This window comes from Alnus glutinosa, chromosome 7, assembly GCF_958979055.1.
Source record: "Alnus glutinosa chromosome 7, dhAlnGlut1.1, whole genome shotgun sequence".
Lineage (NCBI taxonomy): Eukaryota > Viridiplantae > Streptophyta > Magnoliopsida > Fagales > Betulaceae > Alnus > Alnus glutinosa.
In genome coordinates, this window is record NC_084892.1 from 11,857,508 (window position 1) to 12,001,686 (window position 144,179).

Consider the following 144,179-nt stretch of genomic DNA (forward strand, 5'->3'; position numbering starts at 1 on the left):
AAGCCTTTCAATAAAGATACATCTGGCTGTCACCTCCTTGTAAATTACTGAAATACCACTACCATAATTTGTACCCCTAAAATTGAAGAGCTAGAGTCCAATATTATGGAGAATCCCAATTAGCTTAATTAACTAAGCTAAGAAAGTCTCAAATTTATTCAGTGAAATCTTAACTAACAACTTGTCAAAATCACAATTGGGCTCAATCTAAATGCTTTGGAACCCAATTCTCTTCTTTTCTATCAATTGGGTATTTGTTGTAAAGCACAGGTATATTCTTTATTTTTTATTTTTTTTTCCTAAATATATATATTTCCTCCCGCTGATCACATTGTTAGTCGAGAATCAATTAATTGCACGTTAAATCTTTAATCAATAATACATATATAGGCAATAAAGATAAAACATAAAGTGTCTCGTTAGGGTGCAACAGGTGGTCATTCTGATACTTAAGTCAAAATTTATCTTAAAAAAGAAGAAGAAAAGAGCTCAAAGAAAATAGAAGGAGAATAGTGTTTGGCTAAAAATTGAACATACCCCTCTACTCATTCAGCTTCCTTTTTTTTATAAAGTGTTTTTTTTTGTGCATTATTGGAATTCATGAAATAAAGTATTTGATTATATGGTCATCGCTCATGTAGATGCACATTCTTAATAGTCCATGTGACAATGACTAAGATACAGTAGATATAGTCTTATTTATTTTATTTTATTTTATTCAACACTTGTGAAAAGAGTTGCTTCTTGAAGGCTTATTAGGTGGTCTAGCACCGGTTGCTATATGAGTTTTGAATACAAAAGCACGTCCATAATCCGTGTGCAATTAAACTGATGAATGCTTCGCCAACCTTGACTAGCATGTCCATCTCAACTGAAATATAAAATAAAGGGAAAAAAAAAATGTTAAATTGGTCAATGTGATTGGCCTAATTTATGAATTACTTATTAGGAAGGAAGGCATAATGCCCCTAGCCCCATCTGGAGTGGCCTGCGAGCCAAACAAGATGAGGCCAGGGGTGGAGGCGAGCCGGCAGCCACCCCTCCCATTTTAATTTTTTAATTTTTAATATTTTAATTTTTAATATATTAATATATTTTTTTTTATTAAGAGTAACACGTGCTACGTTTTTATTAGGACTGATGTGGCAACTTAACATATTCTATTAAGTTTGTGGATGGAAAACGACTCTAAGAAGTAATTTGTAATTTTTGTATACCACAAAGACCTTAAAATTATTTTTTATACCACATAAATTGATCTAAAAATTAATCCAACCATAAAAACTAATTTTACCTATTTTTTTTTTTAAAATAAATGCAAGTTTATAATGGCATGAAGACGCGAGCATAGATAAGTTATACTCCTCCTTTTCAATCCATAACTATATCCTTAATTTGTGACAATTACGTCCTTTGTCATCGTCCAAATAAGTTGAAAAAAATATTCCAAAAAGTCTTTTGACAATCAATTCTCGTACCAGAAATGCTCATTTCGTGGCACATCTCTCTAATTTATCTTTTGTTTAAATTTACAATTAAATTTATAGGATTTTTATAAATTTAAAATAAATAAATTAAGATGAATAAAAAATACATCACAAAATTGTTCAAATTGACTGTGACAGGGTGTGGGTATTTTCTAATTCTCCCACATGACCCAAATTTCCATGCAAGTGATTGGGGTTAGGTGACTGACTACGTGACAAACATTTTTGTTTATTAAATTTATCTTTTCATACCTTAAAAAAATAAAAAATAATAATAATAAAAAAAAATAAATAAATAAATACATTTTCTCTTCATGCAAAACATCACATGAATCCAAACTAAACATGACCGGCCCGGGAGACGACAAACAGTTTCATGCTAAATCCATGCAATGCCATCTTCGTAAATACTTGCATAGCTAAGGTTTATGGTATAATGGCGCGCCCCGCGCCAAACACTTCCCACAAAGTGAAATCCTAGGGCCACGCGCGTCACTCCACGCTCCCACTCAAAAGTCCCAGCTCAGCCTGCTAAAACCCTGAATGGGACCCATGTCAGGAGGTGGGGACAGCGCGTGGGCAAGGCGGCCTTTTCCTTTTTTTCTGTTTCACCTGCAACTTTTTACAGAGTAAGAATGATGGCTTGATGAGGTAAAGTTAAAAATTAAAAAAAAAAAAAAAAAAAAGGGCAAAAAGAATACCTCATTCAAGTTGTTGGGACAGGAGACAGAGAGGGCAGTGACAACAAGCGAAGGCCTTCTTCTTTGCTTTGCCTTTTCCTTTTGAAAAAGCAAAGCAAAAACCAACCCCTCCTTAGATTCTTCTTCTTCTTCTTCTTTCTCCTTGTCCTAGTTCTTATTTACCTGTTTACTCTCTTTCTCTCTCATAAGTACTCATCGGACTGCCATAAGAAGAATCTCTGCTAGCAATGGACCAGCATTAGCATATTTATCTGCTTTGGTGACACATTGTTGGCGATCTGGTAAGTGTTATTACGTTATCTTAATTAGCTGCATTGTTTTTCTTTGTTAAAGTAGATGAAGCTTTGAAGCATTAGGGGTATCATTGTGGGTTTTTTAAGCTGTGCTTGAGTTCAGTTTATGATTCTTTATTTATTTATTTATTTTGTTTACTTTTGGTTTTGGCGATTTTAATTGCTGGATTCTTGCTGTTGTGAACATGTTATACCTTATCAAAGAATCTGGATGGCATTTCTGGGTTCTTCTTCTTCTTCTTTCTTTATTTATTTTTTTAATTGATGAATTTTATATAGATGGATAGAGAAGTTTTTTTTTTTTTTTTTTTTTTTTTTTTTTTTTTTATATTTGTAATTTGGGTTGTATTGAATTGTAACTAGGAGTTGGACTTTGGTTGTTGCTTTTATAAGTAAGAGCTTTTTTCTTATTTCATATTGATAATGGTATTGCTTCATCTAGTGCTTTTTAACTTTGCTTTGTTATTTATTTTTTATTGGGTCACGCGTAATGGTTTTAATTTGAATCTGTTTTATAGTTTAATTTGGGAGTAATTAGAGTTTTTTGTATATCAGATTATTTGTTTGTGTTATGAATGTAGTTGTAAACTCTAGGACTTTCGTGTCATCAAGCTCCAAGTTCAGAGCTTTTGCTCTTCTGTTTTTTTTTTTGACTGGCAGAGTGATTTGTAAGTTTTGCATTGGTTGATTTTTGAATGAATTGGTTAGACTGATGAACATTCTAGTTTAAAAAGCGGATAATTTTGTGGTTTAAAAGTTTAGAATATAATTGAACATATTACTGGAAACAGTTTAATTGAATTTCCATTTGTTTGCAACCCCATCATCAATACCAATTAGCTCACTAGTTCACGTTGTTCCCTTTTATGTATCAACTATGCCTTTCCAAGTTGAGTGACGTCCTTTGTTCAATGTTATATATGGCCTTCTTCTCATATATGCATCTCTTTGTGTTTGATCTTCGTTTTCTCATAGCCCTCTTCTCTTTCATTGGTCGCTAAACATCCTATCATGAAAGAGAAGTTTTTTTTTTTTTTTTTTTTTTTTTTTTTTTTTTTCAGAATCATAATAAGAAAGAAGATCAATATGAAAGCATGTGATGTTGAAGAGAAAACCAAAAATAATCAACTATGACTTTTTGTTTCAGAGTCAGTCGAAGCAAGAAAGAACATTAGTACGAAAGCATTGGTCACTCAAAATCAGTCAACTATACTTTCAAATTCAGGGCTCTATGTGATGCAGGACGCCAAACACGAGCCACAGATCACGTGTGGGTAAACATCAGAGTATGCCCAACCCATTACCTTCTGGCGTCCCGCATCACTATGCCTCTAAGCTATGCTTCCGATTAAAAAAAAAAAAAACACAATTTGCATAAGTTTTGGTTAAGTTTAGGTGAGGAATGTGAAGTTGTTTACGATTTCATATGTATATGTGTGTGCATTGGTTCTTTAGATTATGAATTTATAACCTGATATTAAGGAGATTTGATTTTTTATTATTTAATTAAAGGTCCGACATGAGATTGTTGTTTGTATTTGCTTCTGGTGAACAGAGAGCCTAATTTGAAACAATGACGAAGATAAGCCCTGAATTTGAAGTGAAGATGCAGGCAGAAGAAGTTCTGGAGGTTTCAGCTGATGTGAGCTTTGCTTCTAATCGGTTTCCAAAGTATAAATTAGGAGCTGACAATCAAATTTTGGAAGAGCCAAAGGAGGACAACCTAGGTCCATCCTTGAAGGAGGTTGTTGAACAGGAAACTGCCAATCTGTCAGAGCAGCACAAGCGTCTCTCAGTTCGCGACCTTGCTAGTAAATTTGACAAGAACTTGGCTGCTGCTGCTAAGTTGTCTGATGAGGTTCCCAATATTTGCCACTTCTCAATGGCTTTTATTTTTTTTCTTCCAAACACACATGGACATATAAGTAATTTCGGTTTGACATTCAATATAGCTTTTTTCCAGAGAACATATTTAACATAGCTTGTTTCCAACTACTGTTGATTAGCTAATCAATTTGGCGCATTGTGCAATATGTTGGGCCTTACCTAATTTAAAAGCAAGGGCATTTTTTTTTTTCTCTTTCAATTACAAAACTCAACCCTGGTTTTTGTCTTTGTCTGTTTAGTTCTCTTTCCCCCCTTGTGTGCAGTATCAAGTTCTGTGAATGCTAGACAAATAATGAATTGTCATTGTTTTCCCGAACTGTATTTTGTGTTGTTGTTCTTTTTTCTTCAATCTCACAACTCAAGTCTAGTTTGTTTCTTTTTGTCCATTTAGTTCTTCTCCCCTGGTGTGGGAAGAGTATGAAGTTCTGACAATACTAAATGAATTGCCCTAATTTTTCTTGAAATTCAGGCAAAGCTTAGAGAGGTGGCTTCTTTGGAGGGACATGTTCTTTTGAAGAAGCTTAGAGATGCATTGGAATCTCTAAGAGGCCGTTTGGCAGGAAGAAACAAGGAGGATGTCGAGAAAGCTATATCTATGGTTAGTTTTGCATACTTTTTCCTTATTTAGTTAGGTTTTGCGTTTGATTTCTGCAGAAGTTTTCTTTTTGGATTTTGTTGATAAATTCTACTGGTTCAACCTCCTTAGGGTTCTTGTATGATGTATAGGATTCATATATATGGGGCTGCACTTTCATATTTGTTGATGAATAAAATAATTATCTCTTGATTGTTAAAATCTTAGAGAGCAAAACCTATTGCTTGTCCCTTTTGGAATGGGTGAGCTAGATGCATTTTTTACCTTCAACAGTTCCATGTAAAGAGATTGCTCTAAAGACTCAAACCTGTGTACTTGTGCTTGCTCTTCTCAATATTTAAGTAAATGTTGATTATGTGGACTGAGAAAGCGTGTTTCCTTATTTTCTAAAGTATACACTATACTCATGCTTGTCATGTACTCCCTGCTGACAAATAACAGTTCTAGTGGCACAAGTACTTCTTAGGTCACTTTAACTAAATTGCTCGACCAACCTATATTATAAAAGGGGTTTAAGTTTAATCGGGCCTTCTACTTTATGACACACTTTGTCTAACTGTTATTGGGTATCCTTTTCTTTTATCTTTAGAGGTTGTTCTTCACTGCCGAAAACCTTAGGGTGTTATGCCGAGTTGGAGTTGTAGTTGAGGTGCTTCAGGAAGAATAACCGAGTTTATTTTCCACTTTTAACCACCTTTCCTAGAGATGCATGTGTTTGAAGTTTAGTTAGGTGCTCAAATAGCCTGACACCTCCTTAGCAGAAATGTATATATATATAAAGATTCTCTTTTCTCTTTTCTTCCCCTCTCCCTTCCTTTTTTTCTGGGAACACACTCCTGAGTGAATTGGGAATATGAGGAGATAAGTCCTTTATTATTGTCTATTCTATAACTAAAATGTAATATTGTCTTTGACTATAATCTCATCGTGCAGGTGGAAGCTTTAGCAGTTAAGTTGACTCAGAAAGAAGGAGAATTGATTCAAGAGAAGTTTGAAGTGAAAAAGCTAGCAAACTACCTCAAACAGGTCATTTAGTGCCATCCTGAATTTACATGCAGAATCATAGATCTTTTAACTACATGCCTTTTCGTGTGCTATATTTCTCTTGTGACTCATCTTACTGGTTTTAGAGCATTTAAGGGTAACAATGATTCCTTGATTAGTGTCTTATTGCATATGATATTAGACTAGACCTGTTGGTTTAATCCATGTGGACAGTGTATGGCTTGAGTGCATGGGGTCGATTGTCAACCCTTGGCCCAATGGTCTGAGCAAAGAAATCTTAGGTGTTTTGAGGATTTGGAGAGTTCCATGAAGGATATTTTAGCTTCATTTTTACGTACTCTATATATTTGGACGGTGTCTTTTTTGTCCCCACTATCAATTAGTTTTGTCAATTTTCTTGTTCGTTTTTCTCTTCCTAGTTAGGTGTTTTCTTTTGTATACTTCCAGTGTATTTAGAGGCGCCTTACGCTTTCAATAAGACTAAATTTACTTATATAAAAAAAAAGGGTTAAGTCCCTTTTGTATACTTTTTGTGTGCGAGGGTTTAACCTTGTTCTCTATAAGATCTGAATTATTCATAAAAAAAAAGTCAGCACCATTATCTTTGAAGGTGTATATTAAATAAATCAACCAAAAGATACAAAATTGACAAATGGGTAAAAGTAAATGCTTATAAAATAAATGAGCATGGAAGTCTCAATTTTCTTCTATAAGAGAGATTGACACATTGAGAAGTCTTCTAATGAGACAATAATATAACATGTTGAGACGCTATTCAACCCAAAAGCATACTTAAGCCTATGAGTTTGGACCCAACTATGCTATATTAACTACTCACACTTATGGCATATTTCCAATATGGTATTTAACTTATTTATACTCACATATGTATACTCAACATCTTCATTCAAAGTGGCTGAACTGTTGGTAGATTTTGCTAGCTTAATTGAAAATAGCTTGTGACGAAGAGTTGAGGCACTATGCATTACCAGCTGAAAGGATGAGTTTGGCTGCAAGTAACAGACATATTTTCTATCCTAAGTATAGTCTTGGTTATATTTGAGTTTAATAGGTATATGGTTTGTAAAAGTATTATCTTTCACAGATATATAAATAGGATGTTAAAACATGCCTGGTCAAAAAATACAATGTTCAATTGACTATTGCTTCAGTTTAATACTTAACATGCATACCTGACAGGTTTTCATGCTAATCATATTCAGTTAGAATCTAAAAGAAGCTTAATTTTTTTAATAAACATGTCATCAAGCAAATCTAAAATCAATTACCTTATTTTTGAATAGAACTCATCAGAACAAGTCTAAAATCTACCTTAAATTTCTAAGCAAAAAGATTCTCGCTACCACTGAGTACATTGAATAATCATGATTTTCAACAAATCTATGGTCGTGTAAAATAGAAAATCAAAGAGGAATTCAAGAAGAATACTTACAGAATGTGGGTTTTTGGACTGGAATGGAGGACGTGGCTTTTTCTCTTTCTTTCTCTAGAGCACGCATCGACAAAATTTTTGAGAATTGGAAAAAGAGGTAGCCGGCCAATAAGTAGGGTTTTTTAAATTGGAGAATTAGGGTTAGGTCAATTTAATAACTTTTTTGGAATTTTGGTTTTTAAGAAATTGTACTTCAAATTGGGCGAAAATTTTGAATTTCTAGGAGTATTAAGTGGCTAGGCCATATTGGGGAAAGCTTTTGGAGGAAAGTTGATAGTTAGGGTTTAGGCTTAATTTGGTCAAATGGATTTTAAGGAATTTATTGAATTTAGGAGATTACTTTCCCCATTTCACCAAAATTTTAAAATTTGAGTTACTACGTTATTGTAACTCTTATTCATGGAACAGTTGTTCGCTGACATCTTTTCGTGTTGGATTTTTGTTCCTTTTTGTAAATGGTATTTTATATTTGTTCTTGAGTTGAGTGTATTCTTTTGTTTACAGGCTTCTGAAGATGCTAAAAAGTTGGTTAACCAAGAGAAATCTTTTGCTTGTGCTGAAATTGAGAGTGCTAGGCTTGTAGTGCAGAGAATTGGTGAAGCACTTGAAGAAGAAGAAAGAAATTCCCCAGCTTCTAAAAAACAGGTTTCAATTAGTTGTTTGAAGTTATATGTACCTTCAATTTGCTTACGTTAATGAAATCTAAAAATGAGTGGAGCATGAGACACAAAATAGTTTTTGTTTTTTTATCTAATGTTCCATACTATCAGGATGTGGAGGATCTGATAGAGGAGGTTCAAGAGGGTAGAAGAATCAAAGTGTTGCATCAGCCAAGCAAGGTGCAATCTCCTAAGCTTTGTTTTCACTCATAGATTTTGCAAGATTTCATTACATACCATCATACAGATACTTGTGCATTGCCTGATCTGACACATATTATAGTCTATTACCAAGGCTAGCCGTTTTCATAATATGCATATCATATAGAACTTGAGAGGGCATCAGCCAAGCAAGGTGCAATCTCCTAAGCTTTGTTTTCACTCATAGATTTTGATACCATCATACAAATAATTTTGCATTGCCTGATCTGACACATATTTTAGTATATTACCAATGCTAATCGTTTTTATAATATGCATATCATATAGAACTTGAGAGGTTTCCTGCTAAGTCTTAGTCTTCAATTTAGCAGATGTTACCACTTCTGTCCTCATGTTTAGGAAACTTTTCAACTGTGTACTTTTGATCTTGACTAAAAGAATATTGGAAAGAAAGTTGTAATTTTCTTTGTTTTATTTTTTATTTTTTTTTGCTGAACATCGTGGTTCAATATTTTAATTTAAATGCTTAGTTTGATAAGTAGTCTAATAAAGGAGTGAAACAATGAATTCTTCAAGAGTATGTGCAATATTCTTCACAAGTATGGTCCAACTAATCACATCAATTGATGTTGAGAATAATGGTGTAACAACATAGTTAGTTTGTGTTTCCCTTTATTTTGCTAATTATGTTATTGAGGTGCATTATGAGGGCCTGGGGTTTATTCTTCAGGGGCGGATACACAAAGTAGCCCTGCTTTGGAGGGTTTCCTGTCATAAAAAAAGGGTTAATTGACTTTTTAGTACCTGTTGTAAGGGTCATTAACAAATGACTACCTCGGTTTTGGTTTCAAAAAGTATCATAGGTGGTACCTGATGTTAATCGAAATACCCACTTGGTACTTCCGTCTAGGTTTTGTCCAATTTTTTTTATGGAGATCCATGTCATCCCCTTAAAATCGTGACACTTGTCCTGTGTGCCACATATTTTAGCCAAGTTAGACTATCCTATGATGTGGCCTTGTATTGCAGGTGGTATCGATGTTTTTATGCTACATCAGATGTTGAAAATAATAAAAAATTACCTCAACTAAAAAAAATAAAATTCCAGAAACCAAAAATTGGGGGTGGCCGACCACCCCCATTTTGGCCAAGGGGTACCCCTTATGGCCAGCCGGGGGTGGTTGAACCACCCCGGGCCTTGGTTGTTCGGCCACCCCCAAGGGCCAACACTCCATTTGTTTTTTTTTTTTTTCCTTTGGCCTTTTGGGGTTGGCGGAACCCACCCCTAGGCTAAATGAGGGTTCCCGAGCCACCCCCAAGGCTAATGGGGATGGTTTCGGCTACCCCCATTTTGCAAGTTGGGGGTGGCCGAACCACCCCTTGGCTAGCCATAGGGGGTGGCTCGAGCCATCCCTTGGACAAAATGGGAGTGGCCGGCCACTCCCAAATTTTGGTTCCTAATTTTTATTTATTTATTTATTTAAGTTTAGGTAATTTTTTATTATTTTCGGCATATGACGTGGCATAAAAACATAGGTACCACATGTGATGCATGGCCACGTCATAGGATATTCTGACTTGTCTAAAATATGTGCCACATGGGGCAGGTGTCACCATGTTAAGAGGGGTGACGTGGATCTCTGTAAAAAATTTGAACGGAACTTGGATGGAAGTACCAAGTTGGTATTTCGATTAACGACAAGTACCACCTGTGATACGTTTTTGAAACCGAGGCTTCCATTTGATAATGACCCTTACCACAGGTACTAAAAAGGCATTTAACAAAAAAATTAAATAATTATGTTATTGAATATAGCAATTTATTGCCCCTCCCAAAAAAATAAAATAAAATAAAATTTCTAGGTGTTAAGCAGAAAGTGCAGAAAAATAGGGGCTGATGAATAGGGGGTGAGGCGGGATCGGTTTCTCTATCCCTAAGCTTGCTCTTACAACTGAAAGCCACCAGCCATCCCCACTGCATACTTGGGATGGGTACATATTAATGATAAATTGCATTTATCCCAAAAATGCCAGTGATGACCATTTGGCCCATCACATTGCCATCCTTACTAATGAAGTACTGAAATTATGAAACATATTTTAAGTTATGTTTGTCTATTCATATCAAGTAAAATTGACCATGCAGTTTATAAGGAGGTTGAAGCTGAAGCTTTAGTACCCTTGCTATAATTTTTTTTTCATATCCTTTTATTTATTATATTTAAGTATCTTTTAGTTGTTAATTTTACTATGGCACTTTGGGTTAATTCTTCCATGTTTGGTGTATATGGTTGTTCCGGGAGTGTATTTTTTTACTTAATACATTCGAGTAAGTCAAAATAATTTGACTGCCATATCTTAAGGATTTTGCCAATCGGCTATGTCTCATCTTACTAGCCATGTTAAGATTTTATACTTATTTACTTTAAAGTATTAGGATAATCTTACTTTTTACCTTTTCATAGTTGGTTGGTTTTTCTGGAAAAACATGTGGCTGTTTCCAGGAAGACAGTGCTTTTGCAAACTCATTTGCTTTTCTTCCTTTCTCTTGCTGCATTTCTGTTTCATTGTTATCTGCTATATATTACAACCAACTATGCTAATAAGGTTTCATGCTATTAACTGACTATTTTCACATATTATTTACCAATAATTCCATTTTATTCATGTTTTGCTACTGTTGATATAATGAGGACATGCTTTGCTTTGCATAATTGTTTACTTTTTTAGGACACATTTGAGTTTCAAATATGTAGTTAAGATCAAATTTACTTTTCAAACTGTGAAGATATGCATTATGTTTGCAGATGATGGACATGGAACATGAGCTTCGTGCACTAAGGACTCAAATTCGGGAGAAATCTATATTTTCGGTTAAGCTTCAGAAAGAGGTTTGTTATATCGTTTACCTTTCATAGAAGTCATCTAATATTTTTTTCTGGACTTAACTAAACAGTATGTTTGGCTATGTCACTGACTTGGTTATTAGGGTGATACCTTAACTTAAAACACCTTTTTCTCCTCTTGAAGCTAAAATGAAGTGAATAGCATTGGTTCAAATCAGCTTATCTTCTGAGTAAATTCCTAAAGATTTGTTTCATGACATGTTTCTTTACTGCTTTGTTAAAGTTTTGTCACAAGTTTTAATTAACTTATGATTGACAGACCCATCTTCAGCTGGCTACGTCTGAACTTGGTCTAATAATAATTTATATTTTTTTGCTCTTGGCAACTGTGCTTTTAAATCATATTCAACACAGAGTAGGAAACGATAATAAAATGACTTAGAAAATGATTACAAAAATAGCAGTAGGTAGGCTTTAGTGATAACATCAAGTACATCAAACACAAATATGCAAGGAATAGGTCCGTGTCCTGCATGCTAGCTTTTCTTGCCTTAAGTTTAGTAACATGCTGGTCGGTCAATTATATTCCTTAGGCAATGTTAAGTTGGAGTATGGGAGATACCTGTCATATAGTATGAAAAGCCTGTTTCTTTTCTTAATTATGAAAATAATATTCTTAGCTGTGTATGTTTCTACCAGTTTAGTTTCAGACCATGTCCTGACATCTGATTTCTTTTTTCAATCGAGTGCGATTATGACTGTCTTGAAATCTGATATCTTTCTTCAATTAGTCAATCATTAAATAATTCCTAGGCATGCAAGAAAGTTTGTTCAAGATACTTTTATTGGAAGAGCTCATGTCCTTATCCTTTTTCCAGCTGGCAATAAGCAAGAGGGATGAGGAAAATAAATCTAGTTTATATATCTTAGATGGTTCTGAAAATCTAGGTTCATATCTACGAATTCGGCCTCGGTCAGATAAGCCTCCACTGCTTTCAAAATGTTCAATCCATTGGTACCGCTTATCATCTGAAGGCAGCTGGAGGGAAGTTATTTCAGGTATTTATTCAATCAGTTTTTCTTCTGTGCCCCAATGTGAACTAGGCTCAGTAGAATCACTTCATATGATTAAAAATTGTAACAATTTAGCATATTGGTGTATTATATCTTGTTTATCTGTTATTCAGGCTTAAATCATCTGTATGGTTTATCATGTAGTTTAATATATTTTACTTATAAAAAAAAAATGGTTTATCATGTAGTGCATGTTCTTCCTTAATTCACTTAATGGAGACTCGTTTAATGAATAAGCAGGTTGTCTACAATTGGGGGTTTGGAAAAGGAAAATAAAAAGGAAGGAATTGCATGCTTTCACTGCTATGACCCATTACTTCATTTTAACTGTTGATAACTACTTCAAAGTGTTAACAGAACTAGGATTTCCATGTACCTTTAAACAATAAAAACTCCTACTTGCTTCATGCTGTTATTAAGTTCATTTGTTCTCATGCAACTGCATCTTTCTTCACAGTAGTTCCAGCCTAAGTTGTTGCACATGAATGAGGATAAAAAATGTTCCAAGTCATTGAGTTTAAGATCGAAGAAACAAGACATTATGCTTGTTTTGATCCAACGATTTGATGAAAAATCAGGATGGTTTTCTATCCAAAAGTCACATAGTTGTTGCTTTAGTGAGACATGGCTTCTGAACTGATCAAGTTTCTTATTCTGATTACACACCTGGATCATAAAAAAAGAGAGAGCTAAAGTTCAAAATGCAATTGCGAAAAAGTAAATAACATAGTTTGCTTCTAAATCTATCTGCCATATTGCGTGAAATTCTTCACATACTAAATTGTATCTCTTATCTTGGTAGACCTTAATAGATCCCTGTGGTTGAGAACAATATGCATAATCTCATTAAGTCTTTCTTGTAAATGCATCTAACTTATGCGGGTCTTGGAATATTTAATTGGGACAGCTGCTAAGAAGTTCCTCTAATCAAAACTCCTTTATTACCAGTGTCTTATCCAACTCTCCTCAGTTGAAAACCAAACTAGGTGATTTGTTTGTCATCTTCTACTATCACCTTTAGGTTGTCCAGATTGTAAGTTTGCTGCATATTTTATCATTGTCCAGTGGAGGTCATACCAACATGTATTCGATGGATGCAATACTAATGTCTAGTTATAAAGTCGACCATTTGACACGAAAGAAAACGATGGTTTATGACATGAGCACATCCCCCTTTAATTACCTGCAAGACAAATCTTGTAATGTAATCAAATATGATACCACCAAGGCATGATTGGTCAAGTATGCGAGTTAGAGGTGGACTTCATGACAATTTTTACCAAATGTCTCTGCGGTGGACCACTAGCCCCAAGAGCTTAGATTATTAAGAAGTGTAATGGAAAGAAAACTATGAAATGGAATGGAGCTGCTGATTCTACGTAGCTCATTCCTTCTCCTTCATTCATTAAATAGATCCAAAATACCAAAATATTCTATGACAGCTCACTAGGACACTTGGCCTTCTTCTAGAAGGTTTACATATCATTCCCTATATTCTTAGGAATTTCATATTATTCCACAGTTCACTCTAACAAGAAGAAAGGAAAAAATGTATACTCAGAATACACTAACACTGCTCCCTAGCACAAGCCCACCTAGTAACCATGAGCCATACCTGGGTCCTGCATTTGTAGAATAGGAGAAATTAACCGTAAGAGGGGTAGAAGTTAGAAATAATTAGTTTGATCACATGAGTTAAAAACTAAGCCAAATAAGGCACAAAAATCTAAATGACGCAGCCATTGGTATCATCATATGTGCGGCATACTTGTGTCTGATCAAAATGTTAACTGTAACTCTTATCTGTTCATTTCAATCTCACTTAATTGGGTATTTGGGTTCTGCAAATTCAATTTTGTTCTATAGAGCTCTTATGGTGTTTTAATCATACTTTTCTTAAGTGGTTCATCTTTCCCACTTCAACAGGCGCCAACAAATCAATTTATGCTCCTGAACCCTTTGATGTTGGAAGAATCTTACAAGCCGAAATTGTTTCCAACGGCCAAAAATTCACAGTCACAACTACTGGTCCCATTGAGACGGGTTGGTTTTGATCATAAATCTTCATTATAATTTTTGGGAACATTTTTTTTATCCATTTTGATGTTGTCTTGTGTAATCTGGATCAAATTTCCGGGTTTGGGCTCTTACAGATTTTAGCTTCATACATCCTATTTGATGCTTAAAGATGTGGAGAAAAAAAGAGGCTGACTTAATTACTTCTAACAGCTGCAGGACTTGGAAGCTATGTAGAGACGCTTTTACGAAAATCCAATGCTGAATTTAATGTATGTTATCCTACCCTTTTTAGTTACTTCCAGTCTTTTGGTTTTTCTTATTAAGCTCTAGTCATTAGTATTTATTGTTAACTACTAAAACAAAATATGATAAGAAAAGGCAAAAGAATGGTAAAAAAGAATGGTGTATTATTCCATTATTTTTTTTATCGACTTGTCCACCTTTAATCTTCTCATTCTTCCATGGTCACAGATTGTATGCTAGTGAATTGAGCGAATGGTAATATCTGACATCTATGTTTGATGTGACATGTGACACAACTCATACCTTAAGGTTGTTCTGTCTTTTTTCTTTTTTTCTTTTTTCTTTTTTTTGTGGGGGGGGGGGGGGGGGGGGGGGGGGGGGGGGAGTGACCGGTGGGGGTGGTCTTTGATGTTGTGACTTGACTTTGACCATACTGGAGGTCATTTAATTTTATTTGGGGTAATTCCTCTTTTTCATTTGTTCGTAACCAATTTTTTATGTTGTACATTTTTCATATGGTTCAAGGAACAGCTTCTTTCTTATGTCTTTATTTTTTTCTATATTGAAAACAAAAAACTTTAATCAGTTCTAATCAAACAGCTTTTATTCCTCGTCGAAGCATTGTTGAAAATGTGTTATTAGCCCAAGAAGTAATGAAGATGGGATTTTAGTTTAGCTTTGCAGAGAAGTGTTTTGTTGGTTAAAATTTTGTTTGTACAGGGGTTATTAAGCTTTAGTGTTTTACTATAACGTTTTCATTTTAAAGTGTTCAGTTGTTTGGTTAATGAAAGTTTCTCATTCATCAAAAAAGGAAAACAAAAAACTGTTTCAGAAAACACTTGATGTTGTTTGAAAACTAGTTCTTTCAGGAATATTTTTCATAAAAGAGTTTCAGAGAACATGTTTGTTATAGCATTTTTGCTCTGTTTTTTTATTTTTGTGAATTTAAAAACAGAAATAAATTTAAACAGTTACCATACAAGCCTGATTTGAAGACTTTCTTCTTTATTAAACAGCACTCCAAAAGAAAGGGGATTTTCTTTGACGGGGGTATATATTTGGGCCAATAGCCCTAACAGTTGGCTCTCTGATTCACCCCAGTGGTTATCTCCACATAGAAAAACAAAATCATATTTGATTAGGGCTACTCTTTTCTCACTGGTGATTTTAATAGGGAAAGAAAAATTATTGTCTTTGTAAAGATGATAAAAGGCTACTGTCCTTTTTCCTGAATGGAGAACATGTCCCTGATGGACTTGAAGGAAACACTTCTTTCTGGGTTATTTTTTCCCCACTAACACTATGTTTGCAAGGTTCTAAGGAAAGGAATGGGGTGGATAAGATCTATCTGTAGGGAAAGGAAAGGAAATGATAGGTTTGCATGGGAAGTTTAGGAAACATATAATCCCTTGTTTGATTAATGAGAGGACAGGAAAGGAGCGGAAAAAGTATATTTAGACTTTTATTATCATACCCCTTTATTTAAATAAGAAGTTTTGTTGTGATAGGTTTTCATGTGAATGAGGGAAAATTTCATTGAAAAATTTTCCTTGCCTACAATCAGTCCGTTTTTGGGCAGAAAGCAAATTTCTCAGAAATGACAGCAATTTTCCTGATAAATCCCTTCCTTTACCTACTTATTAAAAATCCCACATTAAAGAAAATATAAATTCTCTTCATTGTTTTCCATCCCTCTCCTTTCCTCAACCCAAATCTCTTCTCCCAAATGTGGGATGGTATGTACTCTTAGTACATGGGAGAATTTTTTTTCTTTTTTGTAAATTTTCAGATGCTAGATGCTAGTTTCCTGGTGGCTGTTACATAGACTTGGACATCTCAACATCCGGTGCTCTTTACCTCCAACACCTGGGCAGGACACCCGTGCCTCTTTAGGCCTACATAGTTGCCCTCATTCTGACTTTGGGCCAGAGATTGATCTTAGTTAGCCCCTAACCTCTTTAACTTCTTTCATCAGCTGTTTGGCCAAATAAGATCTTTTTGCAGACTATTTATCTGTACTTGGCCATTGACTTCGTCGTAATGGCAGACCATTGAGCAAATGTAGGAAGTTGATTGGGGCTGGGATGCGTTGAGGTGGAGTTATATCATCATGAAAACTTGGCAATTTGCTATATTCACATTATGCATGATTTCTTCTGTCAAAATTTGGCAAAGTTAAGACCTAATTTGTCATTCTTAATGAGTATGTGGTAAAAATTACCACTCAGGAAGTGGATGACTAGATGAGAGACTGGGAAATTTTGTTTCATTTCTCAAAAAAATTGGCGAATTTCTTCCTTGTTAGCGCATGACTGCTGATCCTTCCAGTGGGCTTGTCCCTGTTTCTATTGATGTATAGTTGCATCTTGGCGTAATGCTGAGATGATTTGAACTCATGAAAACTTATGGTTGGCATTTTTATTTTAATAATCATACTACTGGAATATTGCCTTTTGGGCCAGCAGAAGTCCTTCGGAACTGTAGTCATCAAAAGACATTTCTTTTATTATAACTAAGAGGTCTTACGAGTAAAATGAATATCTTCATTGCAACCAACACAAAAACTTTAATAAATGTCAGATTGCACAAGAATTATCTGTAGCATGTAAAGTCATTTAGAATACATAGTTCTGCTCCAGGTCCAAACTGATCCAATGTAGATCATGGCTTCAACTATAATCTATGTAATGTGACATCTGAATTGTTCTTAGCTGGAAACCATGCGGTTGCATAACAGCTTTTGGATGATCAGAACTTGTACATAATATTATAAATGCGCAGAAATTTATGATTGTATTTTTTGGAGTTTTACTTTAGTTCTAATTAATTCATGAAAGGGTTGAAAAAAAAAAAGAACTATGGTATTGTGGTTAGAACTAAAGTTCTTTCTGTGATGCTAGCTCCTCAAAGATTCGGTCTTTGCGAGTTCTCTTGCTCTTATTCGAGGCTGTCTCGGGGCTTAAGGTTAATTTGGCCAAATCCAGCATTATTCCAGTGGGGAATGTCGATAATGTGGGTAGGTTAGCTGGCATTTTAGAGTGTGAAGTTGCTTATTTGCCTGTGATGTATTTGGGTCTTCCATTGGGGGCTCCTTACAAGTCTACTCGTATTTGAGATGGAGTTATTGAGAAGGTTGAAAAACGGTTGGCTAGTTGGAAAAGGTTATACCTCTCTAAGGGAGGGAGAGTGACCCTTATCAAGAGTACGCTCTCTAACTTACCTACGTACTACATGTCTCTGTTCCCTATTCCGGTGAGTGTTGCTTCTCGCATTGAGAAGTTGCAACGAGATTTTCTTTGGGGTGGCATGGGTGAAACGTTTAAATACCACTTGGTGAGTTGGGAGAAGGTTTGTACTCCAATTTCGAATGGGGGGCTTGGCATTAGGAAGTTGGTTCAGTTTAATCGCGCATTGCTAGGCAAATGGTTATGGCGATATGGCATGGATAGGGATGCTTGGTGGAGAGTCGCGGTGGACTCAAAGTATGGAAGTTTGTGGGGTGGGTGGTGCTCCCGAGAGGTTGCTGGGGCGTTTGGAGTAGGGTTGTGGAAGTTTATAAGGAAAGGTTGGGAGAAATTCTCCAAACTTCTTAGATTTGAGGTGGGGGAAGGGAGTAGGATCAGATTTTGGCATGACTTGTGGTGCGGAGATTCGATTCTGAAAGAAGTGTTCCCTGATCTCTTTGGCATTGCTCGGGTGAAGGATGCGTCAGTGGCTGATAATTTGGAGAGTTTGGGCGGGTCCATTCAATGGAACGTGAGCTTTATTAGAGAGGCTCATGATTGGGAAGTCGATGTTTTTGCCTCTTTTTTCCAGATGCTGGGCTCCACCACGGTGAATATGGAGAGGGCAGATTGTCTTAAATGGGTCCCATCCAAGAAAGGTGTGTTCAGGGTGAAGTCTTTTTTTGGTTCTATGATGTGTGCTGGAGGTACTCGGTTCCCATGGAAGTGTGTGTGGCGGTCTCAGGCTCCCCCGAGGGCAGCTTTCTTCACTTGGTCTGCAGCTCTAGGCAGAATTTTGACCTTGGACAATCTTAGGAAGAGGAACTTAATTATTGTGGATAGATGCTGTCTTTGCAAGCGGGATGGGGAATCAGTGGACCATATTCTTCTGCATTGCGATTTGGCTTCAGCTCTATGGAACAACATTTTCTCACGCTTTGGGATTGCATGGGTCATGCCTAGGAGTGTGCTTGACTTAGTTGCTTGTTGGTGGAAGTCTGGGAGATCAGGGAGCGCTACTTCTTGGAAGATGGTGCCTAATTGCCTTTTTTGGTGTATTTGGAGAGAAAGAAACCTTAGGTGTTTTGAGAATCTAGAAAGCTCCCTTGAGGAGGTGCTAGAGTTGTTTCTTCATACTTTGTATGTCTGGTCGATGGCTTATTTGTACCCTTTATCTATCAGCTTTGCTGAATTTCTTACTTCTTTTTCGCTTTCTAGTTAGGTGTTTCCTGTTGTATACTTCTAGTGTACGTAGGGGCGCCTTACGCTTTTAATAATACTATCATTACTTATCAAAAAAAGAAAAAGAAAACTAGTTTACACATCTAGTTCTTATCAGGTTTTGACATTCGTTTTATAGGTAGTTATTTCCCAGATGAATGGACAAGATCATCCATCACACTCTGTTCATGCATTTCATGTGGGAAAGATGAGGATAAAGCTCTGTAGAGGATGGATTACGAAGGCTAGAGAAAATTATTCATTGTCAATGCAGGTATTCTTTATAGCTAATAACTTTTGTTTCACTGAAGATGGAGAAGTTATTGTGGGTTTGCTGGATTTGGTACTTTTTTATTGTGTTGAGCAGCACTGTGATTGATTTTCTTTCTTTCTTTCTTTTTTTTGTTTCCTTTTTTAGACTTACCATTTAAAATGACTTCTTCATGTGAAGAAGGCTCATTTTTGCTTGTTGAGATTCATAACGGCACATCATTTCACCTGTTAACTATAATTTGTCATAGAATGTGTAATGGCTCTATTCATGAGATGGATAGACAAGTGTACTATTTGTTTGCTTGAAAAATATAAACAACCACACCCCCCCTCCCCGACTTCTGTTTAAAGTGAAGAAAAGAGCAAAATAGACAAAGAAGAAGAATCTTCTTATATATAATGAAGAAATTTTGCATCATTTGTCCTTTCTCTGTCACTGTATCAGTCATATCATACAGAAATGTCATTCTTCATTTTCTGTTGTGGCCTCTGATCATTGAAACCTCCACATTCTTTCCATGATGGAAATTGTCTTTTCTTTAGGCTTGAGCTTTTCCATGAAAAACTTGGTACCATTGTTTCTTTCCATTTTAATTCACATGAAGTACTTTCACGAACAGGATTTTCTTAAAACTAACTCTTTCCCTACCTCTAGCTATGTGGAGTCAGAGGTGATGGTAATAATGCAGCCAAGGCATTGTTTTGGCAACCACGGAAGGGCCTCTCATTTGTTTTAACATTTGAATCGGAGCGAGAAAGGAATGCAGCAATTATGCTTGCAAGGAAATATGCTCTTGATTGCAATGTATGTATATTTTACTTTCCTGAATTTAACTAGGTTCTTCAATTATTGGTTTCATAAATGTCGGTGAGATTTGGTAGGACATGGGAATGTTAAGTTCCCAAGGGAGCCCACTCCCCCTTGTACCCAATAGATTCGGCTTCTAGCTTAGGTTATCATATGTTCTGTGAATATTAGAAGATCTTAATCACCATGACCAAGTGCTTTCTCTAATTTTTCCATTTTCTGGGCTCCAATTATGTAGCTTCCATTTCTTCTGGATCTTCAATACAGGATGAAGAAACTGGGTAGCTTTTACAAACATTTTCTTCATACTTAGCCCCTAGTATTTGGTCTTTCTGGATATAAAAGGCTCAGTGGGCTGTTTGGTGAAAATTAGTTTTGCCAGTATACTTTATTTTTGCTTTATTTTCACTTTGTATAGAGTTTGAAATTGGAAACCTTAAATAACAGGTCATGCTTGCTGGACCAGATGATCAAGTATAGAAGTTAACCTACTGACTGAGTTTTGGCAAATGTAAGTACAATCAGGTTTTCATAGTGTGAGTAATATGTGTGCGTTTGTTGAGTCAGAAAAACAGATTTGTGTTTGTAATATTCCACTAATAGGGTTGAATCATTTTAGGCATCGTTTTTTTTGTTTTGCCTAATCATTTGTTTGTAACAAACTTACCACTTCTCTATTAATGGGTTCATCTGTGCTTTGTGACTGATTTGCATAATATAGCAGTTTGCTTATACGTTGGCACATTTGCATATATAGCAGTTTATTACTACATACTACACCCACGTCTTACTGGGCTGATGTGGCAGTGTCGGTGTTTTTTTTAAGAAGCATGGATGAACACTGCCATATCAGCCCAATGGGCACTGCCTGTGGATGTTGGGAAGTTGGAAAAGGTTCTTCCCATTTTCCCTGGCACAATGTGCAAATATAGAAATTAAAAGTAAAACAACACATACAATATTCTGGTTAGTTATCTCTCACTCCTGAATTCTTCAGTGGAGTTTGTATCTATTTATAAAGTATAATCGCAATTGGGGGGGGGGGGTTCAAAATCAAGATAACATTTATCTATACAAACTGAACAGGATTTAATCGTTATCAGCTAAGATAATTCAATTGAGGTTTATCATTTTGTTCTTGTGCTTTATGTGATCTGCTAGCTAGATCCTTCGGAGACTCTGTCCTTGTCTTGTCTTGAAGCATCTGCTAGCTAGATGCTTTGGAGACTTTATGTGATCTCCTATTGTCATGGCATATTTTTGTCCTATGAAGAAGGTTAGTAATAGAATGTTGCTGTAGAAGTACAATACCAGCAGCCACAAAATGTGTTTGAACACCAAAAATAAAATAAAATCAATCTTCCGAGGTCCTTATACAGCAAACTCACTCTTCAAACACGAAATTAATCTATCAATAGCGACAGATGATGAAGCAGTAAAACCAATTTCAATTTGTGCAGTTCGAAAATTAAACAGAGTTGAATCGACCGAGAAGCCATAAAATCAATTTCAAGGAATTCAATTTCATTGTATTCCGGTATATTTGCCGCAACAATCAAAGAGGAAGGTTCAATTTTAGGGGAACAAGCTTGTACAAATGGTAGGGGTTTACATCTGGGCAGATACTGCCTGCATCCGTTATCTGAACATGCGGCTGCGGTTAGTAAAAATCACTATCTACATATAAGGATCCGGATAGAGGTTTTAGCGCATGTAGATGCGGTTATTAACCGTATCTGCATACCTTTATATATAATATATATGTCTTAAATATATATAATAAATTCATTAAATTGACGTCGTTTTGGTGTTCAATACTAAAAAGACGTAATTTTGGATTAGATCTAGGTTATGTTTACATTGGTTTGATAGATTGTGTTACTTTTTCGTGTAATACTTGGAAAAAAATGTAAAAGTAATGTGAAATCAATATAATTTTAAAAGATTATAGCTTAAAAAAAAAAATTAAACAAGTCAAAAACACTAAAAATCGTTTAAAAAGGTCATAATAGAGACCCAAAGAAGGCCCAACAGATTAAAATAGGCTCAAAAGGTCAATTACCCATTACACCCCTAACCAATAGGGCATGAGGAGTAGGGTGTAATGGGTGTGTTGGGTTATTAGGTTAGTGGGCCTTTTAATTGATGGGTGTTAGGATTTTATGTTTTCTATTTGAGGTTTATTATGTTTCCTCGTAAAAGTATTCAGCCTTTAGGTTTAATTGTAATTGAGATGTGTTTGATGTCATTTTCTTACATATCTCTTTTACAAATCTACCATTGAATATGTAGAATCCACATGTAATCTTATAAATTCAAAATATGTATTTGGTGTCATTATCTTATACATCTCTTTTGCAAAGTCACCATTGAATTTGTGGAACCTACATGTGGTCCCATAAATTCAATGGTGGATTTGGACATTTCTTGTACGGAGATGGACAAAAGATGTGTAAGAGAATAAAACCAAACATTTCTCTAAATTCAATGATGAATTTGCATATATCTTAAACGTAGATGGACAAGAGATGTGTAAGAGAATGAAACAAAACATTTTCATTATAATTATCGTACTTGTATCCTCTCTCACCTATTCCGGTTTTTATATAAATAGAGGCATTTGTATTGTAAACAAGAATCAAGTCAATAAGAGCACAATATAGCCTTTAGGGCAATTCATATTGATGGACATAGATGTCTAATACCGAATCACTTCTCTTTACTTCTTCTATAATTCTCATATTTTATATTTTATATAAAAATTCTACCTTAATTAATTAAATAATTAAATCAATCATTTTCTATAAACTTAAACTTTTAGAGATAAACAATAATTTAAGAAACCCGAAAAAACATTGTATAGCAATTTGTCAAGGTTTGTTGTAAACTTGACAAACTGGATGATTCTGAATATTAGGCGATGGATTAGAATCACAACCGCGACTAGAGGATTGATTAGAAGCCCGATAATTTCAGGCTTGGTCCAGAATTCTCGAGAGGTGGAGCTGCCAACCACCTGAGCAAGAACTCCATCTGCCAGAGAAAAGACAATGGCACTGAGCAGGAGCTGAACTTGTTGAATCCAAACAAGATGTAAGGGATTAGGAACTAGTTCAATTTCATAAGAAATTCTCCGAAATGAAAAAGTTGTTGGTGAGTTTAAGGGTAATAATTAAGTGATGAACATGTAAAAAGAGATAGAGGAGCAGAGTGGGAGGCATCGGTTTGAGTGGTAGACGAAGAATTGCTGGAAGCCATGAGAACAAAAGATTGTTAACCGCACTCATCCGAGTAATGATATGGACCATTTTTTCAGTATCTTTTTATCTTCTCAGGGTTGATGTGGCTTTTAAAATTATCATTGGACCAAAATCCAGTGATCCATCCCAAATTCAATAGTAATTTTAACATCACCCTTGAGAGGATAAAAAGATGGTTCTAACATTAATGAGTGTGGTTAACAATCTAAGTGTCTATTTGTTTGGATCTTGATCTTGGATTAAGTAGAAAAGAAAAAGGCAGAAATATCGAGTCAAACACAGTTATAGAGTCATTTCAACTAACGTAATTGATAAGGAACTTGTGGGTTTTGAGTAGGTTAAATTGGTGCAAAAATTTAAAAGGTGAAAAGCAACATATAGTTGCTTCCTCTAAAGAACCATATAACAAAGACTAGCTCCTTAGCCTGGACCTTGTTTTGGGGGCATACGACATTAAGGACAATAAGCAATCATGAGCAAGTTTCTTCTCCTAAGCCTGCATAAGAACTGATTGACACCCATTCATGGAATAAGCAATCATGAGCAAGGACTTTCGCGCTGAGTCAAATTGGATCTAACCCGATTCAAACTCATTAACCTTGATTCGGACGGAGCTGGGGTGGCCGGTAGGGGCATGGTCCCGGTTTATTTGAAAAAGAAAAGAAAAAAAAAAAAAATTAATATGTATAGTTTGTTTTTTAGTTTATTTGGCCCTACCCGTTAGAATTTTTGGCCCATTTTTGCTGTTAAAATGTGAAGGAATAAATTTTTTAGTGCTTATTTGTGTCGATTGGTTCTTTATAAAATGGTATAAAATTTGTGGAGAAATAGAAATGAATTAAAGTACGGATTCTCATCATATTTTTTTAGAGGTTTGTTCTTGAGTGCTGGAACTTGGGAAGATGAAGATTTAATAAAAAAATCTTAAGAATATTGATCTTTGCAGGAGCTGGAATTTTAATGAAGGATTTTGGGTTAATAAGAGGTTCAGCCACACAGTGAAAAGCACTACTCTACCATATTATGACTGATATTTCCTATTGAATGAAAGAAAATATTAGTTTGTGTCGTAGATAATGCAGTGTAGAGTTGAGAAAAAAGAAAGAAAGAAGAAACGTGTCGTAGAAAAGATGCCTTTTTTTTTTTTTTTTTAAAGCACAGAAAAGACTCAAGAAGGCATTAAAAACTTGAAAATGAAGAGATATCAAACCCATCCAATATATTTTGTATTTATATTTTGACCCCATATTTTAATTTAATTTTTGTTTGACCCCTTCCCATTCAAATATCTGACTCTGTCCCTAAACCTAAGGACCATAAAAGGCATGTTAATGATCTCAGCTCTCCTGAAAATACAGGTTCGATTTGCACGTTTTTTTTTTTTTTTTTGCCTCTAGGCCAATATATATTTCTGCCATTTTGTGTACAAACAACATACCAAGTGTCTACAAAATCTGCTCTCCTCCTCTCTCTCTCTAGAGATTTTCCTGCTCTCTCTTTCTATTGAAAAATGAAAAATAATATTTAAATAAAATCTTTGTCCGATAATTAATACTTAAAGGAAATAGAGAATGAAATAAAAAATATTTTGAAATTTGTATTGAAAAATAAAAAAAATGCTACATACACTATCAATTATCAACTTCACTCTAACCTGGCAGTAAAAATTATCATTATCTAATAGTTATTTCCAATGTCATGTCAAGAAATGTGATCTTAGAAATATAAACTTGATAGTACGGATAGTATTTTTATTTTTTTAAAAAAAAATATAGTAGGCAGAGATGGAGGGAAGGGGGGATTGGCAGGGGCCATGGCCCCCCTCCCAATTTCCTTAAAAAAAAAAAATCTAAGGTTAAAAAAAAAATCTCAAAAAAAAAAATGTAAGTTAAAAGATTAAAAGTTTAGCCTATTGGCCCCTACCAATAATTTTTTTTTACCACTAGCCCCTGTTCATAAAAATTTCTGGCTCCGTCGCTGATAGTAGGCAAAGTTGAAAATAGTTAAATAACACCAAACAAATTGATTACCTACGTTATTAATGAAGAAAAAAAAAAAAAAAAAAATTCTGGGCAATGCCAGCGAAGATCACTAGCGGCAGCCAAGGCACTAACATCTTCCATTACCGGCTGTCACATATATTTGTAGACAACCTGCCTTATGACCTAACAGGGTAGAGCAGCGGTCCACCTACATCCACGTGTCGTCAAGTGACGCTAACTGCACAGAGTTTTGATAACATTTAGGGTTACGACCTTCGATCCGCGCACGCCTTTACATTATTTACTTTAGTTTTACCCCAACGGCTAGAAATTCCAGACTCATCTTTCGCCGTTGGAGTAATCCCAGATCCTACGGTCGAAATAATTCGACCGTTGGCTCATCCACTTCAAAAAGCCACCCCTTCATTCAGTCCTCGATCTTCTTTATTCTCTACTTGTGTGCGTGGGAAGAGAGAGAGAGAGAGATTAGAAGGGGGGCGGCTAAGAAATTCAGAAGGAATTAATCGCTTATCGCGCTGTAGTTACTTGGACATATTCAAGCATTAGAAATGGCTTCAAGGCCCATTGTTCCACGACAACACAGAGGTATTATTCTTTTGCGACTCTCTTGAAGTTTTTCTTGATGATGAGTATTCCTTTTCTCTGTTAATATGAGATTCAGTTTTCTGTACAAAATCCTGTTACACGGTATCCACAATGGGTGTAGTCTTTTGCCGAAAATTATATACAAGATTGTTTAATCGGAACAATTATTGGTTAGTACGGATTTGATTATTCTCAGTGTTTTCTTCTTTATGCATTTTTTTTTTCTTGATCTTTCTGCTTCCCTTTGTTGATGTTCTCTATTCTCTCTGTTTTCTGTTGGGCTGCCGAAAAAACTGGAAGGAAAAGCACCAAATATTCTTTTTAATAGACTGATTGACGTTTTGGGTTTTCAGATAATGGAAAGAAAATGTTATTTTCGTAGATCTTCGCAGAAACAAACAGACTGATTAGTTTCTTTCTTCTGTTCATGTATCTCTTGCGACTAAACGACATACTCTTTATGATTTAAATTCCTGTCAATTTTATTAGGTGAGGCAGTAGTTGGAGGAGGAGGTGATCAGCAGCAGAAGAAGAATGGTGCGGCAGAAGCAAGAAACCGGAGAGCACTCGGGGATATTGGGAATCTGGTCACCGTCCGGGGAATCGAGGGCAAGCCTAATCGTCCAATCACAAGGAGTTTCTGCGCTCAACTACTCGCAAATGCTCAAGCCGCAGCGGCTGCTGAAAACAACAAGGTTTCATTCATCTCGTCTGATTTCTTTAATCTTTTCTTGATTGGATGGAAATTACGAAATTGAAATTTAAAGTATATCTGATTTCGGATATTGGGTCGGTCGGAATTGCAGAAACAAGTTTGTGTTAATGTGGATGGAGCCCCTCTTCTTCTAGATGGAGTTGCTGCCCGGAAAAGAGCCGGTGCACCAAAGCCACCTCAGAAGAAAGTTATTGTCAAGCCGAAGCCGGAGGAAGTGGTTGAGATAAGCCCAGACACCCAGGAGAATGATGCTAAGGCTAAGCAAGAAAATCCCGAAAACAAGAAAAAGGATGGAGAAGTGACGGCCAAGAAGAAAGCAGCCGCTTTTACTTCAGTACTCACTGCTCGAAGCAAGGTAGGTGGAAATGTCTTTTCTTGTTTCATTCCTTTGTTGATTGTTCTTGAAATTTGGGGTGTTTGAATTGTTTTTAGTCTTCTTGTTATAAAAATATGATCCTATTTTGGCAGGCTGCTTGTGGTTTGACTAACAAACCAAAGGAGCAGATTGTAGATATTGATGCAGGGGACATAGGCAATGACTTGGCTGCTGTGGAATACGTTGAGGACATCTATAAATTTTATAAACTAATTGAGGTATATATTAGCTTCTTCAAGACTCTTCAATTTAACTGTGTGTGTGTTTGTGTGTGACTGATGTTCTTATTGCCACCCTCTATGATTGGTGTGATGCAGCATGAGAGTCGCCCTCATGACTATATGGAATCGCAGCCGGAGATTAACGAAAGTATGAGGGCAATTCTGGTGGATTGGCTGGTGGATGTCCATAGGAAGTTTGATCTTTCGGTAGAAACTCTTTATCTGACCATCAATATAATAGACCGCTTCCTCGCAATCAAGTCAGTGCCAAGGAGGGAATTGCAGTTGGTGGGCATCAGTGCAATGCTCATGGCCTCCAAGTATGAAGAAATCTGGCCCCCTGAGGTATGCCCAACAAATGAAATATATTGAATTGAAAGGAAATATTTCACTTTTATGTATGAAATAGTTGACTATATAAGACATGAACTGTGTTGTTGTTGTACCAGGTCAATGACTTTGTACACCTTTCAGACAATGCTTATAGTCATGAACAGATTCTGGTGATGGAGAAAATTATACTGGGCAAGCTGGAATGGACCTTGACTGTTCCTACACCATATGTTTTCCTCGCTCGTTTCATCAAGGCATCTATGGGAGATCAGGAAGTGAGTAAAATGTTTTTTTTTTTTTTTTTTTTTTTTTTTTTTTTTTTTTTTTTTCTGAATTGAAGCTTGGAAATTAAGGATGCTAAAAATGTGTTTATGGGATTCAATGTTGTGTAGCTGGAAAGCATGGTGTATTTTCTGGCAGAGTTGGGTGTGATGCATTATGCGACCATAATATATTGCCCATCAATGATTGCTGCCTCGGCAGTCTATGCTGCTCGTTGCACTCTAAAGAAGACACCTACTTGGAACGAGACACTTAGGCTTCATACTGGCTTCTCTGAACCACAATTAATGTAAATATTACTGGGTTTTCTTCCTTTTGCATTATTATTAAGTATTTATTGTGTAGTTTTCCATTTTGTTAATTTTTTTTTTTTCAATGTTTCCGAACGGGCAGGGATTGTGCTAAACTAATGGTGAGCTTCCACTCAATGGCTGCCAAGAGCAAGCTTCAGTCTGTGTACAGAAAGTACTCAAATCCTGAGCGGAAAGCTGTGGCGCTGCTTCCGCCGGCCAAATCTCTCTTGCCATCGGCTGCCTTGATGAAGACCACAGTTTAATCACATGGCTTTTATGTTAGAGAGACAAAGGCTTTGAATCATTTGAATCAGTTCAAAGGTGGCTTGTAAATTGTGTCGTCACTCGTCACTCGTCAGTGATGTGATGATGTCTCTCATTAGTGATTAGATTCCAGATTTTTTTGATTAATTGCTACTCAAATCATCGTGTCAAGAAGAAATATTCATTTCTCTCTCTCGTATATGAAGAAACACTTTATTTGCTCAACTATATAGTGGGCAATTTGCTAGCTATTGGATTTTTTATCATAGTAATTTTTATCATATGCTACCAAATTTTGATTATATTTCGTTGTACTCTTGATATATTATTATATCATTGTTTAAAATCACTAACTCGAACCTTTTAGGTCTAAATTAGCAAATAGCGTCGTCCCCCAGAATGGCCAAGTAAGCAGCAATGAGTGAAGCTGACTCATTTTTTTTTTTTTTTAATAGTAATAAGAAATTGATTGTTGTGAGATATTATAAATGTGAAAAAAAGTTTTGAATTTTTTGTGAGAGAAAAAGTGAAGAAAGTTTGTTTTAGAAGAAATGAGTTTAATATTTTTACTATAATTTTGTTGCTAGTTAACAAATCTTCTTTGACTTCTTTTTTTTTTTTTTTTTTTTTTTCCCCCTTGGCAGAATGCAAGTTAGCAGATTTCTCTTTTATTGTTGGTGGAGTTTGACTTTAAACTATTATTGAGATGCATGAAAGTTAGTTAAGGAAATAGAAAAAGTGCATAAAATTACCAAGCCCGGAGTATGGACGGAAAATGGGATTTTATAGCCTAAAATGATGGATTTTGAGCTTGAAAATGTACTCATTCAACTTTGATGGTGATCACGACAAGCGCACATAAAGAGCTTTTTGAATTGAGGGTTCGAAAAATTAAGTCACATTAAATAATGATCAAGTGTTATCAAAATGAGTGAAGTAAATAACCCATTAGAATACTTAAATATGAGGTATGAGAGTACTCTAAAAAAATGGGAGCAAGCAAGACTTGAAAATGGGTCGAAATTAGACCAAATTTCATTTTGATCTAATAATAATTTTAAAAGCCACATAGAGAATGTGAGAGAGTAAGAGTGTGTGTAGCATTACTCTTGTAAATAAGTTTTACACTGTATATAGGATTAGAAACGGTGGAGTGAGAATGCGATGTTCCTTAAGCGTAAAGTGATAGGGCACAATAGTTGGACAAAAACAAATAACATGATAAGTTTCAGTTGTAAATGGATGTTAACTTAGTCGAATAGTTAAGTTGATTAATTAGACAGTTAAGTTTGTTCATTTGGTTAGAATAGAAGCACGTGCTTATAATTTCAGTCTCCATTCTTGTATAATTATAGATCGATTGTATCATTGAATATTACTTGCATGAAATCAGTCATTCTTCCCATTTTTTTTATCTCTCTGTATTTTGGTTTTCTGATTCCTTAGCTCTTGCTCATTGCAAAATTGTTAATAGGCCTCCTCAGCAAGCAGATGGAGTTGAAACTTAAGTTAAATTTATTCAGAGTCATCCACTATCCCCACTATTCCCAAAAGATCATGGCTATGCAAAATGGGTAGAATTGCACAACCCATGCAAGGTGCTTCCTCTGATCAAAGCTTGATGGACACAAGTTGTGCGGAATTGGGTAAGATGGCAATGACTGAGGTCGTGTTTGCAGAGGAAAGGGAAACGGGAAACAGATGCCTGAGTATAAAAAGTTGAGTCAGCCATGTTGTTAGCATTGGCTATTTTAGACTCTGATACTGTTGAGACAATTTTCGGTAAGGTGTGAATTGCACGTTCTCCGATATTCTTCACACTTCCTAAAAATAATGCAAAACAACTAAAATTAAGAAACCCTTTCGAGGATCTCATTCAGATGCCTAAATCAGTCTCCGAGAGAAAAGTAGGATTAATGCATAAAATATTCAGTTTGTAGTTTATATATGGGGTATGAGCTAATTTATAAGCAAAGATGTGAAGTTAAACCTGAATTGAGTTTTCTACTCCCATTTAAACTAGGAGTGCCTGGAGTTTTGATTTGGTCTGAGAGTCCTAGCCCTATTCAACTGAGAGTTGGATTGTTGACTAGATTTCTTCTAAGAGTCCTTATTGGACATGGATTGAGACTATTACCCCAATTCGACTTGGAGTATGATTATTCCCAATAATTACCCCCAAATTCCCTTATCCGAGACATACTCTGATGATGAAAATTTTATGTCACAGAAAATCCGAGCTTTAGCTTGTTTTGAGGCTTTAACAGCTTTCACCATTCGACTGTCTCGAGTCTGAAGTTGCCGAGGGTGGTGATCCTTAGTGAAATTTGTAATCTTCTCTCGATAATGAATGAAAGAGCTTTCCCCTATAATTTCTTCTGAAATTGTGTAATGCCTTTGTGATTTTTGCAATCAAACTTGTTAAAGCGCAACATAATATGTACTCCCCAATAGCCTCGGTTAAACTTGAAAACCAAGGGTTTTCTCCCTATCTTTTTTTTTACAGGGTTGTTTCCCTCTCTCCAGGGTAGCTTTCTTGTACCTGTAAATATGTAACCTGAAAACCGAGGGTTAAATCTGACCTCTCATGCATTTTTGTTTTTTCTTAGGGTTTTCTCATTACCTTGTTTTTTATAGGGTTGTCTCCCTACCTTGTTTTCTCTGCAACGTTGTCTCCCTGCTTTGTTCTTTATAAGGTTGTTTTCCTGCCTTGTTTTTTCTGCATGGTTGTCTCATTGGATTTGTCCTAGGGTTTTCTCCCATCCTTATTTTCTTTGTAATGTGGTCTCCTTGGATTTGTCTTAGGGTTTTCTATCATCCTTGTTTTCTCTGTAAGGTTGTCTCCCTTGATTTGCCTTATGATTTTGTCCATGTCTCATTGCTTTTAATAGGGTTGTCTCCCTACCTTGTTTTTGATAAGGTTGTCTCCCAGCCTTGTTTTCTCTGCATGATTATTTCCTTGGATTTGTCTTAGGATTTTCTCACTATCTCCTTGTTTTTCATAGAGTTGTCTCCTCGTCTTGTTTTCTTTGCAGAGTTGTCTCCATGGATTTGTCTTATGCCTCGTTTGGTTCGTGAAATGTCATTGGAATAAAATGATTATTTCATTGAAATAGCTACTCCTTTATTTGGTAGGGACCTATTCATTGTAATAACTATTCCTTTACGAAGATGAATAGTTATTTCTCTCATTTTTTAGAGGAATAACTATTCTAGAGGGAATAGACAACCTTTTCCAAAAAAAATAAAAAAAAAAACTATAATTTTCTTTAATTTTTCCAAACTAAACTTAAAAAAAAAAAAATTAAAAAATTAAAAACTTAATTTTTATTTTTATTTTTTTTTTAAAAAAAACAAAGAATTTAGATCAAATCTATGGATGGTCGGCCATCCACAAATCTAAGGTCTAACCTTTTTTTTTTTTTTTTTTTTTTTTTTAAGATTTGAGTTTTTTTGAAAAATAAGAAATTATGTAGGTTTTTAATAATTTTGGGTCAATTCCAATTGTGGTATATGTGTTATCACCAAACTAAGAAATTAGAATAATTATTCCACTCCATTATTCCTCAAATCAAACGAGGCCTTAGAGTTTTCTCCTTGTCTCCTTATTTTTGATAGGGTTGTCTCCCTGCCTTGTTTTCTCTGCAAGGTTATCTCCCTACCTTATTTTTTCTGCAAGACTGTCTTATTGGATTTTCCTTAGGGTTTTCTCCATGTCTCCTTATTTTTAATAGGGTTGTCTCCCTACTCTGTTTTCTCTGCATGGTTGTATCCTTTGATTTTTCTTAGGGTTTTTCCCTTTCTTGTTCTTTGCACTTACACAATTATGAAATGCTACATATTAACATGTTAATAAAAGTAAACACTTTTATTTATTATTTATCTCGGCAAAACCTTCCAACATCTCATGATGGACTAAGTTTTGTCTTCCAATAATAAAGCATTCAAGAGATAATGTTTATTTCATTCAAACTTTGTCTTCTCTCGTAAAACCAATGGTTATATATTTTTATAATCCTCGAAATTACGAAAGATATGTATTTGAATGGAAAGTCACAGAATAAGACAATAAACTGTTAAAATTGCTAACTGCTACTAACAATGATGAAAGAAAGAATATAAACTTATCTCGCACGTCTGGTGAGGACTAGCATCGACTTGGTGTGCATAAATACTGATCAGTGGCCGTTGAACATAAATCTTTGCATAACCGAGGGGGATGAACATCGATCCGGTGAGTGAATGTAGATCTGTTACAACTGGATGCGGATTCGTAATGCGTAAGCACATATTTGCATGGATCCGTGTAGATCTGTTATACATGAGTTTTGGATTTGCTATTTGCGCATGGGATTGTTCCAAGTTTCGCATCATTTTGAGTAATCTCAATTCTTTTAGCATCTTTTGAACGCGTGTTCATCACTATAATGTGTGTGTGTGAGAGAGAGAGAGAGAGAGAAATGAATAATCGTTCCCACATATGATGCCAAATTGTTGGGACAATTTTCGGTGCAGTGTGAACGACACGTTCTTTGATGTTCTTCACGGTTTTTAAGAATACTACAAAACAACTAAAATTAAGTGACCTTTCAAGAGATCTCACTCTGATGCCTAAATCAGTATCTGAGAGAAAAGTATGCTTAATACATAAAATATTCAATCTGTAGTTTATACCTAAGGTATGGGCCTACTTATAGGCAAATAGGTGAAGTCAAACTTGAATTATGTTTTTTATTCCCACCTAAACTAGGAGTGTTTGAAGTTTGATTTGGTCAGAAAGTCCTATTCTTATTCAATTGAGAGTTGAATTGTTGATCAAATTTTTTAAGAAGTTCTTATCGAACATAAACCGAGACTACTGCCCCGTTCCAACTTAGAGTAGAATTATTTCCATAAGGTACCATGAAAAATAATGTTATGAGAAATGTTTTGGCCAACGAGATACCAAAACAGGGCAGGTGTGTTTTTACTTTTTATTTGGAATACAACACAACTAAAAAGGTAAGCTACAGGCTATAATGTGTTCCTAACGGGTGCAGCTCAGGAGAAGACCAATTAGGAAAGATAACTGTTCACACAAAACGTACAGTTGCAGAATATCACGATTTGATGAGTTGTCGGTAGGAATTTCACTATCTTCATTATAAATATATGAACATCTTGGACAGCTGGAACTTCACTAGCATTATCTTCCTCGAATCATATATATATATATATATAAAAGTTTTTTCTCCGAACTGAGTTGAAGGAAGTTTTTTCAACTTGGTATATCAAAATTATGTGTCTGTTTGTATGTGAGAAGTATATATTATTTAAAAAATATTTGCTTTCCACATAGTTTTTTAATAAAATTTATTCTAAAATTGTCGTTGTAATTTAAAAAAAAAAAAAAAAACTACTAGACTGCTTCTCACATGCCTTTTTTATATTTTATTTTAAAAAATTGTCTTTATATATATACTTTTTACATTTAAAAAAACACGTGTTATTTTTATAAACTGAATCGAAGGAAATTTCAATCATTATCGAACTGCTTACACTTAAATATACAAGATCTTGTGTCCAAGCAACCATAATCAACCAACCAAAAGACTAAAGTAAACTTTCTCTCATATTTAATTAAAATAAATAAACCAGCCGCCCAGCATAATTTCAACACCTGTACACAAATAATGTAGAAAAGCTGCATATGTTGACTTTCCATTGTACCAAAGAGACACGGCAACATAATGCGACAATTTTTAAAAACAAAATAGGATAATCTCATATTCTCATGGGTCATACAAAATCTCAAACTCTTTTTTTTTTTTTTTTTTTTTTTTTTTGAGAAATAATAAAATTATAACCATTGCGCAATTATCCTACAACCCCAAGATATATTATGTGGAATCCACATGTAAGTGGGCCTCATCCCATGTGTCTTAGTTGTGCAATAGTTGTACAATATGAATTGTGCATGAATCACTCCTCTATCTTTTGGGACAAAGATTTCAAGAAATTTCAGGAGGAAATTCCGTTAATACAGTCAATAAAATACTTTTAACAATAATGATAAAGTTAGAAGAAAATATATTCAAAAACACATATAATTATCATGTATGTGCAACTCACATGTAAATGTCACACGACATTTTTATAAATTAGATTGAAAAAAATTTCTCCAATTTAGTTTAGAAAAAAAACTTTGTCCGTCTGATAAATTACTTGAGACTATATATATATATATATAAATAAAAAAAATGTAAGGCTTCACTTTTTTCTATCAACGGACATAACTTCAATAGATCAAGATCTTTATAATTATCTGTTTAAATTACTAACGATTTCAATAGTATATATGAGAGAATTTATATAAGATTCATTTTAAATTAGTGGCACAATAGCTCCCATATGAATTTTCTGGCAATTGTCATACAACTTAATGACGTGGTAGTTATTCAAGAGTTCTAATAAATAAAATTACTAAAAAAAAAAAAAAACCCCATCTTTTTACTTGCACAATGTGACCCCACTTAAAAAGTTCAGAGTAATGCTGGAAACTATCATTTTCTTAAAAATTTACCTAAAAAAAAGTGTTGCGGGACGATAATAAAGTAATTTTACATTTATAGTTTTTTTTTTAAAAAAATTATTAAAAAAAAAAAGGGTTGATCCGAAGCATTAGTCAAAAAGCTTATAGGCTAATAATAGAACAAAAATATACACTTGAGGGGATCTTAATTCCTTCTTAACTGCTCCCGCAAGAGCATACAAAATCAAACGCGTGACTTTTAAGTTCCAACCACTTCCTTATCTGATCCTATCTCAATCTTCACATTTTTTATTATTATTTTTTTTCCTCTTTGCCCTTTCCGGCCGGCAAGATGTCACTCACAGACGGATTAGTTAAGACTGATTTTACTGTGAACGTGATCACAAAGAATTGTTTGTATTCGAGAGAATTCAAACTTTAGATATGATGGAATGCAATCAAATTTACAGCTTTTCATTTGTATTTAACTCTAAAAATTTATTTTTATTGATTTAGCTAGTCGTTTTTTAAACCTATTAAATAACAAGCTTTTTAAATATTTCTCTAATTTAAATAAATGTTATTTTTTATTGATAAAGTTAACTACCAAAAGCATTCAATGCATTAAATTCAAGTCAAGCTAAATCTTTTGAAGCATTCAATGTAAAAAAATAATATTTGAAAATTATAGCATTCAATTTTTTGGCTCTTTAAATTTGAAGAGAAGTTTTGACAAATGTTAAGTTTAATATTTGATAAAAAAAAATAAAAAAAAATAAAAAAAAATAAAAGTTTGTTCAAAGAGCATTTTTGTTGTTTTTGTTAAAAATCTAGTGAAAAACCAGATACGAAGAGTTCATTGGGAGTGCTCGATCTTAACTATTCTAATGATTGCTATTGAAGTTTTTGGAAAAAGTAAACATACTCTAGTCAACAAAAGGAGAAAAATAACCCTAAAAAGGTTTTAAAGACAAATATATCCATATAAATTTTTTTAAAAAAAAAAAAAACTGAAAAAACCAAACATTTAATTTTTTTTTTAAAGATTGAAAAAAAAAAAAAACAAGAAAAATGAAAATCCAAGGGGTCATCCAAACTGAAAATTATAAAAAAAAAGCCTTGGTTTTTATTATTATTTGTTTTTTGGTTTTTTTTTTAAAAAATAATTTATTTATTTTTATATAATTTTTAAGAATTTTTATAATTTTATGAAAAATATTTTTATCATTGGGAGGTACATTAATATTATTTAATAGTTTTAAAAAAAAAAAGACATCTACATAATTAAAAGTTGTTGGAGGATTTCTTTAATAATTAGATGATAGTTTAAAGTCAAAGTTTTTCATCAGAATATTCTGCACGTAAAACTTTCCTGTATGTCGTGTCAACAAAACTTTTTACCCCCTTCGAAAAATTAAGAAAAAAAAATAAATAAATAAATAAAAAACTTTTTCCCTTCTATTCTTCGTCAATAATTAGCAGATCGACAGACTCAAAGCAAAGACCCACAAATTAAGCGAGAGATATGGAAACCGAAATCCTCCTGTTGTGCATTACCCTCTTCTTCTTCTTCCTCCTCCGGCGGTTGCTCCTTAAATCTCACTTCAAAAAGCTCCCACCCGGCCCAACCGGTCTCCCAATCATTGGCAATCTCCTCCAACTAGGCCCCAGCCCCCATGAGTCCCTCTCCCAGATGGCCAAGCTCTACGGCCCCCTCATGTCCCTCCGCTTAGGCTCCGTCACCACCATCGTCGCCTCCTCCCCGGACGCCGCCAAAGAAATCCTCCACACCCACGACCAAAACTTCGCCAACCGCCCCGTCCCCGACTCCGTCGCTGCTCAGCCCAACCCCGAAGACACCCTAGCCTGGGTCCCCGGAGACCACCGCTGGCGCAACCGCAGGCGCATATGCAGCACCCAAATGTTCACAGCTCAGCGCCTTGACTTCCTCCAACACCTCCGCCACCGAAAGGTCCACCAACTCCTCGCCCACATGGAAAAGCACTGCCACGCCGGCACGCCAGTCGATATAGGCTCGCTTGCCTTCGCCACCACGTTGAATCTAATGTCCAACACGATCTTCTCCGTCGACATAGTCGACCCGGACTACGTGGCGGCTCAGGAATTCAAAGAGCTGGTTTGGAGGATCATGGAGGACGCCGGGAAGGCCAACGTTTCGGACTATTTTCCGATGCTGAAGAGGTTCGATTTACAGGGAGTGAGGCGGCATGTGCAGGCTTCGTATCTGAGGCTGCATGAGATATTTGATGAGATAATAGAAGAGCGATTGAAAGTACGAGTGTCAGATGAGAGCACGGGGCATGGTGATTTCTTGGACGTACTTCTTGATCGGTGCCAAGAAGATGGGTCCGACTTCACTGTTGAAAACATCAAGCCCCTGATTCTGGTAACAAATTTAATTTCCTGGATTTTATTAATTATATATATATATATATATATATATATATATATATATATATATATATATATATATATATATATATATATATATATATATATATATATATATGTATATGAAATAATTGTACCGTTGGTTCCTGTGGTATGCCATAATTATTTTTCACTCTTTATGATTTAAAAAGTTCATGAGAGGTCCCTGTGCTATGCAATAATTACATTTTACTCCTTGGGTCGATTTTCCGTCCACCATTTTGATGGAATCTGTTAGCTCTACACGTCAGCGCCACGTCGCCAATAAGATGGTAACACGTGTCCATCTTAATAAAAAAAATAAAAATTTATTAAAAAACAAATAAAAATACTTACTTTTTTTTTTAAAAAAAAAAAAGAAAAGAAAAACGGGAAGCAAGGGGTGGCTGGGCCACCCCTTTAAGATCTAGGGGTGGCCCGATGGCCACCTCCAGCCACTGGGGGTGGCGCGCGGCCACCCCCAAGGGGTGGCCCAGCCACCCCTTGCTGCTTTTTTTTTTTGTTTTTTTTTTTAATTTTAATTTTTTTTTTAAAAAAATAAGTATATTTATTTTTTTTTAATAAATTTATATTTTTTATTAAGATGGACATGTGTCGCCATCTTATTGGCAACACGTGGCATTTGACGGAATCTGTTAAAAAATTTAACAGAATTTGACGCTAGGGATTGATTTGTAATTATTGCATAGCACAGGGACCTCCCATGAACTTTTTAAACCATAGAGAGTGAAAAATAATTATGGCATGCCACAGGGATCAACGGTGCAATTATCCCTATATCTATTTACCCACAACTAATCCCTTTAGATGAAATCTTGCATCAACTGCATATTCATGCTTTTGATGAGGTAATTAACGGAAATGCTATATATACACATTTTTTGGATGGTGTAAATTTTTTTTGACCTGATAATAAAAATTATCATTAAATTTACAATTTAATAGTGATCTATTCGAAAGTTAATTGTGATTTTTATCGACACATCAAAGAGTATGCACTTAGAAATGTGTATATCATTTCTCTTTGAGGTAAATAGAACTCTTCTTAATAGATATTTCTCTAAAAAAACAATTAGAGAAATAGCTGTTCCATAAGAAACAAAATGAGTTTCCCAAAATAACTCATTATTTTTTAATTTTTTATGCAAACTTAAAACTTGTTAAAAAAAAAAATCAAAAAGTTATTGGGGTGGTTGGCCACTCCTAACAGAATACTTAGAGTGGTTGCACCACTTCCGTGCAATTTAGGGTGGCCCTAACCGCCCTTAATAGCATTAGAGTTGATTTTCAGGGAAATATTTTCGGTTGAAAACATATTTTTCGGCGTTTGGCACGTACGGGAATCACAATTTTTTTTTTTTTTTAATGTTTTCATTTAATTATATTAACCTATAAAAATCAATTTTTATTCATAACATAAAATATTAATATAAAAAAATTAACCTAAAAATTTGAGTTATGGCGATGGTTTGGTGGTGGTCCTACAGTGGTCAGGCGGGACCCGGTGGTGGCCAACGGTGGTCTAGCGATGGTCCAATGATGGGCTGGTGGTGGTATATTGGTGGTCCTGCAATGATTCGATGGTGGCTCGTTGCTAGTCCGACAATGGCTCAACGGTGGTTTGGTGGTGGTCCAACGGTGGTTCGATAATGACCCGGTGTTGGTCTAGCCACGATCCGGCAGATGCCAGGGGTGTTTTGGTGGTCGTTGGCCAAAGGCTAGAGGAGGTCGAGGGTGGCTTGGTGCTGGTACAGTAATGGTTCAGCAGTAATTCGGTGGTGGTCCAACGATGGCCCGACGACGTTCTAGTTAATTGAAGAAGAATAAGAAATTCAAACTCTCTAAATGATTTACGGTTTTGAAAAAAGGGAAAATAATTTACAGAAATTAACGAAGCTTTTTTGGTCAAATCAAAAATATTTTTGATTGACTATTACTTTTTGTAGCACCAAACATCGTAAAACACAAAAAATATTTTTCAGAAATCATTTTACACCGAACAAACGAAGCACAAAACACCGGACTTGCTCAACACATTTGACATTCAACCAATCAATCCACTATTTGCTTCTCTTCCACCACCTTTTGCACAGTGAACACTTGTCATACTCACAAGATAGCATGTAGTTTCCAAAAAGCTACTTGCTTTATTTCTTTAACGTTTTTTCTTTTCTTTTTTTAATTTTTTATTCAAAATAAAAATATTAATAGACAACCCAAAACTTAAAACACTCAAAACTATGTTACATCAAAACATTTTTTTAAAACTAGAAAACACCATCTAAAAAGCATTGATAAACGAAACCACTCTTTTTCCACCCCCCATTTTCCCAAAAACTATATTAACACCATCATAACCCGTCAAAAGCTGCACAAGCCTGATCAATATCTAAACCTTAATCTGCTTAACAAATATATATATATATATATATATATATATATATATATATACACATTAATTTAGTTTCATGGAAGCTGGGTGCGGAGCTTTTGTCAACTTGCAATTATCTTATAAAAATAGGAAATACAAAAACCAAGAAATGAATTGTTAATGATATAGAAAGGTGAAATTGAATTTGCATGGATATATACCTTAGAGCTTTTCTACCATGATTGATGGATACAAAAAGCCAAGATATTTGGAGTTGCCTTCTTGATGCAACATGGAGGCAGCCATTTTTGCCTTGGAATGATTCTTCCCATTGTATTAATCTTTTTAACGACTATATATTTAATCTTTTTGACAGGATTTGTTTATCGCCGGAAGTGATACATCCGGATCGACCACAGAATGGGCAATGGCAGAGCTTCTGCATAACCCTGAAACACTACAAAAGGCACGAAAGGAACTTCTGGAAGTGATTGGTCCAGAAAGGGAGATTAAAGAATCAGACATCGATCGACTTTCATACATCCATGCAATTGTGAAGGAAACCTTGCGCCTTCACCCGCCCGTTCCCCTTCTCTTGCCTTACCTTGCTGAAAACAATGCAGAAGTGTGCGGTTACACCATTTACAAAGAAAACCAAGTTCTAATAAATGCATGGTCTATCAGCAGAGATCCTCAGTACTGGACTGATCCGTTGTCGTTTAAGCCTGAACGGTTCTTGGGATCCAACGTTGATTTCAAGGGCCGAGATTTCGAGTATATACCATTTGGCGCTGGCCGGAGGATTTGCCCGGGCTTGCCGCTGGCTCATAGAATGGTTAACTTGATGCTCGCTTCCATTTTGCATGCATTCAACTGGAAGCTTCCCAATGGAATCACCCCGGAGAACCTTGACATGACTGAGCAATATGGAATCACGTTGAAGAAGGCTGTTTCTCTATGTGCCATTCCCTACATAGAAGGAAAAAAAGAATAAATGAATAGATTTTAAAGGGGTAAGTATGACAATATACTTATCATCTTGAGAAACCTTTACTTACACTCTCCCCGAAGTATAAGCGGTTTTGCAATCATGTGTTTATAAAAAAAAAAAAAGGGGTTGCAACATAGGATACTGACTGACGTTATAAATTTTTAAACGTCAACAGGTTATGATTGCAAAATTACTTATACTTTGGAGGGTGTAATTGAAGTTTCTCATATTATCTTTTGGACATTTAACAATGTGTTTATGGCTTTCCTTTTCATTTTTCTCTGGTGAACTAGTTAGGGTTTGAAGCCATGTTGTTCCACCTCATTGTCTGTTACTTCTGTTGTAAATGTATTGGTGAGACATTATTGTTCTTAGCTTCATCCTCAAAGGTGTCCTTAATTTAATTTGTGTGCTGACTATAAAAGAAATATGACCTCCTTAAACATTGTACTATTATCTTGATTAGTAGATAAAAAATTTGTGTGCTTAATGATGCTTATGTGTCCTTATGTCTTGTTAATTCTCAATGAATGGTAGTTTTTAAAATTTACAAAATTTGGTTAAATAAAAAGATAAAACTATAATTAATCTCTACTTAAGGAGCTGGTTGGAACTCTTTGCCCACAGTAACAATATCAAGGTACTCGTCAACCCATGCTCAAAGAAGATTTATCAACTAAGTTCACAAGTTCAATATAAAAAGGGAGTCTAATACATATACATTTGAACAAAGAACTGATCAATTCCATTGGTTCTCCCCTTAACAACTTTATTCCATTACCTATTTCCTAAATATTTTTTAGGTATTTTATATATAGCTTCTTTTCGGATTTTCTCTTATTATCTCCATGCTTAGAGAAAATTCTTGTAACGCCCCAGTGAAATTAATTAACTAGTAATTAACTTCATGATTCGCCTCTAAGTCTCATTTCACAAGGAATAAGACTCAAGGATCTCAAACTCTCTGAATAGAGGTTGTAACGGAAGACTTTTCACTTTCACACAAAGATAGCTACTAATTAAACCCACAATCTTTAAACAACTAGAGTAAATCTAAAGCATCATAACATAGATAACAAAATCTTCAAATGTTACGGCCAAAGACCTGCAGTCATCAAAATATAACATAAATATTACAAAACTAAATCTGAGAGTTATAAAAACATCAAGTTTCAAGGCCTAATCCTAAGAAGATAAATTAGATAAATAATATTGATCATAATGTGACAAGTATGATCTCTATCACCATCCCACATTTCCTTCGGCCACTCGGGATCCAACTCCTCAAAAGTAATCTTCTTATGCCCTTCAAAAGAACCTGACACCTCACGGGATCTATCATCTACTAAATTATCTATAAAACAATGCATGTTTTACAGGTGAAAAAGATACAAGTGTAAGTCTATGACTTACTAAGTATAAATACACATGACTTACAAGTTATCATATGTGAATTCAGATGTTTAAAGTTTTCATAAATCACATGTAGCAATGTAAAGTTACAATTTATCGTTTGACAAGATTATCAAGAATGCAATATAGATATAATATATGTTGTAATAAGAGAATCATGTTATAGTTCAACTCTATATGGTCTAGTTGGCGCTGTCCCAAGGGACTCGTAGTGCAACATCGGTGCCTGGATGTTGCTGCATACCGTCTTATACTAATAGCTCGATCGAATCCAACCTCGGGTGGCCCACACTACTAACAAAGTTGTGATACCTCAAGTATTATATAGGGTTAATTAGCTTTAGAATGGCTAAATGGATTGATAATGTTTGTTAGAGATTGTTGGAAGTAAGAATTTTGATTTTTGTCCTTGACCGAACCTTTGCAGTAGGATAGCCGAATGTAAAAAGTCCAACCCTAATGACAAACATTTGATGTAAGATACCTGAACGTTTGGGTATTTGTCATATGCTAGAATGGATGTATGTCATACGTACAACCCACGTGTCTGGTGTGACAAACAGTACATCGAAATTTCAAGCATGGACCACCAAATGTTCGATCGAGGACCACTGAACTTTCAACTAAGGACCACTAAACGTTCGACTTGACCTAAAATCGTTGGACATACAATACACCAAACGTTTGACAAAAGTGGCCGAATGTTTGATTTTCGACAAAAAAGTATAAGAACATCTCATCCTTATTCTCAGTCGGCCTAACTCTTTAAATGCCCACCCCTACGCCCCTTAAGCCTACCGTCACGTCTTTTTGCTCAGTTCTTCCCTTGTGTGTGTGTGTGAGGCCTCTTGGAGAAGAAAATAAGCTATTTTCTACCTAAGAATGTAGCCTACACAAACCTATTTCGTTCTTGTTTAGTTATTGTGCTGCATTCGTTTTGTTTAGGCTATATCTTTATTGGTGGTTATGCATCTTTGCTTAGGTTTTGACCTTGATGTTAGTTTAGTTTTGGTTTAATATCTTATTGATAGTTTAACATACCAAGTTCTGCATGAAGTTGTTACTGAGGCCTAGGACTATGTTAGGGATCATATTAACACCTTAGGAGTTGCTTAGAAGTGGTTTGATGGCTTTTAGGATCGGAAATGAGTTTATGCTCCAGACCTAAAAGTTCGACCTAGTACTAGACGAATGTTCGAAGTCGAGGTCGAACGTTTGAACCTTCTTCTCCAAACGTTCGACCATCGGACATAAAGCCTGTTTTCCAGTTTTTAAGTTGTTTAGCTCGGGATCTGTATCTTTATATCTTGATGATTGGTCTTTTGACCGTACTTTGAGAGCTTCAGCTATTTATGTTATGGTGTTTTAGTTTACTCTGTCTATTCTTATTGTGATTGTGGATTTTAGAATGGTATCTTTATCTTTTAAGTAAAAGTCTTCTGCTACAGACTCTTTTCGGAGAGGATGAGATCTATGTGATCTTATTATTATTGGAATAAGACTATGCGACGAACCATGGAGATAACTACCAGTTAGTTAATTTCACTAGGGTGTTACAAAAGTTGTAATGGTCACCCATCCAAATATGATGCGCTTATCACAAAATAACCATTCATCTCTTTGACCATAGGGCTAACCCATATAATAATAAGCTCATGACCGTTATACTGTACATACTGGTGTATCATTTCATACGATGCAATTCATTATTCACCGTCTTTTACATGCATGAATTTACAAACTCATCATTTTCATTATCTTGTTATTCATCAATCATTTTCACAAAATAGAATTTACATTAATCTAAAATGTATTTCATGTGAGTTTCAAACATACATGTTTGATACATAGATGCCTGTAGGTACCTGAATTCTCCCTAACCTTTTTTTGCTTGAAATGTGGATTCTCGCGTGGGAATCCACATCCCCTTCACCCTAGGATTTTTGTTTTTTTTTTGTAATACCCCAACCATTAATTAGGGTTAGGTAAAATCTTAGTTAATGTTGATAAGGGATTAGAGTTGGTTAATGAGGTAATTTTTTATTTTCTGTCTAAGCTGAACGTTCGACTAGGGATACCGAACATTTGATCAAATAGTACACTGACCGTTTGACGCTTACGTCATGAATGTTCAATGTTTTTACGTATGTCACTGTTCAGATAGAAGGCTTTGTGTCAGAAGATACATCGAACGTTCGACCACAGAGTACCAAACGTCCAACTTAACCTAAAACCACTAGGTAATACAGTACACTGAATGTTTGACAAAAGTGACCAAACGTTCGATGTTTGGCAGAATTGTGTAAGAACAGCTCATCCTTATCTTCAGACACCCGATGCCAATAAATACCCCATCCCTACGCCCCTTTAACCTACTCCTACTCTCTTTTACTCAGCTTACTCCTTGTGTGTGTGTGTGGGTGATCTCTTGAAGAAGGAATGAGATCTTTTCATTCTAAAGAGGTAACCTTCACAGCTTAGTTCGTTTTGTTAGAGTTATTATGCTACTTGCTTATTGTTTAGAGAATATTTCTAGCTAGTTTTAACTCTTTACTTGATTTTGACCTTAATATTAATTTAACGTTGGATTAGTGTTTTGATGGTGTTATTGAGGTTTATGACTTCATTACTAGTAGGGTTGTCAATTTTTGGCACGACCTGCGAACCTAACACGAACACGACAAGAAGTTATAGGGTTTGAGTTTATTTTAATCGGGTTTAGGTCATAAACGGGTCAATCCGTTTATGACCCGGATTGACCCGTTCACAATCGTGTCAAACGGGTCAGCCCGTGGGTAACACAAGTTGACCCGTTAACACATTTAGGAAAAAAAATTGAATCCCATGAAACCAAAAGACCCTAATCTCCTATCCCTATTTCCTAACCCTAAAAGTACGACATCACATTTTCATTTTGTTTAGTTCCTTCCTAACCCTCCCAAGTTCCTAGTCCCTCCAAGCTCTACGGCGTCGTACCACCCTCCCTCAAGCTCGTCTCTAGCTGTATAGTATCGCCCAACGCCCGTGAGACCTTGACTCTCCAGCTCCGTCACCAAGTCTGTCGTCTCGCCTACTCTCCCTCTCTCTCAGTCTCTCCGTCTTCCTCCAGTGGCGCCACCCTCCCTAACTCGTCTCCAGCCGTCCAGGCTCCAGCATCGCCCTTGAGACCGTGACTCGATCTCCAGCATCACCACCAAGGCTGTAGTCTCGTCTACTCTCCCTCTGTCTCAGTCTTTCCACCACTGCTAAGTCGCTCGTGACTCTCCTCTCCAGACTCCAGCGCAGCTCGTCCGAAAGGTAAACATTTGGTGACCAACTGCTTCTTCTTCTGTTATGTAACGAATTTATAATAAAATCTGTAATTTTGGTATTTTTGGATGCAATTCGTTTTAGATGATTGAATAAAAATGGAAGGGATTTGGTAGTGTTTGTGTTGGGCAAAATGCAAATTATAGAGTTTGGGTTGATGAAAAATTTCAAGTATATTTTCAATTAAAAAATGAATCGGGTCAGTCGTGTCATGTCAACCTGGCACGACCTGTTAGCTAAACGGGTCTGTCGAGTCGGGTTAGGTTACCCGGCTCATAAATGTGTCGTGTTCGGGTTTAGGGTGTTAACCCGTTTAGCTAATCGTGTCTAGTTCGGGTTGGCGGGTCAACCAGAACCCGGCACGCCAACCCTAGTTAGTAGTGAGGTTTAACATACCAAGTTATGCATGAAGGTGTTATTGAGGCTTATGACTTTGTTAGGGATCATATTAAGACCCTAGGACTTGCTTAGAAGTGGTTTTGTGGCTTTTAGGTTCTAAAATAAGATTCTATCCCAGCATCGAACGTTCGACCTTTCATTGGACGAACATTTGATGTCAAGGCCAAAAATTCAACCCTTTTGTCCAAACATTCGACCTTCGGGCAGTAAGCCTAATTTGAGCTTTTAAGGGTTTAGAACTAATCTTAGGTATTTTCTCAGATTTCAAGGTCGAGGAGCCTAAAGTAGATTTTGTGGAAGCACCATACAATGCAAGTGAGTAAAAACTCATATAAATACTTGTTACTATTTTTTTTTGCATAACATAATTATTTTATGTACCAAACATGCATATTTACAACTCACATAAAATACATTTTTTTATTAACGTGAATTCTATTTTGTGAAAATAAGTGATGAATAACAAGATAATAAAAATGATGAGTTTATAAAAGTATGCATGTAAAAGACGGTGAATGTTAAATTGCATCGTATGACATGGTACACCAGTACGTACGGGATAACAACCATGGACTTACTATTATATAAGTTAATTCCTATGGTCAAAAGTTTATGATTATGTTACGATGAGCCTTGGATCTAATGGTTATTTTATGACTGGTGCACCATGCATGCTTGAATGAGAGTCAAGGTTACGGGTTTGCTAGTAGTGTGGGCCACTTGATGTCGGCTGCTAGTATATGATGGTATGCTTACAATATTCGGGGCGCCGATGTTGTATTAAAGATCCTTAGGGATAGAGATAACTTTGCTGGAAATGGGTTAATATCTTGGGTCGAGCATATGAAATTGAATTATAACATGATTTTTTTTACATATGTATTATATCTCTATTGCATTCATGACCATTGTGAAATAAAGAATTATAGCCATACATTGCTTCTTATGATTTTTATCTTCACATTTGAGTTCACCATATGATAACATGTGCATCATGTGTATTTATGTTCACTAAGTCGTGGATTGATGATTGTATCTTTTCCACCTATGAAACATATGTTGCTTTATTGCTAGTAATCTAGATGCCGATGCCGAAGAGGATGATGGTTCGGTTACAGGACCTGATCTGAGTTATCTTTGAGGAGTTGGACCCGGTTTGGCTAAAGTTTATGTGGGACGAAGATGGGGACACCCGTCATAGCATGATTGAGATTATCTACCTGCTTTATCTTCTTAAGACTATGCCTTGATTCCTTATGTTTTTCATAAATTTTAGATTTGAGTTGTAATATTTAAGAAATTTTGGAGACTAGTCTTTTGACCCTAACATTTGGTAACGTGTATATGTTATGATGCTTTAGGACTGCTCTGATTGTTCATATTGTGAATATGAATTATTAATTGCTATCTTTAAATTATAAGTGAAAGTCTTCCGTTGCAGACTCTCTTCGGAGAGGATGAGATCTCTTTGGTCTTATTTTTCATAAAATAAAGTTGGAAGACGAACCATGAAGTTAACTACCAATTTGTTAATTTCATTAGGACATTACACCTTTAAACAGACAAAAATACCCATCCATTTATTTTTTAATAAATGCGCTAAACATCCTCGTAATCCTTAGGTTTTCTCAATCCCCAAACCTTAAACTCTCTCCATCGGCCGACTAAAAAACTCTCAATTCTATACCTAAAAATACTGAACACATGTTTTTTTTATTAAAAGGCTAAAACTTAATTATGAGTGGCTTTAATAAAACCAATTAAAATTTTGAGCTAATTCTATTTTAGAATTAATTAATTCTACTTTAAATAAATTGATTGTGACCATTTCTAAAATCTATATATAAAAGTGAGTAACTATTTTATTTCACAAAAATATAAATGAATAGGTTTTATTTGGTTAGAGATAAAAAAAAAAATAAAGAAAATAAATCCAAGGGTACTGTACAGTTTATATTTTGGGAAATAAAAGAAAAACCACGATTTATATACAGTTTTTTATTTAATTTTTAATTACTTTTGTATAAAACAACTCTTTGCACTTGAAGAGAGAAGAAATATAAGGATATTTTGATAAGAATAAATAATTATTGTACAATGCCTAAGAATAAACCAAATATAAGAATCTCATCTTTTCCAAAATTCTATTAGATTTCTTAATCATTTCAAAACATTAGTTTAGTTATATTCACAAAAATCTAGAATTTCAAGCATTTCATTCCTTAAAAAAAAATCATGAAAAGTTTTCCCTAGTTCCTTAACTAAAACCCTACAGGAGGAGTAGGGTTTTGCATATTTTGAAGCAATTGCGTTGTAAATGAGTTTTCCCAATTCTTCGCTATCGAAAAATGTAGGTGAAAGTGTTTGATAGGCAGCCAATTATGAATTATTTGATTAATCAATGTGAGTCCAGAAGCTCTCACGTCTGAGATTGAGGTTCTGCAATTTCAGTAGGCATCAAAGTTTATAAAGGGAAAAGATGCCGCCCAAGACAAAGAAGCATTCGAAGGCAAATTCGATGCTGTTCAACGGTGACCAGTCTGCATCTCCTCGGACACCAGATTTTGAATCCAGTGAAGAGGATCTTTTGCGCGCTCTTGAAGAAGCTTCTAGCAAATATCCTGCTCTGATCGCCAAATCTGCTATTATTGGAAAAGTTGCTGATGTCGAGCGCGACCTCCAAGGCTGTAAAATTTGGCTTTCAGAGAGTCCCATGTTTTCCCTCGCCCCTGGTTCCATCATATCGGTAGTTCACTCCCTTTTTTTTTTTTTTTTTTTTTTTTTTTTTTTTTTTTTTTTTTAATTCCATGTCTCAATATTTCTACTGGAATTTGAATAATTGGTTAGGTTTGTTTGTATTGAACCCAACATAATAAAACAGATCAAGTGCACAGTTTGTAAAGAATTATGGTTGCTTTTCCTGATAAACTGCAAAGATACATTACACCATTATCTTTTGGCCAGAAATTTCCTGCCTACTGGGATGGAGAAATTCCTCCAACTTGGTTCTTAAGAGTGACATGTGTCCCTTCAACATATGAAAAGCCATTTTTTAACTAAACCTATTAAAAAGAAAGCTGTAAGAAGCACATGTTATTACATGCTAAGGGACTGATGTCACTTTCAGAAACTGGGTTGGAAGAAAATTTCTCTAACCCAATTTGTAGGAAATTTCTGTCTGTCCTTATCTTTTAGATGCCTTGTCTTTGCATTGATATCTCAGATGTAAATATTTTTTAGAGTGTTTAACAAACCCTGTCTGTTTCAGCATGACAATGTGTCTTTGCCTAGAAATCATAGCTCATAAGCTGAGCTTACTTGTTTATGCCACTTGTTAGTATGTAAATAATGGTATTTTAATGTCCTAATCTAGTCCCTTTTGCTGTTTATATCTGTCATTTTTTATTTTTCGTTTTGTCTCTAATCTAGTCCCTTTTTCACCTGTTTATTTTGCACTTTGTCTCTATGATCTCCTTGTCTCGCTCCGTTTGAACTTGAAAGCTAAAGCTCTTAGCTTAAAATACTATTGCCCTTTTCCTTTGTGATATCCAGTTCTCAAGAGGTTGCTTCTTCATTGATTAGCGTTACATCAGTTTGATATCCTTTATGGATATGTTTGCTTGAGTGCTTTTAATTGTCGCTCTTTTTCATGTTCTGTTTCTTTTTCTTTTGTTACTGTAATAGCATTTCAGTCGTTGTAGAAACTTATAAGCCTCTATAAATCAAACAAATTAACTTGTATGTTTTGTTGGATTTGTGATGCGGGGCAGAACTATAATTGTTCTGACAACGTATGATAGCAGAAAAGAGAATTCAGAAAGAGAGAAAATAACAAATAGGGGAGAGAAAGACCCTAATTGTCCCAAATAAGCAGATAAAGAAATAATTATGAAAGATTGAAATTTAATTGATACTTTAAAAATTCATTCCAAAATAATAGAGATCTGCTTTTATATAGGCAAAGTTTGACTACTTTCCAAGAAGAATACTTGGAGAAAAAAGAAAGAAATTAAAATACAAAAATAACCCTAAACTTGGAGACAAAGCAAAATACTTGTAGAGAAGGTAAAATATATTGTTCTAAAAATAATCTTCAAATATTTTGTATGATTCCTTCCATTCTTGTGCTGATCTTATTCAAAAAATAATCTTCAAATCTTATGCCTAATTTTCTCCTGCATCAATTTGTCATGTTATAATCCTAAAGTAACTTGTAATAGAGAGTCCCACAAAAGGGAATATGTGATTGCATACTCATCCTTTTTCTTTTTTCTTTTAATTTTTAATTTTTTATAATCTTAATCCTTTTGTCAGGTGTCACTTGCTTCTTCAATGAAGAACTTTTCATCAAGCTTCCCACTCAGCTCATTAGCAGATGAATGTGCTGCATATTTTGGGATTGATACAGTAGAGAAGATGGCTAATGAAGTGGGGAGTTACTTTGCTCTTGCAACAGTTTTTCCTTCTAGTAAGGTTTGAATGGTAATTCAGTTGTTTTGATTTCAAGACCGTAATTGTTATATGAAAACCAGAAAAATATTTCAAGAGAAAAAGGGAAGCAAATGCATTTATAAATAGGATAAAATTGGGAACATTTGGTATTTGTGTGCCTAAACACTGTCCTTGCACAAACTCTGTATTCTGCAGAATAGTTGTGTGAGACTAATTTTTTTCCGTCATGCCATTGTTAAATGCTTCAAGTCTTCAATTGTTGTACTGGTTGAGCTGGTTCATGAAACCTTAATAGCATTCTTGCACTTGGGATTCTTGCTGCACTGTAGCACTGTGGCATTCTTGCAATTTGGATTTGCACAATCTAACCGTCACATTTGGCGTTAATAATTTACTGTAGCATTGATTTGGTTAGTTGAAAGCAGATTTGCAGCCTTTGGGAGGTTGGAATTTAGATTTCAGTTGCGAAAACCTCGGTCTAGGATTAATGCAGGTGATATTCTGAGCAACAGGATGAACTTTCCAGAAGTAAACTGTTATTGTTTGTTTTTCCTTTTCTCTGTTGCAACTTCCAGAAGATTTAAAGTTGTTGCAATTTGAGGAAATGTGTTAAATAAGGAGAGCATTGCCTCAAAAGCCTGGGTTGCTGTTTTTTCTTGGGCTGTTTCTTTAAAAGGTCAGGGAAGGGCACTTGGCTTAATGATGTTATAATTTAAGAAAATTCCATTAGATATTGTACGTTTGATATGCCCTATGAGGGTTGGCATGCCTTCTAGAAATAGAATGGACTATTTGAATATGGTCCAAAGCAGCTGTTAGAACATAAAGAGATGCGATGTATGTGTCTTAAAAAAAAATGTTCTTTCATTCTCCCCATGTCATCAATTGATGTTTGTGTTTGTCTTGGTTTATTGGTAAATTTTGGAGTTGCTTAATTTTGCATCTATTATGTTGTTGGATCTTGATACATAATGTCAAACAGAGATTGGGGTCTATCTTATTACTAAGACTCCCTTTTTTCTTGATTTTTTTAACTTTCCCAGGTTTTGAGGAATGAAGTGCGATTGTCTGCCAACCTTTCCTACACCATGGGTTGTCCTACTTCAGGCAGTGTTGTGTTTGTTTACCCTATACAGAGCCAATTCCCATCCAGTCCTGTAAATGGACATGACACACCAAATGGCACCAGAGTTGGCTCTTTTGCTGTATACAACTGCAAGGAATTGCATCTAGAGCTGGCTCTTTCGTAGAATAAATCAACAGTGCCAAGTAATATGTTGTCTTCCATTAACTTCCCTGCAGAGAAACCTCATGATCCATTTGAAATTGGAATGGTTTTAACCCCTAAAACTCCATTGTATCAGTCAAAACTTAGCTCTTCTAGCACTAGTCACACAACTTCACCAGTATGCGAAAATTCAGTATCATGTTTACCAAATCCAAACAGTCCATCTATTGATTCATTTGATATTAGGGAGCTATTAGGGGATAAAAGTGCCAAGAAAATTCTGCGTACATGTGTTAGTTTGTGGTTGCTTTCTCGTAATCTGTTCTGTGGAAATTTTGTTGCCATCCCGACACATTCTGAGCTTTTAATTTTTCGCGTGATAGATGCTAAACAATTGTCAGCAAAGAGTAGCAGCCATAATTTTTCGAATGAGAAAAGTCATCATTTGCTCTTCAAAGATCCTGAACTGGTGGACCATGTGAACCATGCTTTTGTTGTAAACCATGATGCAGAAGTCTGTCTGTATTTTCCATCAAATATGGTGTCTGAAACTTCTCAAAAAGGAGGTTTTTCAGGTGTTGAACTTGAATATAAGGATGTTAAAGCTAATGTGGTGGACAATACTTTGAAGTTGGGTGGTCTTTCAAAAGAATATGCAATTTTGAAAGATATAATAATCTCCTCATCAGTGAAGGACACTTTGTCGAGGTATGCCATATAAAATATTTTCTCTTATTTATTTGTTCAGGAATTTAGCATTGACTTTCTTCTTTTTGACATCATGCTAAGCTGTACTAGACTTTTGGAGTATTGCCTTTTCTTTGGGGTTGCTTTGTTGTTATTATTATTATTTTGAAATTGATTGATCAACTTAAAGAAAATGTTCTCTACAGATGGATACATGTGGACATATCAGATTGTGTAGATAGTACAGTTCATAAAAGGTGAAATTGCAAAATATTTAGTATTTTGTAGTTATTAAAAGAGTTGTAAGCACTTATGTCCAAAACAATTAGACATGCATATAGGTCTAGTAATATGCTTTTCCTCCCTTTCAACAAAGAAATATGCTTCGACTTAGTTAGTCGATCAATTCCAGTTCAACCTGGAAACCACTTCAGGAAATTACCAATGAATAAAATCTGGAGTGACCTCAAAAGTTTGTCTGTGTGCCTGTGTCACGTACCAATTATTACACAGGTGTATTATCAAGCCTTACTACCTAGCCAAAAAATTCTAGCCCCCGTGCCAAAAAAAAAACCAAATAGAAGATCCTTTAAATAGATTTGAGAATCAATTTTTCTTATCATTGCAATTTTTCAATTTTTGATATCATGTGCTGCCATAGTTTAAACATCATTGTGATCATATGAGGTTATTAATGTTTAGTCCTGAAAACAAAGAGAAAAGAATAAGTTAATAATCTGTTTGATTAACACTTAACATGAATGCGAAACATTAGTCTAAGGGGAGTTGCTAATTTGGCTGAATGGCAAAGTGATCATAGTATCCTCTACTACAAGGCTTGGTTAAGAAAATATTTTTTTTATCGCCTGTATATTTTATAAATTGATACTTTGAAAATGTGAAGTACATATAAAAAGTACTCTAACGTGCAATGAATCTATTATGATGGTCCAAGCTCCTCATATATGTTTGTCTAGAACTTTACTTCAAGCTTTCTTACCATGGCTTTCTTCAACCATGAAATTATGAGCTTAGACGAATTGTTCAAGGATTTTCTAGAGCTTTTATGTCCTTAAGTGGCAGCTAAATTTAATATGAGAAGGCAGGTGTGCCATTCAAGGATTTCTAGAGCCTTTTTGTTCCTAAATGACAGCTAAATTTAATATGAGAAGTCGGGTTTACATTTTGATATTCCATAGAAGTTTCACTGTCCCATGAAGCCTTCTTCTTAAGTTGCAGATAGAAGTCCATATCCACTTTTTTGATCATTCACTTGCCCATGATAATCTTCAGCTATCATATTATTGAATTTGTTAATATTGTAACCTTGTATTTTTTAATTAATTGAGTTAATGACCTAAATCTCAACTGGCATAGATTGCTTGTACTTTCTGCATCCAAGTTTGTTGTTAACCTTTGTACAGATCCTAATATGGAGTACGTATTTCATAATACCCATGCACTTCGTTTAGCTGAACTATGGGCAATCTTAGGTATAGTCGGATATGTAATTGCTTTTACGAGTAAATATGGATATCAACGCATTGCACATAATTGTTGCCGACGGTCTCTTACTCATTGTTGTAATTATTTCTGATTCTCTTCCTATGGCTATGAACTATTTAATTCTATGTTTTCAAGTTCTTTTCTTCCTTTAATTGCATACTTAATGCAGCTGTTTTTATGGTCCACAATTCGGTATTAATTGCTGATCACCTATGTAACTGTTTTAGTTTCGGTTTACGAACTACAAAGGGAGTGCTTCTGCATGGCTCTCCTGGCACGGGTAAGACTTCTTTAGCTCGTCTGTGTGCCCGTGATTCTGGTGTCAGATTTTTCTCTGTGAATGGACCTGAAATTGTGAGTAAATTTTATGGAGAAAGTTAGAAAGCTTTGCTTGAAGTTTTTGAGTCAGCAAGCCAAACAGCACCTGCCATGGTTAGATTTCTTCACTCCAAAATGTTAAATTTCTCTTTCAGATCTGTGCCTTATTTTTGAGGGATTATTGCTGTTCTGTGGTTGAAGTACTGATGGATATAGTGGTGACCACAAAAACAATTAATTGTAGAACGTAGCAATTTCAAATGGATTACAGTTTCAAGTTTTTTATGTGTGAAGTGTAACCACAGGCATTTTATTTCCAGTGAACTCTAATCAGATGGATCATAGAACTATAGCTTAAGATCTGTTTTATGTCGAGACAATAATATAAGTGTCGACTGTAAACCACCTCCTCATCCATTGTGAGTTTACAAGCGAGATATGACACTTGTTTCTCATCTTATTTGGAGTCTCGTGGGTCATGCCTAGCAATATCCAAGAGCTGCTTCACTGGTAAAAGATTCTAGGGCGGGGACATTCCAAAGAGGCCGTTTGGAAAGTTATATCTTCTTTACTAATGTGGAGCATTTGGAGAGAAAGAAATCAGCGTCTTTTTGAGGATTGTGAGTCTAATGTGCTATGATTAAAATCCTTCTTGAGATCTCTTTTAGATTAGGCTGTAACTTATGTTCCTAATTTTTAATCTTGTTAACTTTTTAGATTTTCAACCACAATGGGGTGGTTGCTTTTCTTGTATACTTTTTGTGTACGAGAGTTTTGCTTAATTCTTCTAATAGATTATTATTCATAAAAAGAAAAAAAAAAAGAAAAAAAGAAAAAAAAAAGAAGAAGATAAGTGTCAACTGTAAGTTATGACTCATTCTTTTTTAACATGCCTTTTTGGTGGAGAGTTGGAGACTATGCTTCTTTTCTAGGAGCTGATTTAGAAAAAAATTTACAGTTAACTTGATAAAGGAAAAACATCTTACATTATCTTGATTGTATATTTTCAAGGCGCTAAAAGATCTATGGTTTTGGTTGATTCTAATAACACTTCCTTGGCTTTGTGTTTTTCTAGTCATATTCCCTTCAGTATCCAATTGTTCTAATCCAACACTTTCATCCCTTTCTGTTAAATTTACTATAGGGATTGTTAATTGGGTTCAAGCCACGTACCAAAATAGTGTGTGCCCATTCATGGAAGTCCAAGCCCAAACCAAATGCCCAATCCTACCAACTAATTCCCCCACCTAGATCCTCGAGAATGGCCAAGCCCTCTTGTTCCGCCTCTCCGAGTAGCTTGCTCCCGCCTCTCTCACACCTATGTCTTGCAATGTTGGAGCATGGAGTTCACTCAATGGACTTATGTAATTGCTTTTATTTATTTATTTTTTTTAATTCATGGAATCTTGTTGCTCTTTTAGTTTTTTAGCAATTGAAGATTATTTCTATGGTCAAGAGAGTTGCGCAACATTGTTGCCAAAGTGTTGGCAATGATGATGAGGTTCAGCTTTGCAATACAGAGGAAGGAGATGGAGACTTGGGGTCACTAGGGCCTGTGTGGACATAGAAGGAGGCACTGGTGATGGCTGCAAAGAGGGACCAAAATCCCTTGATTTAGGCATTGGGGCAAGATTCGGGTTCACGCAGGGAGGGGCTTCTTCCTGAGAAGCTTCAGCTAGAGCTCCATCTTGCACAATTTCTTCCTATAAACAGCATGACTGTAGCTAATCAAATCCCTTGATTATTAAATCAAAGGGTTGGTTTTTGAATCAGACTTGTTAATGTTTGATTGGAGACCCTTATTTGGAAGAATTGAAAGAAGGAATAAATTTGGAATTAGGGTTTTCATTTTTGGGTGGGAAAGATCTTGGATCTGGGAGCATTGTATCAGAGTTTTTTTTTTTTTGTCATCATTTTAATTTGGTGAAATTTGTGTGAAATTGAATTTGAATTTGTGAAACTTTGGTAGAAAATTAGTGTTATTGCTGACGATGATGATGCAGTGCAAAGGCAAAAAAAAAAAAAGGTGTATCAAGTCGATTGCATTCAATTAAAGTTACCAAGATTTTGCCTTACATTGTGATATTGTTGACTCTGGGTTTCAGATGGCTAACTGGGATTTTCTTATTACAGGTATTCATCGATGAGTTGGATGCCATTGCCCCTGCTCGTAAAGATGGAGGTGAAGAGCTTTTTTTATTGCGAATTTGATGAATAGTACAGACAAGAATATGCTACTTGATCTAATTTATCAACTCTCATCTTGTTTATTCATTTCTAGGTAATACTTGAGGTTCCAAAGGTCAATTGGGAAGATGTTGGCGGCCAAAGTGAGGTTAAAACTCAATTAATGGAAGCTGTGGAGTGGCCTCAAAAACACCAGGATGCATTCAAGCGTATTGGGACTCGTCCCCCAACAGGGATTTTGATGTTTGGTCCTCCTGGTTGCAGCAAAACCCTAATGGCACGTGCAGTGGCCTCTGAAGCAGGATTGAATTTCCTTTCCGTGAAGGGTCCTGAACTTTTCAGTAAATGGGTTGGTGAATCTGAGAAGGCTGTAAGATCACTATTCGCAAAGGCAAGGTCCAATGCCCCATCAATTATATTTTTTGACGAAATTGATGGTCTTGCTGTCATCCGTGGGAAGGAAAGTGATGGGGTTTCAGTTTCTGATAGGGTTATGAGTCAACTTCTTGTTGAACCGGATGGTTAGTGCTAAATTTGGAGTATTAAACCCTGCCAATAGAAGCTTTCTTTTCACATGGCTTATGTTTTAGACATGGTACTTTATTTCTTAAGATGAAAGTAACTAACAGTTTGGGAGATTTAATCTTCAACATCTTTTAGATGTTGACATTTATTGTTCTCTAAGATTAAACCAAGCTCTCTCTCTCTCTCTCTCTCTCTCAAAAGCAAATCTTTTGTTGATTTTAGGTTTGTATCAAAGAGTTGATGTTACTGTTATTGCTGCTACAAACCGACCAGACAAGATTGATCCTGCCCTTTTAAGACCAGGTTCTCCTCCGCTCTCTCTCTCTCTCTCTCTCTCTCTCTCTCTCTATCTCTCTCTCTCTCTCACACACACACACACACACACACATCCACACCCGACAACCCCTCGACCCACACCCATACACCAGGTAGTTGTTGTTGCCAATCTCTTACCACTCCCTCTCCTAGAAACTTGGTAACGTTCCTAAAAATTGATAAGAAATTTGTACAGGACGCTTTGACCGGCTGCTATATGTGGGGCCTCCAAATAACACAGACCGAGAAGAGATATTCCGCATCCATTTATGCAAAATTTCATGTAGTTCTGACATCAACATAATGGAGCTGGCTAGTCTCACAGAAGGCTTCACTGGGGCTGATATATCCTTGATCTGCCGGGAGGCAGCTGTTGCAGCTATTGAGGTTTCTTGAGTTCATTTCATGATTAGATGGCTTTGTCTTTTGAAATTGTTGATTGATTGATATTTTTTTTTTTTCCAACCAGGAGTGCCTTGATGCTTCAGAAGTAACAATGCAACATTTAAGGACTGCAATTAGACAAGTACAACCATCGGAAATTCACTCTTGTGAAGAGCTATCTGCAAAATTTCAAAGGCTTGTTTGTTCTACTGCAACAGAACATGAATGAGTATTTCAGCAGTATTCTAGTAAATCAAACTGGTTTCCCATCTGGTAAAACATTTCTTCCCAGGCTACTTCATTTTTCTCAATTAATATTGTTATTTTGGTTAGTAAGGTGGAATTTAATATGTGACTTGATTGAGTTGAAGCGTAACGATCCAAGGAAAAGCGCTAGCTACATCTGCGCTATCACTCCCAAAAAGACTAGTTAATTTGGAGTTTTCTTAAAATTCCTTATAAAGCCCAGTTTTACCTTATAACTAGGCAATGTGGAACTTAGCACTTATGGCTATTTGTAGCACCTCGGTCCCATATTGGGAAGATGTGTAGCCCACATAGAATATGTGGTTTATAAAGATAGTTATGAGTGCTAAGTTCCACATTGCCTAGTTATTAGGTGAAACTGGACTTTATAAGGAATTCTAAGGAAACTCCAAACTAACTGGTCATTTTGGGGTGATAAAGTAGATGTGACTAGCACTTTTTTTTTTGGGTCGTTACAAATGGTATTAGAGCCGTCTAGTAACGTTAGGTCATGTGGTACTGGAGCACTGCATGACGTGGCCTTAACGAGGACGTCAGGAGTTTAAGAAGGGGAGTTTGTAACACCCCGGTCCCATATTGAGAAGATGAGCAGCCCACATAGAGTGAGTGGTTTATAAAGATAGTCATGAGTGCTAAGTCTCACATTGCCTAGTTATTAGTTAAAACTGAGCTTTATAAATAATTCTAAGAAAACTCAAAATTAACTAGTCCTTTTGGACTGATAGCGCAGATGTGTCTAGCGCTTTACCCTGGGTAGTTACATGAAGTCTCTCTCTCTCTCTCAAGGGAACAAGTTTGTAGCCAATAATAGTTCAGCAATATGTTCTTATGTTCCGAGTTTATTATCTTTTACGATAGGTGTACTAGTATAGATATTATCAAATGTTTCTAAAGATGGCTTTATCATGAGAACCATGTGATCATTTTGTCAAATCTAGCTGGCTAGGTTACATGAGAATAAGAAATGCCAATTATCAATCTGCTCTCCAAGGCTAGAGTCATTTGATAAATGTTTGAAGTACTAAAGTCCTCACCCATATGAATCAATGCATTGGTCACATAGTTGACTGATGTGTCAAAATCGTTCAGAAAAGTTGGATTGAGGAAATGATAGTCCAACAAAAATAGTATGGCTTTGTTGCTAAGGTGAGTAGATAAGCAGTTCTTCGTGGTTTATTCATTTGCATCAATAAAATATTTGTTGAATTTGGTGGAATTAGGATTACATGATTCTTGTAATAAAACCTAGGGTTATTGATGTAGCACGTGAATTCCTAGAAGGTTCCTAGAAGGTCCCTTTGATGTGCGGTCCCTAGAAGCTTTATTTCTTTCCTTTTAGGATTAGGACTTTATTTTCTTTACTTACTAGGATTAGATTTGCTTTATTTATTTCTTTTCCTTATTAGGATTAGATTTACTTTTACTACTAGAATAAGGTTTACTACTGTTACTAGAATAAGGTTTACTATTACTATTAGGATTATGATTACTTTTTCTACAAGTATTTCTCTTTTATAAATAGGCTTGCTTATTATGTAAAACTCAATCAATTGAATTATTATCAAATCAGTGAATTTTCTCTCAAATATTCTGCGGAGTTTTATCTTTCTTTTACCCTGCGGGCTTGTTTTATTTTTTTTTTTGGGTAGAAGACGAAGGCGCTTCTCCTTGCAGAATCAAAGACGCTACTCTTTGATTAGTTACCTAGTCTTCCGCTACGTCAGTTGGTATCAGAGCAGGCTTTATCCTGATCATGACAATCAGTGCAACGGTGACAATTCCCTTAACGACGATGTTCGTGACAGGGAGGCTCCTTGGAGAGCCGAATTCCAAGAATTACAGCAGATCCAACAAACAATGCAACATGAGATACGACAGGAGATGCACCAGATACGGGAGAAGATGGAGCGCATGCACATGGGTCCTAATCATAATCATAGGGACAATGATGCCCATGATGACAATGGGATTCGAGTGAGGCCTATTCTTCACCAAAGACTTGCACCCATAAACCGACCACCGGTCTATGAGGATCTCAGTGATGATGAAGACTTCGCGGAAGGAGTGTTCGGACAGAACATGTTGGAGTAGATCGATGGGGTGAAGGACATAGGGGCGCCGGTCGTGGCGGCGCAGGCTTCAGAGGTTATGAGTGCGGTAGAGGTGGCCATATGGGGAATGTCTATGAAGGCGCTGGCTACCGAGATGCTTATGGAGAGCAACCTAGACGTCAGGATCACAGTAGGGAGGAATCCCATGAATACCGAATGAAGATTGATCTCCCGTCATTCAACGGGCATCTTCAAATTGAAGATTTCTTAGGTTGGGTGATGGAGGTAGAGAGGTTCTTTGATTATATGAGTATTCGCGAGGATCGCAAGGTGAAATTAGTGGCATACAAGTTCAAGGGAGGAGCTTCTGCTTGGTGGGAGAAATTACAGATTTCCCGAACCCGACAAGGGAAGAGACCTGTAACTTCTTGGTTGAAGATGAAGCGGGTACTCAAAGCACGGTTTTTACCACCGGACGTTGAGCAACGAGTATTCCAACAATACCAAGAGTGTCGACAAGGAGGTCGAACCATCCAGGCGTATGTTGATGATTTCATCGCCTATCTGCCCGAAATGATTTCATGGAGACAGAAGATCAACAAGTTGCAAGGTTTATTGGCGGACTGCGTGTGGCAATACAAGATAAGGTCTCTATGCACCTTGTATTTACTTTGAATGAGGCAGTTAGTTTGGCAACCCGAGCGGAGAAGCAATTGGAGAGGCCTAGAGCACCAACTTGGGAGTGAAACCTGAGCGATTCAACGAGACCAACACAAGGTCGGGGAAAGCAACCTCTAGTCCCAATGGTCACACCAAGTCAACCAGTGACTTCCACGGGAAAAGGATCTAGCAGCAGTTCAAATATCCCGAAACAACCAGCCAACAATCCGTATGCGCGGCCCGGTCTAGACAAGTGTTTCAAATGCAACCAACCAAGACATAGGTCACATCAATGTCCCCGGAGGTAGATGGTAAACTTGATTGAACCCGAGCTAGAAGAAGGATCCAAGCATAGAGATGATGATACACCCAAGTATGAGGAAGAGGAGTTGGCTGACGCTGATGAGGGAATCCCACTTTCCCGATCCTTAGTAATTCAACGTTTACTCTTGACTCTGAGGCAAGAGGATCAATCTCAAAGGTATAAGATTTTTCGTACTCGCTGCACAGTCAACCAAAGGGTATGTGATGTGATTATTGATGGTGGTAGTGGGGAGAATGTAGTGTCTAAGGAGATGGTTTTGAAGTTGGGTTTGAAAACTGAGAAGCACCCAGCCCCATACAAGATCGGATGGATCAAGCGGGGAACCGAGGGACTAGTAATCAAGAGATGTCATTTCACATTTTCAATCGGTAAGCATTACTCGGATTCTATTTTGTGTGATGTAGTGGAGATGGACGCATGTCACTTAATCTTGGGAAGACCATGGCAGTTTGACATGGATGCCCAGCAGCAGGGAAGGGCTAACGTTTACACTATCTTTCAGGATGGTCTGGAAGATAACATTTGAACCCTTACAAGAAGTCAAAAATTCAACTCATTTCAAGGGTAAGCCGGTCCTTCTATTCACTAGTTCAAAATTTATAGAAGAAGTTAAAGAGGCTCGAGACATCATAGCATTGGTGACCGAGGGAACTCTAGGCTCCATTTCACAAGAAGTTCTCGAGATAATGCAACCGATATTAGAAGAATTTCGAGACATCATGCCTGAAGAGATGCTCGAAGGACTGCCGCCCATGAGAGATATCCAACACTATATTGACTTAGTGCCGGGAGCAAGTCTCCCGAACTTGCCACATTATCGAATGAGCCCGAAGGAGAATGCTATTTTGCAAGAGCAGGTAGAAGGGTTAATTCGGAAGGGACACTTGCGAGAGAGTATGAATCCATGCGCAGTATCGGCCCTACTTGTACCGAAGAAAGATGGAAGTTAGCGAATGTGTGTGGATAGCCGGACAATAAACAAGATCACGGCCAAGTATCGATTTCCTATTCCCCAAATAAGTGACATGTTTGATATGCTATCTAGGGCTAAGATTTTTTCAAAGATTGACTTGAGGAGTGGATATTACCAAATCCGTATACGATCAGGAGATGAATGGAAAATTATGTTCAAGACTAAAGAGGGGCTTTACGAGTGGATGGTGATGCCTTTTGGTCTTTCAAATGCACCAAGCACTTTCTTGCGACTCATGAATCAGGTACTGAAACCTTTTATCGGAAATTTTGTCGTTGTCTATTTTGATGATATTCTTATCTATAGTCGCAACCCGGTAAATCACATGGATCACGTGAGGAAAGTGTTGGAGGTCCTCCGTGAAAATAAGTTGTTTATCAACTTAAAGAAGAGTAGTTTCATGATGGATCAATTACTCTTCCTCGGATTTGTAGTCAGTGCCGATGGAATCCGAGTGGATGAAGAGAAGGTGGAGCCATCTGAGAATGGCCTACGCCCAAGACAGTGGGAGAAGTAAGAAGTTTTCATGGGTTAGCAACTTTCTATAGAAGGTTCGTTCAGAATTTTAGCAGTATTGTAGCACCAATCACCGAGTGTATGAAGAAAGGAAAATTCAACTAGGGTGACAAAGCTGAGCGAAGTTTCTCAATCATCAAAGAAAAACTATGCACGGCACCTGTACTTGCCTTACCCAACTTTGACAAGCTGTTTGAAGTTGAGTGTGATGCCTCAATCGTCGGGATAGGAGCTGTGTTATCTCAAGAAGGGAAGCCTGTGGAATTTTTTAGTGAAAAGCTCGGAGAAGCAAAACAAAAGTGGTCAACATATGAGTTGGAGCTTTATGCTGTCTTAAGAGCCCTCAAAGTGTGGGAGCACTACCTGATCCAACGAGAGTTTGTCCTCTATACCGACCATCAAGCATTAAAATTCATCAATAGTCAAAAGAATCTGAATCGGATGCATGCTCGATGGGTTTCTTATATCCAACGGTTCACTTTTTCTCTCAAGCATAAGTCGGGAAAATTGAATCGTGTAGTTGACGCTTTAAGCCGCCGAGCTACCCTACTGATCACCATACTGATCACCATGAAAGCTGAAGGGACTGGATTTGAGTGCCTAAAGGAGTTATATGAGGAAGATGAAGATTTTGGTGAGACCTAGAAGCGTTGCAAGGTGGGGCAACCAGTTTCCGAGATACACATTCAGGAGGGGTATTTATTTCGTGGGAATCGGTTGTGCATTCCGAGGAGTTCCTTACGGGAACAAATAATCCGAGAATTATATGCTGGAGGCTTGGGTGGTCATCTAGGAAGAGACAAGACTATTGCTCTGGTAGAGGGACGGTATTACTGGCCGCAACTGAAGAAAGAAGTAGGTAATTTTGTCCGATGATGCAAGACTTGTCAGGTTACCAAGGGGCAAACCCAAAACACGAGATTATACATGCCTCTACCAATACCGGAAGCACCGTGGGAAGATGTATCTATGGATTTTGTATTGGGTCTCCCGAGAACCCAACGAGAAGCAGATTCTATAATGGTAATTGTTGATGGATTTCCAAAATGGCTCACTTTGTTTCTTGCAAGGAGACATCTGATGTTGTTTAAGTGGCCAATCTATTCTTCCGAGAGGTGGTTCGATTGCAGGAGTCCCAAAGTCTATCACTTCCGATCGAGACACTAAGTTCTTGTCTCACTTTTGGTGAACACTATGGAGGCGGTTCGATATAGCATTGAACTTCAGTAGCACGAGTCATCCGCAGATAGATGGACAGGCAGAACTCCGAGACTTGCAGTAGATCTTGCAGCTTTACCTAAATTACCGGAAGCAAGTGTGGCAGCGGAGCATTTAGCAGAACGGGTGAAAGCTACCCAAGAGGGAGTTCGTCAGCATCTAGAAAAATCCTATGATAAGTACAAGACGGCAGTAGACAAGGATCGGCGATCGAAGATTTTTCGAGAAGGAGATCTTGTGATGGTGTATATACGCAAGGGGCGACTACCAACTGGTGTTTCTGGAAAGCTGAGGAATAAGAAGTACGGTCCATGCAAAATACTTAAAAAGATTAATGATAATGCATATGTCGTTAATCTTCCCGAGGACTTGGCAGTATCTTCAACATTCAATGTGACAGACATTTTTGAATATTTTCCACTAGAGAACTCGGAACTTAACTCGAGGACGAGTTCTTTTAAAGAAGGGGAGACTGATGTAGCACGTGAATTCTTAGAAGGTTCCTAGAAGGTCCCTTTGATGTGCGGTCCCTAAAAGCTTTATATCTCTCCTTTTAGGATTGGGACTTTATTTTCTTTACTTACTATGATTAGATTTGCTTTATTTATTTCTTTTCCTTATTAGGATTAGATATACTTTTACTACTAGAATAAGGTTTATTATTGTTACTAGAATAAGGTTTACTATGACTATTAGGATTATGATTACTTTCTCTATAAGTATTTCTCTTCTATAAATAGGCTTGCTTATTACGTAAAACTCGATCAATTGAATTATTATCAAATCAGAAAATTTTCTCTCAAATACTCTACGGAGTTTTATCTTTCTTTTACCTTGCGGGTTTGTTTTATTTTTTTTTGGGTAGAAGACGAAGACGTTTCTCCTTGCAGAATCAAAGACATTGCTCTTTGATTAGTTACCTAGTCTTCTGCTACGTTAGTTATGAAATATTATAACTATGCAAGACATGAATGAGAATTTTCAATTACTGGAAGCATGATTCATTTGATAGCTTATGAAATATAAGGATGCTAAAGCCTAGACATGAACAAGAGTTTCAATTACCAGAAACCCCCTGTTATCATTATTGACAAGCGGCAGACAAAGACACCTAATCAAATTAGATTTTAGGATTATTATTTAGAATAGTTTATGACCATATGCATAAAAAAGTACACATTTCTTTATTGTTCTCTCATCTTAATTATATCATAATATTCCCAGATCTTCCATGCATTATGGCCTTTCCTCTTGTTCCATGTCTTGTAATGTGTCAGTGCTATATAGGCAGACTTCACCATGTGTTTGACAGAAATTAATGGTTCAAGAGGTCGATGCTTATCACTGTATTCCAAAGGAGTTTCTATATGTTCTTATCTTATTAGCTTCAGTATAAAGATACTAAAGGCATCATAATAAGCTGTTAAAGGACACTGTAGTGAGTAGTGTATAATTATATATATTGGTATTTACAACTACTAATTGATAAATTTTCTTTCTTTTTCTTTTAACTTTGATGAAGCAGGAACCTTATAAAATCTGTTGCACTCTTCCTTTATCAATTCCCAGCAGCAGCCCGTTTACCCCCAAAGGCTGCTTCAAGTGTTTAGACCAACTTTTGTGCAGCTTAGGATGATCTTCCTGTCCTTTTAATCGAAGACTGCACCTTGTCCGATTTCGATAGGGTTTTTGAGGCGGTTAAGACTTGGGAGTGTTTGGGGCTTCAAAAGGAAATGTCGAATACAAGTAGAACACATCATTTTGATGAGGCTGGGGTCTTGCAGAGACTTGAGCATGGCATTCTGAGGGGACACAAGTGGTTATCAAAGTTTTGTGCACGAAGGTCCAATTGCAGTCCGACTGAACTCTCTAATGGGGGCCCAGATATTCCCTTATGATAATTTGCAATGGGGGGAGTTGTGGATTACACGTGTCATAAGAGGGCTTGAGGGGGCAGCCCGTTGGAAACTTGTGAGCTTTTCACGATGGGGTTTGACCGGCTGTGGAAACCATGATGGCCGAAAAGCACTTGGCAGGCATCCTCTGACTTCAATCTCCATCATCGGAATTTCTAAATTATGACCTAATATCTATCTCACAGAGAATTTTGTGTGTATGAAATTGGCTTTCAACAGGACGGTAAAACGGGTTGGATTAATGAATTCGTGATTGTCGCTCTTTGTATTTTTATACACTTATTATTTATTTATTGTTATTATTTTGTTTCAATTGGGTTCATACAGCATATAATTGGGTCTTGAAACCTCAAAAGCATTGGTTGAAGTAAGTGGTCTAAGTGGTCTATGAGAGACAGAAAGGTCAAAAATAGCTGCTGCTCTCGTATATGGATGAGTACTCATAGAATTGTTCCGTCGGTTGGTGCCAGGTCAGCATGATTAACGCCCACCAAGAGTTTTTCTCTTTCCACATTTTTCAACCGTTGTCTCAACACCTTTCTCTTACCAGTTAAGCATGGATAAATCAAATTTAGTCCTTATTTTTTATGGGATTTTAACTTAATTCTAAGGTTTTTAATTTCGGCAATTAGGTTCTTGAGTTTTTTTACAGAAACCGAGCATGTGGATGCAAAGTACGAGCAGCCGGAGTAATTAATACGCGAGAGTGATGATGGTGCTTGATTGTATAGTTTTGGCTTAATTAGAGGTACATTTTGAGATGTAGTGTAACACCCATGAGGTAATTAAGGGGTTTATTTTAATTAAATTAAGTAAAACAATTATAATTAATAGGATGAGAGAATATTTAGAAAATTTTAGTAAAAAGTCAGTTTTTGAGTACACGGTTCGAACTAGGAAGTTTCCGGTTCAAATAGCCCATTGTAAGGTGCAGAAAAATGTTACCCGAGTTGTTCGTCCTAAGTTAGTTCGAACGGGAGTCCTCCAAAATGCTATATTCCAATTCTGTTTTAAGTTTGTTCGAACTGTGGGTGTTTTGTTACCAAAGCCAAGAGGTCTGTTCCAAGTACGTTTCACGTTGGTTCGAATTGGATGATTCTAGAGAGCTTCGTTCCAATTCAGTTCAAACTGGGGCATAGCTGTGAGTTCAGTTCGAAATAGAGTTTTATCATTTCAAATTGGTGAGTAACTAAGGGTCTAGTTCGAGTTCTAACTATAGGTGATTTTTGAAAATTTATGGGGGGTTTTATGAGAGGGGCTTTCGAACGACATACCACAAATCAGATTATAAATAGTTGAAATATGAATTGGAAGCTCATCTCTCTCTCTCTCTCTCTCTGTCTTGTCTCTAGGGTTTGAGACAAACCTTAGAAAATCGAATTAAGAGAGTTTTTAAAGCCAAATCTAATATCGGCAATGTGATTTTCGGTGTTATAACTCTGTTTTCATTGATCGATTTGAGGTAAATTTATAAATCCTAGTTTTATGCATGTTGAGTTACATTTTTAAATGTAGTACTTAAATTTGATGATTTCTTTAGGGCTTTTGTTCATTAGGAGTTTCTAAGTTTAGGTAAAGCTTTGAGTTGGAGTTTCATGGAGTGGAACTTCGATTCCTAAGGTTGTGTGAAGTAAAGAACTAAACCCTAAATGTTTCCAAGTCATAAATTGGGGGTTTAAGTGTTAACCCTATAGTTTTTCTGTGTTAGTTTTATCCATTTATGGGTAGTAAGCTAGAGTATTATGGGTTGTTATAGGAGTTCGTGCTTAAGGAAAATTAAGCACTATGGCTTGTCTAGAGTTAAAGTAGAATTGTGAATTGTGACATACAATGTGGCGTTACAGTTATATGTAGTGAGGGTTTAGTCGAGAGTCTTTCTCAAACGTCAAAGAGGATACTTGTAAGTATATTACTTACTGAAAATGATACTACATTTTTAATGGTTTAATGATTTAATGTTTTAATGTTTAGTAAGTATATTACTTATTGAGTCAGAAAAACAAAATTTAAATTTTTTTCAAACCATGATATGAATTTTTATTTGGGCCGAATATTTTATAATGATAATTGTTTTATGCATGCTTTCGATGGTTTCACTTGTGATAAGATATGCTTTATGAATTGTGTTGATGAATTATTGTTAAATGTTGCATGGATATGGAAGTAAAATAAAAATGGTTGTTTTAACATACATGATGGACATGTTCATGGGAATGAGAATGAGTGAAAAGGATAATATAATTAAAACAAATGATATAAATGAAGGACAAGCAGGAAGAAAGTTCCTACTGGGAGAAAGTCTCATCCGTTTGACAAAAGAGTTGGAAAAGCAGGAAGAAAGTCTCTGGTGGGAGAAAGTCACATCCATCAATATAAAGGATGGAAATGGAAATGAAAAGAATGAACGGAAAAGCATACATGACATAGAGTCTTATTAATGCTTATGTAATGTGATTTATCAAGGTTTTCATACTAGAGGTTTCAATATGCATACGTTCCTAGATGGGGCGTGGAATCTATGTATATTGTTACAACTAGATGCATATAATATTTACAAATGATTTCTTGCTTAGATATGCGTATATGCACGCTGGTGTTTCACTTATGAATTAAGAGATGCATGTATCTATATGTAGCTAAGTCATATGATATAAATAATAATGCTATGACTTAAATGAATTTGTATGTGTATGTTTCTAAGTGGGAGATGAAATATGCTCATACACTCACAACTACGTTATAATATCTCTTTAGGAATTTTCATGTCTACAATGTCTACTTCATTAGCTCCGAAATGCCTTTATATAAATGTTTAATCAAATGTAGATGTTATTGTCAACTCGTAGTAGAAAACTGAAAGTCGTCTCATTTTATTTTCAAGTCAGTGAATGTTATACTTACTGAGACTGTGGACTCATATATCCCCGCCTATGTTATTGTGGTAACCTTACAATTGCATATATCTTTTTGGTTGCAGGTACTGAGAGTATTGATGAGGATCCTATAGCCTCAGACTTGGGTTACTACGATTGAGGTCGTGGGATGCCGCGTGCTTTTGTATTTGACTAGCATGTGTTAGTCGTGTGTACATCATTATGGCTTGTGTCGCATGTGACACTTTTATATAACCATTCTTTTGTTATGTATTTGTCACAATGTAAAAGTTTAAAAATATAGATGTTTACACTAACTATGTGTGTTATGTAATATATAATGTCTACATGTTTCCGCTGCAAGTTATAGTACTCTAATTAGGACATGTTCATAGTATGACTTATTGCTTATGATATAATGTATATAAGTACATATTATTGTGATGATTCGGCCTTTATTATTGAGGTAATGAGGTCCGGGTCGCCACAGGTAGACATGACCAATGTAGTCATTAGATGGTTATGGTGTTTAATTAAAGTTGTAAGTCGAAGAGTTGATGAAATTATGTGACTATCAATGTATGCAGTATGTTTATGCATAGTACTCTGGTAAATATTGTCTACATGATGTTATATTTGCAGGAAAAATAAAAGAACGAGAAATTTATAGTTGTTTTCATCGGCAATTATTTTCTAAGAATAGTAGTAGCGTCTCAAAATAATTATATAAATTGTATAATTACCGAGGGGCATGGTCCTCTTCTGGTGAGAGGGGTCACTCCTGACCAAATGAGGGATGGTGGCCCCTCTCGTGTGAGGTGTGGTCATCTCTCTTTGTGAGAGGGCACCATCTCTATGAAGGTTGACCTGACAAAGGGCTTCAGTGAAAAAGATAGTTTCTCCTTACTAAGCTGTGACCATCTCTCTCTAGAGGGAGACCTCATCTCGTAGAGGGTTGGACGGCCACCACTTTTTGTGAGCAACTACCAATCTCTATGAGGGGTAGCCTTCTCTCACCAATAATGGGTAGCTCCAATTACCAGTTAGGGGAAGGTCGGTCACTTCTCTCTCTCAATCTCTGTAGCAACAAGCCTTGCGTTAAGCAAGAAGTCTCATATGTGCGATTACCAATTCCCATCGAGAAAGCAAGCAGTCTCCCCTGGAGCGGAAATAGCAATCAAAGTCACCGTCGACAGGCTCTCCAACTCGTTTGTACCGTTTGTAACCTCGTTGGCTTGGATCCGTCTCCGTCCCAACTCTCTTCCCTTTGCGTACTCGTATGTCCTTTTCCCACTCCTCTCGCTCTACTAATTGGTATGATGACTAGTAAGAGGAAGCAACATAGTCATATTAGCCGGAGTACCCTAAACCAGCAACAACACGACCAACCAAAGCAATAGGAATAGAGAACGGGACTCGATTGAACGTATCAATGTACATTTCCTTTCTGTCAACTAAAGTCTGTTTGTTTCCTCCGTAACGATGAAATGGCAAGAACTCATCTCGGGTAAGAACCCTTAAAGGCAATAACTCGTTTCGTCGATCAATAAATTCAACACTGGAGATATCAAACGAGAGTAATGTAATATCAATTGCTTGGTTTGATAGGCTAATATGGCACGTCATTAATTAATTGGATAATAGGTTGACGAAGGAATCTGTTTGAAATTGGAAGAAAATCTAAACATCTAATTCTCAAAATTAAAAACGGATACACTAAATTTAATTTTTCTCATTAAATTAAATTACAGACAATTCATATATCCCTTTGAAGCTTTACATTCACTAACAAAAAGTGGTGGTGACTTAATTCGGAGGAATATCCAAAAGCAGAAGAGATGAGAAGAATGAACATCCAACAAAGCCAAAAATGGTGGGGTTTAACTCAAAGACCACATGGTGATCACGTGATCCATCAATTCTTATCCCTTTGAGAGGAATAGGAATAGGAATAGGCAATGCATTCCTCTTCCCACAAAGCTTTATTTATTTATTTTTATTTATTGGAAACAATGCAAACACTTGTTCCTACTACTTCTCTCTCGGCTTTTGTCTCCTTTTCACTTTGGGGAATACTTATTCGTCAACTTGTCTGCTGATCATAAATATTACAAAAAAAAAAAAAAAAAACTCAGATTTACATATAAAGTTGGGAATCCCTAATTTGGGGTCAACCCCAATTAAATATTGTAGGATTGTGATAAGATTAGGGCATAAAACTCACATTATTCGTCCTTGTGCAAAAAGAGAGGCTGCCACCCAAACCCAAAATAACTTATCTTCACAACCAAACACCAGCTCAGTTGATTCCCCACATCAACAGCAACAACCTCAAACAAATCCCACAAACCCACCAAACTTTGCATCTCTCTCTATCTCTTTTCCCGTACAAACCAATCTTTTATAGTAATAATGAACCATATCCACTCTCTCTCCGATCACCGTGCCTTCCACGCGCTGCAGGCCTACACGCGCGCGCGCAGGCAGACCCTTCACTGGCACACAATCTGGTTCAGAGTGAGCGTGACATCACGCGCTGCCAAAATCTTAAAAATTAAAAAAAAAAAATTTTTTAAAAAAAAAAAAAAAAAAAAAAAAGGGAAAAAAATCTTCGGATCTTGTAACACTCACTCTCAAGAGTAATAAGTATAAGACCCCCAAATCCCGGAAAAATGAAAAGCCCGTAAAAATCATAAGAAAAGCATCAGCAGCAGTAGTCATTAATAAAAGCTGAAAAGAAGAAAACAAGATCCACCTCGAACCTCTCTCCACTCTTCTCCTCCTCCTCCTCCTCCACCGCCTCTCTCTCTCTCTCCGCTGTAACAACCAATTCTGGAGTGGGAGAGAGGAACAAAAGATCTCATCAAACCTGATAGAGACAGACCAAACCCATATTTTAGATTCTTACTGGTTTGTTTGTTTGCATGTGTTGTGTTGTCTTTCCTTTTTGTTCTTCTTCTTCTTCTTCTTCCAGTGTTGTCTCTGATTGTTCGTTCGTGGTATAGCAAGGCTTTTAAGAATTAGCTCTCAAGAGGGATAGAGGACCAAAAGAGGGAGGAGAAACAGTTGACAAAGTATTAAAGTAATATGAGGGAAGAGGACTCCAATTGGTTCTCGAGATGGGAAGAAGAGCTGCCATCCCCTGAAGAGCTGATGCCCCTCTCCCAAACCCTAATCACACCTGATCTTGCCTTGGCCTTTGACATCCGGAACCCAACCAACAACGCCCACAACCACAACAATAATACCCCAACCCAGCAACAAGCGCCGCCGCCGACGCCGCCGCCTCCTTCCAATCCTTTGCCAGCATCCGCCACCACTCCTCCCCACCCCAGCTCTGCTGAGTTCGCTGCCGATTCGGCGGACTTGGGTTCTGGGGCCGCCGGCGAGGAGCCCGCGCGGACCCTCAAGCGACCGCGCCTCGTTTGGACGCCGCAGCTCCACAAGCGGTTTGTGGACGCCGTCGCGCACTTGGGGATCAAGAATGCGGTCCCCAAGACAATAATGCAGCTGATGAGTGTGGATGGGCTTACCAGGGAGAACGTGGCCAGCCATTTGCAGAAGTACCGCCTATATCTCAAGCGAATGCAGGGGCTATCTGGCGGCAGCGGGGGCGCCGGTGGCGGTGGTGGAGCCGGTGGATTGTCTGCAGCCACGGATCCCGCCACTGACCATTTGTTCGCGAGCTCGCCGGTGCCGCCTCATTTCCTGCATCCGGGGCGACCTAATTCGGACCATTTCTTGCCGTTCGTGCCGGTTGCTCTGCAGCAGCAGCACCAGCAGATGGCGGCGGTGGCAGCAGTGGCCGCGCACCCACAGCTGCAGACTCAGTATCACAGGCAGGTGGGGCATTTTGGGTCGCCGCCGAATGGGCAGTTTGAGCATCCATTTCTGAGTAGGCAGTCGCAGACGGTGCATAGGATGGGGGCGCCAGTGCACAATCCGGTACCAGGGTATGTGGAGGACTTGGAATCGGCTAATGGGAGAGGAGGGAGGAAGATTCTTACACTTTTTCCAACTGGGGATGATTGAATTTGGGTAATTGTTAATGTCTCCTTAAACGTCTTAGTTTTTCTTATTATTCGGTTTCTGGGTATTGTGATATTGGCGTCTGGTGGTACTTGTCAGATTTTGGTTCTGCTTAGACTTCTTATTAGTTATTTGTTGTGTTAGTTGTTCTTACTAAACTTGGTGATACTTAGTGGTCTTGGCCTTCCGTTGAAATCCGAACATCTCTGGCTCCAATAATTTCGGTTCATTAAGCTTCTGCTGCCAATTGGGTGTCTTTCACTATCCATTATGAAGTTAGCATTGGTGGGTGGTGTCAGTTATGGTGTCTTTCAGTTCTGTGGACTTCTACATGTATAATTCGCATTGTTTCTGGTGGTCTCTATGTCTTCTGTGAGCTTTCTGGTGACAGATATTGATCATGATGTCACTCTGGGGGCAATTACATTTCTGAGCTCGTCAGTGGCGGCAACTATTATGGTGTCATGGTAATGAGTCAATCTGGATGTCTTAGAGGTTGATATATCCCATATAAGTGTGGGAATCGGCTGGTTTTCTACATTTCAGAGTCTTCTCACTGGTAAAGGGTTCTTATTGGCATTAAAGGCGGGTATGGCTGAAGCATCAAATGGACTAAACATTGAGCTTGCAGGCGAGGATAAATAATGCTGGCAAGTTGTGTTATGTTTCTCTAGAAATCCAAAAATGGGGTTGGTAACCGTAGTTGGCACATCTGGTACTGAGTTTATGGGAAATGTCCAGGAATATCTTATGTGTAAGACTTATCTCATGTTTCTTAGTCTAGTTTTATGTAGAGGATGAGTTCTACTTGTACATTATGTGACTCTATAGAAGACTTAAAACCCCTGGTGCCAAGGGGACCTCGTAAAAAATTCTGATTTTTATTACATCGTTGAATTTATTTAAATGCTCAAAGAACGTGAAATTAGCTTAATTTTTTTTTAATGACTTCGTTAACCATTAATAACATATGTAACTTACATCAAATTGCTAATGTTTTCACTCATGTAGCATAGAATGGGAAATTTTCATTATTTAAGCATTCATTTGAGTATGAACCAAGATCTGTTTTTACTGTGCAATGTTCAACATTGTGTTTTACTTGCTTTTGCTGATACACATGAAATTCTAAGGGAACAGGGAGATTTTGAGACTTTTATATTCATTTTAATTCTATCTGTCTGGTTTTTTATTGGGGCTATTCTGTCTGTCTAGTTAGTTGTAGAATTGTTGCTACATTATAGGCATGAGGTTACCTTAAAAAAATATCTGTTCGGAGATATTAGTCGAGAGTGAGGAGCACCCTAAAGGTTGGGGAACACACAAGCCACTATTTTTACCCTTATAATGTATTGAACTTGTTCAAGTGGATATTGTCTTCATGATGTTGATCTGATTTCTAATCAATAAAATGTGGATAACCCCTATCAATATTGGAAATGATAACTATGAATAAACTGAACACCTTACTATGAAGGGCTCGATCTGGAATAAAGTACCATTTCAGTTCTTAATTCTGTATGAGGATTGGGTGATTGTCATAAGATTTCAAAGAGTGCTTACTTTCCTTCAATTCTTGTACATTGAAGTGAATAGTAAAAACTGTATACTTGTAGTTGGTCTGTGAAAAACTCTGAAATTTTTTACATAGCTATGCATCTTCATCAAATAAAAAATTCCTTGTTTTCAAATTTTGGATTATCAATCATATTGTTCATTTTGCTTATGAGATTTCAAATCTGGCCTAAGTCGTTCAGCTTCCCAGTTAGAATCAGAGTTGCTTGGGTAGTGCTGTCATTATTTTTCAGTCAATTTACCTACTAAGATGCTGGTCATATGAAAACATCCTTTCTGGTTCAATTGAATCTATTTTTCGCTTCTCTACTCCAAGTTTCTCAACCCAATATGCTGCAATTCCTTGTGTGCTTTACTGTTCACTCTTATGCTTGAATTTGTTCAATTTTATGCTAAACGTCAGCTTCTTTCATGAGAGAACCACCATGACCAAAACCTGTTAAAAGGATCCATTCAGGGACTGATTTACCTTTAGGAGAATTTGATCTGGGTGAGAAGAGCCTCTACTATGCATAAAGTACTTGATATTTGATTGTATACTTCTGCGAATCAATATTTCAGGCTCAGACAAGAAAAAAATGATACTCTCATTGTGGAGAACAAGTGTGGGAACAGACATACATATTGAGTAAGTGTGAGAGACAATGAATCTACATGATAAATCCTCAAGTCTCTTGAAGGTTCTATTCTGATGGACTATTGCGGTTTTAACTGTAGAGGAAAATATTGAAGTGGCAGCCGAAGCTACTTCTTTTAACTTGATTGGCCTTCTTTGTGGACAAAATATAACTTCTCCTATGACAAGTTCAAGTCCCTATATATAAATTTAACCTTACTGATCCTGCTCACAATTTTGACAACACTTTATTATGATTTTTCTTTCCAGCTTGACCTTTTCTTGGAGCAAAATTTACCATGTCCCAAGGAATGTTAAGATTTCTAGGTTTCCTTTCAGGTGCCATCAGGTTTAAGAATTTTCTTTTGATGATCATCACCTGGCTCATCTCAAGTATTAGATTTCTAAACCAAGCATGTGAGTGAAAGGCAACCTATGCATCTTGTGATGATTGTGTTATCATCATATATTAATGGATAAATGGTTTGGAAAGGGTTTCTTTGAGTTCCCCTAAATAAATTTACTTCTGTCAGGAGTTTGATAGGAGTTCAAATTGTGGCCATTTCTTAATCTGTTGGGGGTATTTATTTGTTCTGCAACTCAAACATAACATGCTCGAGTTTTTCAGTGGTTAAGCAAGAATACTAGAGTAGAAACTTTGGCCTGAAATTGCCTGCATTATGTTTAACTTATTTGTTTGGTTAACGTGATCCTGATGATTGGATAGAGATTATCTACCCGGGGGTTTTCAGTCTTTTTATCCAACGCTCTTTAAGCAGCACATCACATTCTTTGGTGTATGCTAGTATTGATTTGAGTTCATAATCATTTCATTGCATCACCTCAATGTATTTGACTTTTCAACAATCAAGCTCTCCTAGTTTGGCAATGCGAAGTAGTAGCTTTTTTTTTCTTTGAGCGCAATACATCTTTCCTTAACCTTTCTCACATTCGCATTAGCTCTCTTTTTTTTGAGAGTGCTGTACACCTTTTCTTTTGGTCTTTTTTTATTACATTTTTGCGCTTTTCAAAATTACCATTTGATCTATAGAGTCCATATAAATCCCGCACATTAACCTCACATATCCAATAATGATTTTGAAAAGTAAAAAGATGGAAAGGATACAAATCATTTCTTTTCTTATTTTTTATTTTTTATTTTTTATTTTTTTTTGTGTTAAAGAACCTTTTATTCCATGTAGTTCTATTTTGTCTTGGGATGGATTCTTCACATGTAGCTTTTTCTTTCCATTGGTTTGACCTTATAGGCCCCTAATAATGAGTAATTCTATAAGTCTCTTATGTCACTTTTGTATTCCTAAAAAAAAATTGATGTAATTTTTAAATTCACCATTTGATTAAAATTTAATAGTGATTAATCACACGCCCAATAATAATTTTTAAAAACCACTTTATTTTTAAAAAGATACAAGAGTAATACAAAATAAACTTTTAGCATTACTATTCTTGTGAGTGCTCTATTGATGGGTATGACGGTGAAGGGTTGAAACTTCCGCAGCAGGTCTCACATGCGCCCCATCAAAGTTGTGCACTTGTTACTGAGCCTTGGAATCCCCCAAGGCCCCCACTCCCACCCCAAAAAACTAAAAATAAAAGAATTAATATTATTAATAATAATAATAATAATATTAATGCCTCGAGCAGACACATGTAAGATACTAAAGATTCCAAGCACTTTGAAGTTGCAGGCAGGTGGAAGACACTCTGGATCTCACCTAATAATTGCATTCTCAAATAAATTATTCGCAATTAAATGGAAAGGCAAAAGGCAAAGTCCCTGTCAGTCATCTTCAAGAATTTGTTTTTACTTAGAAACCCATGTGTACTCAAAATCAGCTCCCAGGTTCCAAACTGAAGAAAAACAACCAAAATGCTTTTGTTTGGTGTGGTGTATATGGGACAGATTAGGTACAGGACAGGACAAGAGCTGGGTCCCTAGCCGTCCCTTTGGGACATCACATTATCACAACAAGTAGACCTATTATTTTTTAAAAATCAAGATTACAATTATTATTCAAAAAGAGAATAATCTTCACTAATTTATAATACAGAATCAAATTATCAGAGTTGGCAATTATGCATTCCAGTTATGTGATATATATTATTTTTCCTTTATACAAACCCCCCCATGTGAGATGATTGCCTTCATTCTTGGGGTCAACGAATTCAAAAGCATAAGCTGATTACAATATGGTCACTCCCTAACCAATTAGGCAGCTGAGCATTATTTAAACATAAGCTTTATGATAAGATTTGGCACTTCCTAAGCAATATGCCTCTGACAAATAAGGACAGCCAAAAAAAATCACATAAGAGCACGAACTAAAAAGTATGATTCCACTACAAAAAGTATTAGTCTGATGAAGAGTAAAATCATTACACTCCATTACTAATATAATATCCAAAATGAAAAAGAAACAAACTAATTAAAAAAAAAAAAAAACCAGAAAAAGGAACAAAATAATACTGCAACAGAGAGGCCTATAACAGTCTTAAAAACAGTACAACTAGTAGCACAAAACTCTAAAGGTATAATGAGATGCTGCATGTAAATCGGTTGTGCAATCCCCACATAATTGGCAGTTAATGATTCTGTGAATAATCAAATGTCAATGGCTGCTGAGAGAATGGAGCCTGCACGGTTAGAAAAAGTGAATCAGATGTAAATTGAGCAATGAGCATACAATTACTTTTAAAAGCATGCACACAAATTGCGAATCACAGATCCCACCATGAAGAGGTAGGGAAATATCAAGAAACTTGTGAAGTAAATGAGAAAAATGACCAGCCAGCCAGCCAGCCTAATCAGAATCCCTTAAAAGTAGTCTAAAAAATATTGAGAAAAATCCACAAATTTGAATTTAAGAAATGGTATAGAGCCCAAACCCTAGTGCTGCAAACACAGCCATTTCCAGGATGAACTTTCCCAAAAATAATCAATGAATCAGGAAAAAGGTCTACTTCTAAACTTATCAGTAATTTATCCGCATGATTTAAAGGAAAAAGCCAAAAGAAAAGAAAAGAAAAAAAAAGGCCCTTGACAGCATTCCCAATATAGATAAGCAAGACAGGAGAGAGGTAAGCAGAACTTTTAGAATATAATAATCAATTACCATCAATATCCTGCTGTCAGCCCCCATGTTTTTTGTGAGTAATGCCATTAATATTATTATTATCATCTTCTCAGAAAGCCACGAGTGCTATCTTGAATTCCATTTCCATTTGTGTGATAAAAAACCACTAACAAGAGAAAGCCAAAACAAGCATGATGTTCATGCCAGGGCAGCTGCTAAGTGCCGACTCATTTACATAACACCCCCCCACCCAAAAAAGAAAGAAAGAGTGATTACATACTTGTCAACTATTTTCTAGCAACTCTTAGTACTCCTAATCATATCATCTTTCTGTAATAAATTACCAAGACATTTTCAGTTCAAAATAAATGATTTCAATAACAAAGCCCTGATATGGTGTAACTGGAAATTGCATGATGAAGAAAATAAAATAATGTATCAATCTAAAGGCAGAAGAAGATGGCCTTGTAACTGTATTTGCAAACCAGATATAAAAAGTCAACAAAAGGTCATTAATGTGCCACCAACCACCTGTCATCAGGTCTTACTCATAAACCTTCAGCCAGGAAATACAGAACTCAATAAGTTGAGTACTACAAATAATACATCCTCTTCATATCCCTAAAAGCATTAGCCACGACTGGTTTTTCACTTTGGACAGAATAAGTATATTAAGTAAATGTAGTCTACCTGGAAAACAGCGTGTCTAAATGGCTCATATGAATGTGCATACATCATTGCAGCACTTGGCCACTGCATGTATCCAGCATCGGTAGACGTCTGATTCAATCCCATGGCACAAAAAGGGCTCATAGTAGGGCTCGAAGGAGGCCTGTAGCTGAGCGTCCTAGGCATCTGACCCAACTGAGAAAAACCAGTATCATACTGCAGAAATGGAGGTTGTACCTTTTGCATATTGAAAGGCACCAAGCTATAGTTTTGATTAGCTGGAAGGCTCCTAACATACCTGTACCAGTGAATTAATTCAAGTTTATCAATAAACAGAACTTATTTCATAATAGAGGACTGTATGTTGGATGATGAATACTGGAAAAAAGCACTGAAATAGGTTTCACAGAAGCAAGGATCAGATCAAAAGAAGACAATAGCTGCCATAAGAAAACAGTGTCAATGTCCAATAACAAGTGAGCAAATTAATTCCCTATCCATCTTTGCGGTTTTTCTTTTTTTCCTGATAAATCCCAAAGAACAGTGGGGAGAGAGAGAGAGAGAGAGAGAAGAGCCCCAACATCACAAGGGCAGAAAAATTGAAACGTGGAAAAGGATAAAAGGCATTAATTCTTGAAAAGGCAGAGACAGCAAATTTCAAAACAGCCATCATTGCCCAATGCTTGAAATGGTTTGCAGCAAGTGTCTTTGTCAGAAGTACAACACAGCCAAAAACACTAAAACAGAAGTCTCCTTGCTACATAAACATCCACAATCTAGATAGCTCCATAATCTCAAACCCAAAACAAAAAACTGAATGCTACCTCTCATAACTGCGATCATAATCTGGGTCAGTACGATCCTTTTCCCTGTCTCTGAAAATGGCAACTCGAGATGAAGTACCAGCATCCTTGAAGCTAATATTCTTTTCTTGATCAATCATAGAGTTCCTGCATCCTTCATTCTCATCCCTGATCAAACAAATATTTTTCCCTTCAGTTGGGACCTGAGAAAATGAATCATCTGAATCAGGACTGCTAGGGCTACTAAAGATGCGAGCCCGTGCCCTGTCATACTCCTCCTTCCTCTCTTCCACACTTCTCACAGGACTTCGTCTGATCCCTACATCATTAGCTTCATTTACAAATGTTCTGTTTGGCCTACGCCTGATGGCAATTTTAACATTCTCAGGTTTATCCTTTTCTGCCTGATTTGCAGGCATTTCAGATAAACACACAGCAGGGTATCTGCTTTCTCCTATTTTCCTCACCACAATTCTATTTCCCTGACCATCAGAGCCAATATCCTGAACCATAGTTTGGAGGCCATAGTGTTGAGCAACACGATGTGCAGCAAGTCGAAGGTAGGAAGTAGGAAAATGTTGGAACTCAAATTGCTGCAGATCAGGCATGTGCAAGAATCTCTGAATATCGAGTTCCATTCGTAGAACTGAAACAAAAAGATATATAGAAACTGAGAACTAGTTTAATTTAAAAAATAAAACAAAACAAAATTTGACGGAGCAGCAGAAAGAAAATCAAACTATTATGAAAAAAAATACACACAAGCAACTAAATAAGTTGCTCTCAACGAAAGTTTCTTGAAGAGAACACTAAACACCATCAGATGAAACAATATACAGTGGAAGATTAGGCTAATAAAATTAGAGGAAAAAGAAAATTAAGGCAAGAGAATAACACATTCAGTTCCTCAAAGACCCAAAAACATCAGTCTACCTCTAACTGTGTACCACCTTATTCACAATTATGACCAAAAAAAAAAATTCCCACAAAAGCAGAAATACTATAGCTCCAATCCACAACATACTAGAATCATGATATACATGCGGGTGGCACCCAATCAAGAGCAACATGGATTTATCAGTGTAAGTGAAATGCCTGGCCTAGTCAGACCTCTACTTGGGACCTATTTGTAGCCTAGGTGAAGTTTAGCCACATCAGAGCTGAAATCTAATACTCACACCACTTCCAGTCACCAGGTATGTGCAGCTGCGTTAAAGGGGATAACAACATGGCTTCAAGTGTCAGGAGAAACTTAACTGGACAAGTTAAACACATACCACCCTCTGCAGCAACTACTACCAGCAGTCAAAAGGTCAGTAATGAAGTGCCAGACAACTCCTCACAACGAACCTGTATGTTTAGTAGAAGGGAAAGTAGGAGGGATGGAGAGGGGAAAGGGAAAGGAATAGGAGTCTACCTCTGCCTAATTTTTTTGGGTGAAGAGGGGGCTGGAGTAGAAAGGACGCCACCCTCTTAATGTCAAATTGTCAATTTTACTGTATGTTGCGCATTATAAGAGTAAAATTGGAAAATGATGAGAGAGACCCAATCAACCACTTTTTGGTGGATTAGTTTCAGTGTACCCAGGGAGGTTTCATCGCCCCCTACCACTTTCCATCCCTCCTCTCCCTCCAAATAAACGTCGAGTTAAAAGTTCTCATGCAATAATGACCACCAAGTAAATTCAATTTTCATATTCAATTTTACCAGCCTGCTGCAACTATTGCTCAGTGAACATTTCTTTGATGTGCAAACCCTATTGTGAAGACTAATTTGCATTTTGTGTGGACATAGAATAACATATATACTTAAATTCTGTGTTAGAGGCTTACAGCCAAAGGAAACCACTTCCTATGGACAAAAAAGCCCCTTTTGTCTTTCCAATGATTAGGGAACTGGTCAAATTATTTTTATGGATCAGCTATACGCTATACAAACAAACAATGAATACATAGTTCAACAAATTATATTTTTTGGGAGAAAAGTTGGAAACAGCAGAAGCTCTGAAACAAGCACAAGGTCTCCAACATGGGAATTCCATAAGTCCAGACATGAGGACACAGTAGATATGTTTACATTTTTTTTTTTGTGAAGACATGATATTAATCATATCTATCTACTTCTAAAAAGAAATTATTAAATATATCTATTTATCAGTGTTTGACTGTCTCTTATGCATTAGAAAAATAATAACATTGTAAAACTAGTAATCATCATAACTTTCTAGACACAAACACAATAACCTTCATAATTCCAAGCTGTCTTCATCTAAATGGAGCTTAATTTTTTTACAAGTGTTCCAATAAATGTTAGACACCGTGGACATCAAAATCCTATCCTCAAGTGTCCAACACACCAATTTTTCAACAAGAGAAGTTTCCTTTAAATCATAGAAAATTGTATTTTTTCATTGCTCTCATCCCAAAGAAACACAGGTTTGTTGTCAAAGATTTTCGACATTTTAGTCTAGTGGAGTTTATAAGATTGGACCACGTGGATCTCCCCCCAACCATTGGAATATCCATGAGACCCTGTTAAAAAGTAAACTCAGAAAACTCCACCATTGCCTGTGATGACCTCGCTTCCCCCCCTCTTTCGCATAGAGACCGAACTATGTTAAAATCCCCGCCCCCCATACACCAAAGCATCTCCCATATATTCATCAAACCAGCCAGCTCATCCCAAAGCCCTCTTCTTTCACCATCATCATTAGGCCCATAAACATTGAAAGAGGGTGATATTAATACGAAGTTCTTCCATCGGTTGGCAAATTCACACAGGAGACATAATTCAATTGAAACACTAGTGGTGGATGGACATCTGACTGATGAGTCAACAGTTATTTAGGATCACATTGTGGATTTCTATAAAAAGTTGTACCGTAAGCAATATCAATGGGAATCAGATGATTTACTTTTTTCTTTCCATTGATGATGGGGAAAGAATATTAATGGAACGAGAGTTCGAAGAAGATGAAGTTTGGGAGGTAGTATGGAATTTCAAAGGTGATAAGGCCCCAGGTCTTGATGGATTTGCTAAGGCATTCTTCCAAAAGTGTTGGGAGGTTTTAAAGGTTGATATTATTGTGGTTCTAAAGGAATTTCATAACAGTGAAAAAATCGAGAAGAGTCTAAACGCTACTTTTGTTTCGCTTATTCCAAAGAAAGCCAGAGCGGTGGAAATCAAGGATTTTCGACCTATAAGTTTAATAGGTGGAATGTACAAAATCATTTCAAAGGTTCTGGCAAACAGGTTGAAGTCGGTGTTAGGGAAGATTGTTTCTCATTCTCATACTACATTTATCAAGGGGAGACAAATCCTGAACTCTATATTGGTGGCTAATGGGATAGCCGGCTTCGCTCTAGAACACCGGGTATTATTTGCAAATTGGATTTGGAGAAGGCCTATGATCATGTAAATTGTGAGGTTTTGCTTTATTTATTAGAGAAATGTGGTTTTGGAGAGACATGGCGAGGTGGGATTGCTCATAGTATTTCAACTGTATGATTCTCTATCATTATCAATGGGTCGCCTTCAGGGTTTTTTAATAGTTCACGAGGTCTACGACAAGGGGAGTCTTTGTCTCCTTCACTATTTGTGTTGGTGATGGAGGCTTTAAGTCTGATGCTATCTGCAACGATGGAACGTGGGCGACTCTCTAGGTTCTCTATGGGCTCAAGATATCAAGAGGCTATGATGGTGTCTCATTTATTATTTGCAAATGATACCTTCATCTTTTGTGACCATAATGTTGAACAATTCCAAGATCTGAGATGTTTGCTGCTATGTTTTGAAGCGGCTTCAAGGTTGAAAATCAACTTGTCTAAATCCGAGATTGTTCCTGTAGGTGCTGGTGTTGTAGGGGATGTGGAGGAGTTGGCTAGCATTCTTGGGTGCGGTCTGACTTCGCTTCCTATAAAGTATTTGGGTCTTCCTTTGTGTGCTAAGTATAAGGATTCTAATATTTGGACTAGCATTATTGAGAAGATGGAAAATAGATTGGCGGGGTGGAAGAAATTGTATTTGTCAAAGGGTGTGAGGTTAACATTGACTAATAGTACTCTTTCGAATTTGTCAACATTTTTTGTCCCTCTTCCCTATTCCAGTGGGAGTGGCTAATCATTTGGAAAAACTTCAGAAAAATTTCCTTTGAGGAAGTATTGGAGATGAGTCTAAATTCCACCTGGTTAATTGGTCTATCATTTGTTCATTGAAGGTTTCGAGGGGGTTAGGAGTGAGAAATATGATTCAGTTTAATAAAGTTTTGTTGGGTAAGTGGCTATGGCGGTTTGCTATTGAAAGAAATGCTCTTTGGAAAAAGGTGGTGGATATTAAATATGGGAGTATGAGGGGTGATTGGTGTTCAAAGGAGGTTGGGGTTCTTTTGGAGTGGGAGTATGGAAATGCATTAGGAGGGGTTGGGATGCTTTTGCAGCTCATGTGAGATATAAGGTCGGAGATGGTTCTCGAATCTTGTTTTGGCATGATGTGTGGTGAGGGGATCTACCTTTAAAGCTTCTTTTTCCAGAACTGTTTACTATTGCATGTGGTAAGGATAAATGGGTGGAGGAGAATATGCAGAGACAAAATGGTAACATTCTATGGAATATTTTGTTTACTTGACCTGTACATAATTGGGAGGTGGAAGTGGTCTCTAGATTTTTTGAGATGTATTCTCTTAAAGTAAGGTATGAAGGAGAGGATAAAATTTGTTGGATTCCATCACGAAGGAAATCATTTGAAGTGAAGTCTTACTATAAGATTTTATCTAGTCCAATACAGTCTTCTATTATTTGGAAGAGTATTTGGAAAGTTAAGGTTCCTCCGAGGGTGGCTTTTTTTGTGTGGACGGCGACTTTAGAGAAAATTCTAACTTTGGATAATTTACACGAGGAATATTATTGTGATGGAGTGGTGCTATATGTGTAAGACCCGTGGAGAGTCCATTGATCATTTGTTCCTACATTGTATGGTTGCTATAAATTTTTTTTTTTTTTTTTGATAAGTAAGATGATTTCATTAAAAAAAGCGTAAGGCGCCCCTAAGTACACAGGGAGTATACACAGGAACAACCTAGCTAGCCCACATAAAATTACGGAGTACAATATTGCAGTTGTTTGGTGCTGTATGGATAATGCCGCGATCGGTGAAAGAGATGGGGGAGTTGGAGGGGCCAAAGGGGCAACCGGTTGTTGGTGCCGATTTGGAGAATGGCTCTATTGTGTTATCGAAAAGACCTACGATCATGTCAATTGGGAGCTCTTATCATACTTGTAGAAGAGGTGTGGTTTTGGGATGAAATGGCGTTCTTAGATAAAGCAATGTATTTCTTCAGTGCACTTCTCTATTCTGATGAATGACACTCCTAGATTTTTCAGTAGCTCTCGCAACACGAGACAAGGAGATCCTTTACCTTCTTTGTTGTTTGTCATTGTCATGGAGGCTCTAAGTAAAATGCTATATGCTACAATAGATGGAGGCCTTCTTTCAAGTTTTGTTGTGGGGTCGGGAACATGGGGAGCGCTTAACATCTCCCACCTCGTATCTGCGGATGACACCTCGATATTTTAAGGGGCAAACCCAGACCACCTACGCTATCTCTGTGCCCTATTCTTATGCTTCAAAACTACATCTGGTTTGAAATCAATCTGGCCAACCCATAATTGTTTCTTGTGCGTAATGTTAATAATGTTGATGGACTGGCAAATATTCTTGGTTGTTGGATTTCTTCTTTGCCTATGAGGTATCTTTGCCTCCCGTTGAAAGCTTCTTTTAAAGCCAAATCTATTTGGGATGGTGTTATTGAGAAGATAGAGCGTCGGTTAGCTGGCTAGAAGAGGATGTACTTGTCTAATAGTGAAAGGATCACCTTAATCAAGAGTACCCTACCCAATTTGCCTACGTATTTTATCTCTTTTTTCCCTTACCTGCTGATGTTGTCAATCGATAGAGAAGTTACAACAGGACTTTTTATTGGGTGGGCTAAGCGAAGAGTTCAAATTTCACCTAGTAAAACTGGTATAAGGTTTGTTCTCCAATTTTTAAGGGAGGGTTGGGGGTCCGAAACTTGCTTTTGTTCAAAAATGCTCTTTTGAGGAAGTGGCTTTGCCGTTATTTGCATAAGAGAGAGGCCTTGTGGAGAGTCGTAATGGATTCTAAATATGGCAATGCGTGGGGTGGGTGATATTCAAAAGAGGTCCATGGATCCTATAGGGTGGGGCTATGGAAAAATATCAAGAGGGGTCGGGGGATTCTCTAGTCATACCATATTTGATGCGGGAGATAGCTCTAATATTAGATTATGGCATGGCATGTGGAGCAAGTTTGGGCCCTTAAAGAAGCTTTTCCAAATTTCTATAGTATTTGCTTCCGTTGCAAATTACTTGCCGTTATCTAGTGATTCTCATTAGTAGAATGTAAGCTTTATAAGAGCACTCACAATTGGGAGGTGAATTTCTTTGTTTCATTCTTTTCAACTTCTTGTACTCCCTTAAATTGAGATAGGGAAGGGAAGACAAGCTTTGTTAAGCCCCCTTCCAAGAGAGTGATGTTTACCATTAGATAGCGCTCCTTTCCCCTGAAAGTGTATTTGGCAGAATAAGGTCCCATTAAGAGCGGCGTTTTTTACTTGGACAACCGCCCTAGGAAAAATCCTCATCATGGATAACCTTTTTAGAAAACGACATTGTTGTGGTTGATTGGTGTTGCATGTGTAAGAGGAGTGAAGAGTCTACGAATCATCTTCTACTCCATTGTGAGATTGTCAATACCTTATGTGATAAATGGTGATTTGTTTACTCTAAGTTAAGGGATTTGTTTACCTTAATTTAAGGGATTTGTTTACATTTGAAATTATTCAAATCACTTGTAAAGCTCCATAAATAGAGCATTGTACACAATCATATCAATAAAGAAAAGATATAGCCGCCTCTAAGGCTTTCAAATGTGGATGTATATGGTCAAAGCACATAATTTCTATGTCTCTCTTTCTCTATTTTCATCTCTTTACTTAATTATGAATCTCTACATGGTATCAAAACTCAAAAACTCATGCGAATAACATTGATCCCATGCCTTTTTTTTTCTTAGGGTTTTCATCCCTTCCGCATCTTCAACCATAGCTAAAATCAATCGCCTCACAAAATCAAAGCCACAACAGAACCTAGCCTCAATCATCCTCCATGACCAAAATTCTCCATCAACTCTGAGACTCAACAAAAACCACCAACCATAACATTGATCCCATGCCTTTTCTTTTTCTTTTTTTTTTTTTTATTGGGGTTTTTCATCCCTTACGCATCTTCAACCATAGCCAAAATCAACCGCCTCACAAAATAAAAGCCACAAACAGAACCCAGCCTCGATCATCCTCCATGACCAAAATTCCCCATCAACTCAACTCAACAAAAACCACCAACCCTCAAATTTCCTTTGTTTCTAGCCCCAAATAAAATAAAATAAAATTTACATCCAATATCCCTGAATAACAGAGATCCAAACTCTCAACCCACACAAAGTGAAAGAGACAGTGCCCACAATATCCCATTCCCAATCACCACCATGACCACCGAATTCTACCCTTGCAACCCCACAAAATTCCTGAAGTACAACCACCATCAAGCCGGCCTCAATTACATCCATACCCATCTTCTATCTTTTTCTCAAAAAAAAAAAAACAAAACAAAACAAAACAAAAAACAAAAAAAGCCCTAGACATCTCGTTACGGTTTCCATATGGTGTCCTCTTCGTAAAACAGTGCCCTCACTCCTTCTGTAATCCATTTGACCCCACCAAACCACTCCCCATTATGTTCACTCCAAAAAAATTAAAATTAAAACCAATTCATTCCCATTTTTTCTTCAACCATTTGATGTTTAGGATCAATGCTCACTAACGGAACGTTCATCTTGAGGCAGCATGATAAGGATAGAAATCCTTTGTGATAAATGGCGATTTGTCTATCATAAATTAAGGGATTTTGTTTACCCTAGTTTAAGGGATTTGTTTACATTTGAAACAATTGAAATCACTTGTAAAGCTCTATAAATGGAGCCTCGTACACAATCAAATCGATCAAGAAAAGATATAGCCTCTAAGGCTTTCACAACTGTGGATGTAGGCCCATGGCCGAACCACGTAATTTTTGTCTCTCTTTATCCACTTCTTTTTCTTTACTTTATAATGAGTCTCTACATTATGGAATGTTATCTTCAGCCGTGTTGGTTTAGCTTGAAAGAGTCGTAGATCTTTTCACTTGTTGGAAAGGGTTTCGTCCTGACACAAGTTTTTGCTAAAAAGAACCCCTTTGATCTGTATACTTTTCTTATTAGAAATTTAGTTGGTAAAATTTCAATCTTTTGCGAGGGAAGGGAATTATCATCCCATATGCAGCGAGTCCAGGAAGAAAATACTCAATAAAATTATATTTGCTCAGCAAAGCATAATTGGTCCAAGAAATACTAGTAGCCTTCACGTGCTACATCAATGTAAAAACCGCATAAGACAGTTGGATAAACATCTATATGGAAGAAGTAAGAATTAACATCACAGACAAGGTGAGTCCAGGACAAGAATTACTCCATAAAAGTGAGGAAAAAATTAGGTTTCTCATCATTCGGGATACAAATGTAACAAATCCCAACCGAATTGAGGCTCATTGGCCACTTATTTCCTTCATTGAGGTCAAACTTTCAAATCCCACAAACCAATTCAACATAAATAAATGGATCTATAGTCTTACTCTCTATCCATTTCATCAAATTCCCAGCTGCCAAACAAAAGGTAAACCCCAAATTGAACCCAGATCTGACAAAATCACAACTACATAAACAAACCCCAATCTAGCCATTCAACAAACCCTAAACCCAATCCAATCCAATCCAAACAAACAACCAAAACCCATAAACCCTAAAACCAACCAGACCCAGAATTTATAGAACACCAAGCAATTAATCCCATAAGCACCAGAACAAATTAAATGAAAATTGGGGTTTGATACACGAGATTTAAGGCCCAAAAAGTAAACAAGATTGAAAACAAAATAATACTGACTGGTGAGACGGTGACGAGGGTTCTGGAGAGCCTCAACCAAGAAGGGGTCCACCATCGATTCCTTATCTTTGAGCCCATCGACGCCGCCGTTGGTAGCAGTGGTGTCCATGGCCATGACCTCTCTCTGCTTTCTCTCCTTCAAAATTCTCCCAGAAGATTCTTCTTCTTCTTCTTCTTCTTAGTCAAGAAGAAGAAGGAAAGGGTTATTGCCTTCGGTGCATTTAGGCAGAGATAGGAAGGCACCCTTTCCTTTCTTATCCCACCAGAGGAGAGAGAGAGAGAGAGAGAGAGAGAGAAGGAAAGAAGGGAAAGGGTAAGATTTTATATTATGCGTATGCCCCGGCGTCAAAAAACCTTTTCTTCTTCCTCAATGTGAAGACCCAAAACGACAAGAAAAGTCTACCCATATCTTCTCTCTTTCAAAAGAGGCCTCGATAAATATCGTTTTTTATTTATTTATTTATTTATTTCCGGTACAGTTTGGCTCATACGGTAGACTGCATAAACTAGGAAACCCATCAACCTCCAGTTCATTTTTCTCCGTTTTCTCCTATTCATCATCTAAAATATTTCACGTAATTTAATATTCAAGTTAAATTATTGAATTTGATAAGGTTTGAATTTTTATATCGGATCAATTCCTATGGTATTATTGGTATAGAAATTATCATAAAGATACGTGTGCTTCAACCACCTCTATTTTTTTTTTTTTCCTTTTTTGGTTTTTTAATTTTGACATAATACCAATGGGTCATATGGGACTTATGGGACATATGACAATACCTAATAGGTTTGTAATGGTGGGCCATTAAGTTTTTGGACATAAAATTGATGAAAGTATCAACTGTGTTTATAAGATGTCCACACGTGTTATTTGTAACACTTCTGCAAACAGATGTCACTATTTGATAACAAGGCAAAGCACAGTAACTAAAAAATTATTTAACCCTTCATCTGAAAATGTGAAAGAGACCGTCATTTAATAGTTTTGGGTAGTTACACTTCATTTAAAGAAGATTTATTTTAGGAAAGATTCTATTAAAGGAAACTTTCCTTATAAGAAAAGTTGTATAAGGAAAGGGAAACTCTCTCATCACATGGCGCTATACAATATTAGAATAAAGAAATGCTTAAAGGAAAGAAAAGAATGAGCTTGTGTTGAGGTGCAACAAGCTTTAAATTTTATTTGGCCTAAAAGATAAGACACAATATGATACCAAGGCTGGGATGGAGTGGAACCACTACTTGTGGTCCATCACCAAAACTTAGCCATGATGAGCCTGAGTGCACCTAGTAACCATCAAGTGGCCCAAAATGAATGGCTGGCGTCGGGTCTTTTAGGATTACGCACAATCCCATGCATACGAGGCAGAATTATATGTGAGGCCATTAGTAATAAATGGAAAGAAATTTATATGGGTTTAGAACGGAAGTTTTGTTTCAATGAAAGGAGTTATTATATGATACGTTTTCTGAACTTGAATTATTTTATGAAATGTTTTTAAGCGGTTGTGCATATTACTTGTTGAATTTTTGCTCACATTTCGTCCATCTCAGATTTTGGAGCGAATAGATTAGTCGGCCAGGATGCATAAGTCTAGGAAGGGGTCTTATTATTAGGGTTCGTTTGGGTTTACGATTTCAAAAAGTGCGATTTAAAATAACGATTTTAAAATGTGCGATTTGAAAAAAAATGATTTTTAAAAACGTAGTTAAACGTTTGGCAAAATCGTAGTTTAGCCTTTAAAATCGCAAATTAGCCTTTAAAATTCTGCGTTTTCAAAAAAGCATCATCTTATTTGCGTTTTGAAAAAGCAAATTTTTTGCATTTTCAAATCGCAATTTTCAAAAACGCAATTTCCAAACGATTTATGTTCTGCGATTTGGTTTAAAATCGTACTTATTGTCTACGAAATCACAATCCCAAATGCGCCCTTATTCTAAGTTTCATGTTGGTTTTTGAATAAATGTCGTGGCACACGATGAAAAATGCTATGACTATTTATGTCGTTTTAATTCAAACTCAAAATTTTTTTTTCTTTCTTTTTTATGTTGACCTTGGTGTTTCCGCATTTATGTCATGAAGTTTTTTGTTATATTTTATTCGCTCTAGAGTTCTTTAAATACTTTGCACCTCTATGGCTATTCAGTTAACGAACCGAGCCGTAACGGGCCAAGGGCGTTACAAATTATGTAACCTGAGTAGGATCGCATAATCTTATTCATTCAGGCATCTTTGAATCCTTTCGAATCAATACCGTCAACCGTGTAACTATCTCACCTAGGTGTTTCTTAATGCCATTGCAGCTTCATCCTTTCTGAATTTATCTAGAGACAATCCCTTGGTCATAGGGTCGACCACCATCTCAGTCGAAGGAACAAAATCTCACCATCTCCACTATACATGAATATAGTGATAATTTACATTTGTAATATTCGGAAAAATCGCTTGCTTAATTATTAATTCATAAATATGAATTTATACGCACGTGTTAAGATTAATAATTTTAACCCTTGACTTTTTACAAAGGATCTTGATATATATATACACACACACACACACACACACATATGTATTCAGGTAAAGCATTGAACGAGTTCAAGTCCAATCAATGTCGATCGATCGATTCTACAATCGATCGAGCGACATTAGATCGAAGTCGATCGATTGAATTTATATTCGATCGAGCGACGACCGATCGATCGATTAAATAATCGATCGAGCGTCTTCGTTCTGAATCGAAGTCGATTGAGCGACTTTCAACTACAGAGTGACGCAGTGTTCGCGTATGTGATGAAGGACGGTGAAAAAATTAAAATATCTTCAAACCCATTTATTGAAGATAATTACAGTTGATTAAAACTCATCTGGTTAGCTCAATTACTGTGTTTAGTTCAAACAAAAGTGTAGTTAATTAAAAATAAGATAACATAAGATTAGATAAGATTTTTATTCTATCATTTATTACTTGAAGACAGTTGCCCTCAATCCAGCCATTGAGTAATTTCTTGATGTTTTAATCCAGTCCCTTCAAGGTCATTATATAAGAATGCATGGGTTCGGTTGCTACACCAATGGAAAGTCAGAAATTTTGGGTGGAAACGTTGCTCAAGTGATTCTTGTTGTTCATGTTTTTTTAGAGTTGCTGAATCTCTCATTTCAAGTCCTGATAATTCCCTCCTATTTCCACGACGTATAGAACTAAGAATGAAGCCATAAACCTCACCCAAACACCTGCAAACCAGTAGAGAAACCAACCAAAGCAACCTCTATTTTTGAACTCAAAAACAGAGTATTCTAGACAACAGCTCTTTTCCTTGGAGTGGATCGTTTTTGGAGCAATTTTAAGAGACTTCTAGTTCGTAGAATAGCAAACCAGTAAGTTATAAACTTAGTTTATGTTTATGTTTGAAGATTGAATCATTAGAATAACTTCTATTTATGATATAATATATATATATATATATATATATGCTTATTACTCCTTTTCCTTGGATAGAAGTGAAATGTGACGCCTTATTGATTCTATTCATGAGATGTTTACCATCATTTTGTCTTTCCTCTCCGTCTGTGGCTTCTAAAATCATGTAAAAGATACTACAGTGAATATGTGCTCTCTATATGAAACGGAAAATGGGTGAGGTGTTACAGCTTTTACTATAACCATCTTATAATCTCATTTAAAAGTTTACATTCTATGAAAATGATTGTCACGAAGTAATTCACGTTTTGGTAGCTGAAGTGGTAAGTGTCTCATCAATTTGTAAATGTATATATGTATATAGTATGTTTATGTATATAGTATGTTTATATATATATATATATATATATGTAACCTGCTGATGGTAGATGTAATGTGTTGGTTTGTGGTTTAAAAGAAGGAAGATGAAGGTTTGATAAAAGGAAGAAGAAGGTAGTGTAAGTGTGTATGAAACTGTGAGTGTAGTTTGGTGTTTTGAAAGAAAAAGAGATGAGAAATATATGTGGAGATTTTGTAAAATAAAAGTGTGTGTTGTGTGGTACGGCCAAAAGAAAGTGAGAGTGATGGGTGAGATTTTGTGGAAATAGTGAGTGTTTGTGGAGTGTAAGAGTGACGTGTGTGGTTTATGTGGGGACAATAGGAAGTTGGAGAGGAAGGGTTACACGTGTATGCGTGGGTGTTGTAAGAAATAGGGTGTTTTTGGATAAATGCTTATTTATGTGTACTGTTGTATGTATATATATATAAAATCATGTTTAAAGGGAAAGAGAATTTTTAGTAGCACTGTTTTACTACCCAAATTTTTTAAATAATATCTAGCATTTAATTAACTAATGCTGTTACTCTGCTTGTTAAAAGAGATAAAATAACAATATTTTAAATACTATGTTTATTTGTGAAAAATGGATATTTTATAAATATAAGAAATGATTAGTCATGAGTAGGATAGTTTCTCTCGTGGTCTTTCAACTGTCTAGAGGCGTAAGCTATAACTTTATCTTGCTGCATGAGTACGCACCCTAGTCCTTTAAGAGAGGCATCACTAAAAACTACGAATTTCTCAGACTCTCTTGGCAGAACAAGGACAGGTGCAGTTACTAACCTCTTTTTCAGCTCTTGAAAGCTTGCTTCGCACTTATCATTCCATTGAAAATGAGCATTCTTTTTAGTGAGGGCGGTCAAAGGGCCGGAAAGATTAGAAAAACCTTCTACAAATCTTCGGTAGTAACCTGCCAATCCAAGAAAGCTGCGGATTTCATGGACGTTGGTTGGCCGCTCCCAGTTGACAACAGCCTCAACTTTGCTAGGATCAACTGCTATTCCATCTTTTGAGATAATGTGCCCTAAGAATGAAACTTTCTCCATCCAAAATTCGCACTTCTTGAGTTTGGCAAATAACTGCTTTTCCCTTAGAACATTTATACTGTTTTCAGATGCTCCCCGTGCTCTTGATGATTAGTCGAGTAAATTAAAATATCATCAATAAACACAACTACGAACAAATCGAGGTACATATGGAAAACACGATTCATTAGATCCATAAATACCGACGGTGCGTTAGTCACCCCAAAAGGCATGACTCGGAATTCGTAATGACCATACCTCGTTCGAATCGCCGTCTTTTGCACATCTTCTTCCTTTACCTTAAGTTGATGGTATCCCGATCGAAGGTCGATTTTCGAGAATACCTTGGCTTCCTTCAATTGGTCGAACAAGTCGTCAATCCTTGGTAAAGGATATTTATTCTTTATGGTAACGCGGTTTAGCTCCCGGTAGCCTATGCATAGTCGCATAGTCCCATCTTTCTTCTTGACAAACAGTATTGGTGCTCCCCACAGTGATACGCTTGGGCGTATGAATCCTCTGTCCAAAAGTTCTTGGAGTTGTTTCTTTAGCTCTTTCAACTCGGCGGGCGCCATGCGATAAGAGGCTTTGTGAATGGGTTGAGTTCCCAGGATCAAATCGATGGTAAACTCATCTCACGATCAGGTGGCAATCCTGTCACAACCTCGGCAAACAAATCTGGGTAATCGCACGCCACTGGAATATCTTCCAACGTACGCTCGGCTTCTGGTTTTGCCGTCACATAAGCTAAGAACGCTGATGCTCCCTGTCGTATATTCCTTGTAGCTTGTAATGCAGAAAGTAGCGGTGGAGTAGCTCGCGTAGAAGATCCGTTGAATTTAAATCTTTCAACCCCTGGCAATTGAAAAACAACTACCTTCTCTCTACAGTTTATACTCGCATAATACTTTGATAACCAGTCCATGCCTAGGATTACATCATATCCTAGAGATTTAAACACGGATAGATTGATGGGTAGGTTCCTTCCTTTTATATTGATTGGACAATTCTCTACCATTTTATCGCATACGACTTTCTTTCCTCCAGGGGTTTCAACCGTAAGACTTTGTACTAAAGGTCGTGTGCTAACATGACATAATGTAATGTATGCTTCATAAATGAATAAATGTGTAGCTCCTGAATCAAAAAGAGTACACACAAGGATACCAAACAAAAAGATGGTACCTGCCAAGGAGTTATAATTCTATGTCATCGCAATCAAGTTAATCACCAAAATAATAATTAACTTAAATACTACACAATACATTTAATCACATAGATACATATTGATTAGCTTCAAAAACTTATCATTCTCTAATTCTTACAAAGAGGTTACACACAAAAGTTTTTATTTTACTTAGGGTATATAGCATATTTAAACAAAACTGATGCTTCTACAGTTCTATAATTATTCATTTACTATTATTCCCGACTCAACACTACATTCTTCAAACAAAGTCTTTTACGTGGTTTATAAAATCGTTTATTAAAAGTAGCTCTTGGTTATGCCCTAGTTTCTAGGTAGTCAATTCCGATGGTCACCTGAGCGAACTGCTCTGATACCAAACTGTAACGCCCCGAATTTGAGCCTGCAAATTCGTAAGCAGAAACCTCCGGTTTCCACGTGACATTACTACATCAGAGATAAACTCTCGCAGCGGAATATATTTTTTTCTTCTAAAGCCTTAGGAATTGATAGCATAACACATTTAGAGCTGACTGAAATACCTCGGTACATTTATTAAAAGTTACTTATGTTTATCTTTACATCCTATATGCACATTAGGTGCATCAAAATTAGTGCCACAGGCGGCACATAAGCATATAACATAAAACATGTCGAACATGACATTGTTATAAATATTTACATGCCATAAAACAAAACACATATAAGCGCAACTAGTAATTTCTAAGTTAGCACATGATAGTTCGTTGATTGTTTCAAAAACCATCAAAACTGGCATATGGGTCCATGCCTTCATTTTCCAGATCTGCATCAGTAACTATGCAAATATGGCGTTATCATATTTGCATAGACAAACAAGTGAGTCATCTATTTTCATATCTACGTTACCATCAATCTAATAACAGTTCATATAGAATGCAAATGTAAGGGTTGTATGAATATGCATCGTAGTAACTATTTAGTTTGTGTTTTAGGATCATCTTACTTCAGACCTCTCGTTCTAGGTTATCTGAACCCGTTCACGTCCTTTGCCTCACACTTAAAGTCTTACCTGTTTGCACTGGAATCCTACCGGTCCCAGCATTAGTTATATATTAGGCCTTCGGATACCCCTGGGTCACTCTGAACCCCCTGGATCCACTGACTAGCCTTCCTTCCCCTTGCTACTACATCAGCTTGTTGATGGCTATCTCATCAGCCGTTATATTAATTGGACACAACATGCAATGCATGAACAACCACATGCAATAAACACACACCACACAGTCCTAATGAAACATAGAATCATTCCTCAGTAAGTACATCCATACTTACACTCTTCCCCGTGTAGTCCTTAGACTTCTTTTCTGTATAAAAATCCATCCATACAATAATATCAAATCAATTATCTATCACACAAATCATTGTTTATAGACCCTCATCTCTTTATATTTATTATTATCCATCACTTCATTATATTTGAGACGATCACTTACGATAATCGTAAAACCTTGGTTCATAATTTGATGACGAGGCTATATGACCAATACCACCAAATATGAACTTGAAGGATTAAAATATATCATAAGGAAAATAAGAGTAAATACGATCAACTCATGAAGGTCGTAAGATCAGTCATGAGGACAGTGAAATTTAAATACGAAATATAAATACGATCAACTCATGAAAGTCATAAGATCAGTCATGAGGACAATGAATTTTAAATACGAAATATAAATACGAAATATAAATACGATCAACTCATGAAAGTCATAAGATCAGTCATGAGGACAATGAAATTTAAATACGAAATATAAATACAATCAACTCATGAAAGTCATAAGATCAGTCATGAGGACAATTAAATGTAAAAGCAGTTTATATTACACTTTACTTTAATTCTTTTATCTCTTAAGCTTATTGGGTCTTTTAAACAATTCATAAAAAGTAATGAAATCAAATAGTAAGGAAGAAGTGTCAAGATTTACTTACCAATTTGATTTGGAAAGAAAAATAACTTCAAGAACACCGAAGTGGTTGTGTGGTAGAAGGAGAGAAAAAGGGAGAGAAAACCAAAGCACAAAACTTTCAAGGAAGTTGTCTAGGATTTGTGTGGAAAACAAGGAGCCTTGCATGCTTATTTATAGGAGGAAGGTAGGGGTATTTAGGTCCAAAATGTAATAAAAGATTTAGCTTATTGGATAATGTCTTGTAAATTTGGAATTTAGAATTTTCGTCCAACTAGAGGGCAGCCTACTCCGAGAATTATTTCGATGGTCAAACGTACTCCGATTGACGTGAAATTTTGAGGGTAGATAGAGGACTTCATGACAAACATTTTCTATTTTTGGTTCGTCTCATTTTGAGTTTGTTTTGACTTAGTTCCAGTCAAGTCAAAGTTTCTGTCTATAAAGCCAAAATATCTTTTATCCACTTTCAGCGTTCACACTTGCTTTATTGATTTTTCCTCCTTTTCATGATTACTTTATGAGATATCCTATCCTTTCATCATTACTCTTGTTTTTTATACATAAATGTTTCTAGAAGCATGGAGATATTATTCTTGACAGTTTTTCGTTTAATATCGACAGTTGGGTTATTTAGGCTCGGGTCAAAAAGTCAACTGGTGGACTTTTGTACTAACTTTTGCCATATGGTAGATCTTTCTTTTGTAAGCACAACGGTTTTTGAATTATCTAAATCTGAGTTCGTTTGACTGGTTTTCGGTTCAATCAAAGTTTAAAGCTTAAATGTAACTTTTAAGTTTTTAAGGGTTTTTAGGTTTTGATCTTTTAATTTTTCAAAACAACTTTAGGTTTTCTTGTAAAAACATGTGGATATTGTTTCCTCAACAATATCAATGATTTCTTAAGAGCTTGAATTTACTGGGCGTTACAACTACAACTGTGTAGATGAGGTTTCTTGGTTCCAGGTACTGTGGATGTAGATGATGACCAGTTTGCTTAGCGTATGGGATGCTATGATTGTAGCATATCGCGACAGTCATATGCCGGACTCATGGGTAGTCCGCATTTTTTGGTATTTTGTTATGGCTCGTGTCCTATGGGGCATGTATTTGCAGAGCCTGTATTTTGGGTATGTAATTATAGTAATGTGTTTTATGAGCTTTAATCAATTAGACATGTAATTGGCTCTTGTTGTAATTAACTGTTATGTATTAAATGTATTTTCACTTATGATATGTGTTTCCCTGCACATTGATTATTATATTCTGCTGTTAGATGTAACTCTGATGATCTGGTACATGTTATGGGGCATGTGCCATATGTTGGCTGAGCGACACGTAGTCGTGCCACTGCGATGACTCATTTATGTTTGTATATAAAAAAAAAAAAACGGGTCGTCACATAAAGAGACAATAAATGAAGATGAATATGCAATCAAATGAAACTGGTCACATATACGGACGTACATAGATCTTTTATAACATTCAGCGTCAAGGAATATTTTTCCATAGAGAAACAAACAATAAAAATAGGCATAAGACATCACTTCCGAAAAAGACAACGTGGCTGGAGGTCCATTTCTATTAGAAGGAATGCTAGCTAGAGTTTCTTTTAGTTTTTTTTTTTTTTTTTTTTTTTTTTTTTCTGGTTTCCGTCTGAAATGACATAAATGTAATGAAAAAAAAAATTATATTTATGTCCTTTTGCATGACATGGATGAAATTTTTTTAATTTTTTTTATTATATTTATGTCCTTCTAAATGGACACCAAAAACACACTAGAAGGAGCTGTAGCATTCCTCTTCTATTAGATGGGAAAAGACTTTTAGGTTTGGCCGAAGACTTGTAGTCATGCTTTTGGTACGTAGGAACGTCTTTTCAGTGTAATTAGGGCCACCCTCAAGAACAAAATACCACATCCTTTCCATAATCCCGTGAAATATCAATGGTCACCCTTTTGTGTCTAAAGCATTGGGATCTGAAGTTGCACTTGATGAAGAGGACTTTATGTAACGCCCCAGGATGCCCAAAAGTCCGGGAACCATCACCCTATACTGAAGTGGATGAAATTCTTAACTATCTCCTTAAGCTTTAGGATTTTTCTCTTGCTCCAAGGACAATTACTTATTTAATCATATGAACATGCGCATAGTATATATAACACTACATCTAATTTATTTTTGTTGAGAATTGTTTTAAGAGCTCAACAACACATCTAAATAGTTAGAATGAAAGTGTTGGCTTACTCCCTTTCCCCTTCCCCCTTTGAATATAAATAATAGGGAGAACCTTACAACTCCTGATCTTTCATCATTTTTGAAAAAATGTATCCAAACTTTAAAAAGTGGCAATTTAGGAGCTTCTTGCGCTCAAGCGCAGGAAGGATCCCTTCCTACGCTTAAGAATTAGTTTGATATGTCTATAAAGAATTTTCGATTAACTTTTCAAGAATTCAAAGTTATGTTGTAAGGAATTCAATTAACTTTTAACAAAAGAGACGTCTTCCTTTGTTGCTTGTGATAAATTATCTTATTTGTTTAGATATTGTTTAACAAGTTATTATATACTATCCATATTAAGCAAGTGAATTATCAATAATTACCAATCTCTCTTTGACAGCATTGCACAAGTTAATTATCAAAATTTTCAAAGCACGACCTTGAATATCAACAACATAGAGATAATATATTGATAAAAAGGTCACAAGGAAGGAGAGTCATACATGAGAACCAATATATTTTGGTTAAAAAACTAAATCTTGAATATGACTAAATTCCAAATAAGAAGCGAAAATTTATCCATATAAAGGTCAATGACCAAAAAGCCATAATTGCCACATACAACCATATTAGTGCATTACAAACTCATAAAAATCACAACACTACACAAATCACAACTCGAGGAAGGTTCATAAGCGTTGATATTATCTGGACCAATATTAACTGTAGTTGATGAACACATAAGATTTTTAGACATGCAAAATGTAGCTGCAAAGGGATACACCATAATTGGCATACAACACAGTAAATGTTCAAAAATAACGAAAATTAGATAATGGACAAAAGTTACCTTTATAAAGAATATGTTATAAAATTTTTTTTACATTTACTAAACTTTGTTCGTTAATCCCAAGACTCATATGGGTATTTACAATATCCCTATAGAAAATAAGATTTTAATGCAAATTAAATCAAAATGCATTTTAATGTAAATTATTGTAAATCACAAAATTTATAAGAATACGTTGCTTGCTTATGTGAAGGACAATTGGTTCTCACATGCCATGTTTTCTTGCAAATAGTACATGTCATTTTCTTGATTGCTAGATTTTCTTTTGGATTTTTTTTTTTTTTATATATATATATATATATATATATATATATATATATATATATATTTTTTTTTTTTTTGTTTAAAAGATTTGAGTTTTCCTTTACAATGAACATGCAGATCTTGCAAAGTGACTGTAAAGTTTGATAATACTTTGCTGTTTAACACAGAACCCTATGCACTTCCTACATCACCATCATTTATATCTTTATCACTATAATCATCCATTGTCAGAAGCTCCGTGATGAAGCTTTTGTAAACCACTACCAAGATATTCATATTTTCTTTTTGATTGGCATCCCACTTCTTCAACTTCATAAAATTGCAAAATTAAGCTATTTCTCATCAAGATGAAAGAATTTTGTGTTTCTACTTGTATATTATCACCAGATATGCCATGTATAATACAAATTTTGGCATTGGTCGTCCATCTCTCTAAAATATAATGTTGGGGATATCCACAAAATATTTCTTCAAAATAAATTGAAGAATGTGTCTACACAGAATTCTAACAAATTTAAACTTATGGCATGCATCTTTCTTCTCAAGAACTTCAAATGCAACTTCATAAAACAGACTTTCTCTCCCATGAAGGGCCACCTTATATATCTTTGTCCCTCATTCTTCCCAATTTTTAAATGAGTTGTAATTTTGACTATTAAATAGCTCTTCTTGAAACATAAAAAAATAAAAGACTCTCTTGTGTAAACCTTTGCCGCTTTTGCTTCCATCTTGTAACATGTTTTCAAAATCGATCTAGAAGTTTTTGTCTTAACATCTCTTTCTTTCTCTTTAAAATAACGTGCATTTAAGGCTTTTTCATATTGATAGACAAAGTCACTCACCATTGTGTTCGAACAAACATAATCTTTAAAGAACTTATTCATACTCTCACTTTGTTGATTTGTAGACATGCTAGCACAAAAGGTGGTTCGCAAGTAAGCCATCATCCACTTCTCACGTCACATATAAAGATTTTTGAACCAATCATTCTCTCCCAACTCATACTTGCCTTCAATTTTACTTCATTCCGTCTCAAACTCTTCAATTGTGATTGTATTATGAATACAATGCCGAAAATCTCCTTTAAAAGATGGATATTTACAAGGGTAAAAACTCAGTTACGGTTACCGGTTGGCCAAAATCGCCAACCGACTCCGGTCACCTGTTAGCCGGTTAACCGGGTATGTAATAGCCAGTGGTTATCGGTTGGTACTCAGTTATCCGGATTGGGTATTGAAATTTTAAACAAAAAAACAAATTTCACGAGAGAACAAGGGAAATAACAAGAAAAACAAAAAACAAAAAAAGAAAAGAAAAGAAAGGAAAACGGCACAAAAATGGAAATAGTCTAATAGACTTGTAGAACAAAAAGAATAGCTCAAAACAGTGATACAAAACTACAAACAAAATAAAAAAGTTGCAACCTTTACATGCCTGTTCTGTTTGATAGTGAATTCTCAATACGAAGTTGCAAGTTGCGTCAATGGCATGCAAACTGAGACGGTGCCCCTAACAGAGACCAACTTGAGGAAGAAAATTCAAAACCCATGTCTACGCTTGGCTCTAAAAGGGTAAAGAGGTTGGAGGAGAATGGAGGACCGAAGACTGAAGGTGCTAACAGTAAAGGAAGACTAAAAAGAAAGGACTTTGAAAAGTATGTGACTCCCAGTTGCTTAGGCGATAAGGCAATATGTAAAGGCTTTATTGACCCAGTCTGCAACTTGACGTCTCGACCCCAATGGCGAAGCTGGAAGCGATGGAACCCAAGGACAAGAATGCCACCACCACACCAACAACAAGAACAAGTACAAGAAGAGGAATATCTAAGAAGAAATGAAGAATTGAAGAAAATTAGAAAAGAAGGATGAAGAAAAGAAACTGAGAAACAGAGAAAGAAAAAGAGCCAAATGGTGTTGACAGTTGAGGCGGAAAGGAAAAGAAAGAGATGTGTAGAAGTAAAACCTAAGGCTAATTTAGTAATTTTATTATTTTAATTTTTAATATATATACATATATCTCGGTTATCGGTTATAACTGGGTATATATAATTGCTAAAATCGGTAACCACTCCGGTAGAACTGGGTACCAAACCGGTTGGCCAGTTTGCCGGTTACCGGTTGGTACCCAGTTACCAGCCAGTTATACCCCTAGATATTTATTATATATATGAACCAAATGTTTTGGAACTTTTTGTAAAATATGTCACAAACACAATCTATGAGTGGTATTTGGTAGTATCTTTACAATTGCCTTACCCATAGCCTTGTGATCATCAGTGATAATTGTAGAAGGAGCACGTCTAAGTATCGCCTCAAGCCATGTCTTCAACAACTATGTATAAGATTCCGTTGTTTCATTTATGAGCAAAGCAAATCCAAACATCACAGATTCATGATGATGGTTAACTCCAGTCAAAGGAACAAAAGACATCTTATAATAATTTGTCAAATAGGTAGCATCAAAAGTAACAACATCTCCAAAATATTGGTATGCAGCTCGTGATCTAGCATTTGCCCAAAAGCAATTGTCCATGCATCTATTTTCATCCACTTGGATTACGTAAACAAAACCCGGATTTTTCCTGTCTCTAAAGAAAATAATTATACATTTTTTGTGCATCTCCCTCTCCAAAAAGAAATCTTCTTCTATTGCCCAAATAATTTTGAACATCTTTAATAATACAACCAACATTATGGTCACCACTGGATTCTTTACTCAACACCGACATTATCTTCCTTGGAGGTACACTAGACTCATTGAGTGTATCTATAAGATTTTTTTGGGCACGTGTTACTACTCTATGTCCATGAAGCAAACTTGTGCTTCTCGGAGAAAGGAGCTCATGATTATGCTCAATTACGAACTTACATACAATCCATCTTAATTATACTTTCTTCAGACCCATAATTGCTTTACATCCTATCCTTGTTCCTGTAGGCTCCGAATTTGTATAGATTTTCTTTTGACAACTTTTATCATGAAATCCTTCCCTTGAACAAACATATTCTATCACAATTAATGACTTATCCTTCGATAGTCAAGAAAGACTTTTTTGAATGCTAAAACCCGTTCGCTTTGCATAAGCATTATAGCATGCATGAGCATTTTCTAATTCATCAAATTTCATACTAAGTGTTTAAGTCATGGTTCCATAGTACCATTATACGAAGAAAAGCGGTTTGTTGGTTGCTTCAAATCACTTTGATCTTCTACCATTACATTGACAGCATGTCCATCTTCAATAATCTCATCTCACAATGAGATTATCTCAAGTTCTTTATTATTAGTACTCATTGTAGCGATCCTGCAAGAGGATAAAAACACTCTTCAATTATAACTACTGAAATCTCTAATTGCGATAGAATATGTTTTTCTTAAGAAATATTGGCAAATGCATAAACAAAGAATATAAAATCCAAACTTAAGGTGTTTGAGAGAGAGAGAGAGAGAGAGAGAGAGAGAGAGAGAGGACTTCGCAGAGCTCCTGAGCGTAGGAAGGGAGGATCATTCCTCAATTTTTATGAGAGAGAGAGAGAGAGTGAGGACTTCGCAAAGCTCCTTAGCGTAGGAAGGGAGGATCATTCCTCAATTTTTATTATTTTTATTTTTTTAAAAAAATTACATCCATTAATTTAGGCAGGAAGTGTGCTACTCGCAAGTAATGGCAAGTGATATACAAAGAATATGGACTTCAACTCACCATCCTTCGAAAAATGTTAAAAATCGATTGGTACATTAAATCATAAACCATATTTTAAGAACTTATCGGTGGAGGAGCAGCGGTTGTACCATCAGAGCAGCAACGTTATGTGGTGTTGGTCCGGGCTAGGCGGTGGCAGCGTGGTTGAGGCTAGGTGGTGGTTATGTGGCTCGGGGTGGGCGGTGCGATGACTCAAGCTGAAACGGCAACAAAAAGTTTTTTTTTTTTTTTTTTGGTGAAATAAACCTAAAGCCACAAGTGTAATATCCAAGATATTAATTATATGTTTAAAATATAAATTGGATGAAATAAATAATTAGAGTTAGCAAAATGGCAAGAAAACACCATGAAAATCGAGTTTCAAGAAGTCGTGTCCGAACGGGCGGAGAACGGAATCCAGACGAGAGAAGCTGAATGTCCAAATGGACATTCTGGTGGCTGTGTTCGGATACTGTTTCCGAATACTGCGCGATATAAAACCGAAAAATGAGTCTTTTTGGCTCATTTCTTCTGGTTCTTTTCTCCTTCCCACACCATTTCCTTAGGGTTTTCATCTAAAACCCTTGATCTACTAAGATATAAGCCTCCAACCTCAAATCTAACTTTGGAAACGTAATCTACGAAGCCCGATCTATGTTTTGACTGATTTGTTTGAGATAATTTTGTAAACCCTTGTCTTTTGAGATTTTGGGTTGATTCTTGGAAGATTGAGTTTAATCTTCCAATATTATTTAGGTTTTGCACATTTTTGAGATTCCTAAAAGTTTCCCAAGCTCCGGGTTGCGTTTAGGTGAATTTTGGTAAGTTTCCAAAACCTTAGCTTTTTAGGTATTTGTTTACGTTGCGATTTTAAGTGTCTAACCCTAAGTAAATCTTATGGGTTAGTGATTTATGTTGTTGGGTTGTTGATTGGAACCCTAGAAATTCTATGGGTTTTACATGAGTTTAGCTCTTGAGCAATTTAAGAGCTAAATGAGAATCTAGTGTTAGAAATTGATAAAGTATCGTGCAATGTGTTAATTTTCAGTTGTGCATTGCAAGTTGATGTGAACCCCGTCAAGAATAACGAGACCCAACAACGAAAGGGAACCCAAGACCGTTCTAAGGACAGATTCGAATGGAAAAACCTCGACCCGTTGTTTATGACAAACAAGAACCTCGGTATAAGGAAGACGCCACAAACGGTGGTGGAAATTCCGTTTGATAAGTCGAGATGAACGCCACGGGAAATCCCGATAAGTTCGAGTAGTTCTTCAAAGAACCAAAGAGAATAAAACCTCACAAGTTTTATCTATCATCAATGTCTCTTCGATTACATGGTAGGTACACCTATTTATACAAGAAAATTACTTGCGGAGAAAGTAGTTCTAATCCTAAAAAGTAAACAAATCAATTCCTAGCAAGGAAAGAAAATAAATAAAGATCTTAGGTAGGTAAAGAAAATAAGTCATGCAATCCGATCCTTCTAAATTAACGAACAATCTCAGCAGTTCTTAGCCTTGACCGGATCCTTCTAGAACTTGAATCAAGGTGACAATTCTTTGTTGCCCACGTGGATCATGCTCAATGGGCCTCCCCGAATTTGCTTGAGCCCATAACTCTTGGATGAGTCCGTTGAGCACATCCTTGAACTTCTTTGCTCGTGCTCTCGTAACCGGCCCAATTGGTACTTGAACGAGATCCTTCGAAGCGGTGCCTTGATCTCCATCACAAGTCATTGCCTAAGAAACCATAAGTTGAGCTTATTATCCATGCAACCAAGGTGAGTATTCTACTCACTGAGAAAAACACACTATGTTTTAAGTATTTTATGGAAATGCTAAATGATATGCTTGTTTGATGCGAACCAACAACATATTGAGTATGTGTGTTTGAGTATTTTAATTACTTTCAATTATGTTGTGATATGAATATGAAGGCATGTTTTGATGTAACGACTCACCCCCAATGACACAATATTGTCCGCTTTTGGCTCCCCAAACCAGACTTCCCAAGAGGTCACCCATCCTGGGATTGCTCTCGTAGAAGCACGCTTAACTGCAGAGTTCTGATAGGTTCATGACCATCACGGCTTTAAAAAACGTTGTGTCATAAAGAGTGCATTTATACATATAAGCATATCCTCATTCACAGGCGATGTGGGACGTCACAATCACCCCCTCTTTGGACCCAGCGTCCACACTGGCGTCCCTCATTGGGCTTGTGCACGCTCCCATCATCTCAGGCTGGGCAATGGCTCTGATACCATTTGTAACGACCCACTCCCAATGACACAATATTGTCCGTTTTTGGCACCCCAAACCAGACTTCCCAGGAGGTCACCCATTCTGGGATTGCTCTCGCAGAAGCACGCTTAACTGCGAAGTTCTGATAGGTTCATGATCATCACGGCTTTAAAACGCATTGTGTTATAAATGATGCATTTATACATATAAGCACATCTTCATTCCCAGGTGATGTGGGACGTCAAATTTGAAGTGTGCTTTGACAAAGTTTTATGTGTTTTAAATGACAAATGTGAATTGATATATATATATATATATATATATATATATATATATATATATATATATATATATATATATATATTTCAATCGAGTTTTATTGTAAACTGTATTTGAGATATAAACTGTGTGATTTGTGATGACAAAAATGACCCGTTGAAATATTTGTGTTTTATAAGAAAATTATGTGTTAAAAGCATGAACATAAAAGTAAAGGTATATTGATTTGAGCATGTAGCACAATCATGAATATGTGTGAAATGCATAAGACACTATAATAATCGAGCAAGTCTCCAGCGTCACACCAACGGACAAGTCCGTGAGCGCAAGCCCTCGATGTTGTAAACATGATAAAAGACCACTGGGCTGGTGATCCCTATGGCATTTTGTTGCGAAAGACCATTGGGCTGGTGTTCCCTTTGACATTGTATTATAAAAGACCACTCGGCTAAGGTTCCCTTTGGCATTGTGTTGTAAAGACCACTAGGCCGGTGTTCCCTTTGGCATTGTGTGGTAAAAGAACACTGGGCTGGTATTCCCTTTGGCATTGTGTTGTGGAAGGCTTCTGAGCCTGCGTTCCCTTTGGCATTGTGTTGTTGAAGACCTTTGGGCCGGCGTTCTCTTTGGCACAACGTTGTATTGATTAAGACCTTTGGGCCTGCGTTCCTTTGGCATGGCGTTGTTATAATAGACAATTGGGCCGGTGCTCCCATTAGCGATTGTGTTTTTACATGAGCATGCATAGCATTGTTTTATATGATGAGTTGAGATGTTTTCATGGCTAGACGTATTAATATGCATATGAGTCTTAATGGGAAAGAGCATATGTATATTTCTATTCGGCTAGATTGCATTGATGAGTTTTCATGTTAGACGTATCGATATGCCTATGAGGTCAAATGTGACAGTACACACACACACACACACACACACACACACACACACATATATATATATATATATATATATGTTTACGGCTAGTTTGCATAGATGTTTTAAAGGTACCAAGCTTGATTGCGCTTAGATACTTGTGTTTCCTAGAATTTGGAAATGCATGTATCTTTGTGTAGTTATGTTTGATGCCATATGTTTTCTGCTCAAATGTGCCTGTATGCTGGTATTTCCTAAAGTTTGGAAAGCTTGTATACTTGCATAGCTGGGCCACTTGGTATAAATGTAATATGTTGTAGATAGGCTTGTATATATGCAATTCCAAGCGGTAGATTGAAATGCATATATACGGTCACAGCTGCATAGTATACTTTTACATGTTTCTGAAATATCGGTATTTACCCTATTAGCTACAATATGTTTTCAAGGGACGTATCTTCATGACTAAAAATGGTAACTGTTATTGTAAACGAATGATAAAATGAAAAGTCGGTTCTATGCGAAAACTTAGTGAGTTTTATATTGCTGAGGTGGTGAACTCATATCTTCACTTGTAAACCACAACCATATAGATGTGGCTAACACCACAACTATATAGATGATATTCCTTTGCCTGCAGGTTCCGCGGATGTAGAGGATGATTCTGTAGTACAGTACTTGGGATATTACAACTGAAGCTCATCGCGACGGTTGTATTTGTTGGACCTTGGGTTGTTCATTATTTTGTAGTCTTTTGTATATGGCTTGTGTCGCTTGCGACACGTGTATTTATAGAGCCATCATTTTGGTATGTAATTGATAACTTATGTTGAAGCCTTAAACATGTAGGCTATTGTAATGGTTCTTTTGTGTGATTAACTGTTGATGTTTTAAATGTGCTTTCCGCTATTCAGTTTATGTCTATATGTGTTCCGTTGCATAGATATTGACTCTAAATATCAAGTACATCTTCGAATTTGCAATAATCTAGTGTTTTTGTTTATTTTTCTTAAGTCACTCCAAGCTAACTTGTCACCCTCTAATTGGAGGGCACGAAAGTATGAATTTGTGCCAAAAGCCCATAGAGGTTATTCTCAATTGTTTTGATGGAACATATTTGTTGGCTTATCACATTTACAACAGCCTTTTTGATGTTTTTGAAGTAATAGCATAGGCTTCCACTCGATGATGCAACTGGATAAGATCATAAGACTGAGTGAGCCAAACCCATCACTCCCTTCGAATCTCTGCGTCTCTCCCAAAACTCCCTCTCTACAAACAATGGCAGCTTTCCCCATTTGCTCAACTTCAAACTCCCCTCTCAAAGTAACGGCCAAATCCCCAGCCCCAGCCCCAGCCCCAGCCCCATTCGCTCAGAAGCGTAACCAACTCTCTCTCAGACGAGAATTCTTGAAAGGTCTTTCTCTGCTTCCTCTTCTTGAGTTGAAGCACCCACGTCCTTCTTCAGCGGCTAAAGAGATCGAGGTTGGGGTCTACCTCCCGCCTTCCCCTTCCGACCCTTCCTTCGTCTTCTTCAAAGCCTCTCCCAAAGACACCCCTGCTCTTCGCGCAGGTACACATTCATTCATTCTTTCTTTCTTTTGTAATTTATCTTCTCATGATGCCCTTAATATGTGCTTATTTATTTGAAAATGAGGGTTTGGAGGTTGCATTGCTGTAAAAATATGGTGTATGATCCTCTCTGGTGAGCTAATTTGTGGGTCTCTTTGTCTGCGGCGTAATCTTCAATAAGAAATTCAATGAGCGGTGTTTCTTGTTTCCCACCCAAAAGAAACAAAAGGGGGAGGATGGGAGATGAAGAAACAAATAAATGGATTCAGCATACTCTGGATGTCCATAGAATAAATTACTATAAAATGTTAGGAATAGGAAGTTAAGTGAATCCATGAGAGCTTTGGGGGAGCTGAAATTTCGAATGTGGATTGAAAAGAAGGAAAGAAAGAAAAATTGCATTGAGATGGCGTTATTAAGGCGACTGCACAATGTTGTTGTCACAACCATCAACTGAATAACGATTCATCCGAAAACAGAGGAACAGATTTTTCAGAAAATCCCGTGGGAACTTCGTACTAGAGTGCTGGGAAGGGGTAGAATCAAGAGAAGCCAAGAGAATACAGACCTTTTCCGGAACTGGAGTCTTAAGGAAGACATTTTGGTCTAAGGGTTGTTTTCTGCAGTAGGTGGAAACTTTTGTTTTGGGGTGTTTGGTGTCTGTTTTAGAAAGTGTTGAGGTGTTGTTGGATGTATTGCTTGAGTGTTTTTGTGTTGGCTAGTGTTTGATTTTTGTTTGTTGATCCTGCTGGCAGGATCTTTCTTGTTCAGCGTTTGCTCAATAGTTTGTAATGTGTTTGGGTGTTCATAAAATTTTTATTTATTAAAAAAAAAATCAACTGACGGAATTATTGCTAGTTAGTACTCTTTTTTTTTTTTTTTTATTTATTTTTTTTTTTTATATGACTGGAAACCCTTCAAAGGCAAAGCCACTTCATGTACTCATTCCTGTCGGGCAAACTCTGGACCTATGCAAAACTCCCCATTCTCACAGATTAGGCAAGACTCTCACCTTGTTGGCAAACGCGGCTCAAGGAATTGTTTGCACTTAAGAGAATTTGAACTTTTCCTGATGGAGGTGTCACCAAGACCAAAACCAAGACCAAGACCTTTCTTCCGGAGCCAACCCCATGGGTCTGCTAGTTAGTAGTTGAAAAGTAAAGTATATTGACCAAATGCATACTCAATCATGTAAGAAGGGGTTGTATACTATACTGTGCATATCAAATGCTGCTGTCGTGATTGATTTCTAACCAGACAATTCATGCTAACAGAATGAACTAGATTTTAGAATCTTATAGAACTTCAATATTATATATCAGTTTTTCAATTATTTTGTTTCTCTTATATATGCTAATGATACTTGAGATTTAGTTCTTTGCAGGAAATGTGCAACCCTACCAGTTCATCATCCCACCAACTTGGAAACAGACACGAGTAGCAAACATATTGTCTGGTAATTACTGCCAACCCAAATGTGCAGAGCCTTGGGTGGAGGTGAAATTTGAAGACGATAAACAGGGGAAAGTCCAGGTAGTGGCTTCACCTTTGATACGCCTGACCAATAAACCCAATGCATCGATTGAAGAAATTGGGAGCCCTGAGAAGCTGATTGCTTCTCTTGGCCCTTTTGTTACTGGAAACACATATGATCCAGACGAACTCCTTGAGACACAAGTTGAAAAGCTTGGAGATCAGACGGTACAATTCTTTTTACCATACTGTTTACCAAATGATTTACAGTCTAATTTCTCCTTTTCTTTTAGGCTCATGTGCTTGTCCTTTTCTTTTTGCTTACACTAGAAATAGGATACACAGTATATACCATATAGTTGTGGTGGAAAAAAGCAAAGTGATGTGCAAATATTATATCAATTGAGTGGAACAACACTCCCAGTATTCCTTTAGATTCATATTTCTGAGCAGTTTGCTTATGCATGAAGCCCACTGCACTTCGATATCACATATATTTGGGAAGAACTTGTTAAATCACTGCTTGTCCCAAAAGTTTAAGCTTAATTAGAAGAGATGAATTTATTCACACTCCCCTTCATGTGTGGGTTCAAGCTCATCCTTAATTAGTGAGGCCTAATACGTGAATTATTTAATTAAAATGAGAGGTAAACGACGGAAACAAAGTTCGAACTCAAGACCTTTAGACATGTAGTCTCCCGTGCATGTTGACAATGAGAGATATCAAAAGCTAAAGCTTATGAAAACTGACACGGATTGCATCTTAATTTATCCAACAACATCTACACTTAGAATATAAATATTTGCATTCCATTTCTTCGTGTGTATATATATATATATATATATATATATTCCCTTTTAAAAGAAGTTAAAGGTGAACATAAAGTTTATCTGTTGGCAATAATCGCAAACTTTGTGTTTACAGTATTACAAATATGTGCTCGAGACTCCTTTTGCTTTGACGGGTTCACACAATCTTGCAAAGGCAACAGCAAAGGGGAATACCGTAGTCTTATTTGTAGCTAGTGCAAATGATAAACAGTGGCAAACATCTGAGAAAACCCTGAAAGCCATGCTTGATTCCTTTCAGGTGTAGCTCTTCCTCAATTTGTTTACTTTTTGACTTCTACATGTACACTGAACCAGAAAAGCATATCATCCATTATTGAGATTCTTTTGGTTCTTCGATGTTAGTCTCCAAGCTGAATATATTAATAATGGAGATAACTGTAGCAGACATTTTAATTATGTTTTTGTGGATGATTGAGTTATATATAGATGCTCGTTTCAGATCATTGGAATCATCTCGTTGTAGTTTGTGCCAATTCTCGAATGCTTTAATCTAGGCTTCATACATCCTCCCCAAAGAAAGCCTATGGAAAATAATTGATAAAAATGTAGGGAGGAGTAACAGTTTAGAGTAATGTTTTTCCCTTCTTGCACAACTTTTAACGACTTTTTTTTTTTTTTTTAAGATCAACTATTAGATATTTAGAGCTCACACTTAGAAAAACAAATTTAATAGTTGATCATAAAAAATAAAAAAAATAAAAAATAAAAAATAAAAAATAAAAAAAAAATTTTAAATTTATACAAAAGTTGTAAAACATTCAAAATTGCTAGAAGCACAATTTGCGCCTACAATCTAGGCAAATAGACCCCCCCTTAACCCCTGCTAGATCTCTAACTTTGACAGTGGAAAAACCCCTTGCAATCTTTTTTTTCTCGTCTAATAAACCAAAGAAAAAGAGAGATCACGGCAAGAGACACTATTTCAGTCTATTTTACAATAGAAGGTGGTGTTGAGAGGGTGTGATTACTGATTATCTTGCTTTCCCCCTTCACGTAATAAAATTAGTGAATATAATAAATCCGTATAACCTTTTATTTCCATCTCTCAAAGGTAAACCAACTAGTATTAAAAGAAGAGTAATACTATTTAATAAATTGCCATACAAGTAATATGAAAATGAAAAATCAACCCCGAATTCTTTTTAATTTTCTTTTTCACGTGCTGATTTTCACTGCAACATTAGCACGTTGTATGACAATTGTACAACTTACTAAATAAACATACTCTTTTAAAAGAAAGAATCATTGCCCTCTTCCTGACACTAGAAGCCGAAACCAAACACACTATCAAGATTGACAGGCTATGATTCCACACCATTCACCTACAACAAATATATTTATTTTACTCTCCAATTTCTTTGTAAGAAGAGATGTGTTTAGTGTTATTCTCTTACACATCTCTTTTGCAAACCCACCACTAAATCTATAAAACCCACGTGTGATCTCACAAACTCAAAGGTGAATTTGCACATCTCTAGTACGAAAAATGAACAAAAAAAAAAAAAAAAAAATTCTCTCGGAAGAATACCAAATAACTAGTCCCATATATATTTAGTAAAATGGCTGCAATCACTGCAACACTGTGACTTCCTCGCCCTCTTGTGGTAGAGATGATGAAACTGGTGGTACCTCAGGCCACTAGAGAGAGAACATGAGCGACAGATCCATCAAAAAAGGGAAAAAGGGCTAATACTAAAATGTTCTACATCTTAGCACAACAACATTACAGTATAACCTAACAAGTTTTAAGTTATCGAAGTAGAGGACATTCAGAGTTCATGTGGAGTCTAAAAATGCTTATATAATTATTCTGTTATATACAAAACTGGGAGCCGGGGTTGGATTGGATTAGTATTCCGTTATCTCCAAAACCTAATATCAACTTTCAAGTCGTCACCAGATGAGGACCAGACCGCGGAAGCACACATGAGTAAGTCACATACTTTACGCTGTCCAAAAGCACCACAACAAATATCCGAGAAAGTGACTTTGGTTTGATCATGCCATCAACTTCAATGTCGCCACCCTCTCTGGGATCAATAAGTACAGAAACAATTATTGGCGAAGATTTATTACCTTGAAAGCTTTCCTTCTGTGAGTTTTTCCGCACATGTTCTTCAGTTATGTTATAATTAGATCCAGGCAAGGGAGCTGGAAGACCATGGAGGATCCTTCTATTCTTCCCCTTGTTAAGACGAGAAGCATTCCGACGGTGTTCTGCTGCAACATTCGACACTGTGGATGCCGGAATTATAGCTCCTGGAGAAGAAGCTGGTGAGACATCAAACTGGAACACCTCGGTGCACATGCCAGAACTCAACATTGGCCCTGTGAAAGGAAAAACAACCATAAGTATTTAATCAAGTATTCAATGTGCCAAGCACAATAGACTGCCATTTTCCAAATGCGGTTTTAATCAGAAGAACATGCATGTACATCAACCCAGTGCAAAATCACCATAAATAAAAACCAAAATAACCAGGTAAATAATTTTGCAACAGAGGGTTGCAACAATTAGTGATTCGCATGAGACAGACCAAATTTAGTCAGAAACAATAAGATTCGTTGTCCTGAACATCTTGTATGGAAGTCAGAACTCAGAATCCTGAAGTCAAGCCAGAGCTCATTTGTTTACTGTGTCAGTGTTAGAAGAGAAACCACAAGCATAACATCACGCATGCAAGTGAGCTTTCTCATGGGAGCCAGCGAATCAGCACCTAGTTAAGAGTATCTCAATTCAGGCGCATGAAATGTTGGTATCTGGTGGTCACTAGATCAAAATCTTGACCCTACATTAGGTTACGGGTCTGCATTTTTTAGAGGGGCCAGGGATGCGAAAAGATAAAACACCATTATATCCCTTGAATTACTCATAACTTTGTGTTGTTAAAATCTGAATAAAGCAACTTGAACTAGGTGAGCATATCCATTTCCTCAATTACTGAAGCCACACAGAACCAATAACACAAGTTCCATCAATATATGGAGTCATTGTAGATAAGAACATCCAAATAGGTGGCCCAAACCAAGCCCATTACTGATCTGGTACAAAGTCTCTGCCTATTCTTAATAATTCCAACTTGATGACAGGGCATAAAAAAACACATCTTTTTTATGAGTGAAAATGCTAGAGCAAGACCCCATCAAGTCTAGGAACAGTGGCATGTTGATGAAGGCTAGACTTCATTCAGACCTGACAGGACAATACCTTGTCACTCTTTAATTGTCCCCAGCATTCAAAAGGACAGCAGACTATGCCAGAACAGAATGAGAACATAAAGGGGAAGCAAAAAACAAGGGAGTAAATGCTATTACATACAAAACCCGGAGCATCAATATAGAGAAATTTAGTAACCTAAATAGATGATGGACCTTGATAAACTAGGAAGGAGAGTACACATCTATTTAAAGAATTCATTCAAAATCCAGCCTCTCATGACTACAAGGGTTATCTCTCTAGTTGATTCTACAGTATGATTCAACATGATTTTCTTCAAATTTGTATATAGATAAAATTATCTAAAAACAAAAGGGAAATTTCACGCACATTTCAAATTGAGAAAAGGAGAAAGTATCATATTCTATAATGTCTAAGAGTACACATCCCTTAGACATTATAGAATATCAATTTTTTACTTCATGCATTCGAATATATTGTATTTCAACTTTGCAGTTAAATAAGAGGACACTCTCAAGATGTAAAGCTCAGAACTCCAAGCACGGGACGTCTTTCATATGTCGACATAAAGACTGCGAGATAAGCGCTTCATTCCAAGACAAAATATGTTTTGTTAGTAGTTTTACAAAAGTGGACGAGTTGACTTGCATCTAAGCTGGCAAACCGATGTTCACATTTCCAGCCCGTCAATGCTATTCATAGATTGAAAGATTAAATTAGATACCTCCACAGGCAACAAGCGAATCCGTCGCAAAACTACCTAAAATAGAGCATAGATATACTTTAAAGAGAAAAAAATAAAAATAAATAAGGGCATAACTTGCATGCATTATCAAAACTAAGGAATCAAATGCTCCTCTCCAAGATATTTTAAGTTAGTTTCTGCATTTCAAACAATCTTGATTCATGGACACTGCCTACTTTCTCTTTAGAGGCCATGTCATCAAAACTCTGGCTCAGACAGTGACCAAGACATAACTGAGAAATTGACTTTAGCCACTGTAGAATTGTTAGCTAATTATAACTTCTGTCATGAAACCATTCTCAAGGCATACAATATATCAGCCACGCACTAGATCCCTAAATACATACATAAAGAATCTAGGATAATTGGAAAAACTTAAGAGCACAAGTATTACCTGCAAGGCCTTCACGGAACCATTGTTGCAGTTTACCATCTGCTGCAGTCGACTTCAAATGGTCCTTCAAAGTATCCGCAGAGCCAGAGGCAAGAGCCTTCTGTCCTCCAGTGGGATTTCTATACAAGTGAGCATGTCTCCCTCTATTCCCTCCAACATCAGGAATGGCCAATGCCGGAGCCAAATCTCTAGGAATTGCTAAACCAGTTTTTGTATTGTCTTCCTTTCCAGGAGTAGCCTGAGATGCCATAGCTTTCTCACTGGCCAGAATAGAATGAATTATCAAGTTACCGTCAATCTTCACAAGTTTATCATTCCTCGGCACATACAAAGAAGCAACAAGACGCTCACTAGCGTTTCCTAGATTAACAAATTCATCTGAACCCGGTAAAGGCTGTGATCCTTGATCTTTCCGTTCAAATTTTGTCTCTTCTCCTCGTATGCAACCTCTCTCATAATGTACCCTGTTAGAAATATCAAATTGCCCACTAGAAAATCCAACACCCACACTTTCTCCAGATCCATTCGAATAGCCATTAACACTCAAAACCTGACCACGGTACTGACCATACAACCTATCACTAACATAACTGTATCCCCCAGGAACTTTGTTCCCAATTCCTCCATATCTAACATTCAAAAAAGGAGCCATCCCACCACAAAGCATGACGAAAAACAACAAACCCAGAAAACTAACACTCGCAACCTTCTTAGTCTTCCCCTCCTTCTTACTCTCCGACTTCTTCACCTTTGGAGCCGATGCAGGCTGCTGTGATTTCAGTCTGGGTATCGGTATCAATGGAACCTGAGACCCTTGCGGTTTTACCATATAGGGTGCACACGGCATCCATGGATAAGCCACGGGCGCCATAGCGGGATGCGGGTACATCCCCGCATGCGGGGCACACATGCCACCAGCGGCACCGCCACTCACACTCAGTTGCTGGCGCAAAGTGGCGTTCTCGGCCATAATATACGATATCTTACTATTCAAGTCGGAAATAGTGGAATGCATAGCCCTCACCTTATCCTCCAGCTCCTCCACGTAGTGCTTCTTCCTCTGCCTCGACAGCTGCGCGCTCTCGCGGTTCCTCATCAGCCTCGCCTTCCTCTTATCTTCGTCATCGCTCACCGCCGCATTCTCCGACGACCTCTGGTACTTCGTGGTCCTCGAATCCGTGGTGTTCCCTTCATCCTGCTCTTTCTTCCTCTTGGACACGGAATTCTTCGACCCCGTCTCTGCCTCCTCCTTAATCTTCTGATCGACCACGATCACATTCGCTGAATCAGGAGATGGCGGACGGTACCCCGAACCCTGCGACGATACCGACCCGCCCGAGAACTCGCGGTCGCAACCACCCGATTCCGGAGACGGCAAATTCATAACCCTAGAGACATTCTGGTCACGATCGGCCGAATTCTCCGAAGAAATCTGCGGAGAATACTCGCGGCCGTAGCTATCGGAGTCGGACACCGGGAGATTCAAGAACTTAGCAACCTCCGAGGCCCGATGGCTTGAAACTTCGGAAACACCCGATTCCTGCGACGACGAATTGGAGAGATGGACCGGTTCAGCCGGGACCGTACCCGGCTGAACCGCATCGAGCCCGTCGGAGATGAGAAAGTCTTCGGTTTCGAAGGGGATGTAGAGATTTTCGAGGTCGTCGAAGGTAAGCTCGAAATCTGCGCTCTCGTCGTACCCGAACCCCATCCCAAGATCCGCAATGTACGCCTCAGAGCTCATACTGTTGGTGTCAATAACATTGTTGCTGTTGCTGTTGTTATCAGAGAAGAAAAGGGAATCGAGAGGCGGAATTGGGAGGGAATCGAATTCCGATGAGAAATTGTGAGGTTTCTTGTTAGGAAGTTGCTCGGCGACCAATGCGTCAGCCATCGCTAGGGTTTTTCGATGAACGAGGGTTCCAGAGACCCTTCTTTCTTTTGGTCCTCTTTACTTAATCGCACCGTCTACTAATGCGTAGGCTATGGGCTTATAAAGGAGAGAGAATTTGGGACTTACTTTTAACCGGTCGTCTCCGAAGTCTTTCCCAGGCTTTCCACATTGCGCGTGAAAATACACGCGCCAAACTCAGTCTCCGCCTTTTCTCCACGTGGCGAAAAGTAAAGCCTAACTGGTTCCCAAAGGCTTGAATCGGAATCCTTGAATAAGAAATAATTGCGCCTTCCTGCACACGCCACAATAATTAACGGGTTTGGACCACAGGAAGGCGCGTGAAAGTTTGAGACTTCTATTTACAGAGTTACACGTTGGCAAAAAGTTACCTCAGTGCCACGTGTACTTTCTTAATGCTTTATTTTCGTATTAAAAAAGTTTTGGTAGTGCGCCAACTGAATTCAGGAAACTTCGTGAGTACCGTTTCTGTTACGCATGTTTTTTTTTTTTTTTTACACGTGGTGAATCGCAGTTAATTAGCTGAAGAGTATATCGTTCATCGTATTTGCTCAATTAGAGCCTCTCTACCACGTCAGTATGTTTGGGTTTGGCTTTTTCTTTTTTAATTTATTTAATTTATTATTTTTCTTATTCAGTGTTTTGATGATCTAGTTATCCAAAATCTTATAACACGATATTCATGCTAAGTGGTTCATTATTACTATTTAATAATCTGATTACTTCACTAGCTTAACAATTTTATATATGATTTTGAATGGATATTTAACATATAATTATTATTGTTTACTACGATCTCTTTTAATATAAATAAGTATTGTGTTCAAATACTCTCTAAAAGTAAGTGTATTTTGGTTTTCATTCGACTCAATGATTAGGCAAATTAATACATGATAAAAATAATAATTATCTTATAAAGAGAGGACATATACGTTTGTGTTTAATAACATTCCTATGATGAATTGGCCTTTTGAAGAACATAAACCCAATAATTGTCGCGAAAGAATAAAAAGAGAGATCGTAGTTGCCTATGATTACATATTAAGATTTGATTTGATTTGACATTCTAGTTGCCAATGATTGTATAAAAATTTGATTTGACAATAAGGAACATTTATGTAAATACATGGCAAAATAAATTAGATTGGCCATCAAAGATAAAATCCATTTACTAAATTAATTACATCATTCCATAATAACATTCTATTGACAAATGTCACTAGATAGTAAATCATAACATTCTCTTTACCTTTTGTCTCTTGTCATTAGACATAAATTTATAAAGATTAAATACTTAAAAATTCTATTGGAATGATTTGCATAAAATATTTTTTTAAGAATAATTATCACATAAACTATAATACTATATTTACCACCAAGAAATTGCTTCTAATTTATTTTTCTTTATATCATTGTTTTTAGGGGTGTAATTCCGGACCGGTTATAAACTGTCGGGCACTAACTGGCTCCGGATAATCGAAAAACCGGTTTGGTACCCAGAGCCAGAGTCGGGTATTAATTTTCTAGGAATCCGATTATAACTGAGTAATCGGCTCCAGGTTATAATATATTAAAAAAAATTAAAAAAATTACCCCTACCCTTTATAATACATTTTTTTTTTTGATAAACTACTATGTCCTTAATCTTTGTATCTTCAACGAAAAAGTTCAAAAACTGAAAAAGAGTCTCAGTGTTTACCTATTGGGTGTCTTTGATTAGTGTCATCTATATGATCTTCAATTTCTTGCAAACAATTGTTTATAAGAAGAGAAATGATTCTTTACCAACTAAATATACAACTTTTTACCACCTTGTCTATGTAGAAAGGTGGTCCCCCACTTTATTTTATTTTTTAAAAATAAAAAAACTCTAAAGTTAGTAGGGGGCCACCTTGCCACATAGACAAGGTGGTGAAAAGTTGTATATTTAGGTGGTAGTGAATCATTACTCTTATAAGAATTGCTTTTGAGTTTTGAGTTTGCGGCGTTAGGATATATACCCCTGAAAAGTAGGATATGTGAACCACCAGCAAGTGTAGATTTATAGTGCTGCTTTAGTTTTAAAATTCCAATTCCTTGAGGTCTATCTGCTACAGAAATCCAAATTTTGGCCCTTAAGACTAATTTTAATTGGAAATCATGTATTCTTTTTCCATCCTGTTGTCCTTCCTGACCTTCTTAAATCAAGTTCCTCCTTTAATTGGTTTTTCAGAAGCTATATAAAATGCTATACATATCAAGAATAATCATGAACCAGCTCCAGGTTTACACCCCTAATTGTTTGTTTTTAGTTCAATGATAAGAATTTATAATGTGTAATGCTATATATTAAATTTTTATCTTACAACTATCTTATAATGCCGACGTGGCAGTCTCAATTAATCATTAAATTTATTTATTTTTAATGAAGACTGATCTAATAATTAGTTAGAACTGTAACATCAGAATTGTGAGATAGTGAGGCCCAAACACTATAATGAAGTTTATGCAAATCATTCCAATAGTTCAGATTCTTATCATTGAACTAAAAACAAGTTTATGCAAATCATTGTTTTAAGTGTTTAATCTTAATTCATTTTTGTCTGATGACAAGAGACAAAAGGTTAAGAGAAAGAGTATTGTAATAAGAATTAAGGTAGAGTGAATGTTATGATTTACTATATAGTGACATTTGTCAATCGAATGCTATTACAGAGTGATGTAATTAATCTAGTAAATGAATTTTATCTATGGTGGTCAATCTAATTTATTTTACCACGTATTTAAATTGATGTTCTTTATTGTCAAATCAAATTTTTATACAATCATTGGCAACTAGAATGTCAAATCAAATCTTAATATATAATCATAGGCAACTAGGATCTATCTTTTTATTCTTTCGCGACAATTATTGGGTTTATGTTTTTCAAAAGGCCAATTCATCAAAGGAATGTTATTAAACACAAACCGTATATGCCATCTCTTTATAAGATAATTATTATTTTTATCATGTATTAATTTGCCTAATCATTGAGTCGAATGAAAACCAAAGTATAGTTACTTTTGGAGAGTACTTTAACACACTACTTATTTATATTAAAAGCGATCATAGTAGACAACAACAATTATATGTGCAATATCCATTCGAAATCATATATGTAATCATAGGCAACTATGATCTCTCTTTTTATTATTTCGAAATAATTATTCGTTTATGTTCTTTAAAAGGCCAATTCATCAAAGGAATATTATTAAATACAAACATTTTATGTCCTCTCTTTATTAGATAATTATTATTTTAATGATGTATTAATTTGCCTAATCATTGAGTCAAATGAAAACCAAAGTATAGTTACTTTTGGTGAGTACTTCAACACACTACTTATTAATATTAAAAGAGATCATAGTAGACAACAACAATTATATGTGCAATATCTATTCGAAATTATATATGTAATCATAAGCAACTATGTTCTCTCTTTTTATTCTTTCAAAACAATTATTCGTTTATGTTCTTTAAAAGGCCAATTCATGAAAGGAATAATATTAAACACAAACCTTTTATATATTTAAATGCTTTAAGCAATTGTGGCCAATCTAATTTATTTTGCCATGTTGTTTACATACATTCTCGCTACTGTCGAAACAAATTTTTATTTGTACGTAATCATTGCCAATCGGGATGTTATCTTCTCTGAAAGATACTTACTTGACAATATTTTACTTTTATGCTCTTAAGAAGGCCAAGTCATCAAAGGAATATTATTAAATACACACGTTTATATTATATACTTTCAAACAATAAACATAATAATAATGTAAATGACTCAAGTAGAATGATATGGTTTTTTTTTTTTTTTTCTAAAAAAATAAAAATAAAAATGATATGTTATTGCCAGTTTCTTTTATTTTTCTATTTTCTTTTATAAGATGGGATCCATAACGTTTCACGTAAAGCAAGACAGATGGTGTAAAATTGGAATTGCCCATTGTTGGGAATAATCATACTTCAAGTTGAATTGGGGTCCAATACAGACTTCAGACCAAATCAAACTCCAAACACTCATAGTTTAAGTGGGAGTAGAAAATCTAATTCAGGTTTGACTCCACATTTTTTCCTATAAATAGGCTCATACCCATGTATAAACGACATGCTGAATATTTTATGCATAAAGAATACTTTTTTCTCGGAGATTGACTTGGGCATCAAAGCGAGACTCCTGGAAGGGTCTCATAGTTTTAGTTGTTTTGCAGTGATCATGGGAGCATGAAGAACATTGAAGAATGTGCCATTAACACCGTATCAGAAACTGTTCTAACACCCATGATTATTAATCTTAATCATATTTCAAGTTACTCTTTTTTTTTTCACTGACATCTCTCCTCTCTTTGTTTGTGTATGCAACATTTATAATCGACTCACTCTCTATATGAAAAATAAAATAATGACTTCTAATTTATCCAAGTGTGTGTGTTTGTGTGCAACAAAATATCTTAAATACGAAATTTAAATAAGACAAGATATTTGTTACGAAGTGAAAACTCTGTGAAGAGAAAAATCACTCCGGGGCAGCCAAACCTAGGAACTCCACTATTCAAAAACAAAGCTAGTTACAAGACACTCGTACTCACATACCCTTATGCAGTAGTCATACCTTTAACTCTGACACGAAGCCTATTGTGAATGCTTCCCAACCAGATCTCCTACCTGAAGGGGTTTTTGATGGATTCCTTTACCTTAGGGCCGACCCCTAAGATAGACTTCACACGAACTGTTGAGCACATACCAGCAATGGCTTGAAAGTTAGCGGATCTTCGATTCTCCCTAAAAACCCTCTCAAAGCTAAGAGAATTCAATACCGAATTCTGTACAATTGACAAGCCTAGAGCCCTCTATTTATAGGCTTACAGAAAACCTAAATCTGCTGAGATTCAGACTCTGGCTGTCGAGCATCCGGACAGAAGTTAGCCACGTCCAGACGGTCTTATGCGATTGCCTTTCAGAAACAGCACAATTCTATCCTTATCAAATCCATGTTCGAACGGCTTGGCCGAGCGTCCGGACGGTCTTCGCTATATCTCCTTTCTGCATTTGAACGGAACACTGGAATATTTTGAAATGCTGGACATCGTCCGGACGTGTTGCCACGTCGTCCGGACATGTTGCAGAAACTTCCCAAACAGTGTCGACTGAAATCCAACTCCATGTAGAAATTGGAGAAGCTTGACCTAGCGTCAGGACGGTGTTACCCTGACGTCTAGACGTTTTCAACGCTGAAGCTTCTAGACACTGCGGGGGCGTCCAGAAGCCTTCAAAGGCCAGCCCGGACGGTTGCACAAGAACCGGCTGTTCTGACTTGGAAATTGCATGGAATATTCATGGACATCTTCTTAGAAACTTGTGACCATACACATGGCATGAAATGAGACACTGTCTATATTACATGAAGACTCTGAATAGAACCGATAATCCTGTTAAAAAGCAAGCATTACATAAAGTGTTTTTGTCAATTAGAATGTTGCCAATATAAAATACTAACATTATAGATTATTTATCTTTTTAATATGGAACTGGATTGTTACAATGTTTCTTTATTTTAAATTCATGACATCCTTACTAGGGTCACGTCATACAGTGCTCCAGAACCACATGAAACTATTAGGTTGCCCTAATATCATTTATGACAATCCAAGAAAATTGCTAGCTATATTTAGGCTATCACTTCAAAAGGACTAGTCAATTTTAAGTTTCCCTAGAATCACTTATAAAAGTCAGTTTCACCTAAGATTGGTAATTTTTTACACAACCCGAGAACTCGACATGAATCCAGCACAAAATTAGTGAGTTAGGGTTAAGGAGTTTGACCCGTTTAATTAAATGGATTGGGTTAAGATTAACTTATATAGAGTGTGTTTGACATTGCGATTTTGTAGGTAAAAAGCCTACATGGCTTTATAGGGTTAGGGTTGACCTACACTCAGTTTACATCTCCCTTAGATCAAGCATACATAGATTTAACTCCTTCTTTTCTTTTTCTCTTTCTTTTTTTTTTTTTTTTTTTTTTTTTTGAATTAGAAAACATGTTGGGGAGGGAAAATTAGGTCATTTTCACTCTCTCTCTCTTTCTCTCTCTCTCTCTCTCTCTCTCTCGCGCACGCGCCAGCCTTTTTAGGTTTTTTGAATGAATGAATGTTGGTTTTAGATGTAAAGCGTTTTTATTTTCTTTTGCTAGAGATAAATCAATTAAAAAGTTAAGATTTTTTCTGGATTTCGAAAGCATTGTAACTTGTTTTTCTTGATTAATATGAAAGAGATAATGGGTTTGCTTTCTCATTTGGATTTGTGCAAGATTTTTTACATTTTCTTCGGTCCAAATCACCCTACTTGTTGGTTGAACTGAAATTGGCTTGGAGAACTATTCAAAGTACTTGATTATTTGATTCAGGTTATTGTGAGGTTAACACTTGCATATTGATTCATATACAAAACCTATTTCTTGAGCTTCTTTTATTTATTTATTTATTTTTAATGTTATGTTGTTATTGTTTTATGTTATCTCCTTAATGCCATGCTTATTTATGCTAGATTTTCCCTTTGTTTAAAGAGCATGGACATGTTGTAGAGGTGCCTCTGATCAAAGAGAAGAGAATAGAAGAAAGCAAGACGTGTAAGCCTACTAAAAACCAGTTTCTGTCGCCATGAGTTGTAAACTTTAAAGTTGGTGTTGCAGTATGTTGGGTAGATCTTGTGCTTGTTGGTAAGTTTCTTGTTGGTGTTGTATCTTGTTGGGTAAATTTTGTCAATGTTTTTAAGTTAATTTGTAGTTTATGTTATTTTTGTTGGTGCTTGTAATAGGCATTAAGGTGTTGTACTGTGTAGAAAAATCAATCAATGTTATCTTTATATATAAGAATTACATTATTTTGAAAGTTAACAGGTGATGTCTTGGAACTTTTCAAGTCTTTGAATTGGTGACTCTAAGTTGCATGTGTAAGCATAAATCTATACATATGCTAGTTTATCACCACTAGGAACTACTCTTTTTCCAATTATTCTACAAATCAAAGCTCATGACATTGCAAGTTTAAGGGAATACACCATTCTTTTGCTTGTAAGCATTTTTCAAACATTTGTTCCTCTTCCAAGTTCCACTACGAGTGCAAATGACAAGTTTTTCAAGGCACAAGGTTGTGTAAATATCATTTGTTTGTTTTTTTTTTTTTAACTATACAAGGAAGGAATTGTGAAAGGAGAGAAACTTATCAAACATCTTCTATGCAACTTCGGAGGTTTATTTCTTAGTAGATGGGGATGTCCACACTAATTCCTCCCAAATGATCAGCTGCTCTCGCTACCAAGCTTCTCCCCTGAAATCCTCTGGTAAGCACGGCAATAAAACCATAGGCATGAGATTCTTGCTAGAGTTGCCTTACCAACAACTTGGATGAGAAAAACAATTCCAGAACTCCCAAAACCCACGTACCCATCAAACGCAAGTACACAAATGGGTGTCAAATTAGGATGAAATAAATAAAACGAGAACCCACTACACACAACCTATTGCAAATCCTATACCAAGGAAAAAAAAAAAAAAAAAAAAAAAAAAAAAAAAACAACATAACTACATCACAAATGAACAGAGAGGGAGAGGGCTCTAGTGGTTGAAGGCAGCGATCGGAAGTTAGAGGTGGCGGCAATGGGAAATTGGCGAAGCAGATCTACAAGAATATACACCAAAACCAAATTTTACAAAACCAAAACAAAATAGCCTAGAGAAGGGAAACCAAAATAATCCAAGCACAAGCGGAATCAATACCAACGAGAACTCTAAAATCAGATTACCCCTAAATATGGCTTCCCTTCAAAGACAGAGCACCGCCGTCACAAAGAGAGCACCATCGTTGGCGGTTTGACTTGCTTGCCTGCCCACCATTGGAGAGATAGAGAGAATTGGCGAACTCCGAACGCTGGTGGAGACAAGCTTCATCAACAGCGAGAAGGCATCGGTGAAGATCCACCCGGATGGATTTGAGAGAGAGAGAGAGAGAGGCGTTGGGGGGAGGGGTTGCGCAGCATTGGGGATGGGGGAAAATGACGGCTCTGGTGAAGACCCACACAGGCGGTAAGTGGACCCAATATTTATTTATTTGTTTTTTAAAAAACGGATCATCACAGTGGCATGGCATTTAGCCATGAACCAACATAACATAAACACATTTCGTAACATGTAACTAACACATAAGAGAAAACACACATTGCAGTGGAAACATAATTTATTAACTAAAAGAGTAATTACAACATCAGAGACATTCGACTATCTATGTAATTAAAGCTGATTAATGTAATAGTTACATAACAAAAAATAATGGCTATACAAAAGTGTCACATCCGACACGTGCAATATACAAAATGTCTATATAAAAGATGGACTATCCATAAGTCCATTAAATACAATTGTCGCGAAGTGCTTCAATTGCAATATCCCAAATACAGAGCTACGGGGTCCTCGTCAACGCCAGCAACACCTACATCCAAAGCATCTACATCTACACAATCATGGTGGTTGCCATGTTCTTATAGGTGGATTAGTGAGTCCACGGTCTCAGTAGTATATAACTCACTAAGTTTTGCATTGAGGCCGACATTTAGTTCATTTACCAAACGTTTACAATAATAGCTACTCTCAATAAACCATTTATTTTCTTAAAATATGTTGCAACTGATAAGGTAAACACATGCATCTTATAAGCAAATAAAATCGTACTACATAGCTGTGATTATATATACGTGGCCCAATCTCCAGCTTGGAAGCACATGCATATAAACCCATCTATCACATACTATATATCTATAATTTAGGGCTGGCAAAACGGGTCACCCGACACGACCCGTTTAGCCTGGACACGAACACGATAATTTCACGGGTTACCCGACACGACCCGTGAAACCCGTTTAGCATAATGGGTCGTACCGGGTCGACACGACCCGTTTAGCTTAAAAGTTTTTTTTTTTAAAATGAAATAATAAAAATATTATTTGGCCCCTCTAGCTTAAGCCTTAAGGTGAAGGTGCACTGCATATTAGGCAATTCTGATTCTAACTAGGAAGTTGAACAATTTAGGCCAGATTTGAAATCTCAGAAGCAAAAATTGCAAAATGAACAAAATGATTCATACAATTTCATAATATACTACAAACAATCTACAATCGGGACTGGGAAATTTTGGGTAGACACCACACACAAAAACACCCACTGGCCGGAATACACATACCCAACGACTAGTATGGACACGGCCGACATCACAATCCCAAAACAGAGCACACAAACACACGACCAATTTGGCCAAACATGGAATTTGAAACCCCAAAAATCATCACACACACACACACAGTCGCGACCAATAAAAAACTAGACAGATAGAATTAAAATGAATATAAGTCTTAAAATCTCCTTGTTCCCTTAGAATTTCATGTGTATCAGCAAAAGCAAGTAAAACACAATGTTGAACATACCGGCGGTACCGGATGCAACATCGCCGGAAGAGCGAGAGAGAGAGAGCGGCAGAGTGATGTTGGCGGCGGAGCAGAGCGACGAGGAGAGCGGCTGCGAGCGGAGAGCAAAGAGAGAGAGCCTCGAGCGGGTCCAGCTGTCCAGCAGGAGGAAGAAGAAGGGGTGGCATAGCTGGCGCTGAAGATGAAGAGGGGGCGGCGCTGATTGCTGAAGGAAAAAGAAAAGTAACGAAGTTAGGGTTTTGTTTTTTTTGTGTGTTTTGACTGTATTCGTTCGGCTAATAGTAAATAGTAATAATTTCATATTTAGTTTTATAATTTTATTTTTATTTGGCCATTTCCTTTAATAATAATAATTATTATTATTATTAAAAAAAAAAAAAAAAAACCTAATCGTGTCTGGTGGGTCACCCGTGACATGACCCTCCAGATCGAGATAAACGGGTCGACCCGTTTATGACCCAAACCAGCTAATTTTGTGTCGTGTTCGTGTCGTGTTGTCAGGTTGTGTCAAAATTGCCAGCCCTAATCTATATCATATGACTCAGTCATACTCTTATACAAGCTTTCCCAACCTTTGAGAAATACAAACATATGAATACATCTAAGTAGTAAAGAAAGGATATCATATCTCAGCTATACTCGTATACGAGTTTTCCAAATCTTCGGGAAACACAAGCATACGAATACATCTAAGTATAACATCACGTGAAAACCATCATATGCAGTCTAGTTGTAACGATATATATATGTTCTGCTCCATTCAAACTCATAGGCATATTGATACATCTAGCATGAAAACCCACTCAATACATAACATAAAACATCACCATATAAAACTATGCCATGCTTGCTTTCTTACACATATATACGTCTTTTACATTCTTACTTTCTCATCACTCTGGGACTTGTCCCAACGGCTTCTATGATATCCGTTCGCATACATACTGATCTTCATGAAGGACTTGTCCCTAGGTAGTGAGAGCTCACAACTCACTCCTTTCAAGAACTCATCCTCCATAACATCATCATTAGGTTAACAACGTCGAGGGCTTACCCCTAGAGACTCGTCCCTTAGTGTAATGCTAAGGACTCATCCCAATACTTTAATCTCTTGTGCACTTTTCTCCTTCATGTTCATGCTCATGTTCATGCTATAAAATTGATAAGTCTTGAAATATTCTATTCAAGACCCCTTAATTCACATATGTTATACCTAGTTTGTGCTGTAAATATAATGTTTTGTTGTGTTTTTGTGTTTTGTCTTATTTTCATGTCTTAATTGGAAACAAGTTTAAATCATCAAAATTAGACATGAAAAGATTAATTGAAGAGGTTCCTGCCAAGAGAAAATCGGACAAGTCTTAAAAGCATATGTCGATCAATTGACCTTCTAATCGATCGAGCGGCACAGGACATCCAATTGAGCAAACCTCAATTGATCGACGGGCGAATTCGATCGAGCGATTTCAAACTTTCAAAAAAAAATTGTAGATATAGACACAATCTTTGTGCGGTTCAAAAATCAAACTCAAGTTGTGCGGTTGAAATGAGATGTCGACATCCATTTCGTGCGGCCATAATCAATCTTTGATGATATTTTGTAAATCCTAAATCTCTATAAATATGAGGTGATAGCTATGGTTTCAAATATGCCTTTCTTGGGTTTTGATTTTCAAGGGCATTTTAGATTAAATTTTCGACCCTTTTAGTTTCCTTTGGCGCAACTCTCTGGGCCAAAACCCAGAGTGCTCATTTCCTTTACTTTTCTTTCATTATTCTTCATTTCTAGCTTAGTTTGTATTTCCTTTTCTTTTCTTTTTGTAATCTGAATTCTCTAAGCTTTAATATAGTTTTTGTTCTTCATTTTCTTCTTGTTTTCTTTACTATTTTGATAGATTTAATGCTTAGATTTAGTTTTATCATGTGTAACTAAGCCCGTTCTTAAGGTATGATCGAATCTCTTCCAAAAGACCATGGTTTGTTCTTGGTATTCTTAGGGTTTTTCTTGATATGTATGATGATTTTATGGTCTTGAGAATTGCAAAACTATTTTGATTTTAATCTTGCTTTTAAGGTTGCAAAATGGTTTGTGATTGAGTTCCAATCTATATTGATTCTTGAAAAAGAGATTTTCTTGTCTATGAGATGTCTTAGATTTCTTGAGTTAAACCAACGTTTCCGATTTTAGTGATTGAGGAAATGATGTCTATGCAATGGTACCATTTAACACGATGCATGTTTATTTATTAGAGTCATTTTATAGGGTATGCCAGGGAACATCGATCACTCGACACATTTCGTAGTTTAAAACATTTTTCAATTGTAGTTTAACTTTACGTGGAATGATTGGTGCGAAACTGAGATATCTTATCATTACATCTTTAATATGGCGTTCATAAGTCATGTATGCTTATTTTTAAGTAACTTTATATGGAGGTCGTTGTATGGTTGACACTCATTACGCACTCATATCATACATGTTAAGAAGATCCACATGAGTCATTAGGCTTTCCATAGGTATACGGATGAGATGAGATCAATACCCTAAGTTTACTTTTCATTTATTTCATTTTCTGCTTTTCATCAATTTTCTTGTTGTAGCTTCAATTCTACAACCTTTATCTTTTCTTTTTCAAGGTTAAGTTAGATCCCTTTTAAGTATTCCAATAAGCAAAACAACATACACAATCCTTGTGGTTCAACACCCTCACTATAGTACAAAGATTTGTACTATTGTGAGTGGTTTATAAATATTAAAATCCACGTAGTCATTCAGAGCCGATTTAGTTTTCAAAACCAAAATCACTCTTTTTTTTAATCATCGGTGAAAACACTACAAAAAATTATCATACTTTTGCTTTCATGTTTGTGCATTGTTCAACAACATTTCACTTTCATAGTTGATGTGGTCTCAAATGTATCATAAATAAAATAACCACACGCAATAGAACAAATCTTTGTGGGATAGGTTTAGGTGAGGATGTCAAACGTCAAGGCATGTTTGGTTGTTGTTAAGTTACGGAAATTAACTATAATCTAATTCAGAAAAGAAGTTTGATTTTTATGTTTTTCAATTGAAACTAAATAAAAACTTAAAAAGTGAAAGTAAAATCAGTGGAGAAGATATAGGGGATTGATTTTACCGCTAATCTCATAATAATGGTAAATTGCATTTAACATGGTTTTCATTTACATGAATGATATGACTCGTGTGTGTTTGTCAAGCACCCAACAATGTTGTCAAGAAATTTCTTTTATTAAGAGATAAATATAACCCATCCTCGGTTAGTACAGATCGTCCACCTAATCACTAAGATGTGGTATGATCTGAATTCCCTAGGTATGAACTATCCAATCTCTTAATTAGCATACACATAATCAAGGGATAAGCATAACTCATCTTTTGGCAAGGTATGAATCGTTCTACCTAAATTAAACTAAGTAGGGTGTAGAGCAATTTCTCCTTCCTAGAGATGGCCTATCAAATCCTCTTGATTTTATGTCCATTAAAACCATTGTAAAACCATCCTTCATACAATCATAGAAAATATGAAGGTTTGAGTTCGATAGAAACAAACAAGTTTCTAAGATAAGATAAAAGGTTTATTAAAATTGAATCTAAACCTTAAAGCATAATTTCAAGCTTAAACAACCCTCATTCATGTTAATAGAATTCCTAAAGAAAAACACAATTACACCATAATTACTTGGAAATGGCTACATCAATACCATATGAATGATTTAGCAAGTCATGGAGGTGCTGGAAATCACCTTTGTGAAGGAGAAATCCATTCCAAGAAGTTGCTGGAACTTTGAAGCACTTTTCTCCTACAACCTAGCCACTAATCCTATTGATTTCTTCTATGTAACATGTCTTCTCCTAATGCACGAATTTAAGGTATATTTATAGAGTAAAATAGCAACCCTAGTTGATTTCGTGGTCTTATAGGACTTCTAGTCCAAGTGGGAGAAGTAAAACTTCTTTCCTTTTCTGAAAAATAAAGATGACTTCTAATTAACTATGTGTGTAAACAGTGTGCAACAAAATATTAAATGCGGAATTTAAATGAGACAAAATTTTGTTGACGAAGTGGAAACTCAATTAAAAGAAAAACCACTCCGGGGTAGCCAAACCCAAGATATCCACTATTCAGAAGACAAAGCTAGTTACAAAGCAGTAGCACTCACATACCCCTGATGCAGTGGTCGTACCTTGAACTTTGACGTGTAACCCAACACGAATACCTCCCAACCAGGTCTCCTACGTAAAGGGGTCTTCAATAGAATTCTTTACCTTAGGGCCAACCCCTGAGATAGACTTCACAGCTCATCAAATCACACACTGACAATAGCTAGAGAGTTAGCAGATCTTCAATATCTCCCTAAAAACCTGATAAGTGTTGAATGTTACACATTCAAGCCCCCTAATTTACATATGTTAAGCTCTTAGTTTTGTTATAGTTTGATGTTTTGTGTTGTTTTGTATGTTTTCTTGTATTTTACAGGTTTTGGAAGAAAATCCATCAAATTCCAAAATTATAACAAAGTCGGCAAACTCACTTTTGGAAAGATTCAACTCCAAATCAATTTTGAATTTAAGGAAAGAGAAGTCGGCAAAAATTTGTTATTTTTGGAAAGAATCTAGAATGAGCATGTCTCTGTAATTTAATCATAACTTTCGGATCAAGTATCTGATTGCAACGAAATTAGTGGCTTTGGAAAGCTCATAAAAAATGGAACAAATATTTCAGAAATAGGTTTTTCCTATTTCAGATGTTTACTATGCGAAAATTGCTCTGTAATAAAGAACCACAAATCTGTACGAATTTGGAATCCTTTTCCTACTTAGATTGAAATTTCAGAAAAGGAAAAGACTTGTACTTATTCTATTTAGACTAGGCAACCTATTTATAATTGTTCTAGGATTTCTAGTGCTTCTAGAGCTTCTCTAATCCCTATAAATAGGCCTATAACGTTTGAAGAAGAAACATACAAGCTTGGGAAGAATAATTGGAGGCTACTTCAAGAAGAATTTTGGTTTTTCTTTCTTCCTTTATTTATTTTCAGTATGTATATAATTTTAGTCAATATTAGTTGTAACTAATACTTTAGTTAGTGCTCGATTGAAGCCCTAATCATGTCTCTTTAAGTTTCAATTTGCTTTGCTACAATTTATATATTGATGCTTAACTTGATTAATTCTAGTTTCTTGAATTCCTCCCATGTTTATGTTTGGCCATCATATGCATGTGGAATTTGTTATTTATGTCAATTTGGATGACCGAGTCCTAGGCATAATAGAGTAACAAAAGAACCCCTACACATGTTCTTGGATTAATCAACATAAAGACAGCTGGAATAGATGTCGTGTTCCAATCTAACTGTGTTTACCGATTTCCATAGATTTATGCTTTCTTGAAGAACAACTTAGTAGATACCATGCTAAATCCTTCAAGGAAGAAAAGAGTTAGAGGAGATACCATGCCTAACACGTTGCTTAGGGAAATCAATAGCTTTAGGAGAAGATACCATTTCCTTGAGGCTGGTAAACATTAAGCATCATGTTATGATTGTAGTATTGTGCATATTGCGAATCTTATTTGAGTATGATTAGTGGCGGATATCGAAACCCTACCTTTCTTATTATTATTTTTAATTCAATATTTTATCCCGTCTTATTCAACATATCTCTTTTAGGAATTTCTCTTTAAATACAATTTATACCAATCCTCGTGGGAATGATCTCGTATTTGCCTATTATACTATCGTTTTGATCTTGTATACTTGCGAGTAAAACGTACAAATACTTATTTATTTATTTAGGTAGATATTTGCACAACAACACCCTCTCTAAGCTACAATGAATTCACTACCGAATTCATACAAAATACATGCCTAGGGGTCTCTATTTATAGGCCACAGAAACCTAAATCGCGTCTAATGCGATTTTCCTAGGCGGCGTCCGGACGGTAGCTGAAGGCGTTAGGACGAACAACTGTGCGATCGGCTTTCCAAATTTGCTTGAAATTCTTTCATGAATAGAGCCGCATCCGGACAGTGTTGCCATAGCGTGCGGATGGTTGCACTTCAGCTGCATGCAATTTTCATATTAAGGCTTGAGCGTCCGGACCATGGAGACTGATGTTCGAACGGTTGAACTTCTGCGGCTTTAACGCCCCGCCTTTTACACGTGACATTATGACATCATCAGAGTTAAGATTTGGCAACATAATATAAATATATCCAACAGACTTGGAATTAAATAACACATTAAAGCTTCTAACAAAAATACCTCGAAATGGATTAAATAGTGTAATTAAATAATTACACAGAAAAATAGTACTTGTGCCACATACAGCACAGATAATCTACAACTAACATATTTCTAGTACCATTATGACAAACCAATAGAAATATAAATAAAGAATCATGACATAGTAGTCCACAAAAAGGGAGGCAACCTAGCCTCAAACACCGTCATTCGGATCCACCTAAGAGTCTAGTTAATCCTGATACTTCTTCTTCTTATACCTGTATTAATAAATAATATAAAGAGAAACAGTAACACAAAAATACCTAAGTGAGTCCGTTGTTTCCAATAATAATATGAATGCTGATTTATTTAATAAATGTAAAATAATACAAATATGGCCTTATAATCACATATGAAAAATTAAATGACTTATAATATTAACAAGTGTGTGCGATAGTGTGCAACAAAATATCAAAATGCTGAAATAAATAAGACAGATATTTTGTTGACGAAGTGGAAACTCAGTTAAGAGAAAAACCACTCCGGGGCAGCCAAACCGAGGATATCCACTATTCAGAAGACAAGACTAGTTACAAAGTAGTAGCACTCACATACCTCTGATGCAATGGTCGTACCTTGAATTCTAACGTGTAACCCAACACGAACGCCTCCCAACCAGGTCTCCTACTTGAAGGGGTCTTCAATGGAATCCTTTACCCTAGGGTCAACCCCTAAGATAGACTTCAATTCATCGCAGCAACAACACACAACATCAACGGCTTCAGAGAGACTAACTCATCACAACAATTCTAAAATATAACTCTCTAAGCACTAAGGAATTCAATACCGAATTCTTGTAGTTCTCAAGCCTAGGGACCTCTATTTATAGGCTGCAGGTTCAAATGAGTGTCTGGCTTGAAAAACCTAGACCCCGTCCGGACGGTAGACATAAGGCGTCCGGACAGACAACTGTGCGATCGGCTTTCCAAAAATTTTCTGAAATTCTTTCCTGATTTGAGCCGCATCCAGACGGTGTTGCCCTATCGTCTGGACGGTTGCACCTTCGCTGCACGTAATTTTCATATTAAGGCTTCGCGAGTTCGAACCATAGAAATGATCGTCCGGACAGTTGATCTGATGCACGCAATTGCTATATATGTAGCTCGTGCGTCCGGACCATGAAGACTGGCGTCCGAATGTCTGAATTTTGAATGCACGACTTGTCTTATGGATGAGTGTGTCCAGACGGGAATCCACATTGTCCAGACGGTTGCAGCTATCTTCCCATATCTGTGTTTTGGAAAGAAATCCATATTTGGTTGAACACTGAGTGGCATCTGAACGTGCTGCTGAAACGTCCGGACGGATGCAAGCTGGAGCAGTTCAAAGCTTCTCAAAATAGAGGAAGGTCCGGACGGTAAGTTCTCGTCTTCTGGACAGATGATGCTTGGACAGATGAGCGTCCAGACGGTATATCACGTCGTCCGGACGGATTCAAGGGATCCGATTTCTTTGACTTGGAATCTGTACAGAATCTTCTAGAAACATATCCTTGAAGAAGACTTCTAAAAACTGACTGAACCCCTGATTAAAAGCATCATTGTTTATGTTACTGATTGATAAGTGTCCAGGCGTTTCACTAGGCCGTTTGGAAAAAAACTTGGGAACCGTCTTTTGCTGAGCTGTAGACTTTGCAGGGTCTTCTTGGAGTCCAGGCATTCCTTCTTGATGCTTGTGACACTAATCTTGTCATAATAAGGCCCTTTCCATATCAGAGAAATAAAATCTGAATATTTGAAGACTCTGAACTGATACGGCATCCCTGTGAAATCAGCAACATTACATAGAAATGATTTTGTCCAACAGAATGCAGCCAACACAAAAATTAACAACATATATACGCAATATATGAACTATGGTAGCTAATCATAGTCATAGATTGAATATAAACGTAACCATAAAGCAGTAATATGACAGTTTTAAATGCATAGTTTTAGGTATTTCCCTTTTTTTACTCCTCTGTTAACCTAGGCACGGTTAGCGTCGTATTTGAAGCCTGGGCTTCCTCATTTTAACTTTTAATTATATTCTTTGGGAGCCTAGGCTCCTGAAAACCTGGGTTTCCCTGATGACCTAGGTACATCAATTTTTGTATTTATTATTTTCTTTTCAGGTATTTTTTCATTCATCGAGAACCTAGGAACTCTAGTGAAGCCTCATATACCCACTATAGATCTAGATCCCCAGCTTGTTATTAAATAGATTATTAAAATAATAAAATATGCAAAGTCACATGCGCAAACAAGTAAATAAAGCAGTAGACACAATATTATAGAAAAAATCCACCAGCTTCACCCTCAGTAAGTATAGAGATACTTACAATTTACGTTTCGAAGATTATCCACAGAAACTGCATAATTATATCCATGCATTAATAGATTAGCAAATAATACTAAGTGAATTTGCCAACTCTTTATTTTTATTAAGAGAGTATTCCTTATTACAATGGCTACACCTAAAATATAAAAGTTATATATAAATATAATCTTACTGTTATGTTTTGTACTAACTGATAATATAACCCTTTTCATTTTAATAAAAATGGCATAACGGTATAAAATACTGATATCTTTTTATCACTTTTGTTCTCTAAATATTATAATGTTGTTTGGACATTATAATGGCATATAAAATGGATTAATTATAATACCGCATATTTCATGCGGCCATTATAATTGCATTTATAAATAATAATCAAAATACCCATTTTTAATAAAAATTGTCATTTTCACTTTTAAATCATATTAGTATAATATTTCTTTTTAGACATAACAATTAATATAACTAATTGTCATAGTTATAAAATAATCCTAATTTTATCCTTTTATAAAATTGGGCAGAATAATTGCATTAATATATTGAATGCATAAAACTACTTAAAAATATTTGGGCAGCGTAACGGCGCTTTTGTAAAACAGTGACTTTTAATTCGGGTATTATAACAGCATATTTAATAACTCCGCTTTGAATACCCAGTTCAAGATACAACTTAAAAACGTTAGATTAAAAACTCATAAAATCAACAATATTAAAAACAAAACTTTATTTAAACTAAATATCATTTTCTTTTCTTTTTCTTTTTCTTTTTCTTTCTTTTCTTCTTTTTCCTTCTTCTTCTTTCTTATTTTTCTTTCCTTTCTCTGCAGGTGAACCGAGAGAGAGAAGATGGTGACGAGAGAAGGAGAGAAAGAAAGAAAGAGAACTTGAAAGAGAGGGATTACCTTCTGATCTTCCCTTCTTCTTGCTGCTGGACCCAAACCAAGAGAGAGAGAATTGAATTTGAGAGAGATTGGGAGAGAAACTGAGAGAAGTTGAGAGAGAGATGTCGTCCAATTGAAGGGAGAGGTGGGTTCCTTATATAGTGAAATAGACGGCCTAGATTACTCTAAAATGATCGTATCCAACGGCTGGGACGAAGATTTGATATTAAAAATCTAATCCCAGGTGATTCAGTGCATGAATCTGTTTCTGCAGAAAATCGATCGATTGCATTGAACAGTAAGTCGATCGATCACATTTTTATACTATAAATAATCGATCGATCCCATTGAACAGTAAGTCAATCGATAACATTTTTACACTATAAAATAATTGATCGATCTATTATACTTAGCCAAATTTTCATTCGTTTCAGCACCTATATAACTAAATCGCTCGATCAATTATTTAAATCGATTCACCGATTTTGGCTTCTAATAAGGGTTTGATTCCTTAATCGCACGATCGATTTTAAGACATATAAACAATCGCTCGATCGATTCTATAATCTATCGATCGATTTAGACTTAGTCTAATTTCTAATCCATTTTAACTCCTATACACTTATACATATATTCTTAATAAATATTTAATCTCTTAAATATATATACCTATCTTGATGAATATTTATTCCACAAATATTCATATGTATGTTATTCCTATTATTAGGCCTTAAATCATATTTTAAGATATTTTATTTAATATCTTAAAATACAGGGTATTACAGCGACACACTATTACATATTAAGGCTTGCGCGTTCGGACCATGGAGACTGAAGTCCGGATGGTTGAACTTTGTATACACGTCTTGCCTTATCAAGGATGCTGTCCGGACAGGAACACACATCGTTCGGACGATTACAGTTGTCTTCCCATATCTGTGTCAGCGATGAAAATCCTTTTACTTGTCGAACACTGGTCATCCGGGTGGTATAGCCAATTTGTCCGGACGGTTGAATTGATGCACTTGAACGTTGGATTATTCTGGAAGTCTAAAGAGTGGCAGGACGATTTACCATTACGTCCAGACGGATGCAACATTGAACAGTTCAAAGCTTCTAGACACTGATGGGGGTCCGGACTGAAAGTTCTCGTCGTCCGGATGGATGTTACTGACTGATGAGCATTCGGACGGTTTACAGGGACGTCTGGACGGATGCCTGGGATCCGACTTCTCTGAGTTGGAATTTGCACAGAATCTTCCTGGAACTTCTGAAATAGCCTTCTTCATACTTGTGAAACTGAACTTGTCATAATAAGTATCCTTCCATCTTAGAGAAATAAACTCTAGATAATATGAAGATTCTAGAATACGGCATCCCTGTGAAAACAGCAACATTACATGATAGTGATTTTGTCAACAGAATGCAGCTAATAAAAAAACTAACATTTTCTTATTTTGCTTTGTTGTCAGTTTCTGCCGCACTAATGCGCTCGAGCTCAGCATGCCAGTGGGCTCAAGCTCACCGTGTCGTGGCAAAATTTCAGAATTTTACTTTGAAGCTTTAAGCTAGCGGATTTAATCATGTTTTTCCTTAGGTACCAAAAGATGCTAAAAATACAAAAACCACACAAAACATTATATTACAATAAAACTATGTGGCTAATATATGAGTTAAAGGACTCGAATATGCAATATTCGACACTTATCAATAGTTCATAACACATATACTAAAATCCTTAACTTTTCTCAAAGTCATAAAACATATCTCATTTCCCAATTTCATAAGACATACTCAAAAGCTCATAATCATCATCAATATCATATCTTAACATAATTCAAGATATCGAAAGCAATCTTAACAACATCTATTATCACAAAATATCATCGGCTCTGGTTCAAGTAAATATAACATTTTTTAATATCCTAAAACCACAAAACATAGTATTTTTTCTCAGTGAGCTAAATACTCACCTAGGCTACTTGATTGACAGCTTAAGAAGGGATTACCAACGAAAGCCACGCAATTTACCACTGTACAATACATTGCAAAAACACATTAAAATTAACTCAACACACTTCTAACTCTAAATCTCACTTAGATTCTTGATTTTTCCAAGAATCAACAACCCATAGAAACCCATAGAATTTATAGGGTTTCATTTGACAATGCAATAACTAGAAACACTAACCCATAAGAAAATCATAGGATTAGACGCCAAAAATCACAAGTTCAACACTTAATCAAAAACTAGGGTTTTTGGTCTTACCTTGACTTTTCACCAAAAGTGAAACCCAATGCTTGGAAATCGCTAGAACACTTCAAGAATACCAAATACCTAAAGAGATTTGAGATATTAAGCTCAATCTTTATGAAATAACACAAGATCTACGAGAAAAGCTAAGGTTTTTGGATTTACCACAAAACGATCAGTGAAAACAATGATTTCGTGCTTAGAAACGTGTCTTCGGAATTGGATATGATTTTGGAAGCTTCAAACTGCCGGAATCTAGGGTTTAGTATCAAAAATTAGAAGAGAGAGAGGAGAGAAATCGTGAGAGATAAGAGAGAAATGAGCTGAAACTGCGTTCAACCAATTTCTATCCAAGCCTGTTCGGACAAGCAAGTAAGCCGTTCGTACACGCATGTGGAAGCCGCGAATCAGACTCTTGGGTAGCGCCGTCTAGGCACCCAAATGTCACGTCCCGACATGCGTGAAGAAATTAACTCTTGGTCAAAGCTGTCCGAACACAAATTTATCCCGTCTAGACACGCTTGAAACTAGAACTCTCAAGAAGATATGTCCACTAGCCATCCAGAAAAGGTAGTGGATAGGACCCTACTGCTTGACCTGTTCGGACAAAGCAAGTGCCCCGTCTGGACAGCAAACTCCAGACACCCAACTCAGAAAACTCATACTTAGACTATTTTAAAGTGTTCTTTTACATATTTTTCCTAATTTTTCTCTTAATTAATCTAATTTGTGTTTTAAACTCTAAGTTAATACCTTGAACGTTCCATCCCTCCCTCCTTATAAGCATTTCTTCCTCGAAATTTAAATTCTAACTTGCTAAACAAGTTCACAATCATGCATCACATTTAAAGGAAAAACACTAAAGTGGTATGATATAGTGTTGATACCTAGGTTTAATCAGACAAATTGGAATATAGATCCTGCATCTCCTGCTCAAGCTCCCATGAGGCTTATTCAACGACATGTTTTTGCCACAAAACTTTGACAAGTGGAATGGTCTTGGTCCTCAATTGTTGTTCCTTGCGATCCAACACTTGCACAGGAAGCTCTTAATATATCAAGTCTGCTTGAATATCAAGAGGCTCGTAGCTAATGACATGTGATGGATCATGAACACACTTCCGCAATTGAGAAACATGGAATACATCATGAATGCCCGCCAAGCTAGGAGGCAATTCAACCTTGTATGCTAGAGGGCTCACACGCTTCAACACTAGGAAGGGTCTAACATAACTTGGACTGAGCTTGTCCTTCTTGCCAAAACGCATTACTTCTCGCATTGGCGACACCTTGAGATACACCAGGTCACCAACTTTGAATACAAGCTTGCGGCGATGCTTATCTGCATAACTCTTATGTCGGCTTTGGGCGGTAAACATCTGCTTTCGGATGAGCGTGACCTTCTCCTTTGTGTCTTGTATCATCTCCAGGCCTAATAATTGTCTTTCTTCAATTCCATCCCAATACAATGTCGATCTACACTTGCGCCCATACAAAGCTTTCTATGGAGCCATGTCAATAGTTACTTGAAAACTGTTGTTGTAAGAAAATTCAACTAGAGGCAAGTACCGTATCAAGCTACCCTTAAAGTCTAGCACGCACAACCTAAGCATATCCACAAGGGTTTGAATAGTCCTCTTAGGTTGGCTATCAGTTTGCGTACAGTATGTTGTGCTAAAGTTCAACTTGGTTCACATTGCATCCTGCAATCTCTCCCAAAAACTCGACGTGAATCACATATTACTATCCGACACAATGGAAACAGGCACTCCATGCAACCTTACTATTCTCTGCTAGTTTGTCCATGGAATCATAATTTTGATGGGGAGGAAGTGGGCACTCTTTGTGAGTCTATCTACAATTATCCATATGGCATATTGTCTACTTGGTGCTTTTGGTAAACCAACAAAAATATCCATTGCTATTTGATCCCATTTCCACATTGTCACTTTGAGAGACTAAGGTTTCCTTACTGGCCTTTGGTGTCCAGCTTTCACAAGTTGATACGAAAGGCATTGTGCAATATACTCAACAATATTCTTCTTCATGCCACACCATCAAAATTTCCTCTTTAGATCCAAGTACATCTTGTTATTGCCAGGATGAACAGTGTATCATATCTGATGAAATTCATCAAGAATAATTGGTGGCCCACCAGTTAGCAATTCACCAATCTGCAAGATCGCAAACTGTTGTGCCAATTGCTCCATGTGCACTTCAGGGTCGGTCTTGCCATCACGAGACTTTCTACTTAATACATAAGCCACCACATTAGCTTTAGTAGGATGGTAAAAGATCTTGCTATCATAATCTTTTAGTAGTTAGAGCCATCTACATTGCCTCATGGTTAAGTTTCTTTACGTGAAAATATACTTAAGGCTTTGGTGAATAGTGTGGATTTTGCACTCTTCACCATAAAGATAGTGTCTCCATATCTTCAAGGCATACACAAAAGCTGCCAACCCCAAATCATGAGTAGGGTAGTTCTTCTCATAATCCTTCAGTTGCCTTGAGGCATAGGCCAAATCCTAGCCTTGTTGCATAAGTACACATCCTAATCCCTTCCGTGATGCATCTATATAAACCACATACCCAACAGATTCCATAGGTAGTGTAAGCACAATTGCAATCACAAGTCTTTGCTTTAGCTCTTGGAAACTAGCTTCACATTCTTGGCTCAATACATATTGGGCATTTTTCGTTGTGAGAGCGGGTAGTGGCCCTAACAATGCGGAGAATCCCTCAATGAATCTTCAGTAGTAACCTGCTAAACCCAAGAAACTACGGATCTCCCGAACGTTTGTTGGCCGTTCCCACTCAACAACACCCTTCACTTTGCTGGATCAATTGTAAGTCCATTTTTGTTCACTACATGACCCAAGAAGGATACTTCTTCCAACCAAAACTCATATTTCTTGAGTTTGGTAAACAATTTCTTCTCCATTAGAACTTCCATCACTGTCTTCAAGTGCTCTTAATGTTTGACATGATTAGCCGAGTAGACTAATATGTCATCGATGAACACAACCACAAAAGAGTCAAAGTACTCATGGAATACCCGTTTCATCAAGTCCATAAATACCGACAATGCATTAGTCATCCTGAATGACATCACCAAAAATTCATAGTGGCCATATTGTGTTTGGATCGCTATCGTTGGCACATCTTCTTCTCTCACCTTGAGTTGATGGTATCCCGAAAGAAGGTCAATCTTTGAGAATACCGAAGCTCCCCTGAGTAGATCGAACAAGTCGTCAATCCTTGGTAAGGGATACTTGTTCTTGATTGTTACCCGATTTAACTCACGATAATCTATGCACAGCCATATAGACCCGTCCTTCTTCACAAACACCATCGGCGCTCCCCACGATGACACACTTGGGCAGATAAAAGCCCAATCTAGCAACTCTTGAAATTGCTCATTCAACTCTCTTAACTCTATAGGAGTGATAAGTACTAAATGTTACACATTCAAGCCCCTTAATTTACATATGTTAAGCTCTTAGTTTTGTTATAGTTTGATGTTTTGTGTTGTTTTTGTGTTTTTTTGTATTTTAAAGGTTTTGGAAGAAAATTCATCAAATTCCAAGATTATAACGAAGTCGGCAAACTCACTTTTGGATAGATTCAGTTCCAAATCAATTTTGAATTTAAGGAAAGAGAAGTCTGCAAAAATTTGTTATTTTTGGAAAGAATTTAGAATGAGCACGTCTCAATAAGTTAATCATACCTTTCGGTCCAAGTATCAGATTGCAACGAAATTTGTGGCGTTAGAAAGCTAATAAAAAATTCACCATGCCAGAAATATGTCAGAAATAGGTTTTTCCTAATTCGAAATTTTACCATGCCAAAATCCCCCCGCAATAAAGGACTACAAATCTGTACGAATCTTGGAATCCTTTTCCTACTTGGATGGAAATTTCAGAAAAGGAAAAGACTTGTACTTATTCTATTTTGACTAAAAGACCTATTTATAATTGTTCTAGGATTTCTAGAGCTTCTAGAGCTTCTCTAATCCCTATAAATAGGCCTCTAACATTTAAAGAAAAATACACACAAGCTTTGAGGAAGAATCAAAGGCTACATCAAGAAGGATGTTCTTTCTAGTTTTTATTTTCTTTCTTTCTTTATTTATTTTCTGTATGTATATAATTTTAGTTTATATTAGTTATAACTAATACTTTAGTTAGGGCTCGATTGAAGCCCTAATTATGTCTCGTTAAGGTTTTCAATTGGCGCATTTGCTACAATTCATATATTGATGCTTAACTTGATTATTTCCTATTTTCTTGAATTCCTCTCATGTTTATGCTTGATTATCATATGCTTGTGGTATGGATTTGTTATTTATGTCAATTTGGATGACCGAGTCCTGGGCATAATAAAGTAACAAAAGAACCCCATCACAGGTCATTAGATTAATCAACATAAAGACAACTGGAATAGATACCATGTTCCAATCTGAGTGTGTTTACCAGTTTCCATAGATTTATGCTTTCTTGAAGAACAACTTAGTAGATACCATGCTAAATCCTTCAAGGAAGAAAAGAGTTAGAGTAGATACCATACCTAACTCGTTGCTCAGGGAAATCAATAGCTTTAGCAGAAGATACCATTCCCTTATAGCTGGTAAGTATTAAGTATCAAGTTATGATGGTAGCATTGGCATTGTGAATCTTAATTGAGTATGATTAGCAGTGGATATCGAAGCCCTACATTACCTCCTATTATACTTCCGCAATATATTTTTCTCTTTTCTTTTATTAGATCTTATTAATATTTTTATTTCTTTTCACTCATCTTAATTATTTAGGAAATCTTTTAAGCATAATTTACCAATCCTCGTGAGAATGATCTCGTATTTCCCTACTATACTATCGTTTTGATCTTGTGCACTTGCGAGTAAAACGTACAAATATTTCTCTATTTATTTAGGTAGATATTTGCACAACAAGGAGCCATATGGTACGGTGCCTTATGAGTAGGTTGAGTTCCAGGTACAAAATCAATGGTGAACTCAATTTCCCAATCCGAAAGCAATCTCGTGACTTCTGCAAAAATACTCGGATAGTGGCATACCACCATAATGCTTTCTAGCTTTGACTCAACTTTAGGCTTGGATAAAACATAGGCCAAATATGCTTGTGCACCATCTCTAACACACTTTTTTGCTTGAATTGCGAAAAGGAGTGGTGAAGTAGCTCGAACATGAGACCCGCAAAACTTAAACTCTTTAATGCCATGGAGTCAAAATATGACTTTCTTCTTTCGGCAATCAATATCTGCTCCATACTTTGATAGCCAATCCATTCCTAGAATGACATTAAAGCCCAACATGTTAAACACTGCTAATTTCTCTGGTAGAGTTCTCACTTCTACAACAATGGAACAATTTTCGACACATGTCCTACAAGTCACTGTGTTACCAACCGTAGTGGCCACACATGTGGTCTGTTCTATTGGTTTGGTGCTCAAATTACATAGTGAAAATAAATATTGACTTCTAACAACCAAGTGTGTGTGTTTGTGTGCAACAAAAATATCTTTAAATGCGAAAAATAAAAAGACAAGATATTTGTTGACGAAGTGGAAACTCTGTGAAGAGAAAAATCACTTCGGGGCAGCCAAACCCAGGAACTCCACTATCCAAAAACAAAGCAAGTTACAAAGCACTCGTACTCACAAAACCTATTGCAGTAGTCATACCTTTAACTATAACACGAAGCCCATCATGAACGCTTCCCAACCAAGTCTCCTACTTGAAAGGGTCTTTGATAGATTCCTTTACCTTAGGGCCGACCCCTAAGATAGACTTCACACGAACTGTTGAGCACACAGTGGCAATGGCTAGAGAGCTAGCGAATCTTCGATTCTCCCTAAACACCCTCTCTAAGCACTGTGGAATTCGTTATAGAATTCATACAATTTACAAGCCTAGAGCCCTCTATTTATAGGCTTACAGAGATCCTAAATTTGGACAAATTCGGACTCTGGCTGTCAAGCGTCCAAACGGAAGATTGCCTCGTCCTAACGGTCTTCTACGACCGCCTTCTAGAATAGCGCAATTCTTTCCATAACAGGTGTACGTCCGGACGACTTGGCTGAGTGTCCGGACAGTCTTTGCTATAACTCCTTTACGCGTTCGAACGAAAATTCAGAATATTCTAAAATACTGGACATCGTCCGGACGTGTTGCCACGTCGTCCGAACGTCTTGTAGAAACTTCCCAAACAGTGCCGACTTCTGAAATCCAACTACGTGTAGAAATTGGAAAAGCTTGACCTATCGTCCGGACAATGTTGCTCTGACATTCGAAGTCTTCAACTCAATCTGCTAGACACTGTGGGGTGTCCGGATGCCTTCAAAGGCTCGTCCGGACAGTTGCACAGGAACCGGTTTTTCTGTCTTGGAATTTGCAAGGAATCTTCATGGACATCTTCTAGAAACTTGTGATCAATCAC

The 144,179-nt window shown here is 36.5% G+C and overlaps 8 protein-coding genes across 10 annotated transcripts; 6 read left to right on the forward strand and 2 right to left on the reverse strand.

Annotated features, from left to right (window-relative positions):
* The first annotated feature begins 2,214 nt into the window (after positions 1 to 2,214).
* Positions 2,215 to 20,666, forward strand: LOC133874206 (stomatal closure-related actin-binding protein 2-like). Of its 3 annotated transcripts, none has more exons than XM_062312071.1 (14): positions 2,215 to 2,469; positions 3,629 to 3,876; positions 4,037 to 4,339; positions 4,838 to 4,966; positions 5,897 to 5,989; positions 7,926 to 8,066; positions 8,192 to 8,260; positions 11,050 to 11,133; positions 11,967 to 12,147; positions 14,089 to 14,205; positions 14,392 to 14,450; positions 19,009 to 19,143; positions 19,798 to 19,947; positions 20,398 to 20,666. In XM_062312071.1, the coding sequence occupies exons 3-14, from the start codon at positions 4,055 to 4,057 to the stop codon at positions 20,428 to 20,430; spliced, it is 1,476 nt and encodes a 491-aa protein (XP_062168055.1). In that variant the 5' UTR covers positions 2,215 to 2,469; positions 3,629 to 3,876; positions 4,037 to 4,054; the 3' UTR covers positions 20,431 to 20,666. The 3 variants fall into 3 exon arrangements, with proteins under 3 accessions (XP_062168055.1, XP_062168056.1, XP_062168054.1); XM_062312072.1 differs by having other exon boundaries at positions 3,629 to 3,755; XM_062312070.1 differs by lacking the exon at positions 3,629 to 3,876 and having other exon boundaries at positions 2,216 to 2,469.
* Positions 20,667 to 25,613: 4,947 nt separating this feature from the next.
* LOC133873011 (G2/mitotic-specific cyclin S13-7-like) lies at positions 25,614 to 28,529 on the forward strand. Its single transcript, XM_062310715.1, has 8 exons — positions 25,614 to 25,798; positions 26,288 to 26,493; positions 26,605 to 26,868; positions 26,982 to 27,107; positions 27,207 to 27,455; positions 27,560 to 27,718; positions 27,836 to 28,014; positions 28,119 to 28,529. The coding sequence occupies exons 1-8, from the start codon at positions 25,762 to 25,764 to the stop codon at positions 28,279 to 28,281; spliced, it is 1,383 nt and encodes a 460-aa protein (XP_062166699.1). The 5' UTR covers positions 25,614 to 25,761; the 3' UTR covers positions 28,282 to 28,529.
* A 7,723-nt stretch (positions 28,530 to 36,252) lies between these two features.
* On the forward strand, positions 36,253 to 40,986 carry LOC133873103 (geraniol 8-hydroxylase-like). Its single transcript, XM_062310826.1, has 2 exons — positions 36,253 to 37,200; positions 39,992 to 40,986. Exons 1-2 carry the CDS (start codon positions 36,319 to 36,321, stop codon positions 40,607 to 40,609), a joined length of 1,500 nt encoding a protein of 499 aa, XP_062166810.1. The 5' UTR covers positions 36,253 to 36,318; the 3' UTR covers positions 40,610 to 40,986.
* A 6,948-nt stretch (positions 40,987 to 47,934) lies between these two features.
* On the forward strand, positions 47,935 to 65,568 carry LOC133873247 (calmodulin-interacting protein 111). Its single transcript, XM_062310976.1, is given in 11 exon segments — positions 47,935 to 48,473; positions 50,042 to 50,200; positions 51,223 to 52,115; positions 53,828 to 54,032; positions 55,888 to 55,928; positions 56,052 to 56,100; positions 56,200 to 56,626; positions 56,853 to 56,933; positions 57,142 to 57,332; positions 57,415 to 57,602; positions 64,865 to 65,568. Coding segments are annotated over 11 exon segments (2,586 nt in total). The 5' UTR covers positions 47,935 to 48,206; the 3' UTR covers positions 64,950 to 65,568.
* A 5,230-nt stretch (positions 65,569 to 70,798) lies between these two features.
* LOC133872862 (transcription factor MYBC1) lies at positions 70,799 to 73,044 on the forward strand. Its single transcript, XM_062310491.1, has 2 exons — positions 70,799 to 72,166; positions 72,331 to 73,044. Exon 1 carries the CDS (start codon positions 71,216 to 71,218, stop codon positions 72,158 to 72,160), a length of 945 nt encoding a protein of 314 aa, XP_062166475.1. The 5' UTR covers positions 70,799 to 71,215; the 3' UTR covers positions 72,161 to 72,166; positions 72,331 to 73,044.
* Positions 73,045 to 76,681: 3,637 nt separating this feature from the next.
* LOC133872438 (uncharacterized) lies at positions 76,682 to 88,270 on the reverse strand. Its single transcript, XM_062309945.1, has 4 exons — positions 87,968 to 88,270; positions 78,937 to 79,561; positions 78,134 to 78,410; positions 76,682 to 77,003 (listed from the first exon to the last, which is right to left on the reverse strand). The coding sequence occupies exons 1-4, from the start codon at positions 88,080 to 88,082 to the stop codon at positions 76,953 to 76,955; spliced, it is 1,068 nt and encodes a 355-aa protein (XP_062165929.1). The 5' UTR covers positions 88,083 to 88,270; the 3' UTR covers positions 76,682 to 76,952.
* Positions 88,271 to 107,493: 19,223 nt separating this feature from the next.
* Positions 107,494 to 110,570, forward strand: LOC133873748 (psbP domain-containing protein 6, chloroplastic). The gene is made up of 3 exons (XM_062311502.1): positions 107,494 to 107,905; positions 109,289 to 109,605; positions 110,303 to 110,570. Exons 1-3 carry the CDS (start codon positions 107,518 to 107,520, stop codon positions 110,471 to 110,473), a joined length of 876 nt encoding a protein of 291 aa, XP_062167486.1. The 5' UTR covers positions 107,494 to 107,517; the 3' UTR covers positions 110,474 to 110,570.
* Positions 110,571 to 111,754: 1,184 nt separating this feature from the next.
* On the reverse strand, positions 111,755 to 116,524 carry LOC133872529 (bZIP transcription factor 17-like). The gene is made up of 2 exons (XM_062310056.1): positions 114,547 to 116,524; positions 111,755 to 112,557 (listed from the first exon to the last, which is right to left on the reverse strand). Exons 1-2 carry the CDS (start codon positions 116,438 to 116,440, stop codon positions 112,115 to 112,117), a joined length of 2,337 nt encoding a protein of 778 aa, XP_062166040.1. The 5' UTR covers positions 116,441 to 116,524; the 3' UTR covers positions 111,755 to 112,114.
* Between the last annotated feature and the right edge of the window lie 27,655 nt (positions 116,525 to 144,179).

Coding starts and splice junctions, on each gene's coding strand:
- LOC133874206 (XM_062312071.1), top strand. CDS start 4,055: ATGACGAAGATAAGCCCTGAATTTGAAGTGAAGATGCAGGCAGAAGAA. Junction 4,340..4,837: donor CTGCTAAGTTGTCTGATGAG/GTTCCCAATATT, acceptor CTTGAAATTCAG/GCAAAGCTTAGAGAGGTGGC. Junction 8,261..11,049: donor TGTTGCATCAGCCAAGCAAG/GTGCAATCTCCT, acceptor TTATGTTTGCAG/ATGATGGACATGGAACATGA.
- LOC133873011 (XM_062310715.1), top strand. CDS start 25,762: ATGGCTTCAAGGCCCATTGTTCCACGACAACACAGAG. Junction 26,494..26,604: donor CGGCTGCTGAAAACAACAAG/GTTTCATTCATC, acceptor TCGGAATTGCAG/AAACAAGTTTGTGTTAATGT. Junction 28,015..28,118: donor TTCTCTGAACCACAATTAAT/GTAAATATTACT, acceptor CCGAACGGGCAG/GGATTGTGCTAAACTAATGG.
- LOC133873103 (XM_062310826.1), top strand. CDS start 36,319: ATGGAAACCGAAATCCTCCTGTTGTGCATTACCCTCTTCTTCTTCTTC. Junction 37,201..39,991: donor ACATCAAGCCCCTGATTCTG/GTAACAAATTTA, acceptor TCTTTTTGACAG/GATTTGTTTATCGCCGGAAG.
- LOC133872862 (XM_062310491.1), top strand. CDS start 71,216: ATGAGGGAAGAGGACTCCAATTGGTTCTCGAGATGGGAAGAAGAGCTG.
- LOC133872438 (XM_062309945.1), bottom strand. CDS start 88,082: ATGGCCATGGACACCACTGCTACCAACGGCGGCGTCGATGGGCTCAAA. Junction 79,562..87,967: donor CCCTCGTCACCGTCTCACCA/GTCAGTATTATT, acceptor TTTTTGTTTCAG/TTCTACGAATGGAACTCGAT. Junction 78,411..78,936: donor TATGATCGCAGTTATGAGAG/GTAGCATTCAGT, acceptor TCACTGGTACAG/GTATGTTAGGAGCCTTCCAG.
- LOC133873748 (XM_062311502.1), top strand. CDS start 107,518: ATGATGCAACTGGATAAGATCATAAGACTGAGTGAGCCAAACCCATCA. Junction 107,906..109,288: donor CACCCCTGCTCTTCGCGCAG/GTACACATTCAT, acceptor AGTTCTTTGCAG/GAAATGTGCAACCCTACCAG. Junction 109,606..110,302: donor AAAAGCTTGGAGATCAGACG/GTACAATTCTTT, acceptor TTGTGTTTACAG/TATTACAAATATGTGCTCGA.
- LOC133872529 (XM_062310056.1), bottom strand. CDS start 116,440: ATGGCTGACGCATTGGTCGCCGAGCAACTTCCTAACAAGAAACCTCAC. Junction 112,558..114,546: donor GTTCCGTGAAGGCCTTGCAG/GTAATACTTGTG, acceptor TTCCTTTCACAG/GGCCAATGTTGAGTTCTGGC.